Here is a 137,424-nt window from a genome sequence, read left to right as displayed (position 1 = left end):
GAGACCATGCTTGTTAATTTAGTTAGTACGCCTATGCATACAAGCTTATACGGCCGATAAAACTGCTATCCTTACTTCGTATAGTTGTCCACTAATTTGGAATCGCAATCGATGCTTCGCCTTTCGGGCGAAACTACGACTTCTTTTCACCCAGCCAGAACTATTGGGAACGTCAACTTTCCAGAAGCGCTGTAGTTGAAAGCTAATGGTAGCGTAACTAATCGGTGGTCAAGATAAGGAAAAGACATTATAGCATTGACGAAAAAAAGAATGTATGGAATGAGGCCAGGGACCCTATAGGCTCAGGTAATTTTACAAGGTAGGCAAAATGCTTGACTGCAGTGTAGTAAAACCTGATTAGCTCATGCTGGCTGGGCGATGATTTGCCGCCATTCTGTTTCAAAGGGAATGCTATCATAAATCATGACCTAGCCGCCGCTCTGGCCGAATAGACGCCAAGATATCTAGAAAGCCCCTGCTTGGACATTGGACACTGTGGCGTTATTCTCAACAGTCTAATTACGCCATATTGTCAAACTCCGTCATCCGAGCCAATCGGAGACGACGTATAGCCACCTTGTAGGCCAGTTAGAGCGGACGAGATGGCAGATCCGGCAATATGGATGAATCTGACCGTGTCATGATGCGCGCCTCCTGAGCCACGACCGTGTTTCCAGAGCTGGTCGAGCAAGAACTCGCAAAAACTCTCGCCAAGAACTCGCAAGACTTCTCACCACATGTTACAGCGAGCGACCGTGATGGGGTTGAGAGTGTGTGCGGGGGGGGGGGGGGGGGGGGGGGGGGGGGTTGAAGTGGCACAGGTACGCTGTACGACGGTGTCGTCGGTGACTGCAGAAAGCGACGACGACGACGTCGGCTCGTCGGGCTCACGTCTTGTACAAGGCGGCGCGGTGACGCGCGGCACAGGTGCAAGGTCAGAGAAACGTGCCGATCCTTACGCCGCCACGGCGTTGCAAAAATAGCACCTCGAACCAGGTAACGTCAGCAACGGTCATTAGCGCCAACGCCCTCTCTCCCACCTTCTCGCGCCTCCCCCAGCTTTCCTGTCTGAAAAGACAAGACTGTGTACACCAAACAGCCCGGCGTCCTTGCCGTAACGGCGGCATGAAACGATTTTCTTTTTTTTACATTTCCTTTCTTTCCGTTGTTCTTCCAGCTCCACGGACGAACGAGCTTCTGCTTTGCGTAACATCGCGTAACGGTCACGCGGGCGCTCGTCTACCGGCTTCTACCATCGACGTTTTCTTTCGTCTTCTTTTCTCTCCTCTCACTTCTTTTTTGTTCTTATTTTCGGTGCTCCCTCTTCCCCATTCTGCTGCGGTTAGGCACGCATTTCAAGGAGCAGCTCCCGGGCATGACAACGCTAAATTTTGCTCTGTACGCAAGAAGCAGCTCCCTCGTGAGTCGGCGAGATTTGTCACGGCTTTGGTGCGGCGTCGCTTCCTCGGGCCACCGCGCGAGGGCCGATGCCGACCATCTGGCACGCGCATACCGAGCCGCTCCTTTTCTACGTGCGTCTTCGCGGTGAAAACGCCACGGACGGGATAAAAAGGCTGGCGCTTCGACGAGAAACCTGTCTCGCATTTGTTTTGATTGGGGTTCATTCGTTCATTTCGTTTTGAAATCAGCTTTTGGTTTCAAGAAATCGCGAATAGGAGTTCTGTAGCAGTAGGCCTGTGACTGGTTCCTTATTTTTCTTCATCTGACCTGCAATGTACATGGCATGGTTGTGCGAGACTCTCCCGAGGCACAATTTTGTACAGGACGGCACTTTTTTTTTCTTTGGACTCCGACTTGTGTTCGGTGTTCCCACTGGTTCGAGAAGCCACTTGTGTGAGGCCTCATGTGCGTCATAGTTGTGTGTCCTAAGTTACTCTCGGTCTAATTCTCTCCCGTCTCAGAGTACGTTTCGCTGGTGTACATTCCGTTAAGGTTAAATATATCAGCTCATCGTTTGAAGGCAATAAGCATTTACATGAACTGAAAAACTGCACTTCTACTCTTCTTCAGAACCACAATATTATATACAGTAGCAGGCTACCACTCTCCACTGCGCAAGCCCCCCGGAAATGAGACCAGGTTGTTGTTCATGGGGTTTAACACACTGTTTATAACATTTATGCCGAGGCGGTGCATGCTCCTCATAGACGTCCTAGCAATCATTTCCATTTTCCTGAATAACATTGCTGGCGTTGCTGCCAGCCCCTCCCTGCTATAGTTATTTCGAGTATAAAGGTCCTCAACAAGAATATTTTGCTAACTGAGAGATTCCGAAATGTTATTCTGTTGTCATCTCTTCGATCGTTATGGTTCTCAACATACTCCTGCATATGTCTGCGATCGACGTCCAGGCTCATACTTAAACACGTGTAGGACATATAATTTGTTTCTGAATTGAAAAGCTCATGAAACGAGGCGGGGTATGAGAACCGAGGTAATATTTTGCGAGCGCAGCTGTCTGTCAACCAAATTTTACATGATCAGGAGTGTTCGTAAACCCAGGCAGCACTGTACAGAGAGACCCTCTGTCAAAAAGAACACTTGAGCGCAGAGCATGTCCGACTTTGCCACTTCTACAAGAGTGCAGATAACACAATTAACACGAATTCACATCTTTTGCAAGAGCACAGATAGCAGCAGGTAAGTTGTGGTTGGTAGCTCTGACTCCTTTTCACACAACAGTGCAGTGCACTGGCGTTGCTTCAGCAGGCACATGCAGCTAGGGCGGCAGCAAAGCTGAAAGCTGCGCATTTGAATGTTCCCATTAACAGTGGAGCACACTTCGCGTGAGTCTGACTCTAAAACCCAACAATTGCACATCTACCTTCGTTTTAAACAAAAATGTCATAAATTATCACCTGATCGTCAAATCAACCATCTGTCAAATCAACCATTCCATTTTCCATGTTCCTTTCAATTGTTCACTGCTCTGCTTCCTTGCAAAGTTTACTCGGTGTAACAGAAATACTGACACTGATAATTACTTGCATGTCATCTGTGTGACTGTTCAGTGGGAGAAATAAAGCGCGTTTATGAAAAAAAGAGTCGGGAAGCAAATTAAGCAAGTTGCTCAAGGTTTGCTACCCTGCGAGGGGAAAGAAGCGTGAAAAAAATAGAAGAGGTGATTCGCCACGCGCATACTACACCATCTAGTTCCTCGCTCAAAGCGGTTACGCATATTTTAATTAGCATTTCTGTTCCCTCATATTAGACAACCAAACATGAAAAACCGGCTACGGAAAGTGCTATAACATTTTCATTGTCAAATCAATCACTCAAAGAAGGTCGCACAGTTCACTCGTCTTCAAGAAGTGCCGCATGGGTGCATTAGCTTTCTGTAAGAGAGACGCTGAGCAATAGCATGTTATCTGTTTATTTTTTATTTATTTTTTTGTAAGCAATCGGCCTTCCTGCTGGTTTAGGGTAGCATGCAGAATACGCCTTCTTGTTCTTGGTATACTAGAAAAACACGTCGCGTCTGAGATGTTCAGTGGTTATGTCATCCACCTTCATAGACCCTTTCACGAGAATTTCGCTCTAGAGGATTCAGACGGCGCTTTCGGTGGTGTGCCGCATGTTGCCTCAGCGAAAGCGCACGAATACGAAATCATTACCACTTCAGCCCTGCGTCTGTGCGATCAGCTGCTGGAAGTGCAAATGGGTTTTCGCTAACGCACTGTGCTCCATGTATGCTGCAAAATGTGTAACGGTCGAGGAAAGAAGTGTGCAATAGTTAGCAGCAAAATAGTGACCGGCGTTTTTAAGGAATGGAATCAATCTGTGTAGCCAAGCTCACGAAAAGCTGCTACATAAGCACTGGGTGTCGTCTCCTGCCGAGACTTCACCATACACGAGCACTTCTGCCAGCGTTGTATCGATAACCTCCAAAGAAGATACATCAACCCCGGAACACCGGCACGAGTGAGTACCGCTTGTTAAACAATAGCAAAGGGACTAGCGCCGCTTCCTGGTATAGTAGGATTCTCACACGTTATCTTCACGCATCCACCCCAACTCACACTCAGACTTACGCGTATTATATCGACAACGTATCAACATTAAGTTAATGAATGCACACTTGAATCAATGCGGCGAAACACTACACCGACAGCACACGAATGTTCGAAGCTGAACGCTTCATGTCGGTCCATAACGCAAGCGAGTTTAATACGTATTAGAGCGGAACATTGTCAAAACTTGGACCGGGCCCGGCCCGGGCCCGGAGGTATGCCCGAATAAATTTGTAGCCCGAGAATAACTCGCAGAAAGCCCGAGCCCGGATTTAATTTCTAAGCGGAAAGTTTGGACAGGTCGGAATAAATTTGTAGCCCCGGTTCTATAGAAGCAACGTATACGCGGCTCGCGTCGTTTGGACTAGGCGCAATGAGCTCCAAAAACGCTTACATGTCATCTGAAGCTTTCGCCAAAGCGTCATGTCGTCAACCCAGCCACCGTCTGTGATATCCGCCGAAACAGAGGTTTGCTGAGCCGCACCGTGACATCAAGCGTATCTATTGTAAACACGGAGGCAATGCGGGCATCTGTGGACGCTCCATCATCATGCAATGGACGCGGCACCCCGTGATCGAACGTGACGTACATGAAGTACGTGGGATCGCCGTGAAAAGGGTCTATAAAACGCAATATGCGTTTGTAGACGTGACAGCCAGCCACAGGCGACATAGTGCTGTTGCGTCGTAACGAGATAGACCAGTTACAGTCGAACGGGTATGCCGAAGAGTAGAAGGCGTGCAGACGGGTACACACTGAATTCCACCTCTTTTAAGTAATACGACGAGGAACTACCTGAAGCTGCCACGCTGTACCATCATCATTGTCATCGTCATAATGTGTCCATAGAGGCACGGAACACGCCGGATTCACTGGTGCGTGCTGCCACGCCGGCAAAGAGCAGAGCTTGCATCATGACGAGAAAATTTGCAAAACGGTGTGTGTGTGTGTGAGGGGCAGGGGCGAGGAGGGGGGGGGGGCGCAGAGGTGGGTCTCGGCACACTTTTCCTGTTTTTGATTCGTCACAGTATGCCAGAGTCTGAAAAGCAGACACCTACCGAAACGAACAGAGGCCACATGCTAAACCTTCATGGACTTAATCCGACAGCTATACGGGGTGAGTATTTTACGATCTTTCGACGCGAGATAAGGTCCCAGATCCGCCAAAGGAGGTGGGGGATTGTAGGATGCTGTGGATCTAGTTCCGTTATACCGCACCGGTTAAGAGGAAACCTCGACAATAACGGCAGTAATAAACATGTAAACATTTACAAAAACAGGAGGAAAATGAAAAAAAAGAAGGCACCCATTTGCCCACTTCCAGCTCGAGCTCGCGACCGAACACGCCTACTTTCTGACCCCACATGAGCGGTTAGTTTTCTGTGCGCGTACCCGCTCAAAGATGTAGATCGGCAGAAAAGTTACGACTCTAAGCTGTCCTTACGTAACGCGTGAGTCGTGCTCAAGGAGCCGGTTCACTATAGGAACGTGAATCGGGTTCTTTGAAGTGGAGCGGACTCCTTCAGTCTTATAGTTCCGCTTTGAGATTCACAGCGGTAGTAAAGGTTATTGGGAAAGGCGAGAGAGAGAGAGAGCCCATTGTCAATGACAACTGGAAAAGTTAAGTCCATAGCCCACCAAACAGCAAGCTTAGAAGACGACACTCGCCGCCGAACAGCATACTTGTGGCTGACACAACCAATGTTTATTCGCTTTTAATGATTTCTTCACCTTCATTGCGCTGTGTATCCTTCTTTTTTCGAGATAGTGGTTCCTCGTAGGTAAGGATGAGTAAGAGAGCGGGATAATAGAAACAGAGGCCGGGGGGTGGGTCAACCAGAACATAACGAATGCCGGCAGAACCCATTTCGCGGCGACCGTCGACGTGAATGCGATGATCATTCAAGCAATCTAGAGCGACGGACCATATTGCTCGAAAAGGGACACCCTTGTTTACAATCTGCACAGGTGATTCTCAGTTTTCGCATTGCTTCGGCTATACGAGACATATACTGCATACGGGATCCGCCCACTCTGCTATGATCACTCGGTGGCTTGACAACGGCGGCATGATCGCAGCGGCATGATCGCAGCGGCATGATCGCAGCGGCATGATCGCGGCGGCATAATCGCGATTGAATCATGGCAGTATTATTAGGATGGAGTGATGAAGAAGTACGGCCATTCGAAGACGGCCTGATAACAACGAGACGACGATACTAATATGTTGACAATATATGACGACAGCCTGACCACGGCTGCATGTCGGTAATGGGTTGAGGACCAATGTATTATGACGTGACAATGGCGGCAAGATGAGAGTCGGATGACGCAGTTTGACCACGATGTCATAATGGCGATCATGTTACCACGAATGCATCAGGATGACCGTATGACGACGAAGCAATGGCGACAATGACATAACGACAGCATGATCATGATTGAATAACATGATTGGCACGTCTAGGTTGTTAAGATGTACGAACCAGCCCAAATGAACACGCTGCTGTGAACAGCAGTTACAAGTCCCCGGCTCCTGGATATGTACAGACAACCCGACGTGATCCTGCCTTCCGCCTAAGCGTGATGTGGCTGTCGGTTCCGGCTCGGCAGAAAGCGAGAAGAAATGTCGCTTGGGTGATGCTGGGCGTGCCAGCGGCAAAAAGCACTGGTGCCGCCGGCAAGGGTGACTTGCTTTTTCGCACCACATATCTTAATACCTCATTTTCTTCTATCTTCTTTAATACTAAACAGTTTGTAAAAATTCTTGAGGTAAAGAAGCGCTTCTCGGGGGCGGAGAAGTGACGAAGTGGGTTAGATGTGGAAGCGGGCCGGTATGTCAAACACATCAAGATTCCTGTCAAACCTGAGAGAGAGAGCGAGAATAAACTTTATGCAAAAGAGCACGCAAGCGTAGGTAGCTCCTCCGCTCTGCAGTCGACGTGGTCCCCTCAGTTCAGGAGTCCAGCCGCCGCATCTGCCCTTCTCGCTCGGTTGACCAGGTTGAGCTGGTCCGTCGAGTCGGAGCTGGACAGCGCTGCCTCCCATTGCCGTGTGGTGGGGTGGGTTATGGGTGTGAGCTGAACTGTGTTTGCGCAAGCCCACACCATGTGGCAAAGCATTGCGCATTATCGCAGTGTGAACATTTATAGGAATACAGCGCAGGCTGTATGGCATGGTAAAGACTCAAATGTGGATATGTTTATTTGGAGTTTTCGCCATATTACGGCTTCCTCTCTGGAAGCCGTAATATGGCGGCGGAACGAAATAATTGTGAGGCGGCGGAACTATTCTTCGTGAAAGGCGAAAGTGGTGTAGGATGTGCGTGTAGGTTACTGGTATGAGCTCGGGATGGAACTGCTCGGCGCGGCCATCACGCGGCTCCCGGTGTACATGCGCTCAGGTGTATTGTGTGTGACTTCTGATTGCCGCGTAATGATCGACTCATGCTCCGGCGTCCACACGATTTTTATGTATGGTTGGATCTGGTGCGCTCCATTCAGATCGCGATGTGTGGCCCTGGAAATTTTGGCCCTGGAAGAATTTGTGCATACTGTCTGAGAGTCCGTCAGAACTATGGCGCAATCCCAGTGTCAGACCTGTCGGTGTCTTTCTTGAAACATTATTTAGCATTGATTTCCACACGGAAACATTCCTTTTTCTTTAGCAGAGGGTGAGATATGCAGCTTTGTCTTTGCCTTTTCCTTCTCGATGCTACCCGGACGAAAGATAAGTGGCGTTTAATTACGCGAATGTCGGGACTGAAGGGGATATATTCAACCTTCCCTTCCTGAACTCGACGACCAAGTCAGCGTTCTCGATTATCCCAATGTAGAGGCTTTTGCTAAAGACCACTCTTCTTCTAGCGTAGAATATAGAAAAGAGGCGTGTACCTACGGTGTAGTCCTTGCGACAGCTGTGGGTTGTAGCAGTGTGTCAGACATTAGGGCTGGCCGTTGATGATCACTGCGCCCCCTTGAGAGAGACGCCCTATTGGAAAGCTATGGATTATTTTCGTCATCTACCTTTCTTCAAGGTGTAGCTAAGTATCGTCAAAGGAGCGTTCTTATAGCCTACCCTCGTGGTAATTGGGCCACCAAGGCCGAAAGCCGAACCGGTAACTTCCTCCTCAGCGCCCCCACACAATAACCCGCTGAACCGCCACCGCTTCGTGTTGCGAAGTTTTTCCAACCTTTCGGGTCGAAAAGTTGTATCATAGGACCAAGATAGCGGTTCTCTCCTCCGCACAATGCCGCCATTCTTTTGCATAATCAGCCGTGACGACGTCACGAGCACCATGCAACAAGTACGGGGACACGTGCAAGGGTTACAGAGATTCGTCTCGCCGTGACACCATAATTAGTGACCACGCCGATTATTCACGTATGGCAACCTTGCCGGCAGCTGTCTGCCCAGTCACGCAGCCGAGAACATGCGGCCCACATCTTCGACTACTGCGGCCGCTCACAGAACGCCATCGTCTCGATAAATAAAGCCAGGACATGGACAGAGGCTTCATTAGGATGTAGTCCTAATTATGTGTGCCCTACGAGATTACGTTTCTTCCCTTGCTGAGCTTCGTTCTTCGCTGAGCCTAGATACATGGAAATGCGTCCTGCACAAGCGGAATTCCACTATCGGCAGGCTTTCAGCGATAGCACAGAAGATCATTTTCACGGCAAAACAGGCCAGAATGAACGCAAAAAAAAAACAGTTTCACCTGAAAGGCGAAGCACTGTCAATGATAAGAAACTGCAAATTACTACACGATGACTCGTAGTTTTATGGGCCCTTTAAGCTGCAGTAAAGATACGCTTACAAGCTAAACATATGCGGATTCCACGCACTCTGGAAATCGATGCAAGTGAAGCTTTGTGTGCTGTTTGCTTTGATTGAAGATAATTAGGCAGTGATGCTGACGGCAAACGCTTAATTTCTTCAGCGTTTAGTGCAACACGAGAGTGGTGAGTTGGGTGTTACCCGTAATTACCTTGCGTGCACTACTGCTGTTGATCTGCGCTGTACACAGCACACATAAAGCGAGACGTGTTCGCTTGAGGCGTTGTTGTGCGCCATTGTTCCTAACCTCCAAGAATGATAATATTCTCATTGCCTCTAATGACACGTCGCACAGTGGCAGAAGCATTAAACTTTAATTGAATTGTGGAGCTGTAAGTACGCGGACCAACACTACAATCGGATTATGGGGCATGCCATAGTGGCAGACTGCAGAATAATTTTCAGCACCTGGGGTTCTTTAACGGGCGCCTAAATCTAGTACATGAGCATTTTTGTATTTTGCCGACCGTCAAAATGCGGTTGCCTTCAGTAACGATTGATCCCGCAACCTTGAGCAACGCCATAGCTGCGAAAGCGTGCATGTGGGCAAATTAGTGCTGATTTGACATGCGGCCACTGCCGTAGTGTCGCCTAGCCGCTACGGTGCTTTAATGCCGCTTTGCGTCTGCGCGCCCTGCGTTAGTTGTACGCGCGACAAATTTACGCGGTGTCTTTTTTTTTCAGATATGGCAGAAACGTACCGTACCATAGCTTAAACTTAATTTTATCGAATTTCTCCGCAACCACTGTCGTGTCTAGTAGTAGCGCTACCTCGCCTGCTTACCTCATCCTTTCTCTTGAAGGTGTAAGTTGAGGCTGTAAGTTATTTCATGGTGTGCAATTTGCATCGCAATAAAGCGACCTATTTTATCGCAATTGACGCCTACTGACGCTGTTTAGGTTAATCATTCACCTCCATTTCGCAAATGTACTCGGCCATTGCGAGCTCCTCAATTCAGCCTTTCTTTTTCTACGAGCCTTGCGACTGTTCGCGGCAGTTATGTTTCTCGGCAATAATATAAAAAAGGGAAGCAAAATACGTCATGAACTTGGTTTGTTGATAATCTTTGCATAATGACAGGACAAGCTGTTGCCTCTTGCATACTGATGCGAAAGTATTAGTTTCTTTGCGTCCATCTTTGCATACACGTTATCAAAACTTTCGGCATATACAAATGTCATCTGGCCCACCTGTCCTCCTGCGTGAGAATCTTGTGCCCAGGTAACCGTAAAAAAAAAATACGAGTCAGATGCTTAAATACGATAAGTAACTCCGTAATTACAGACATTACGCTATATATTTACGACACGTAGCGAGATGCGCCTGCTATTATTCAATAATAATTCATTCCTTACCTGCGCACCAGTTCGCGATAACCATCGTTAAGTGCTGGCCCATATTTCACTCAATTACGCGGAAGCGAACGACCACAGCGTACAGACGTAAGAAAATTTCATGCTAATGTCATCTGGCAGCCCTGCTACAAAGAGCTTCGAGCGATCATCCAGCCATAACATCCCTCCCCCCTTCCTCCCTCAATCCATCACATATATCTTCAACCCAACCTTTTAATGCCACGAACGGTGACGCTGGACGATAATTTTCTTTTACGGTAAAGACTTTCCTATCAATCATAGGGCTATGAGTACCGGACGTGACAGGCTCTCCCACCCTTCTCAACAGAGACTTATTAGCTGGCCCTCTGTGCTCCGTGCGTAATTAGGCGCATTTGTCGGGAACTTATACGCAAGGAGAAAATTCGTGTAACGAGCAGTCGATCGGAATAAGATGATTGCCGTTGAGCTTTGCGATATAACAATAAGCCATAAAACGGTGTTGTGAAACATATGCCTTCGAGCTACTCATTTATACGTCCGTAACTGGCTTCCCTTAAAAGGGTGTAATAGAGCAGAACAGCGGGTTATAAAATTTGCATAAAAGGGCAAATGTCTCTAAATTGCTTTAAAAAATGCAGGAGGATCCACTTATACACAGCGCATGGGGATCGACTTGGTCGTTCTTTTCATCCGGCCAAGCATAGGCAATACGCCTGAGGAATGCGTTCCGATATCGAATCTCTTTATAGTAAGCATGTTAAGTAAACAAAAGGCCCACATTTTCATACATTACTAGATGAAGTTCTTTTACCTTAAAAGAAGAGTTTTGAAGAGAAAAGTTTTGAGCTGATTTATTAAACTACCATTCTGCAATAGCAGAAACACCACTCTTACCATGAAAATAGGGCTTGCATGGTACGCTAGACAAGGCGCAAGAACGCAATATTGTACGGGACACAATCTTCAAGTTCCCACAACAGGTCCCTGTGACATCAAGGATATTAACTTCGTATGATCGGGGCTCAATAAGTTTTTCGAACTAATAGACGGACTACATTATATCGTATGCAAACCATAAGCTAAATTTAGCAAGTTTGGGTCATTTCTACCGTGCCAAAATTGGCCCAAGTACGGGCAGGTATTTTGAAATCGCTGACGTCGCACCAACGAACCCGTACGTTTCCGCACAAAATGCAATAAGTGGAATTAACCTTGATTTATCTTCTGAGAATCAACTTCTTACATCGAAGTCACCGAAAGAAGATTCGAACGAACGTACAACAAAAATGTTTGCACCTTTAAGCGTGCTGGTTTGTCCCGTGGTTACGCCTTCAGCCTTAAGACTAAAAAAAAAAATCTTACGCCCCGAAAACAGCTGAAATTTCAAACCAAACGCCGCGTGCCCACGTCACTCTCGAGGGAGCCCTGCTTTCAGTGAGAGAGTCAAGGCCACACGCACAAATGCTTCTGCGCAAACCGCGTTGCTTACAACCTCACGAACGTCACCGACTATATGTCACGTGACTTTGGTAAAGCATCCAATGCGGAACGCGCAACGCCGCAAATGGAAGTGCGTCGCGCAGCCAGGAAGGAAAGGCGGCAAAATAAGTAAAACGGAGGGAGGCTCGAGACGTGAGCGCGACGCTGTCCCTCAGCCCCTGTATGACAGAAGGCAGGAAAGGAAGGCAGAGAGATAGAGATCTTGCTGGCGCTAGTCGTAGCAAATGGAGAGAGGGTCTGTGGTGGCAGTGAAGCTCACCTCCGGGCGGCATGGCAACACGACATTTCAACTTATTCTATCACCTCTAATAACTAATAATCTTGAAAAATGCTGTCGGTAAAACACTCCCTGTACGGAGCCTTACGACTTCCAGTGTGTTAACAAATTTTTCAATATGCAGCAGCGATCCCACAGGTAACTGCGTCACCGCATGATGTTGCAGCATTAGCAACACATAGCAGGTGAAGCTGACGCTGAATTGAGTATCATTGTACATTACAGCTCCGGATCTTTTTTATGACATTGACGTCTGCCTGGAGGCCTAACGAAAAACAACTAATCAAAGCCCGCACACATAAGGGTGTTGTGAACATAAATGGTGCTATTTGCATATAAACCCGTTTAGTGTTCATACACGTTTCAAGACTTCCCATTTTCACCCTGTAGAATATCTGTCCGTTAAGCTTTGCGAATAACTGTAAGAATGCGGGCTACAGTACGCTGTATACATATAGGACCCTCCAGCTGGCGCTAATTTTGCTACGCCCGTTTAAGAGCTGACTGATTAATTTTACTCCGCAAACACACAAGAATGCTGCATACGCGAGCTCAATGTATGTGGCGAGCTTGCCAATTTGAGCACAGTAAGAACCTTACAAAAAGTTTTGCTCTTATGAGTGTTTATCTTTGCTCTCATCCGGCATATTATGTTTAAAGTGATAGTGCTGTTTTGTTGCACTGATGTATTGATAGCTTCTTTGTAATGATGTGCTGTTTATGCTGTTGTATAGAACAGTATGAGTTATGCACCTGTGCAGCATATCTGCTTGTTGTATGTGTATTTCCAATATATATATATATATATATATATATATATCATAATACGTTACGTAAGGTGACAAACAGTGAAACTGGCCACATTTATAGAAGTCACTGTATTAAATGTGCCGAACCCTGATCCCATGACCCCTTTCGTCATTATACTTACTAGGATTATCTGCAATTTTTTTTTCCACAATACATATCGGCGAAAAGATCTTGAAGTGCTTGTGGTGGGGTGTGTGTGTGCATGTGTGCGTGTGTGCTGCTTTTTAACGGTGACTGCTACCCTCGGCCGAATGTTGTTAAAAGCTATGACTTAGCACACCCGTGCACTTACTGGCGTAAAGAACCCGGACCGCTGTTCGAGGCACGTGAAATGCACTTTTCTAAACTTCTTCACACAAGAATTCTAACGAGGTGCTCGGTGAGTTGCGATCAGTGGAAAGACTTGTGGCACTTAATCTGCAGCCGGAGCTCCTGATGTGTCCAATGCTTCTCGATACAAGCTAGCTCCGCGAAATAAATCAGGTGGCTTCCTCAAAGCCGCAAACCACACGTTGGAAACCAATTTCTCTTGTGTAATCGAAGTAAAAAGAGAAGCCATGCGCGGGGTTACCGGAGGAGCATCCTCACGGAACCACAACCTTCTTCTAACATTATAGTCGTATTTTTTTTCGTTGTTTGTTTTTCATTTTCAAATCTTCCGCGCCAGCATAATATCAGTTTGTCTGGGTACGCTTATGAAGCGGGGAGCTACGTACGAATGAAGTTGGTAAACGGATTGCGACTGGGTGGTGATTAAAGCGCCTTTGATTACGCCGCCCCTGGCTGAACGAAAAGTGCTGCTGGCTATTGGGACTTGGTGATAAATGAGCCTCTAATGAGGACTAGAGTTTATCTACCGGCCGGCCGGCCCTGTGCCCTCTCTCTCGTACCCTCCCCTCCGATTTTGATGCATTTCGGGCAATCCGGTCATCGAATGCGGGTTCTTCCCGACGACCAATTACAGAGGTGGCCCGATTGGCGATCTGGCCCTGTGACTTAAGTGACACAACTTGATGCTGGTGACACCACAGAGCTAGTCCCCGTTGTTACTGTCTCATTGCGAACAAATGTGCAGGTACTGTACGCTACGTGTGGTATTGAAGAATGAGAATAACTTTCAGGGGAGGGGGAGGGGGTGCGCCTGGCCAGACTGAAGACTAAAGAGCATGTGATCTCTAGCATGAATTTGTTTTGAAGGACAAGTCAGGGAAACTACTATTCTTCCGAGCTGGAGTACGTGATGCATGCAAAATCTGAGCTCATTCTCGTAAAATGGCTAATCATTTTATCCCTACATGCTACCTGATGGGTCCTCGACAGATTTTTCGCGGCTTGCCGCGTCGGCAAGCAAGCCGCAAACGGAGATCAATGAGAGCGGCCCCTTCAGTGACGTGTGCGCGGAAAACTGGTGTCACGCGGCCTCGCCCGACCACTCAATTCGTGCTCTCGTCAGGTATCAGCGGGACGTCCCCACTTGTTTCGCGCTATCGTCTGCTCGGGTCAGCTCTCGCTCGCGCTTGTTTTTGTTGTCATGGTTTGCGATTGTTCTTTCTTCTTTTTTTTTACAAATACAAGGATGCGGAGGTGACACCCAGTACCTCATTCTCCTTGTCTTTTGAACGCGGCGACGCCGCTACAGCAGGGAGCACACCGACATGACTATGACCTGTGGCAACGACGTCGTCCTCTTCATAAGACATGACTCGCGTTAACAACGAATAACGTAAAAACAGCGCTGATCTCTCAGCAGACGAAGGAAGTAGCACGCGACATCTCGCACTTACACGCAGAGTAAAAATGTCACAGGCCTGCGCGGCACACGCAGCACAGTCACAGCGTAAGCTGGTGGAGCGGCTCAAGAGTACCTCCAATTTATGCACCACGCACAACACTGTCTTCGCGGCAGTCTGTTCGCCTCGTTTTGACGAGAACGATCTGAACTGTCCTCCCGGCATCGACGGCGAACTGAGGCTTGTAATGCTCTCTGCACTGCAGTCTGCTGAGCCCGATCAAGCCTTACAACTGCAACTTACATGGCGGGCGCGCCGCGTTTGCAGGTACCTTAACTAGATGGCGCCACCACACTGGCGGAGGCTCGGCAGCTCGGGAGCACGTTGATTGCGTGCCTCGTCTGAATCGCATATCGTCGTCTGCGCCTGCGGACGCTGCGTTTGCAGGCACCATACCTAGATGGCGCCAGTATACTGGCGGAGGCTAGGAGTCGTCTCTCCCTGCGATGCTTGCATTAAGTGTACTTTACGCGGCCCGATAACAAGCGCTTGCGTGGCTCAGTGGTAGAGTATCCGGCTCCCACGCAGTGGGCGTGGGTTCGATTCCGGCGGGAATCGGGTCCTTTTTTCGCGCTTTCGGCGATAGCGGTTACGCGGAGGGAGCCACAGGCGGCGGCATCATCGCGACCCGAAACGGCTATTGGAAAGAGCCCATAAAAACTTGCGCTGTAAAAGAGGAGGCGAGATTTTCATTCTGTCACGTAACCGCCGCAGCGGCTCGCCGGCAGTCGCTGTGATCGCACTGCCGCTGCTGCGTTTTAACACCGGTGCCGCGCCGCGTGCGTTTCTGCGGATAGTGTGGCTGGGGCTTTGCTGGGGCTTTGTTTCTAATGAAGTACAGTTATCAAAGTAATCATTGGTGGTGCGAGCAGTTAAACCTTTTTTAACTTTCTTGTCGAGGGGGGGGGGGGGGGCATGGGGGGCGAGTTCGTTCATACTTGGTGAGAACACAGCGTGACTAGACGAACAGGAATGAACAAAAAACACAGGATATGAGCGGCCTACAACTCAATTCATATCTGAACATGTTAGTCAGCGCTTGTCCTTTGTTTCTCCTGTTTTCTTGTCTTCATTCTAGTAGCGCTGTGTTCTGACCAAATACGGTTAGAGCAACACGGCACAGGAGACTGTTGGTGAATGCAGCACTCAGACGAAGCCGATGATATACTCCCTAGCTAATGAGGAAACAACTACGTTTTCATAGCAATGGCTCGGGACCACTGAAACTGCTATGCATACATCACCTATTCGATGGACTTGTATTGCGGATAACTACACTGTCACATGCGAAACTTCAACCGGACAGAGAGATCAGAACACAAAAGTCAGAAGTGCTCTCGTCACATTTTATTATAAAGCGCCTACTGTGAAGGCTTCGTCTTCATAAATACACATGCATCTTTGAAGTCAACACAATCTCGAGAAAAGCACGCGAGATATACACACTAGACATTACATTGCATAGATCTGACAAGACAGAATGGCATTCACAACATGCCTGTCACGTGGCAAAACAACCCTGTGAAACAAAAATGAAATGTAGTCTGTATATTCTCGAAATCTATTCACAGCGGAGAACACGTCATTTTGGCACTGATGCTTCATAATCCCGTCTCGGCTATTCTGCAGACATACACGTTAGCTCTCTATGTCCTCATGTAAAAACATATGTGCAAATAAAACTTACGGTGAATAGCATTCATCAGTGAGCACGATACCATCCCGGCAGTCAAACATCGATGCTTATTTGAGATCACATGTTTCAATGTCAATCAATCAACAATCAGGTAAAATGCGAACAGCACTGGAAGCTGCGCAATAGGCGTGGCGGCCTAAATGCAGTTTCAAAAGCGATGAATCTCTCTAATCGGTCAGTTGTAATGTATTTGTTAACGCTGAAACACGAGGCAGTACTTTGAGTTACAACTGAGTTTGTGGAAACGCCACGGTTCGTGCTCTAGTGCGGCTCCATTGTTATGAACGCATCATTAGATGTAAACACGCGTCCTCAGACTTTAGGCAAGGCCTGCTAATGTTGCATGGCTTGTTGGTATGGTCGGGCAGAAACAGAGTTCAAGACTTGCTCGTTCGGCTCGTTGGTGATGATGCGCAATTAAGACAGGTGCGTGAAGTGAAAGATATCTCTAGTTCATTCCTTCTGTTGAATCTTGGATTTGTTTTTAATTTATGATACTGAATTTGTGCCGAAGCGAAGCGCTGTTAACTAAGCTTCACTTCGAATATTAAAATTAATTAACCAAGGAATGAATGTAATGGTTATTGATTGCAAGCAATGACGAGGGTAATGAGTTTGTGGCTGCGCCTTCCCGATTTATTTTGGAAGTTCCACTCACCGGGGATTCGAAACTGAAAGCAGCGTAAGGACGCTCCGTGATCGGTTTCAGTAACTTGCAAAGCTTCAGATAGCGCACGCTAAGTTGCAACTGCTTTTCCCCTCTTGCGTACCTGCCTTAAACTGGTGGTAAACATCTTCATGGAAGAACATCAAATATTCCACTTCTCTTTCACTGTTTCAAACTGTCGAACCGACTTCTGTTGGCATCAGCTGTACCACCAGCATTCTCGTATAGCAATATCACAATATCACAATCTGCAATCACTCTGCTGTGTAGCCTTGCAAACACAATTCACTGTAGCAGTACAAGAAAGCAAAATGCGTCACCAGTTCGATAGACGTCCCCCAGGACAAGCCTTATGGAGGAAACCGGAAGCATTAGAATGCAGTTGCGAGACCATGAGAGATTTTGCCCCATTTTCCCGAACTTATCCCACTGGCTATGCCATGAATAACGGGACAGATATGTTAAACGTTTTCACGTTGGTAATGCGCCAATTTTTTGTCAGGTGCTTTGCAGTGGATCCCGTTTTATAAAAAACGGTTAATCATTTAAAAGAGTTCGTTACCAGTGCTTCACTTTCACTGCTGCACTTGCGAGTCACAGAATGGCTGTCTCGTCTACCATGTCTTCTCGATTCGCCACAGTTCACCGTAGCCAAAACGCAGGACACCTCACCTCACAAACTCTCATTATGACGCAAAACATACCAGAGGACGACGCAAACATAGCCACTACACGTGGAACATGAACAGGGTCATTCGTCATGCTATTTTGCATGGTGAACACTACACATCACAACACACAAATCACACACAGCTCACCAGAACACTCATCCGCTCACTTTCACAATGGGTGTGCGTGTCTCTCCACCAAAGAAGTTCCAATTTACCCGAGTCCTCAAGCCCACCCACGAGTCTTGAAGGCACTGCTCGAGCTGCTGGTACCCTGTCCCTACAATGTTGGTGGTAGGCGCAGAACACCGAGCGTTGATCATGGCGAAAGCGCGCACAAACACAGCCAGCCGAAGCATGGTACACCCAAGTCAGCAACGTTTTGGCAGCATTCCAGCAACGATCACTTCTCAGTCATGGTCTGATCACAAAGTGCCACGATTCTCAGACACCCCTCGGGCTCCCCTGATTTATATACACACCAGTCACGTCCACGCGGCTCTGTGCAGTTTCATAAATGTCGTGGCTAACAGAACGTCACCGGGGCTTTCTTTGCTGAACACTTTTTATAGCACGCACATCACAAAGGAATTGCTTGTCCAGCAATCTCGAAGTCCGCAGCACAGTTCACTGCTCTTCCACATCTGCGCGGTTTGTCAAATGAGTCTGCCTCCAGGTAGTTCCACCGTTCACAGCACATCACAAACGCACCTGCAGCGAGCCTTTCGGCACGCCAACGGAAGGAAGCACAACTGAATAATCCAGAGCCGAAGGGATCGCCACCGGTTCTGCAGAGTCTCAAATGGACAATGAAGGCCTCTTCTTTCCGTTTCGGTTGGACTTGTGGGACTTGCCGAATACGATGCCGATCATCTTGGACACTGTCATGGCGGCTCCCGCCTTGCGGCGTATTGGCAGCGTCCTGAGTGCCTGCAACGCTCTCGTCTCGCGGATCAAGCTCTGGAAGGCGAGCGATACGCCCACGTAGTTCTCGGCCGCCGACACCTCATAGAACTGTGGATGGAAAAAAAAACAAGGATAGAGGGTTTTAGAGTACCGTATAATATTAGAACGTAACAGTTTCTCGTGCGCGTTAGCGTTGCGTTTTCTACACATCATATGGCGCCGTATATTATGGATCTAAAGGATGGGCCCCGGGCTTCAATATCCCCTGAGACAAGGCGGCACTCTTTCTGACAAATGATTTGATTGTGACCCATGGTATACAAAGGTTACGAAGAAAATTTGAGCACTGACCATATTGGCAGTGTAGTCAGGCGTGCCTTTGAGCACAACGACAGCACAACTGACTACTTTCAATCCCAGTGTCCTCCTTCTAACCCCCTCGCTTTGATGCCACCCTGGATGCGCCCTAGCACCACCATGTGAATAGAAGCCAGAGGGCACGCGGTAAGTCATGCGTTGCCAGCTGTATTCCACTTATCTGCCATGAAAGAAAATATCCAGGGCTAGAATTTTGAAAGAAGCATATTGATGAGACACAGGCAATCGATCCCGGACACCGCGATACAAACTCCGAATAAAATATAACACAATAGGTACCACCTATGCCTGCACATTCATAAAAAATTAAGACAGAGCTATTTATTAGGGCCTATGAAGAAAATGTCTGTATATAAAAAAATATTCATGATGCAGTAATCTGAGAACTAATGAAATCGAACAATGCTGACTTGAAGAATAATGTATTACGCACAAAGAACAAATAAATCCCACCTACAGAGGAAGCATAATTACAGGCTGTTCCTGTAATTCACCCTCTAATGACGGAGGGCTTCCGCTGTAGAGTCCCTCATAATATCGGCAATAGCTTTCGATTTAAACCTTTATCCAGTGCATTTCAGTAGTTTGGCTTAGTTGGTCTGTCGTACTGCGAAATGTACGTAGTAGCGCTGTAAGGACGACGACAGTTAAATGCCGGGCCAACACAGCGTTTCACGTTTTCTCACTACGTGTTTGTGCCTGCCTGTGTAGAGCTACCTAATGTCTCGTCGTTGCCAAGTCCATCGTGTTACTAAGTCAAAATGACCACAGTGACGAAAGCCTATTCCTCGACCACCGCTGATGTAATTTGTCCACTAAACACAAGATCAAGAGCAACACCTTTTCGAGAAAACCACGTACCCGTGTTGCTTCTTTAAATACATATTCGCATTTTGCATTTTTGTATAGTAACCCCAAACAGATTATGTCGCTCATAAATAGTGTAGGGCCGTTACTTTCTCAATAGGTTGACACGTGAGCAGATGCGATGTGATTATTATTATCTTTTTTACTGCTTGCATAAATAGGTATGCCAAAACATCTCCTCCTTCTGTACATTATTCTATAAACTTGTTTCTAGCTAGACGTCTCGGGATCGAGAGAATCGCTAACTAGATTAACGAAAGTGTATGGATGTGCTCAAAGAAATGCACCTAATATTGTCATTAAGTTATCTTTCTGTATTGTTATGTTGGGTCGGCTATATAGGTCAATTACACTGACAAATGGCCTGCTGCAGAGGTTAGGTTGGTACAGGATAGAGACTAGATAGCAAGGCAGATTCCGGAAAATGGGGCAAAGAAATGACGCAGCATTAAAACAACAATGTGCGTTAGGATTACCTGGCAGTGGAAATGTAGCGACGCCTCGTGGCCGTCGTCGACTCCGACTTGGCGACAGTGCTCCAGGTCCCGCTTGTTGCCCAGGAGAATCATGGGCGCCGAGCGAGCCCCGCGCACAGCCACAAGGGTCTCGAGAAGTGCTCGCGCGTGGTCGAAGCTGGACCGCTCGCAGATGCTGTACACGAGCACGAACGCGTCGGCCCACGTGATGTGGTCGTACAGGCAGCCCGTCACCTGTGATCGGCAAGCGAGGACAATGTAAGCAATCTGTCCGCAACATGCAACGTAGCAGTCAAGAGCTCACGAAAACGGTGACGTGGTCCTCCACACGGCTCATGCGTTGAGCGAGAATAGTTCAGTCCTCGTTCGCTCACTATATGAAGGACTCTCTTACCAATCGATCATTCGGTTCTCTGATGAATGAATTCGTCAGTCGTCAATCAATTGATGAATTAACCAGAGCGCACTCTGACTCAGTCCAAACATAGCACGGTAGAAAAGACAGTTCATCACTTGTGTACAAATGACAGAATATCATTTAGACCTTTATAATAAGTCTAGGTACGCCGAAATTGACGTGATTCAATGTTTATTCTGCGGTGAAACCCTGTCGTTTTTTCATGAAATATAGGTCGACGTCATGATGAAACTGTCTACCACCTGTCACATGTTAGCAAATGTGATGCTGTAGCGTATGGATTGTTCGGTCGCCAACGACCCTCATACCAGCCCAATGAATTCTCAACGCTCTACTTGTCTACGTGACCTACAAGCTTGGCGTCCACAAGTGCAGGGTTAACTTCAATCTGGGCGCACCACAAGCAGCCGTATACATGCGAGTTTCTCTGTGCGTGTGTGTCTGTTGGGGAAGAGGATCTTTCTTACATCGACACTCACCATGCAACACGACGAGTCCAGTATTTCGACGTCTGTCGCCACGTTGTCAAATGTCACGTTGTGCCGGTACAGCATGTCTGCGAAACAGAAATTGCATAGGAAAATATAAACGTGTGAGATTGCAGCCATGCTGAGTTCGGTATTTTAAAGGAGCATATTGTACCGGAATTTGTCAAACCAGACCTTCAGGCCTTTATCTGAAGTGGCCTAGAATTTCATTACGACACCTAAATGTTTGACACATTCTAATTCTTTATTTGTGCAGTTTATTTTCACACCATGTCTATTTAAACAGAGCAGCCTATTATTTATTTTTTTCCTGTACCGGTTACGATTGTCGGTGGACAAATTAATTCGTTGCCCTCGCAGAACCACTTTAAATGGCGTTGTGAGGCTTGAATTAGCGTCAACACACGTGACATAGATATCGGTGCCTGCAATTTTTCAAATAAAAGTTTACGTTGCACACGCATTTATAAAAAAAAAATATGACAAAGAAGTCGCAAAAAACATTCACAGGGTCTCTTACATTATCGCTAAGACGACTTGAAAGCGAAAGCCCAAGTGCCGATGCATTAAAGACTGACCCTCTTAATTCGCTTAGTCATCCCCCTTAATTCACTTAGTCTACTTCGCTTATTCATTCCTCTTAATTCGCTGAGTCATCCTCTTAATTCGCTTAATCATCCTCTTACTTCCCTTAGTCATTAATCTTAATTCTATTGCCTTTAACTCGCCTGAGTCATCCACTTACTTCGCCTAGTCATCCTTTTAATTGGCTTAGTCAACCACTTAATTCACTTTATCACCCATCCTAATTCACTTTATCATTCATCTTCCATTGCCTCCAACTCGCCTGAGGGGTCACGTAAACGTTTTTGTACCTTTCGTGTCGTCGACGCATTCTCGCTCAAAGGACTTTGAAGGTCGTCTGAACGATGAGGCATATAAGGCTCTCGCCTTAGTGAACTTAAGTCTGCATTGTAGAAAACTCTTTCGTTTTGGTTTACTGTCTGCTACTTGGGTAAAATTGTTAGAAACCGTTTTATATTTAATTTAGATTTCTTAATACTTAAATCATATAAATCAAAAGAACACTAGCGATTTATTTTCTAAATTCTAGCTTTTAAGTTAGCTTTACCGAAGTGGATCAGGCCAAACAATAGTGTACACTACCAGTTCAAGATATATCTCATGCATATATTCCGATAAAGAAAAAAAACGCGCAGAGCACTAGACGTAATGCTCCTCACCTTTGCTTGAGCTGTATTCTCCTATGTACCGCTTTGTGAGGTATCGCACCGTGACAGCTGCACAAAAAGAAACAAAATAAGCTCAGATAAGGTCACAGCTATTAAATCATACGCAGTTGACTAAACTTAACTGTAATGTTTTATAACATGTACAAGCACCACAAGAATTTAACAATCTTCCACACATCTAAAACACAAATTTAACCAATATCATTGATAAATTATATATAAAAACTTCATAAAAAATCTGTACACGGGAGACGTCGCAGTTAATTAATGTCAAGAAAAAAGGGAGCAATCAAACACTAGATCGATGAGCAACTCCAATGATTAAGTCACTCATGAATGGCTCAGTTAGGAACACTTTATCTACAAATCATGGCACATGCGTACAGCAGAAAGAATATACGAAAACACATTGTTGCCTTGTATATGAGAACAAAGGACAGCAAGGCGAAATCACGCTCACCAGACGCGGAGCGCAATGGAGTTTCTAATTAATGCCTTATAGAACCGTAATCTATGCATGATTTATTTATTTACTAAACCCTTCATCTGCTCCTTCATGGCTGAATTTGAGCACGCTGACAATAGAGATAAAATAATGCATATCAATCACAACGTCAGTCTCACGCCAGACAAAAAAAAATAAGAACAACATATTTCATCCCGTTATTCTGAGGTTATCCGATATAAAACGATTTACATTTCCAGACAGGAAAGCGCCCAATTGGCAGACACCATTCAAATCGAATGCAGTGTTTTGCTTGTTCCGACAGTGGTGTAGAGTCAAGCTTCACAGTAAAAGACAGAGTCAGCACCAAGCTGTGTCGCCACGAACCCACTCTACTTGTTCCACCACCTAGCAACTCCGCTTCCCCACTCGGTCTCGGGTGGAAAGTTCAGTGTCCGGTAACAACGGGAAACATATAAAAATATATCGGGAAAGAGTGAAGGAAAAAAAGATAGAAAGAAACCATCTTGGATCCGCATTGGGCTGCGACCGATTCGCGACAAAAGCGTGTCCTCGTCTCTGCTTCCGCGATGTCACCATACTTCGCCGCATTTTGACCTCCCGCTCGCCCCAAACTCTCTGACCTCTTCGTATGATCTAAACGGAGCGAATAAAGCACAAACGGACAAATAGAACAAAAGATAGCCCCAGAACGTCCCCCGAGACGACGGTGACAGCGTGCGCCCTGCAGCTATTCCAGGCCCCAACTTGCTTAAACTGACAAGCGAGACCGTTTTGTCGCCCACTTAAAATCATGAATTCGGGACCACCCTCCAAGCAACCCGTTCGCCCGAAAAAAAAAGGACTTCAAAAGTGCCCCTCGCAGTCGCTCTACCGAGGTGCTCTGGTGACCGTATGCCGGAGCGACAGCCACAGTCGACTAAAGCGACCACCTATCTGCCTGTCCGGCTGTCCTGGACTAAAGGTGGTCCTTCAAATAGCACGACTTCTTTTTGCTCGCTACCGTACTCTTCTTCGGAGTCCAAGGGACACCCCCCCCTTTTTTTACAGCAAGCCCCCAGTTCGCTCTGCTTCGTAAAATTTCCCAAACACCGCGACGCATTGGATGCGTTATCTGGGCGTTCACGCGTGGCCCGTGAGGGTCCACCTGGTCTATCGTGGCTGCAAGATTGGAAGACAGGTGGAACCGACTACCTTACTTTCTGTTACTTTCGTTCACTTAAACGAGGTCGGCGCCTAGTTCGCCTAGAAATACTGCGGCACGGTAACGCTGTATCCGCATAGGATTTTATTTTCCTGACTACCTCACTAGTCCTAGACTGTATATTCTTGAATACGAGCCCTTGCGCCCAGGCTAGGCCAAGCTTTTGATTCGGAAGAACTGCGCAGTTCCCACTATAGTTAGGGTACACATGCTGTCGTACAGTGGGCGTTCGAGCACTAACAAAGAGAAAGGCAAAGCACGGCGTATTCATTGCGTACAGTCCGCTGTTCAAGTTCACAATATGTCATATGTGTCCTCGACAGGATTGTAATGTGACAGAGACCAATAATTTTAAAATAAGCCTAGTACTTGATGCAGATCTTGTGTCGTTGTGTTATCGTTGGATAAAGACAGTCAGTGGTGTTTCATATTAACTGTAGTAGAGACATGTGTCGATGATGCTCCTTAAGTAGGCGTTGTAAGGAGTAGGTGCGGAGTGTCAGTTGATCAAGGTCGTAATACGTTTGTAGGCAGCAGTAGTGGATAACAGCATCGGAAGTGTACACGCATGTCCTTGGGCGCGGGAAGTCTTTGTTGATGTCGATGGATAAATCATCGAGTGAGAATCACGCCATAATGTATTACAGTCGCTCAAGTGTAGCATGAGTTACCTGCGAGATTTTTATTTTTTTTTTTATTTTTCTGGCTCGACATATACGTAGTTCTCGCTTTCCGATTTTCCCATACTGAAAGTTTGACCACGATATACGAATGTCAAATTTTTAGCGAGAACCTGAAGTTTCTCATTCTTCCCACAGTTTAACCGTTGTGTTTCTGTTTTCCTGTTGTACTTCCGGTAGCTCTGACCACTTCCGATTATTCCAGAGCGACACTGAAAAACGCTACCCAACGCGGAAACCAACAGCGTTCTGCAGAACAACTTCCCGTGCCTCGTAGTACGCGTCGTAACTTACGACACTTCAGGCCCCGGTTCGACCGGACGGTTACGGACACTGCTTTCGGCAACCGTCCTGCATGGCATTTATCTTGCGCCGAGCCGCCAATGGAGCAACTGCGGACATTCTTCGAAACTGACAACACAATTTGATCGTACGTTTTCCAGCCGCTAAGCTCTCTGGGAACCGGTACCAGCGTAATCCTCACTGCCATTGTTCCATCGCGCTGGCGACGTCCTACTAGCGAGTTGACGTCTTGAGCAGATATCGCAGCCCGTTTCCGGCATCCGGCTAGCACTGCATTTGACGCTGAGTCCTGCGATGAATAGGAAGCCACAAATTTCATGTTGAGGTGCGCGATCGAGCGCCTTTTCCGTGGACCGAATCGTTTTGACGTTGACCAGATCATTTGTTGGGCACTTCTTGATCGAGTGTTTAAGTCAGGACACGTTCTTCGAAGTGAATTTGTCATTTATTTAGCCGGTGTTGTGATAATAACCTTGCAATTCCAAAATACACTTCCCAGTGAAAGAAACCTGTAACTCGTTCACCTTTATTTCTGGCTTACGAAAGTGGATTTGTACAAAAAAAAGAATACAATCAAGTGTTATGTCTTCAAACCGAATTAGTTAAAAAATACTCAATTATTAAATGGTTCGCTGAGCTATTCAGAAATAAAAACTCGCTCCAGCGGGTCCACAACGCTACTACAGGTTATGGTTTATAGGTTCCCGTGCGTAAATAAAAATGCTGACGCATAAAACTAAGCGTACCTCATATGATACTTTGGGTATTACATGGTTAACCCTGAGCACATAAACTTCGAAACTTTCAAGGTAATCAATTTAAATTCGATTCAATTACGAGTATTAATCTAAAGTTTCGCAGATGGCAGCGCTATAAGTAGTTTGGTATTCCCTTCTCGTCCCTCTCGTCATATTGTCTTAATTATCAAACAAACGTACGCAAAATAGGTACGCAAAGGCTGGCACGGCGAGAAGGCACTCGTCTAGTTTGCTGACCTGTGTTGCCTGACCGTTATAATGATGTGACAAACGAGTAGAATTAAAACAAAAAAAAACTAAAATTTGCGAGTACGGTCGCGTTAAAGCCATATGAGGGTGCCCGTAGATGCAATAACATTAAAGTAGTGTTTAATTCCAGCAAGAGATATCCAAGTGAGCCACGTCAGAACATCTAATGTCTCGTTTTTCTGTGGATTATAAGGGGCAGTTTGCAGAACTCAGTCTATTCCTTAGTGTATGGCTTGATTTCTGGCGCTATGGCCAAGAGTCCAGCCTCGATTTGCGCCGCTTTTATCCGTCAGCCACTTTCTGTGCCAGCCTGTCAAACAACGCATCCCGCCCAGCAAGTGTCGCACTAACAAAGAGAAGTCTGCTTGTCGAAACGTTGGCTCCGCAAGTAGACGCTTTCCATGTTTAGCCACTGTCCATCGCCTCGTAAGAAAAAAAGAGAGATTTTCACAAAATATGCCTTCGGGATGCGGACCTAACACGAAATGTTGGAGTTAAATTGGCACTTCGTATTATTTGCCTACGACCCCAACTAGCTCTACGTACAGCTAAGACATCACGGTTATTAGGACTACCACGATGTCTTTTCTCTTTATTGTTTCGCCAACGTCTAATGTACGCAACAGTTTCGCACTAAAAGAGGGTTGATGCTATCCCATAATATCGACGTGGTTGGTATTTCCCTGTAGTATCAGCCACGTTGATCGATCACACATGTAATTACAAAATGGTACCCTGTGCAAACCGTACCCGGGGGGCATTTTCAAAGGACGAGGCTAATCATGGTATAGATTTGTGTGTGTGTGTGTGTGGGGGGGGGGGGGGGGGGAGGGGAGGCGCTGTGTAGTTCTAACTATCCTTGGATCGGCACTCCGACTGCGGAAGTGTAAATGGCTTCCGGGATCACACCCGGAAATGGTCGCGAATGGAAGCTGTTAGCCGAAACAAACAATTATAGATATCATTAAACTGATAGCACTCCGCTTAGGTCAATCAACGCAAAGTTATAATGGCAGAAAGACGAACTCCAACACTTCCACAACGATTTCCCAACGTGACGTAATGTCATAACTTCCATAACTAAATATAATAGTGTCTCCACAAAATGTGTGTAATTTTAACCTTCCAGCGCCCTCTCTCACTAAAAAGTTACATTATACACTACTATATATCTATGTTTTTTTCTTTCCCGTAGTTCCAATGATTTGCGTATGCCTGTGTTTTTGTTGTGGTACTTAACAATACAGTTTTCCTTCTTGCTGTTTTTCATCGCGATCCATGGAATTCTTTTAAAAAGCTTTATTTGGCTACCTGTTTTCGTTTTGCTGTTGTGACTTTTCATAGCTAAGATTTTGCGCCACCCGCCATACCAAATACCAAAGGCCAAAATGTCTATAATAGAGCTAATGCACCTACTCTTAGAGGAAGAAAGAAGACGCGCATCCCTCGTTTCATGCTGTACTTTTATCGCTAAGTTGTAATTACGAATGGTAGCGACAGAAAACTTCTGGTTGACATTTTTTTTTTCGATAAAATCGCGCTCAAAGGACCGTTGGAGCCAATGCTTTGAAATTTGGATGTGATGTTGCGCCTTGCTAAGAGCGCAACATTTGGCCATTATCATGGTGGACATTTCTCGGTTTTGAGAGACTTCGTCGGCGCATCGTCTCTGGGAGGCTCTCCAGTACCAAAGACCAGAGACGTACTTTGTACAGTTGAACCTTGGGAGAAGTTGTGGAGGGTTCCCTGGACCGTCCATCCAAAACGGATTTCAACGGCAGTAACTTGAGGCGATAATTGAGATTCGACCGCGCATTACAGGACAGCATTCCCGTATACCTTCGAGCTCGACCCCACTGCCTCTAGAGGCCTAGAGTGTTTTTGAGGCGACTCAATCCAAGGCAGCAAAAAAGTGCAGTAGGTAGTATGTAAAGTAATTTGAACACGAACTTAGCATACAAACTCATGACCCCGCAACAATATGCACTTCGGTGCAGAATGCGCTAACGAGCGTTAAACGTGGACCTTTGTGAATTTCTACAAGTTGATGTGTCCCATAATACTCTGAAAGTGCTGGCTTCTGGGAATGCATTTCGGTTGCCACAAACAGACAATTCTGTGGAGTACGAAGCCGACGTCGTGGAGATCGTACCATTGTTCTTCACTAGATCGCATGCAGTGTCACCTGTGAAAGCCTTATCCTGTCGTGGTGATTGAGATCGCACTAGCCTGAATTCGGATTTTTTTCTGGATGTGGGAAGCTTCCGAGGTTAGTCGTGCATGTTCATCTCTGTTATTCGCCTTAATGCTGAAATATGCTGTGTGTGACTGTCTTTTTTTAACAATAAAATAAAAGATTTCGCGCTTTCAAATTTCTTTCTCTTGCCAACATTTTGCAACACGATGAAATTGATTAGTCCGCGTTGTTAAGTAAGTCACGCCGTGCCTTTCATCACGCGGCTGTTCAAGAAAGAAAACGAGAAATCACCGTTAACATTCGCACATTGTCAACACATGCAGAAGCTACTACACACATATCGTTCGATTTTGGGCTATCGTCGGCAGCTAAATCTGAGTACAAATCAGGCAAACAACGATGCCAAATGAACCATGAAAAATACGAAACCAAAAAAACAGAATATTATTCCGAAATTTTGGCGAATAGTCGCTGTGAACGCTGAATCTCCACTTAAACTGCTTAAAGAATAATTAAACTATTGGCCGGCCGGATAAGCAATCAGGTTATAATGCATTTTATCATTTGTGCATCCCTTAATCTACGCGCTTTCCAACTCCCTTTCCTGCTGAAGCCATGTACAAACGGGCCGAAATGCGCGCTTGTTCTCGACCCTACACGGCCAAGACGAAGTCAGAAAGCTAAGAGAGCACTACGTTCTTCGTGAGATTCAGCTCGCCCATCCCAAGAAGGGGTGGGTATGTTTGTATGCCAGTGATGCGCACTCCTTTCCATCGCCATTCCTGACATACCAGCGGTTATTGCCTGCCACGAGGTCTCCCACCTCACCCAGGTCGAGTGTGGACAAGCCGAGTACCCGGCAGGAACACGATATTCGTGGGCCGAAACGGGTGTCATGTTTTGAAACGCCGCAGGGTTCCTCTTTCACGTTTTCTGTGTTTAGTTTTCGTGTTTGTTGTTGTCTTCTTCCTTTTAGCAATTCGATTCGCTGGAGGCCCCCCCCCCCCCCCCCGTCGATTCAAGCCTTGTTCCTGTCAGAAGGATTGTACAGGTAGGGGCCGGTCGCCTGGACGACCCGAAGCTCGCCACAGGGGTAGCAGAATAGGCCTGGCCTTAGCTGCCTGTATTTGTGTTTCTAATCGAAAAGTGCAGTGGCCTGCATTTCTTACTCCCGATAGCAGTAAATGACATACGATTTTCTACCTGAATACAGCATTTCCGTGCATCTTAGCAGCCGAGTGGTCCGAACGACAGTGCACTTTGTGACAACGAGTACAAGTGGTCGAGGTGTAGTGTGATGTTGCAACAGGCGGGGTTAGCCTGGCAATACTTGCCAGCGCATCATAATGGCTAGAGAATCTGTAACACGAATGGTTACATAAGGAGCGCAGCACTTGTATCGTGATAAAAAAAAAATTGGGGATCGATATCATTCTGGTCCAGAGTCCTCACGTCGGCAAAATTGATCGAACGTTGCTTGCTTTTTAAACATTTCTTTTAACCAGTCACTAAGTGTTCAATAAAAACCCGCCGTGGTATAATAAAAATATTTTGTCAAGATGCTATCGCAACAGAAAGATGAGTTATAAGTTTTTCGCAGTTACGCCACCATATAGAATTCGATTTAAAATTTGCTTATAGCGTTTTGGCCCCATGAAATACGAACATGCGGTTACACCGCCTGTACAGCACTTAAAGGGCACTCTTTCTCCCCAGCTCAAATTTTGGAGTGTCAAATTTGTTTTGGAAGCCTTATCACACAGCCTTAAATCGACATGTCTGCGTTAGCTGTGGTCTGGCCAACTTTTGACCAATTCTGCATTATTCAACTGTAAAGAACGGAACTTGGCACTCGGCGTTCATATCTCGTGCTAGACCGTTATCATACACATACGCTGGTCCAAGATATTGAAAAAAAAATGTAGTGTAAGTGTAAAATCATTGGCGCCTGATGTATTTGTAAAATGTACCGTACATACAAAGTTCTTGCATGTTTTCAGTTATTAGAAGGACGTAGCAAATTGCGCACTACGTATGCGAGCACGAACTGGGATCGATAAGTATGCCGTAAAGGAGCAAAACACATCGCGATATGTGATTTCATTAATGATATGATTACTATTGGGAACCTGGCACAGGCGTCGTTCGGCAACCATTGTAACCGTGGTTAACACGGGGATATTTCCGTTATTTGGCATGAATTCTTCATGTAAATAGAGTGCATTTGTCCAATTGAGCTCGCTGCAAGCCTCACACCATTTATGCAGAGCTGCTAAGCGTTTCACATATATAACTAGCTCATTTCATTGGGAAACCTTCTGTGTGACTCAACCAGCACACTTTCAATTACGTGCACGGCTACTTTTAGTTGGTGTCTCGTAAATAACCCTCACCACCAATAACTATTTCTGTATTCTGCACTACTACGTTTATTTGCAGTGCTCTGAAAAGTGTAAAATGCAAAATTTAGGTGATCCATGAGATTGATTGTCTCTGTAAAATGTATTTGCAACAAACGTGAGATTAAAGAAGATTGATACAAAAGTATGCAAGGTCGCTGACAGCAGGACGAACCTTGTGAGGGCAAGTCCGAGCAGTACTGCCCGTGATTTCCATTTTGTGAAAAGCCATAGCGGTGGCGCACGTTGACTACAGCGCCAGCATTTCCTGTATTACAATAGTAGGACACCAGGTTTATGAATAAACAGTAGGAGAAAGAGAAGTTTCAGACCGCAATCAACCTTCCAACAACGGGAATTATCTTCCTCGAGGCTTCCCTTGACGAAGAGAAGTACATTTAGCGATACTTTGGCTCTGGATTGATGCTTCCGTAGTTATTGGCTCACTGCTCATCACCTTAATAGTCTCTATGTTTATGTGATCCCGTAGTCATTTGCTTTTTTTAAGGGCAGTTTCTTCAAGTCTTCATGATATCTGTCGCATCACCTCCGTCGTCATGTTCCCTTGGCGGAAAAAGTCGTCAGGAAATTCCGTTTCTCCCGAACCAGGATTGCACGAAAGGTCAGCGACATGTTACCACGACAGTGTACGTAATGTTAGGCAGAGTCATCGTCTGTATGGAGTACTAGTGTAGAAACCAAAAGGAAAATTAATTTTGCAGTTTATTCACGAGCACGGGGCACGGGCCGAGTTGATAACAAACTGCATTTTTCAAGTTGAAAATATTCAAGGCTCTTTCAAAGCCGCTAATTCGTGCACCGCTTGAAAGCCACTTGGCCGAACGTATTCTCCAAGTGCAAGAACCTTTAGGTGGAAAGAACCGGTCGCCAATGACGGGTGCTGTGGCCTCGATTCTGGAACAAAACGACTGCTTGACGTTATTCTACGCACTGCGCACCAATGCTAGCCAGTGATTGCGTTTTGAGCGGTAATGAGTTAACTGGAATGCATCTTAGCAAGTTTTTACCCTTGATGTGTCCTTATTAAAGCGAGAACCCATTTGTTGGCACGCTTTGTGAGCCGATTCGGCCGCGCTCTTGCCTTTGCGATGGTGCCAGGAGAGCAATTAGTTTCGCACGGGTGAGCAACCGGTAGGGTTGAAATGAAGCTTAAATGAGTTCCTAATGAAGGCTCTCCTAACGAGCAGTCAGTTTTTACCTGCCTCAGATTTATTTTGCTTCATAAATTCAGTTTTCCCCATCCGCCTAGCAGAGGTTCTGAAGAGGACCATTAAGAATCTCAATAAACAACCCTTTCCCATGGTGGCTCGGCGAATTCGTAGCATAACTCGCAGATGAACTGTGACAGCCTCAATAACACCTAGATTAGGGCTGTCCTGAGGAATATTACTTTTTTTCTCTGCCATTAATTTTCTTGGTGAACTTTGTTTTGAATCAAATGTCCATAGCAGCAGTGCAGGTTGCACAGGAAATCCAAAGAAAAGTAGTTCCACCTGACTGGCTAGTCTGATTAATGTATAAACATGTTTACCATTTCTAATGGTATAAATGAATGATCAGCTGTTTTTGCAGCTCCTTTCCAGAATGCTTTGTCACTTTGTCTTACCTAAACTCAATCAAGCTGTGGTTTTCACGACACAGTGAGTCCGAAAGAAGTAGGGTAGCCCAGATTAACTATATCAAAGTGTAGCTAAACATTGCAATGACGCTCATATAACATGCCGCCATTTGTATTCCTGTTCACTCACAGTAATGAAGGCGAGAAAAGAGCCGTTACAATGACAAACAGTGTCGATGATATTGTTACGTGGAAGCACGTAGCAACATGAACATATCTGCCATCTAGAGCGTTTTCAGTGTTGTCAGGCTTTTGCAAAAATGTGGCGTTCTTTCAGATGCTAATACCCGGAGCGATTTTTAAGGCGGCTTCCTTAGCGTGCACGTAATTCATCTCTTCGTCAGCGTCGTCAAAAACATTACGCATAATACTTAGCACGCCGACTTGTAGCCAGCTTAATTTTCTTCATTCCTGTTCCTTCTACTGCTTTATAATTTACTCCAGTTTAACTACCGGGCGCTTTGACACTAGCGCCAGTTTTTAAATGCCATTTTCAAAGGCCAGTTTAATATTCCGGCTATTATTTTCCCCAAAAAGCACGCTTTCTGTACTGCATGACAAAACTAAATGGGCCACCGATGCATTTCGTAGCCGATATATCGGTGACGAACAGTCTTAAACAGTTTTAATTATTAGTATTCCTTCTAGATGACCGTGTTCAGGACAATAAGTGGCTTCCTTTCCGCGACGGCATCATTCGCTCTGCACTAAATTATCATAAATAATTTGTGAGCTATGGCTAGCGTACTAACGAACATTGCTTGTTTGTTGGACAAGCCTACGTTGTAAGCTCGTCCAAGCCATCCACCTGAAGAGCCGAAGGTGCCTTGTCACACTAGATACTTTAGAAGCTCTCTTGCAGATATCATGCGTGATGTTGAAGTGCGTCTCAGCAAAAGGTCTCTACTACAAAATCAGAGCAGGAATTCAACATAATTTCGATTGCGAGTTTTCTACTGCTTTATTTAGAATAAACGGGTAAAGAGTAAAGGGGTCGCGAGGTATAACTAGCCAGTAAGGAATTCCTCAGGTCGCTCTGACGTTATGGGGCTGCCTGAGCATGTTCATAGGAGAGAGGACTAAATCTACGAATAAATACGCAGCACGCCTCAACCTCCTACTTTGAAATGAGGACGGGGTAAACTACAAGAGAAATGTCAGCCAGTAATAAATGTGCGTAATATATAACACCATAGGCTTACGGAAGCCGTTTACGTGGCCTTAATTTTTTTTCTTATAACAAAACTTATTTGCTACACGAACCCATCCATGTCTTCGTGGCTCGTGTTGGACTCTTTTTTTTTTCATGATAACGTCAAACGTAACTAGCGCATAGTTAACTAACTAGTACCTGCGGCGACGAAGAAAACGTGCTGCTGCCTACTGCACACGAGAAGCCTGAAAATTCCACAAAGACACTGTGAATGCTCCGTGTGCATAAAACACGTTTTATGGGTGAACGTAAAATGCACGGAGCGCAGTGTACATTCCACTAGAACCGTAGTTTATACAGGGCGTATGTGCTACTGGTGCTGACGAGGAATCGCAAAGCTCCCTGAATGAACATAAAACCTGCATATTGAGGTCGCATTTAAACGAGGCCTCCTTTTTGCCTATGTCTGGGCAAGATGCAAAAGGCGCTGACTGAACGTGCTTTAGTAAAAAAAAATATTTAGCTTTCTATGTGCTTTTAATCACCTTCGCGACAAATACCGCACAAGCTTGTACTCAAAATACTGGCTCTATCTATGGCGTGGAGCGCGTGGAGTTTCGTGTATTCTATTCAAAGTCACTCTTCTCTTCAACAAACCTACGCATGCCTCATAAAGTCATTCGCGAATCGGAAGTTCACTCAAATGAAGCATGCGCTACAGAAACAATAGACCACAGAGAAGCTTCTTCTTGTAAAAGTGGGTGCTTGTTTCATGCTTAAATTTCAGGATTTCTCGCATCCCCCCTTCCCCTCTGTGCAGAGTATGTCCATTCGCCAGGTACGGAGACCATTTACAGTGTTCTTGCTCAAGCATAGCGAAAGTGCTCCTTAACGTGACAAAAGGGTGAGCGAATTGGCAAGGATATGTGCAAATTTGAAAAGGCTGGCGCGGTTAAGCACACATCACAGTTGAATCTAAATCGACAACGCGCACGCGCACTGACGCCTGGAAGGTCCCACTGTGGCGGAGAAGTAGGGAAACGCGGAAAGCTCTCTGCACTTGCACTAGTATGAGGCAGTGCCAACAGGTCTACCTTCGTGCAGTCTTGACACCAACCGGTTCAAGCATGAGATCTTTACATGTGCTTTTTCAAAGCATAAACGTGTTCCATTGGGGAGTAACAACAGTTTTGAAACCTCGGTCAAGCACAGGACAACGGATTACTGTAGCGGAAGCTGCCAACACAGCCTTTGTTCTTGATGCGCGCACTTGAGTATATGTAAATAGTAGAGGGCATTAAAATGTTTGTTGACTTGAATAGCCTGTTCAAGTTATGTTCGGTCAAGTTGATTTAACTTTATTGTGAAAGAGACCTTACCTCTCACGTGTTCTAATGCTAATTTCTCCCCCACCTCTAAAGAATAGAAAAAATACAGAAATCCGCAAACAGAAACTAGGAGACTACCATCCAATTGCCTGCAGAAGGGCCTTGCGCGAGCCTTTTTTCAGCAACTAAGAGATTTCATTGTGGAAAAAAGCGCAAGAAAATATGAAAAATTGTCATGAGGTGGAACGAAGACGCCAACAAGCAAATTAAGGAAAGGGAAAATCACTAAGTGCGGTAAAAAAGAAACGAGCCTAACACCTGCACATACGATCCTGCATATTCTTGCGTTCTACAAGGCAGCGAACAACTGACGCATGAGGATCTTTGGAGTACACTACTATTTTTCACCCGATACGACTGCTCGCGGGCTGTAAATACAGTGTGGACGCGGTATCGCACAAGCCTGCGTTTCACTGCTTCTTTTCTTTTTTTTTTTCTTTTTTTGTAAGCTCCAGTCTCTTGGCAACTTCCACGGGTAAGTAAACATCGGCGCCCGCCAGGCGATCCACGATACAGAAAAAGCGTCTCGTACCCGAGGTCACGACACTCTCTGTGGAACTCATTTCCTCATTTATTAAAGAAACTATATTGGACACCCGTAATTAGCGATGCCATCAGCATAAGACGCGCGAGCACCTTCCTCTGAGTTCTGGGCACCAGGGAAGATAAAAAAAAAAAGAAACTAGCCTAATGGCGTCCCGAAACGGCGCCACATTGTCGCTGGAATTCAAGGTGTCGCGACAAGGTGGAGACACACGGCGACCGTTAAACGGCTTTTTCTTTATACACAATACGCAATGCACACGGGTTCTTTCTTACCGGAAAATTACCCCGTAGGGGGTGGTGGTAGGCCTAAGTGAAATGCGGACCTTGAGAGACCCCGAGAGACTCGAAAATTGACCTCCCCCCGCCCCTCCCTCCGCGCCGTCGTCGTGCAAAAGGGGCTCCTGTGATGAGGAGACGACCCAAAGGCGCCGTGGGCGCACGAGGTACTGCCCATATATATCTATTAGCATCTCTGGCCGGCCGCTTGCTGAGAACGGCGCGAAAATGAAGGAACTTGTCCAGTGTGTACCGGGTACTGTGCATAGCAGATCGGAAAGGCTGGGGCCAAACTTTGTTCCCGACAACGAAATGGCAATCGGTGTCCTTTCGTTTGGACACACAGCGATGGGATCGCTGTAGAGGAACATAAAGAGAGATGCAGAATTTAATGAAAACCTAGAGATCTTAGCCTGGGGGGCTCGTCGCTTGGCATGTTACTTCAGGTGCTCGTTGATAACTGTGGCACACACATTGATCACTATGAACATGCCAACAGCACATACATTAACAGACGCAAGCATACGCAATAAAACTGCTCGCAAAGTTTGATTGAGGCCTCCCTGGATATTAGAAGAACTAAGCAACACTTTCGTAGTGCACAACACTCGAGTTCGTCTCCTGCGAATCTGATGCTGAAAATTCTGCGAACCATTGCAGTAAATGAGCTCAAACCCTGTGCTAGGAATCGTTGAAATCCGCTTCTCTTACGGTCTCATTGACGCCGGCGCGCCTAGCATTGAAAGAGAACTGTTCTTTTGATACAATCCGATGTCCCGCAATAGGTGTTCCTTCTTCTTCGTTACTTGGGAATGCATTGGAAATCAATTGAACACTTTCGATCCTCTTCTGGGTGTCCTTTATGTAGCAGACATGATGAACAACACAACGGCTTAAATGACGACTTTCATGGCGCGCTTTACCAGGTCAAGGTGGAACATATTGTCGTGCAGTCTGCAGATTTACTTGCTAGGATAGCTAATGACAATAGCGGATTGGCAAGCATCAACGACTTAACCACTTTAAACTGAAAGGAAGCAGAAGGTTCGCTCAGAAAGAAATATACCGCAAAGATTAGTACAAACCGTGAGAAACACTTTTGTAGCCCCTATGTGCACGAGAGCATTTGAAAATTGAACGTTACCTGTAGGATTCATTAAAAGTAACGACAGTGCGCTGAGCACATCCTGCTCTCCCAGTTTTTGAGTCCCTACGCATTGCAACAAAGATGACAGGGCGTCCCTACACAAGTACACAAACCCCTATGTTCAGGCCCACGCCCTTACAGTTGCTAACTCTGCAGTCAATGTAGACCGTAGCATCCATTGTGTTTTCTTTTTTTCTGTTTTTTTTATTTCTTAAAAATCTGCCTTAGTTTCACTCCCGGTTCAATAAACTCATTTAGCTAATCTTTCCAACATGGCGCTTTTTGACGAATGAAACCATCTGCCTGAATCAATATAGTAAATTAATGCAACCGAACTAAATTCATGGATTTTCTTTATTTACCCCAATACACGACCACCAAAATTATCGGTAACCTTAAATGTTTTGTCTCTATTGGTATATTTTTCTTTCTTTTTGAATTTGTTCCCTAACGGTTCCCTTATACAAGTAAGGTTCTTGCTCTTCAATGTCAATATTCGGATATATTTTTGCAGCTATGTATTTTACTGTATGAAACAGTAAAAAGAGAATCATGATTATACGATCATAATCTTCATACATGTGATCATTTTCATCAGTAGAAATAACGTTAACGGTTCGCGTAATCAAAAAAATATAAAGACCACCCGACCGTGAACCCCTTCAGCGAAGCGACGACATGGACGATGATCACGCCGCCTAGATTCCACGTCGCCCCAAGGCGCCCCAATAACCGAAGGTCCGGCAGGGCCTCTGGCAAGGCCGGTTGCCGAGCCGGTTACCTTGAGAAGGTCGCCGCACCATAATCACACTCCCATCGTTGCGGAGCCGCGCGCGCGCGCGCTCTCGACCTACTCACTTTCTTCACTGACTGTAGGAGAGCCTCGCGCACTGCCGTTCCCCAACACACCTCCCCCCCCCCCTCCCCCCTGCACCGCCTGAACCTTCCTCAATATATATTTGGCCACACGTGCAGAGGCAAGAAGTAACAACACGAACTACACCGCCTGCAGCAGTAGCAGTATCAACAGCCCCGCCACACTGGAGCCGCAATCAGACATGGCGCGCCGGTTCGCCGTGCGGCCGCACCGTCTCTATTTCCGGGCCATTAGCGGCTCGATAGTGTTACGCGCACTGAATGCGCGCGCGGCGTCGAGCCAAACGCGAGAGGGTTCTCAGACTTCGAGCGTCTACGGGATCTCCATCTTGTGCTTCGCACGTCGATACCGAGAAAGAAAAGGAGAAACCGCGTAAAAACCGAGCGCCTCGCGACGCCCTCTGGTGTCGGTGCAATGTAGCAGCCCGACCCGAGTGATAAGCGATGCGGCCGCAGACGTCGCGTTTCTTCGCCTCTCGACGCGATCTCGTCACCGTCGCGCGAGATAAGGAAAGGGAAAAACAAGTAGGGGGCATCAACCAGTTAGGCTTAGGAGTAGAGCGAGCTCATGGAGATCGCGGAGCCGCTCGACCACGATTTGCGCGTTGGGGGAAGCGAAAAGAAAAAAAAAGCAAAATAGCCATCGCTCCACATCTCTTGTCATCCGCGAGTCATCTTAGCGGCGTTCTCGATCGCGTCCGCGTGTTGCGTCGAGGGCGATTCCTTTTCCTCCTTCCCCAAGAGTGCGCGCACGTCGATGGCTTATTCTTTCTTACACGACCACCCGTCCGTTCATCGCTAAATATTAAAGTGCAGCTCTTCGGAGCTCGTTCCTGCAGCTAACGTCGGCGTCGGCGTATCCGAGCGAACGAGCGCAGCGGATCAAAGAGCGAACGCGGAGCGCAAAGAAGGATGAAAAAAGTGGAGAGAGCGAATATAGCGCGAGGAAGAAGGCGGAGGAGGAAGTTGCAGCGGAAGCATGAGGCGGAAAGCGGAGGAGGAGGGTACGGCGAAAGCGTGAGAAAAAAAGCATAGTGCCGCGCAAGACGCGTACTGCGGCGGCAATAACTACGAAATGGCGCCAGAGTATAGCGCGCGTCGTCTGGGAAGTCTGTCTGCGGCTGCTGCTGTGAATCGCGCCTACGCGTCAACCACGCGCAGCCTCTCGCGGTCTCCAGATCAGCGAGGCAGTCGCGCCGCACTTGGCTTCGTTTGCAACGTGCCGCACGAAACCGTTTGTCCGCGCTTTCGCATTAGGGAGTATCGTAATCATCGATGAATTTTCTTCCTGTTACATACATAAGTACGAACGCACGAAACTGCTAAAAAAAAGGAAATGCAAGCCCGGAAACACGAAACACACACACAGAAAACACAAGTACGAACAAAGCAGGTTTACAGGCAGATGGAGACAGAATTATCCACAGTAGCCGGTTAAGAAATGTCTCTGGATGTAAACATTGTCTCCAGGGACACCTCCATTTCGACCACTATTTATTACTAAAAAACACACAAACAAAACACAAACGTATAATCTCGCACAGAACGCATTCTAACACTCAAGCAAACTTAGACAGGCTCGAAAACACTTGCAAGCGAATAAAGGGGACACAAAGCACAAACATGCACGCATCGTCGCACCCACAAAACGCATGCAAACACAAACGAAACGCACATGCACACAAAACAAAACACATACAGGCGCGCAGAACACACACGGACACGCACATATACAAGCGCACGCAAACGATAGCGACGGCGGCATCACGCATCTGCGTAGACAGCAATGACACGCCGCGTCGAAGTACGGTTTATCGCTGTATCCGATTGCGTTAATGGTTTTTCAGTGCGATCCCCGCACGCGAATTCGTCGTCCGATAAGCTTGTAGCGCAACGAAAGCTTCCCATATCGTCCCCTCGTCAATCCGCTCGCCCTCCTCTGCGCCTCTTTCCGACCCCCCCCCCCCCCTCTTCTTCTACGACATCTACGGCGCTTTTCTTCCTCCTAGCTTACCCAGAAGAAAACTTTAATCGAGATGAAGAAGCAGTTGAATTCCTCCTCGCAACGCCAGCAATGGGAAGGGGTCCTTTGGGATAGGGTGTAGAGCTGAGCAAGGATATAGTTCATCGGAGAACGTCTTTCCCCGCCGCCGCCTTGAAACTTGCATGCACGCATCAGAATCGCTGCCTTTCTGGAAAAAAGCGTACCGCGACGGCATATCGTTGGCGTGCCTTGAATCTTGTATTCGCGAAACGAGAGCGCATTTTTTATTCTGTTTACCAATGAGTGTGTTTGTGCGCGCGGGTCTTTTCCAAAGCCCCGTCTGTGTTGTAGCCTTTGGTGAGTCGGCAAACCGAATACGCCAGTCTTCCTGTCGTTAGAACTGGAGGGTGGTGGGGGGTCCTTCGACCTTTACCCCCTCACATGTTCTTCTGGTGTCCACCATAACAGTGACCGCTCCTCCCCCCTCCTTTGCTGACGCTGGCCGAATTAGCGATGCGTGGTCACGCGCGCATCGAGGGAATGCTGCTTGCTTTGCAGCGGAGTGTCTACCTAGGCGGCCCACTGCATTGCACTGCACGCTGTGGCTTGTCGCTGATAGGTGGAAGCTTGCAGAACGCTGTGGAGACAGGGGAGAACAGGGGGAGGCGGGGGGTCTTTTTAATGAGTAAGCTGACCGGTTGATGCATGCGACTGTTCTGCTTTCAATCCGTTTCAACATTCCCGATCGCGAGTTCTCCGAAATAGCCGAGTTCCTGACCCCTTGAATGTATGTTTCGGGGTTGGTTGCGTGAAATATGGCGCCTGATTTTCCGACCGGATATGCGCAAATCAGCAACACCAAAAAACAAACAAAAAAAGCAAACAAACAGACTTCAGCCATTCCTTCGGCTCTCAACTCGTTTACTGAAACCGTACCGGGCACCTCAGATTGAACACCGCCATATTGATTGATAGTTCAACAAAATGTTGTTGTTGTTGTTGTTGCCTCAAAACATGGCCACAAAATGTGGCGCTATCTTCCCACGAACAACTTCGTCGTCTTTGTCCGATATAATGTTGCCCGTTGTGTCACCGGAATTAAGTGCACGGATGTTACCACCCAGGGTATGCGTGGGGCAAAATAATAAACACTGCCACAAATGTCCGAGCATGAACGTTGGCGCAATAGCTCGGAGCGTAGGTCATCAGATTTGACCTATCGCGCATGTCTTTACCTTTTCTGCATATCGCGCGGAAAATTCGTATGCAATCCGAAATGCAGAAACAGCAGCTTCCTCAAAAGTGTGTACTTCAGTCAGATAATAATGCCCCTGAAAGACATTTCTTCTCATGTTAGCCAGATTGGTATTCGCTTTCGATAAGATAATTCGTTTTACTCCCCCCCCCCCTTTTTTTTAGCTTTTATCGCGATGAATGGCTGAATTGTATTACGTCAGTTATCAATGCATGTACTGGTCGCTTTCCTCTAACGGGATATTTGATCTATTATACCCTCGGTGTGAACAGACATTACAGAGGTGAGTCGTGAGTTATACATCACAAAAAAAGTATTAGAAAAGAAGGCAGAATATTGTTCCTAACTATAGAATGTTAGCTAAAAGTAAATGCAGTGGACAAAATAAATCGTGCGAAATCGAGTGAAAATAAGTAACAAAGCATCAGCTAGTGCGGTAACAAATTTGTTATGCTCCTGAATTTCTACAATAGGTTCGAGAAGACGACTGCAATCTTCGGGTGTCTCTTTATGGCCATCTGGTGCTCTCAATACTATATGTCATGCATATAGTAATTTGCACCAAAATGTAAACATATGTAAGGGTACGTAGCTGGACAGAACGAAGGTAACATTGTTTGCCATCACTTCCATCAAGACAGACAATTTTTTTGTATTTCGCCTAATTACGTAATTAGCAAAATGTATCAGTGAGAAAACTGTAGACCATCATGAAAAATTGCCGATCCATCATTCAATTGGTCAATTTGCGCTACATGACAGTTTTTACATACCTGAAAGAAAAGAACCGCGACACATAATACAGTCCAGCGCAACTTGTCGCGCGGCACTTTTCGCGGCAGTCTCGATCTCCAAACAAAGTAATTTCTAAAATAAACTCACATTTTCACTATGGTATACTTTGTCGCTTCAAATATTTGCCTGGTTGCTGTTTCAACCGACTATAAAATGGTTGCGTATGAGACAAAATCTGCAGTTGCCAGTAATGATGGATCCCAAAACTAGGCCAACCAGATACCAATGCTAGGCTTCGAGGGTAGACACATTGGTTCGCCGCGAAATTTTTGCAGAAAACAAGAGATCACCTGATAGAGGAAGAAACTTCTTGTGAATGACTTAGACCAAAACAAGCACTCGAGCATTTGCTTCCATAGAATGTCATCTCCCGATCATAAAGTGCAAACAGCTCCCACGTGGCATCAGGCTCATCAGTAAACAACATATAAATGTATTCTCTTCTTGCAACTTAGTTTGTTAGCAGTAATCCTCACTTTTCGTCATTGCTATGCGTGCCCCAACTACACATGAGTGCGCCTAGAAACGATTCAGACTCAAATTCCACGCCGCAGTGACAATAAAAAAAAAGTATTTTGAACGCCACAGAATGAAGATGTCGCGCTCTAGTGGTGCGGGTAGTAAGACTAACGGAGAGTTTTATACTACGCTCCACTTGAGAAATCACGCGTACCACCGCTGCAAAACAGGAAGATTCGCTTGACACACATGCACAGAGTTGGCGAGCTGCGATAACTGCTCGCAACCGAAAGATCTCTCGAACAGAAACTCCTGCTCCTGCTGTAGCTATGCGAATAATCGGCCTCTTCGATGTGTCACACTTTCAGGTTTCAAAGGCGCCGCCCGCTTTCCTCTCCGACCCTGCACTGTGTTCGTGCTGGTATGAGCGAGGAGAGCGAAAAACCACAAAATGTGTATCACATTCCAGGCTACAGCTGGCGATGAACAAAACAACTGCGGATTCACGTGGCCGACAACATCTCACCCACGCTTCCAAAATTCCTCCGTTAACTCACTCTATTCGGGACAAAAAAGCCTAAGACTGACCCATAGTCACAAACACTTTCCCCCTAAGCTTCGTATCTTGAACCAGCGATGTCTAGCCGGTTGTGCAAACACAACGTGCGATTCGATCGACAAAGCCATCCACGCCGACGGCTTCGCGCACACCTAGGCTTCGGGCACACATAGGCTTCGCGAAGCGATAACTGCTCGCAACCCCCTCGAAGGCAGGCACAGAGAGAAAAAAAAATATTAAAAAAAACATGCTCCTGTTGTTTCACATGCGCAAGATCGGCCATTCGGTCTGTTTGCGACACTTTCTCGCTTCAAATGCACAACCTCTCTCTCTCATTTTTTTTTCTCCAATGCTACAGTGCATTCGTGCACGCAACAGGTGCGATCATCGCAAGGTACGCTAGCCGCATTCCAGGTCAATACACGGCTTTACGAACCAAACTAAAAAAAAAAAAAAAAACGTGAGGCAGCGCGGTCTCGCACATTCGAACTGTGATGACGACAGCCACCTTACCACCAGGCACCACGCGTAATACTTCCAAAATTCCTGCGTTCTCTCTCTCTGTTTCTCCAACTCCATGCCCCGAGATTCCATTGCCTGCCCTTTCTAGCCAGCTGCAATCGGTCGCGTATATGTGAACGCCTCACATATCGAGCCGGCGGCGATGTCGCCAGCGTCACGACCGCAGTCGCTCGTCGCCGCCGCAGAGACAAGATGTCCTATAGCCCTCGTAGGAAGCTTATATGGCCGTGCGATGGCGTATACGCGGTTTCAGGAAAATAAAAAAAAATGTACGAGCGAGTAGTCGGGTATACGAGATAATCCGCCGCTCCGTGTGTACCCCGACCGACCGACAGACCTCCTCGGTCGCGGGGGCAGCTGACACAAACATGGCGGTCACTGCGCGCGTCTTCCCTCTCCGCTGATGTCGCTATCACTCGCGATGCGCTGGAATTCCACGCCGAGCTTCTTTCAGGCCGGGCGGACCATATAGCGCGCCGTCGCGTCGTACGTTCACTGAGAAGTCGGGCCGTGAGACGATGTAACTCCTCGAGTTTTTTTTTTCTTTGTTGTTGTTGTTACTGCTTGCCACCACTTTTCGCGATGTCGCCGATATTTATTTTCATCTGTGTGCGTGCTGGCTTGCGTGTGCAGGCCGCGAGCGCGCGAGAGTGTGTCAGGCACGCAGCGAGGAAGCGCGGCACTAGAGATGCGGGGTGATTTAGTAGAAGAAAGCGGCTACTGGCATTTTGTTGCGCAGCACACGCGACGGCATTGTGTGAGAATAGGGTCTTACGCAACAGATTGCTGGCTCTTTTCGCTGGGCGAAAAAGAAAGTTGGAAAGTGACGAAGAGAAAATAAGAAATCGACAAAGTCCACTTCTGATAGCACGGAAAATGGATCAAATGCGATAACATTTAGGGCAGTCTAACAGGAGGTGGCGTGCTTCTAAGTTCGCTCGGATCTGTTCGGTGAGAGCATTCCTTTCCTCTTGTGAATCTGTGGCGCTGCAAGTCAACGTGCGCTCGCCGAATAATGGAGCGAAGCATATATATTTTATGGCTGGTGAAGTTCTGCATGCCGCGAGGGTGAGAACTCAGAAACACTTCGCGACATGGGACGTGTCGAACTCATGGGTCGCAAAATAGATACGACGTCCTCAGAGTCACTTGCAAGGTAGGCATTGAGCTTCAAACCCACCTAGACTCCCTCACCAAAATCTGACGCAATCTGGCTGTCGGATTCAAACTCGCCTAAACTCAGAAGCTCGCCAAACTTTCTCGGATTCCCACTCTCCAAAATCCGACTAAGGCCGGCTCACCCCACTGAGGCGACTCAGATACGTCACCGAGATCACTCGGAATCCCGAAATCGCCGACTCATTGGGTCTCACGCAACTTTAGTAAACGCTGAAGCTTCATAAGCTAAAGACAACACGATAAAAATGAACGGGTGGCGATGCCACTTAGGCGTCCTCCCACCAGTTCCCAGTGATCTTTAAGATTTCGATACTGTTTGTTCAGGAAGACTACAAAATCGGTGATCGATACAGAAGGATCACAGAACATCTGAAAGTAGGCGAAGACCCTGCGACAACTTTTGAATCGTTACTCATGCAGGAACGGAAAAAGCACGTGGAAGCACCGCGACATGTCTGACGTAACAGTGGTGTCGTAAGAACAGCGTCATCTGGCGCGAAATTCGAGAAGAAATGTGGGTGGTTTTTTTTTTTTTTTTTTTCTCCGCCGATAAGTGACGTTGTACTTTCAAAATAAATGCACTTCTTTCTTTTAGTGAATACCTTGTCAATCTAAACGGGGGTGCTATTCCGGAAAATGTCAAATTCCAACTCAAAATTCCGCCATCTTGGCATTTGAAGCCCACCAAAGAGGGCGTAGCTGCTGCCATGAGAGCCAATCGGAAACTATGATGACCGTTTTGGCAATATGGCGGTATACGAAAATGCGTTGAATGTAGCCGCACCGGTATTCGTGTTTCCCATCCGCGACCCTTTAAGCTCATCACCGCTAACTCGACACGCTCTTCAGCGCGCACGGCCACCCTGTCACGCTGACGGAAGCCGCTGCACCGGGAAGTCGAGTCCGCGACCTCGCGGTCAGTCTCGTGGACGGGGGCGATCCGACGTTGCCTTACCGCTCCGCCGCCAGTTCAAACAGCTTCGAACGTCCAAAACAAAGCAACAACGGGTGAACCAAGGCCAGCGGCGATTTATACACCAAGCGTGAGATGCGTTGCTTTCCCCTCCCCTTTCCTTCTTACTCGCTAACGAACGCCAACCGTCGCGAGACGCCCGCCCTGCTGCGTTGCGTCTCCAGCGGTCGGTCTGTCGGTCGCTGCGTCGGGGTTCCGGGCGCGCCGGCCGGCCACCGTGGCGCCGGCGCCGTCTCGGGGAACCCTCTCGCATGCCGGCCAAGGTCAGCCGGCAAGGATTCCTTCGCGTTCCAGCGAACGTAGACTGACGCAAAGCCGCGCCGGGCTTCGCCAGTTGGTCGTCGTCGGCGCAGGCTGCTCGCCACCGGGGGTCGCCGTCTCGCCCTTTCTTCCGCGTATACATCGCCGACGCCTTCCTGGTCTCAGCGGGCTGTCAATAATTACGCGCCGCACGCCGGACTCGCCCGCCGCGTGGGCGCGCAGTAAGTACCGCGCAGTGCTGTTCGAAGGTTGCGACGTCTGGCGTCGGCGTGTCGCGGTAATCTCGGGATCCGCGAAGTTACCGACTCGTTTAGCTTCAAACGCACGTGGAGTGTCCAGCGGCGGTAAGAGTGTAGTAGCCGCTAGGACCGGCGCGACGTCCCCCGTAATGTGCTGCACTATAACCGCGATCACCATGCTGTTATCACAGTTATTGCGAGAGGTTCCATCAGCACAGAATGCGAAAAAAAAAAAAAAGTAGCGTAGCTTGCACTGGAGGCGCAATGCTAGAGACAGCGGAGCTGATAGGCACCTAGCTAGTCCTGGCTTTTGGGTTAGGTTTGCACTACCAAGTCAACCCCAGCATTTTCCGGAATTTATTGATTATTGATCGATTATCGATTAGCTATCGATTGGCTATCGCAAGGTACTGGCCACGTATTTGGGCTAGGCTAAGCACTACCAAGGCATCCCCAGAAGTTGCCGGAATTTTCAGGAGTAGCTATTGATTGGCTATCGATTGGTTATCGATGACTGACTAAGCTTCAAGTAGTCCTAACGATGCTTAGCTAGACTGAGCCAGGCTCAGCTTCGCTAGTTCACAGGGGTATGTTCCATTGCACTTGGACCCTTTCTTCACAACCGCCAGGATCGGCCCACATTTGTGGATTCAGCAGACACATTACGCCCGGCTTAAACAGCTCCGCTGTTAAAAAGAATGTAAACAGACAAAGCGCATTGTAAAGCATCACAAAACAGTTTCTCGCGCATAATCAGCCTCATAAGGCATTACAAAACACCATAGTTGCGCTACGAAAGTCACCACGGTCTAGCCCAGTGTTGCGCAGATTCCAGTATTGGCTTATGCATCTTGGTGCTATATCGTATTGCAACTGCGAGTGGCGGTTTACTGTTCCTGTGTTCAGGCGGCGTTACGTGTCTCCCTCTAACTCTAATTTCGCTCTTTTGTCGAGAACGTGGGAGAGCCAGTGGAGCAGAATAGCACGGCGCTTGCTGGGCTTAAATTGCTTCGTCACCTCAACACGTCGCATCGTGACCTGCCGTAAGCCATTCTATGCATAGCAGTAAACGTATCATCATCATCATCAGTCTATTTTTATGTCCACTGCAGGACGAAGGCCCTTCCCTGCGATCTCCAATTACCCCTGTCTTGCGCTAGCTGTTTCCAACTTGCGCCTGCAGATTTCCTAATTTCATCGCCCCACTTAATTTTCTGCTGTCCTCCAACAGCGCTTCCATTCCCTTGTCACCCATTGTGTAAATCTAATGATGCACCGGTTATCTACCCTACACGTCACATGGCATACCCAGCGCCATTTTTTTCTCTTGATGTCAAGCAGAATACCGGCTCTCCCCGTTTGCTCTCTGATTCACACCGCCCTCTTCCTGTCTCAATGTTAAGCCTAACATTTTTCGTCCCATCGCTCTTTGCACGGTCCTTAACTTGTTCTCGAGCTTCCTTGGTAACCTCCAAGTTTCCGCCCCATATGTTAGCAGCGGTAAAATGCAATGATTGTACGCGTTTCAACGACGGTGGTACGCTGGTAAATGATGTTAAAGCTGGTAAAGCGACAGTAAGTGTTCAGCGTTGTCTATACTTTGGTAGAGTCGTGTATAGTTGCATAGCGCCGTATCTTTAGGGAGATATTTCTCGACTCATGCACCAAACCAGTCTTTAACTGCAAATTGCACTAGAGGGAACCAGTAACCCAAGCAACCGCTAGATGAAAGAAATTTGCTGGCTTGCAAAGGCATCGTTAACCTGCTCAATTACTGAGCAAGTTAATTCTGGCCTGTTAATGACATATTTTACTGCAGTCACAGAAATAAATAAATGTGACTTGAATCCAAAGCCTTGACAAAGGAGCAGGTAAAAGATAGCGAGATGTCGAGGAACATTATGAACAACAGCGATTTCGAGTTGAAGGGACCATCACCTGACAAAGCATCGCGCGCGAACTGAACAAGACACGTGCGTTTAGGGCGTTCAGCTGTCATTAGAGAGTTTTAGCCTGCCCGGTATTCCGCTAAACCCCGGTGGACTGGCCATTTTACTTGATTAGCGGAGGCGCAAACGTGATCGGCCTATGTAGGCTCCCTAGATTGCTCTGCACAGTGCAGCAACCTGGTGGCGCAGAGCTGCCACCAGACAAACACCTAGCTAATGTTGAAGTAACCAAGTGTATTCTACTTAGCTCCTGGTGTAAATTTTAGTAATCAGCGTAATCCTGTTGCTGCCGAAAATTTGCACCAGCAGCGAAGTAAAATATACTTGGTTACTGCACTATTAGCTCTGTGTTTGTCTGGTTGAGCTCTGCGCTACCAGGTGTAGGCATCTTGCACGCTGTTTACGTTTGTGCCTCCACTCATCCCGTAAAACGCCCAGTCCAGTGGCGTTTACCGGAACACGGACTCGCTAAAACTCGCTATTACTGCAGGGCGTATTTCAATTTTCTGGTTATAGCAGGACGTTGCGCGTCGTCGCATCATGAGCCGACGTTGGGGCTGTCGGCATTCAGAGCCTCATTTATATGAAAAGCGCTGAAGTTGGAGTGAGGTAGATTTCATGATGCTTGCAAACTGCGAATTCCAACAGATACTCGGCTCTGGTTTCTGGCTGTCGCCTTGTGGTAGCTGCCGCTACAACTAGGGCTCCGTCGATGCGATGCCGTTGTGTCGCTTGTGGGTTGGAATGGTGTTAACAAATGCTTACTGGCTCCTAAGTAGAAATGTTGATACACCACGTGACAGCTACAGGTGCGAGTACTCAACTATAACATATTTGCACTTGTCATTGCAAACATAATCTACTCCGGAACATGATAGATCACCTGGGCTCTAGATCATTTTCTATGACCAATGTATTTAGACCGCGGGAACATGCATTGCTATAGCTCAGCAACCGAGTAGTCCGTATTTACAGTTTCTGAGGAGACGGGTACCACCTGTGGACTTGTGCAGTTCCAGACGCCTGCATAGTTTTGTTCTTTTATTTATTTCCCTCCCATCATCCATTAATCCCTCTCGCCCCTACGTAGGGTAGCAAATGGGACGTGCGCATGGCAGACCTCCCTGCTTTTCCGTCTCTCTCACTTTCTCTGCTTTTGAACGCTTTTGAACTCGAGGTCATCGAATTTGAACGCCAGCACAGTGAGATTGGAGCGATGTGAGCGAGCGAGAGTTACATCGGTAGAGACTCTGATTTTCAAACCCACCTTCTTGATCCGGCCACGACATCAGGTTCTCGCGGTTGACCCTAACTCCCAACTTCTTGATGTTCAACTCGAGCACAATGAACTTTGAGTGAGTGAGTGAGTGAGTGAGTGAGTGAGTGAGTGAGTGAGTGAGTGAGTGAGTTGGTATTGGTATAGGCAGCGAGTTCCATCGCCTGCTCGGCTCTGGCTTCTTGAACGATGCACTGTTTTATTAAGCCCAACCACAGCATCGAGTTCGTGCCACTTGCTCGTATCTCTTCACTGCCCTGCCTGCCTGCCTAACTGCCTTGCCTCGCACGGAGGATTTGCCGATTCGCCAGACGCACGTGCACGCTGATGGTCAACGTGGGCCCGGCGAATTCCTCCGCGCTGCCGTTGCTCCCACCTTGCTCGCCGGCGCCCAGAAGACGAAAAAAAAAAAGAATACCCGGGGAATGCAGACGCTGCCCGTCCCGAAGCGCATTTATCGTGCTCCAGGACAGCTCCAATCACGCACGCCACACGCACCGAACGGCAAAAATACGCGAGGGTAGGCGGGTGAAACAAGCCAGAAAAAAGGAGGCACGTGCGAACGATGACGAGGGGGAGGAAATAGCCCCGCCGAGGACGTACGGGGCGTGATATTAGTACGGTGGTCATTACGCTGCGCCAAGAGGTCGCCAGACGGCGCCACTTCGCCGGCGTTCCCGGTGGAGATGGCGATGTGGCGGTTCCCGGCGAACGCAGGAATGTAACCGGTGAATATTACGCTAACGTGACGGTTGGCAGCGGCAGAAAAAAAAGGGTGTCGAACGTAATGGCAGAGATGCGGAAACAGCTCACAGAATAGGCACAACGAAGAGGAAACTAGGTACGCGTAACGGCATCGAACAGCAAGGATTTAAATCGTGAAAGTTTTGTGATGAGTCAAAGCCCAGTGGCCACACTGTTAAAGCCAAATAAGGGGGTTTAAGAACGCGGAGACTATTCGTGCATATCGTGAAGGGGATTCGTGTGAATATTGCGTAAGAAAACGTATCTGCTGTTGGGACGTTACAGCGTACGTCCATTGATAAATGCACAAGCAGAGTCAAAACTTTATGGAATACGGGACCTGAGAAAAAAAAATGCTGGATATTTCCTGAGCCTGGGCACGCAGCCTGGATTTAAAATGTTGCAAATGTACCAGTGTACATGGCCAACATAGTGATGTACCATTTTAATGAATCCAGGCTAAAACTGGGCTGACATTCGACATTTCCTGCAGAACCCGCACCCCGTCAACATTTGACCCTGCCTGTATATACGTCGTTAGTTTGCCCGAGGTCTCCAGCTTGAGGAACGGTAGGGGAAATGTGAATGGGATTGAGAAGGCCGTGGAGACTAGTAAGAGACGGCTTGAGGGTGGGTGGCGCAAGGCAAATGGTAAAAAAAAAAATGAACTGGAGTGAACTTTGTATTTTGAACAATGCAGCTTAGCCTATAAAAGCCTTTAGGCATTTAGATGCGTCAAAAGGTTTAGATGTGCGCTCCTGGTGACACAATCAGCTACTTCGTTTCGAAGACTCCTTCAGCAGCCGTGGACAAAGGCAAACATGTCTATGGTCTAACGGCGTGTGCTATTCGTGATTAGAAGTATTCGATCTGTTAGAGTGGGGGAAAATTAGCTGCGAGCATCAACGGGGTGCGAGCATGAACGGCATCAATTAGGTGCGAGCATCAACGTCAGCAACCTGCAGTTTGCAGATGACAATGTCCTGTTCAGCAACGATGGAGATGACCTGCCACGAATGAGTGAGGACCTGTGTGTACATGATGGTTTCTGCCAGTTCTATGAATTAGTTGCAAGAAAGAGAAAAAAAGCACAGACAATGAGCGGTGAACAAGTTTAGCCCACCGCTTGTCCAATGTGCCACCATTTCACTACAGTGCACAAAGTGTTGATACTCAAGACCACTTTCCTAAAGGCACTACCATGATTGGTTGGCTGGACGACGCACCGCGTTTTGAGAGAAATAGGGAAGGAAAGGTATTTCCTTCGTGGTAATACCATCAGCCAATGATTCACTTGTGGACGTGGTTTAGCAGGTGATTGAAATGATTTAAATGAAAAACAGCGACACGACTGACGGTGCACAAAGTGGAAATTGAATTTTTCTTAGTAGCCATCAGACTCACTAGAAAAAGAAAAAAAAAACACACGAAGAATCATTCTACCATCTTGGGTTTCCATGGACTCTGCGGCAGGTGGATATAAAATCACGCAACTGAGATATATTTATTGACAGCGCATCATAATTCGTAACCGAAGAGGCTAATATGAGTTTTCGCAACACCATTGCGGACAACTTAACAGAGTCATTTCTTATCGTCGCTCGCAGCAAGCAGGAATCGCATCGAGCTACCAGGGTTGGTAGACAAACTTCACATATTGTGCCGTGTGTGCTCTCGCCACCACCGCGAAGCATCTCGGCCTTGACGCAGCCCCTCACCAGTCTAGCTGTCATAAATGTTTATGATGGTTTCAATTAATTGAATTCTTTGGCTTTACGGCCCAAAACCGTGATATGATTAAGAGGCACACCGTAATGGGGGACTCCGGATTAACTTCGACTACCTGGGTTTCTTTAACGTGCACGCAAAGCCAGGTAGACGGACATTTTTGCATTTCACGCCCATTGAAATGCGGGCGCCGCGGCCGGGATTCGATCCTGCGCCCTCGGGAACAGCAGCGCAAAGCCAGAGCCGATGCGCCACTACGGTGGGACTTTTGAGTGATGGCAGGCCCAGTGTAGCACTTCAGACACCTCGGCGCGTGCTACGAGGTGAACGGCACGCCGGGAATGTGCCTGGGGAACCCACGGGGCAACAGAACACGTTTAACTTCACTGTTCCCGAACTGTTCATTTGGTGACAGTCGGCTGTCTAGAGCATCAGGTTTCTGTCGGTGTTATTGGGTCTTAGCGGGAACTGTTCATTTGGTAGCAGTCGGCTGTCTAGAGCATCAGGTTTCTACCGGGGTTATTGGGTCTTAGCGGGTTTCATGACCAAAAGAAGAAATACACCACGCCACAAAATTATGAGAAAAATAACCAACGTCTGTACGACTAGGATGGAGGTGACGAAGGCAACAGGACAAAACGCTCTCGTTTTCGTCAGCGCTTCCATTTCGTCGCTGCTTTATTCATTTTGCAGCATAATATACCGACAGGCTCCACAATATATTTATCGCAAGCAACACAGTATCCAGTAGGATTGTATCTGCCTCATCGCATTACACGAACTTTGCACTGCGCACGAAATGTCTCACACGCAATCTGTTAAAGAGCAACTAAGGCGATATTTTTTGTAGTGCCATAGGGGGAAGTGGTTTTTTTAGGTATCTATGCACCTCCTGTACAGTAGAAAACAGTTTAATTCTTATAATAAAGGCAGATACAATTTCAAATCGACAGAAAAATAAACGCTTTGGAACCGACACGGTACCGGGCAGCCCATAAACCTGCTTCTTACGTCATTCGTTACGTAAGGACAGACACGCATCGGTGAATAAAGAACTAAGAGTGATTGTGCATTCTTCAGGCATTTATTCCAAAACTAATGTGTTCGCAGAAGACGACAACGGTTTTAGATGACTGCAATTCTCCAATAAGTTCTGGTGCTCCACATATAGCCATGGTGAGACATTGAGCGTGAAAATTATTGCGTGGAACTGTTGTGCAATAGTGCTTCAATTGCCGCCAAATTGAAAAAAGAAAGGAACACTTGATACGCCTACACATACCCTGCCTATACACGCCGTGACGCAAGGTCAGTCGTGATCTTGAGTAACAGCTGTGGACGAACTGGACGCCAGGTGGCGAGAGCAGACAGGCCAAAGAGAGCCACTTCCAAAACTTCGTCTTCCCTCCATCCCGTCGCGTGCGCCGCCTGCAGTCACGCGAATGCGTTTCCACAGTCCATCAGTACCAACCAAGGAGGTTCCAACGCCCACGGATGAGTTGAGTTGTTATCGGACACCCGCGTGCATTCGGTTAGGCAAGCACGTGGGCGTACAAAAAAAAAAATAAGCGGTTGCCATCAGAATGCCAGTTTATGTTTAGTTTAACGTACGTAGGCGTGTTCTTCAGCGAAGATGAGGTAGTGGACGTATCTAGAGTCTTACTCAGGGATTTCCAGTTTTCGACCCGCGTCTCGTTTTGTTCTTGAGGAACGTGCCCCCTGGCCACAGGCTACGCCCTTTCGTACACTCATCCCACATAAACAACATTGATTATCGTGAGTGCAGCCAGTTACTATATGCTACAATGCACCATTGCGATGGCGCAAAAAGGAAAATTTTAAAGAAATCGAGGTGGTCATAATTAATCTCGAGCTCTGCATTATGCGGCATCTCCCATAACCCGAGTGTTGCTTTTGGACGTTAAACGCTATGAATCACTGAATTTACATGGTGCCCGTTTTAGACTATACAGAATTTTGAAAAGTCTCCTGTGGCAGAAAGCAGGGACGCGATTTTGTAGCGATGCTTTCCACTTGATTCTGTGCCACTCTTATCATCCACCGTTCATGGCCGGCCGATCCCAATGATAACCCGGGCAGAGTGTCACTCTCGACCACTGATGAAGCGCGCAAAGTGCGAAAAGGAATAGCATCGGAAAAGGCATCGCTGCAAAATCGCGTCTCAGAATTCAGATCATTGAACTGGATTAAGTGACGAGGCGGACATTGCTTCCACAAGAAATCAAAATTCGTAATCGACTAAATAAAAAAATACTACTTCAGAGTTTTTACTAATTACTTTACGTTGTAGTCACGGAGTTTTCAAGGTATATCGACTTGAAACGAATTGTGAGGTCGTGAAATTGGTGAAATTTTGATGAGTTGAATATGCATTTTGATTTCTTGTGCAAGTAATGCCTGCTTCTTCCAGTAATTCAGCTCAATAGGACTAGAAATGTGGTATCTGCTGCGAGCTATTTCTAAACATTCTGTAAAGTTTTAAAGCAAGCAAAACCGGCCGGTATATGCTGTACTTGGTTACAACCTTAGAATTCAGTAATAGCTCCGCTCACAGAACCACACTGCACCTGAACTGTGTGCATACGCGCTCCAAAACGTAGTTCCCAAGGAGACGTCGATATTGAAGTAAGTTCGCTGTGAGGTCACGGAAGTAATCAAAGTACTTGGCTCGTGCATCTGTATCAATTGTCTTCTGGTTGGATAGCGGTGTATCATCTACTACATTCTTACGTTTTCTTCGACTGTGGTCCCCATACGCATGTTCAAAGAAATCCTGAAGGAAACTCGGGAGCCAAGAGAGAGCAAGGAGAGGAAAGGCAGGGAGGTCAACCAGAAGAGCGTCCGGTTTGCTACCCTGCACTAGGGGTAAGGGAAAGGGGGAATAGAAAGAGTAAAATAGGGAGAGAATGAGTACTGAGTACACGTGGGACGATGTACAGGGACACTATAGGTGGTCTCTTAAACCGGTGAACTTCAAATACTGTACTAATGCACGCATCGCTTTTTGTGCCAGTGACGGGTGTAGCCACGGTCCGAGTATCTTCCTCAGAGAACGGTCTCGAGTCCAGTCGGTTTAAAGTTGTCCTGAGAGAGAGGGGTTGTACGTCCTAGCGAAGACAGGTACACAATAGGTGCTCGATGGTTTCCTCGCACATACAGGAGTCGCACATCGGGCTCTCGGCCATTCCCATACGATGTGAGTAAGCGTTCGTGAACGCCACTCCCAGCCACAAGCGGCACAGCAAGGTTGTTTCGCCGCAGGAAAGGCTAGATGGCAGTTGTAGACGTAGCAAGGGGTCCAACTTGTACAATCGGCAATTGAAGGCACTTGAACTTCATAAAGCTTGTGACTTTTTGCGTGCAAGCAGACGAAGTTCCCTGGTAGTTTCCGCCCTCGCCAAAGGTATTGTACGCGTCTGGGTGTCTCCGTGGGCAGATCGGGCAGCCCTGTCAGCAATGTCGTTGCCGATGATGCCACAGTGAGCAGGAATCCACTGGAACAGTATGATGTGTCCTGCTTCCAGAGCATGGTGATGTGCTTCTCTGATGTCGGATATCATCTGCTTGTAAGTTCTGTGATGTAAGGCTGACTTGATACTGTGAAGGGCTGTCCTTAGAATCACAGAATATGACCTATTTCTGTACCGGCTCTTCTTTGACGTAGGTCACAGCTGCATGGAGGTCTGCAAGTTCTGCCAACGTAGATGTAGTCATATGTGATAATTTGAATTACTGCAACTTGCTTGGCTGGAACAACGAATGCGGCAGTTGAGCTGGTAGGTGAGGTCGAACTGTCGGTATATATATATATATATATATATATATATATATATATATATGTAGTCATGATATGTCTGGTGCATTAATTGGAGCGTCAGTTGCTTCAGAGCCAGTGATGGATGATTGGCCTTCTTGGTGATTCCGGGAATAGTAAAATTCACTTGAGGCTGTCGCAGGCACCACAGGGGAGATGAAGGCTTCGCCGCCGGTGTAAAAGATGACGGTATACACTCCTGATGGGCGCTAATCACTTTTGAAAAGGTCGCTTGAGGTCTCTCCGCTGGTAGGGAAGCTAAGTGATGGTCGGGGATCCTTGACAGATGGCGAATGTGCGCTCTGAGGGAGTCGGCAGCTACGTGTGTCTGGATCGTATGGTCTCTCGCGATGGCTATTGTTGCTGTTGTTGAGGTGCACCGAGGCAGCCCTAAACACGTGCGTAGGGCTTGACCTTGTATGCTCTCCAGAGCGCGAATGTTCGTCTTGCATGTATTTGATAAAACTGGCAGACTGTAACGAAGGAGTCCCAGGAACAGTACCCTGTACATCTGCAGCATAGAATGGACTGGTGCACCCCAGTTTTTCCCGCAGAGAAATTTAAATACCTGAGCAATAGCAAATAACTTCTTCAGGTAGACGCAGTGAAGAGTCCATCGGGAGCCAAGCAGTTTGGACATCTGAGCAGCAGAGAAGAACGAAGACTAAAATTTTGTACGCCAGAAGACCATTAATGCATAAGTGGGACTACGAATAGCGGCGAATTCCTACAGTAGATTCTTGGGACGTCACAAATTTGGGTGACGACCGGGAGGAGCCATTGATTTGTTGTTTATGCAGCAGTGCTTGCAATGATCTGGAACAGGAATGAGAAGGTTCTGGGTGGCTACATTTCGTGTTTTTTTTTTCAGAAGTCTAATATTGCCCGGCAAAATCTGTGGCGTGTCGCAGTGACGCATTACATCACAACAGCACTGCTATTCAAGTAAATGCAAACAGCGACTCTATTTCAAATTCCAACAGAAGATTCGTATGACATCACAAATTTGGGTGACGACCGAGGGAGACCATCGAATTCTTTGACTCCTCAAGAAACACTCACGAATTGAAGCATGAATTAAAATGTTCAGCGTGGCAACTTTCCCGCGGTTTCTTCGTTTGCCGAACTGTAATATCCCAGTATATAATATGTGGCGCCATGCAGGGCTTGACTGCGCGACGCATTACATCCCGTCAACGCTGACGGAGTTATTCTGCGAGAGAAACTGACATCACGGCTAAAATTTATTTTTCATCTGCTAAAAATCCGTATTCTTTCCGCCGACCGAACACTCCGAAAAGATTATATCCATAGTGCACCTGATATAATCCCGCTCAATGACGGTCTCAGTGTCATTTTACCTTGCTGGTGAGGAAGTTAGATGGTATTATGTAAGGGGGTATTGTTTTACTGCATTTCCACTTACAATAGTGCACATAAATCTTGTGTTTAATGTTCTGTGTGTAGAAAGGCGAGGGCAGATTACAGCCATGCGTAACCACGACATGCATGTCTATGCTTCTGCGTGTGTAATTCGGTGTATGTCATTCTGTACGTGTATGTTCTTGTTTCGGGTTTTGTCTGCCTGTGCGAGTGCCTGTATGTGTTTGTGAATTCCCGTTATTGAGACTCTACATTAATCGGAGTGACTGACAGTGCAGCATGCGAGGTCTGCGGCACCGACGAAACTATTGACCACCTGCTGTGCCACTGTCCACGATATGCCCAAGAAAGACAAGAACTTGCTAACGCGCTAAAAAAACTGGACAATCGGACGCTTTCCGTGCAGGTGCTGCTGGAACACCGCCCCCATCGCTCGTCGGCCCATAAAGCGGTGAAGGCACTTTTGTGCTTCTTGAGGACGACGGGCTTGTGTCAACGTCTGTGACTATTAGTGCACTAACATACGCGTCAGCGAACTAACCGCTCATTTCCCTTCTTTCCTTCCCTCCTCTCTCTCCCTGTCATCTTTGTGTTCCCTCTTCCCATTCCCCCGGTGTAGGGTAGCCAACCGGACGTTATTCTGGTTAACCTCCCTGCCTTCTGCCTTTCTCTTGCTTCCTTCCTTCCGTTATTGAGTGTGTTTATGTCCACTTGCGTTTGTATGTGCGTGTATGTCTGAATGAGGTTGTGTTTGCGTTTCGACCTTCCATGAAGTGTTTGTGTGCACATGTGTGTGTTTAAGCACATGACTTTGTTCGTTCATTCTTGTGAGTGCGTGTGCATGTATTTATGACCGTTAGGTCTCTGTTTGCTTGTCTAATTGTTTGTATCTGAGTGTGATTTTTTTCTATGTGTGCATTAGTATGTACGTGTTCATGCACGCGCATCTCCTTGGTTATGTTTGCCCACATGTGTATGCGTTTGCCCGAGCATTCGCTTTGCGTGCGCCTGTTTTTCCGTCTGCAGGGCAATGCGACTTTCGTCGCACACCAAACAATTATTTTACGTTTTAAATAACCTATCACGTTTCATAACCAGTCGCGATCTTGCTGGTTGTAGAATCTATTACGAAGTGTTCTATTGAATATGCTGGGTGCTGAATCATCAATTAAAATGTATCTTCAGTGAAGAAGAGACGAAATCACTGAGGCATGCACCCCAGTCACCTACCGAACTTTCGAGCCTGCCTAAACAAAGAAGCATGTCGTCTCCCGAATATTTCGCGGTAGCATGCAACATCCTTTCCTAAAAAGAACATCGTCGTCAAACGTGACTTTCGACAGTGCCGGCCTTCATGCCAAAACAAAAAAAAAACTTCTCCGGCGACCCCATTTCTTAGCATTCATTAGGAATGACGCTGCCGACTACAGTATCTCGTGTATGCACTTCTCAGTTTCGGCATTGCTGTTTCGTCACAGATCTTCAGTCCAGACTGCGTGCTGCCCAACCACGTGCAACGCATCGCTTTCTTTCTTTAATATCAGCGATGGTTACGTAGGTCACGGTTCGCAATCCGTTTTGAAAACCCGATTCTCCTTGCGATAAGACACCCAATGCCAGTTGAATCATGACGTCGTTTCGCGTTCGAGCTTACACAGCTATCCGATTTTTAACGCTTCTGCGAACAACCGTCTCTACGCCTAAGCGTCTCTGCATTACACCACCGCCTACTTGTTATTCAGTGCCGTTGTTCTGCGAAGTGTCTCACGACGTGTTGCGCAACAAGTGGTGCTGTGACTAAGAGATCTCATTTTCATTCTTCTTGTGTCTCGTCGTTGCCTTCGGTACGTATGCCCAACGCGTAGTGCGTGCAAAAAAAAAAAAAAAATGCGCCACCGTTTGTTAACTGCCAATGTCTGGACTGCGCAAAGCGATGTTGGGAAGTGTGCACTGCAGGGGGTGTAACCGAGCAACGTGAAGCCGTGTACACGCGCCGATGTATCCGAATGGCGGAGGTTGTGCGGCCTCGCTGGCTGCGAAATGAACGGCTGCAATAGTTTGTTTCCGGGAACTGCTCTAGTGATGCGGGCTTAGCCTATGGCAAGTCTGCGCTTCATGCTAACGCAATCCTTTTCATTCTGACTCAGAAGCTTACGCCGCGTGGCAGACTGAAGATGTGAAACAAAACGCCACACCAAGAAAGATTTGAAAGTATTAAAGCGACGATACGGTATGTATTTAGCAAGAGTTAGTTTGATAGTCTTCTCAGACGGGTTCGGGCGCTAGTTAATTGGTACGGATAATGCATGTTACACAGCGCAAAAAAAGAAGAAAAAAATCGCTCGCCCCTGTTCTCTCTTGTCCATTTTTTTTTTTTGCGCAGTGTAAAATGAATGATGGTCCTGCTCCTCCTCCTTCTCTCTCTCTCTCTCTCTCTCTCTATTTTTTTTTTTTTGACACGACGCACTGCTTAAAGTCGCACTAAATAGAACGCTGCATCGGTTTATATTGATAAAGTATTATTGAAGAACTCTGATTTCGTTGGTTTCGCGGTAATAGGCTGAATATTAGAAAAGAAAATGACGGTCAAAGTTTTGTTTCTTGAATTGCGCGCTGAAACATCCCAGGGCCGGCACGTCAGCGTGACGTCACAGATTGCATATTATGTTTCTTTCGCTTTCCGGATCACTTGGTGGTTCAATAAAAGTTCTTAATCCTCCCTATAGGTTAGTCTTTGGCTTTTTTTAGCAGTATGATGTAGTCATTTTTTTACCGATAAAAATGTATCTACGTTCGAGTAGACGGCGTCTAAAAACCAGGACGTCACGGTTGGCTGATGTGGCAACTTCAAAACGGCGTCAACACATGGCTTTTGTTTTTGCGTCTTCTCTATTTTATTAGACCTCCTACAACAATAGTGTCTCTAGCGGTATTATAGAAACGTCGTTTACTAAAACTCTTCAACAAATTCTCCTAATTTTTTTTTAAAGGTAAGTACGGCTTTTGTGTAGCCCCGCTCAAATGTTTTTTTTTTCCTGCGATAAATGTTTTTTCTTTGTGCCAGATGAATTGAAATAGTGCTCGGCAAAGAATACGACATCCTAAACAGGTACCTCTGTGCAATAACATGCAGGTAATAGGTGCTCGGGTTTGGATGTCATCTTCGCGGTTGCTTAGTAAAGTCAAATATTGGTTCAGTTGGATCTGCGCGATTCAAAATGCAGCAGCGCGTCTTTGGACGACAAGATGCAACCGATGAGCAAGAAGGACAAGCGCTGTCCTTGTCCTTGTCTCATCACATCCTTGCATAAGAACTTGCCGTTTTCTGCTCTTCCGTTTATCTCCTTGCCCAAAGTCGCGCTGTTATATTTTAAACTCAGGGCTGCGTCGGTTATGTGTAGAGCGACCTAAATAGCTAACCAAGCCCGCTGTGCCAAGCCTTGGCGTTGGAGAAAAAGAAAAGATGTATGGGTGCCTTCCTCTCCCGTTCCATCTCGTCGTCATAACCTTATAAGCAGTACCATGCGTCACCTCGAGCAAGCGCGTTAATCCTTGAGCGAGAGCAGCGAAATGAGCCAAATACTCCTTCTCATCGGCCGTGCATACCAATTTCTCCGCGATTGTAGCTGGGCCACGACGTTAGATTTTGCCAACTGTGATCCATCTGCGGTACTTCCTGTTTATACGAGGAGGTAGCTTAGACCACTTGGCGATCCACGATATGAGACGAACAGCGCCGGCAAAGGCACAATACCAACGAAAGCCGCGTAGCACGGTACTTGTGTGACTATGGACAGAAACTGTGCGTTTCCCGCTAAAAATCGCAGATAAAAGATTTTGCGCCTACCGCTGCTCTGTTCTTACTGAAATCTTGCAGAGAAATAATTTTACGACTCCGATCGTTGAATGTAACACTTGGTACAGTTGCTTGCCTACTTTTCAAGAAAAAAAAATGCAGACTCGCCTTAGTCTATAGACGGTTTCATGCTCGCGATAACAGCAGCGAGCGTGCCGCCCCCAAGAAACTTCCGGTCACGTGCCTTATCAGGTTTATGCTTGAAAAGGCATGGTTGCTTCTTTGCCAGTTACATTCAGCAGCTACGTCAGTGGGCAAAACCGGAAGCCGTGCAGGGCCTATGTTTGTAATCAGTGAAACGGTCTATAGGGAAGCTAGCTCTTGGGAAAGCCGCAAGCCTCCCGGTAAATCTTGCTCAACACGCGTGAACCCTCCCAGAACAGCGGCTCTCCGCAGCTGCCGTAAGGTGACGACACAAGTTTATACTAGCGCCGCCTTCGCAGCAGCTAGCTTCCCTATAGACGAAAACAACTGCGCTTTTCACTTCCCTAAAAAACAAGCAAGTAATTGTAGTGCTACATCGAACGATTTAGACCTTAAAATGCGATCTTTCTTCATAATTGCAGTTAGAATAAATCGTCGATAAGCGCAATAATTTTCTTCTACGATTCTAAGCGAGAAACGCACGTCCTTGTATGTGTGGTAAATCTTGCCCTGGTAGCAAACCGGAAACTGACTTCTGGTTAACCTCCCTGCCTTTCCTCTCTCGCTTGCTCTGTCTCTTGCCCTGGCAGAGTGCTAGCCGGCGCTACTCACACCGTGGCGGCAGATGTGGTACACCCTGTCAAGCGCAGGCATTCTGTGGTACGTAAACTTGGGACAGGAAACTGGTCATTAAACCCTCGCACGCTATGCCTCAAGGCACGAAGGCTGCCAGGGTAGAGACCCGTGTTGTCCTCGTGGGCGCCGCTGCTGTGGCTGTTGTTGCTCTTGTTGTTTGTTTTGGTGTCGCTTGTTGTTTGTTCTTGTTGTGTTGCTCTTGTTGTTGTGTTTTGTCGTTAGTGGTGGTGGCGATTGAAAAGGAGCAGGGGTTGGAAGATGGGTTCAGTGAAATTAACTAATTGAAGGGAGGGAAAGAACGGAAACGGTGCTACAGCGTGCTCACGCGGACAAGACCGTAGCTGTCAAAACCACTCGTCACAGGCCCGCCGCGTCTTTCGGCAAAAAAATGAAGCCTCTGAACAAAAAGTCCACGGAAACACAAACACACGCATAAAGCACAAACGACAAACGTTCTGAGACTGCAGCATACACAACGTCCTCTCCCCCTTTCTCAACCCCCTCTTCTTCCCAGTAGGGCCTGTATATATATCGCCTTCCGGTCAGCCCGCGCACGTGCATTATATCACACACACTTTGAACAGTGTTGCAGTTTTGATGCACTTACTTGTCTGGACCTATGCGGAGCGGCATTTCCACTTCGTGGAACTTATCTGGAACGAAATTAGGCATTCTACAGATCTAAAGAGGCAAGGAGCTCCACCGAAGAAAGAGCCGAAGCTCAACGACACTCTATGCGCATATAGGTCCCACTTAGTAAGCGGAACATCTTTTTTTGCAAATATGTTGCACTCAGTGGAACATATCCGGAACGAGATTAAATGCGCACGGACGCTCGCGCGTGGGTCGACGACTACCCAGGGTCGGGATTTCGGCCCCGTATCGGTCAAAACGACGAGACGACCCCGCCCCACCTCTTCTCGGATAACGTAGAGGAAGTGAGGTGAAAGAAAAGAAACAAGAGAAACTATTGGGACTGCCGAAGGCGTCGTCAGCCGTAGGTACTCTCGGGCCGGTGCAGTCCTTGCTCGCTTCGCTAACGTCGTTCGCACCGCGCCGGGAGGAAGAGATTGCGAGCTTTCGGACCTGATCAACATGCAGCTCTTGTTGGCCGCACGTCCTTGCACGCGCCGCGGGACTCGCTCGGACGAGCGACAGACCGGCCGCGCGCGAAGATAGCGACGATCGGCGCAGCACCCGTTGCCACTATGATTCATGCCTCCGCCGCCAGGCAGTATACGCGTACGGCTTGCCACGAAACAGCCGCTGCCCGTTACGGTCGATGCTCAGTCAGCCGATACGCGGGAACTGCCGGTTGAGCGACTAGGTAGGAAGAAGCAAGATCACTGGCGGATAGTCGAGCCCCTTCTGGCTGAGGCATCACCTAGAACCGCTGCCTAACCACTACCTTTACTCAATAAAATAGTGACCATAAATGAGTATCGCGCGCACAGGAATATCTTTGCTATGCCGATGCTTGAGACTCAACACAGCATTTGTTCATTTCTTTTCTTTTTTGTTCGTGTTCCTGCTGCAGCAACTGTTGCACTGTTCTTGCTGCGGCTGTCGTCGTCAATGATGATGATTCTGATGATACTGCTGCCGTCAACGAAAAAGCACGACACACGCATCCAGTGTCACAGGAGAATTGATTCGCACCACGGAGTCCTACTGGCGAGTTGCAGGTAGCCAGATAATGTTTATTGCCATAGCCGAAACAACGTTTCTGATTGACGCGGTGCTGCTTTTATTGTTACATTAGTTAACAGGTACCTGCGTGCGGTATCGTGAATGAATTTTCATGTGAAACCATGTACTACGTGGCGATGCCATTCCCGTATGGACATTGAAGAATGCCAAAAAAATAATAATAAAAAAGGGTAAACAAGAAACCATTGCAGGCGCACGCAAATCCCAGTAACTGGTATATACGTTTAGGACAGCGAAGCTGTGTATGGCATATGGCAGTTTTTGCACTTTTCGGAAGTCCTAGAGATCATGGTTGCCGCAGCCCCAAATCTACCCAGGACTTTTGCAAACGTTTCACTATGCCAAGCGCGATTGTTTCGCTAGACTGAAGCCTTTCGAACGCTTTACTACATCCGAGCTCAGTACTTCTACACTGTCGACAATATCCGAGTCATCTTCCTGCATGCTCCGCCAGCTCCGCTCTGTGCAATTCGACAGTGCATAACCGATAACCAACATGCGCCACCACCGTCACCGGACGAAAACAGTTGCGGAACTTCCTCACAGAGTTTCATTGTAAAAGGAAACTCAAGTAAGATTATCTGCAAATCAGAGCCCTAAACCACGCGAACTCCGGCATATGTTAACGAATCTGGAGTCGCCGATCAGGGACGACGAAATACCAGCAGGCCGAGTCCTCTTTCTGCGACTTCCCGCTGATGACGTTCAATTTCCGCGCACAGCATCCACAGTGGCTTTCGTTCGGCAGCGGCAGCCCGCTGCACATCGCCCTCTGCCATTGCCACGCGAAAAACCACCGTGGCACTATCCTAAAAAAACTTCGTCGTAAAAGGAAACTCGAAGTAAAATCATTTGCGAAATCAGCTGAAACCTGTGCGAACTGCGAACCTGGCGTCGCCCTATGAGAGAGGACACGGTAGGCAGCGGGCGAGTCCACTTTCTGCGACTTCCCGCATCACGATGCCCCAACTTCCGCGCCGGGCGTTGCCGAAACTGGCTCGCTTGGCCCGCTCTCCCGAGAGGATTCCGTCCGTATCACGCCGTTTTCTTTACGCGGATATGGCAGATCGACCGGCTCTAGCGGTGGTGCGACGACCAGGAGGAGAATGTGGAATGCTGCCCGCGCAGTGAACATCCACCCGTACGCACGTATACCGTGTAATGGCGGCGGCGCGTGGCACGGGATTTTCGTTTAACGGCCCGTACACCGCGTGTCGCACACAGGGCGGTGTATCGAGCGTGGCGCGACGCAGTTACACACAGCTGTGCCACCGCGGACGCGGAAGAGAGATAAGCGGCACCGCGGAGCCCAGTACAGCGCTGCCACCAGTTCCCCACTGGCACACTGCCGGACCCTTTACGGCCTTGCCGTGGCTCGCGATTCGTCGTCCACGAACAAGACGCCATGCCGTTCTTGCTGTTTTGAAAGGGGGGGGGGGGGGGGGGGGGGCTATCCAGAGGGATTGTCGATGCGTGTAGAAGGAGTAAAGCGTCGCCTGGTCGGGAGGTGGTCTCGGCGCGATGTCGCACCCCGTTCACGGTCGCTGGCTAGACGGCCCCACCTTGATAAGGGAACAGTATGGACCAGGAGCGCTTTTTTTAAATGTTGTTTGCCAACGCATATTGCGGAACTGTGCTGCCGGGAGGGTGTATGTGATGCTGCTAAAAGTGTCTTCCGGGGGTGGAATAGAAGCTCCAAACTGCCTGTGTGCATGTCATGCAAATAAGTTTGGGGTTCCAGCTGGGATCCGTAAACGGTACCATCCGCAGGCCTCAGGTGGGATGTCAACGTTTTACACTCAGGCTTTCCTGGTCACGGATCTTGAGGACGTAGTTACCGTCCTGTCAGTGCTAACGTCTTCAGTCGTCGCTCGCTGCTGGACAACACAACTCCAATAGATGGTATCCGAAACTCGACGTCTATAATCTGTTTCCGTCTTCGAAAATTGCTTCCGCCATATTCAACCAGCAAAAGCATAGCCTTTAAGATCCGTATTTAAAATCCAGAGGGCGCCAGCCTATGTGGCGTGGATTTGTACACCACCTATATGATACTTCACCGAGTGTCATTTCCAAATCCTACACAATCACACAAACAAGCAAGCTGCGTGGCCAAAAAAGAAAAGACAAGAACAGACGCATTACAGTCAAGAACACTTCTTAATTTGACACTTCACTGACACTTCTTAATAGCCGTCCACTGCTTCGAACAATCTTTCAAGAGTGACCGAAAACTTCGGCCAATCTAGTAATCGTGTACGCCCCAAAAAACCCACTCCAGTAAAGTTTGTCGATATTCCTTTTGCAGCACGGAACATATGATGGCCGCATCGTCCTGACGTCATGCTATGCTAGTTCGCCCATACGTCTGCGCTCAGTAGCAGTAGCAGACGCGGCGCGCAGGAGGTCGTCGACTGCAAGACGACGAGATGTGCGTCATCTGTTCCTCTTCTCCGGCAACGAAAATGCACCTGCCCTTTTATCGCCGCGAATGAAAGGGCGAGAATGACAACGGCAGAAAAGAAGACTCTCACTTCGTTCCGCTGCGCCTGTATGCGTGTGGCGTCTTGACACACGTTTGTTTAAACTTGCCACATAAAAGCGAGATCCGCACGCTCTGCCGTCGCCTGGCCGGCTGCAGCGTCATTTACGAGACAGCTTGACAGCGGTGGGAGGTTACGCATTCGAGGCTGGATTACGTCGACAGGCATCGGCCATTGTGGATCGCGTGATCCTCGTGCAATCCGCCGAAGAGGGCTTCCGGCCTATCTCTCGCTAGCCTCAGGGGCCACTGCCTTTTGTCCGGCGTGACAGTTGGAACGACCCACTCGCGGTAGCTTGCTATATAAGCAACGATGGCGCGTCGCATTGTGTGCGTTAGCCGTCGTTGCTAGACGACGCATAGTGACAGTCTCTTTAGCGACTCGGAGAACGGCGGGGTCGGCCGGTCGCTCGGTCGCCGGTCTCCGCGAACTCCTTGACGTTTCTGGGCGAAACGATTGTACTGTCGAGGCGGGTACGGTTGCCGTTTGTTCTTCGTTCGGACTTGTTTGCATTCAAGGCATCAATGCAAACACTTCTTTTGTCCCAAGAACTGATCGGAATGCATTGCGGATTGGGTCGTGAGGACCTTGGATCCTTCAAACAATAGGTGATCTCCGCTTACATTTTTACGCTTCCGGTTCTGCGCTCGTTAAAGGAAGAGGCGCGGAGCGAGGAATTTCCAGACACCCACGTCATTTGCTGTCGTGTAGAGCAGTCTTTGTCTTACCGTGCTGTGCTTGAAATGCGAGACCTGTGGCGTGCCCGACACATATTGTAATCCAGGGACGGTTAGCGGCGTTTTTTCAAGGTTTGAATATCAATTCCGCGGTCGGCTGGATGTGTCAGCTTGAAATGAACCTATGGGCCATTGGCCATTGGGCCTTCTTTCAATGGAACAGGTTGGTTGGTTGGTTGAAAGGCTTGATTCAGTCATGGGGTGGCGGTGTTGGCCTGACCATCCGAACTGACAGAGTTGCTATGCATGGGCGTTATCTCTTTCAAGTGATTCAAAACGCACTGCTACGTGCTCAGTCGCCGATTCAGTGTCCCGTAACAAGAGCAGAGAGAAAAATTAAAGGTAGGGAAGTCAACCAGACACGTGTCCCGTTTGCAACCTTATGAAAGTTATGAGAGATATTGGCAGATAGATAAACGAGGGAGAGGGATGAGGCCGCGGCAGTACGGGCACGTAGGCTGCCCATCGTACCTACAATGGGTTACTCTGGCAAGCCGATTTCAGGAATCTTAGCAATACCTGCACTGATTCGTCATCCTGAGACGTATGTGAGGCCACAATCTGAGAATCTTCGTATCTGACATTGGTGTAGAGTCCAGCCGATTTAACATAGCGCAAGGAAGGTCACGCTCGATGACCTAACGAGTACGAAAACACAGGGCATGCTCGATGTCCTCTTCACCGCTGCATGAATCGCACATGCGAGTGTCTGTAATTTCAATGAGAAAAGAATTGACTTTCGTAAAAGCCACTCCCAGGCAGAAGCACCGCAGTAAAGTTGCCTCACTGCGGGAAAGGTGCAATGGCATCTGCAGCTTCAACGAGAGCTAAAGTCTGCGGAGGCGACAAGTCTACGCGCTCTACTTGTTCCAGGAGGGTTGCGTCTTTGAGCAGACAAACGAAGACGCCTTGTAGCATGCGTTCTTGACAAGTGTATGGGAACTGTGCGGGTTCCTTGTGGACTGAACGGGAAACTTCATTGGCAAGGACGTTACGGACGATGCCACAGTGACCAGGCATCCATTAGAATAGGACCTAATGTCCATTACACAGAGCTTGATTGAGGCATTTCCTAATCTCAGACACCAATTGCTCACGTGTCCTGTGGCTGACTGCAAACTCTGGAGGACTGACTGCCTTCGCGTCAAAAAACACGACGCACTTACGAGGTTGTGTTTGCAGGATATAACTGACAGCAGCCCGTAGGGCGGAAATTGTCGCCGTTGACTTCATCATATGTGACATTTTGAACTTAGGACATGTACGGCCGCGGATGACAACGGCACATCTATAGTTGGTGAAGCAGAACGATCCATTAGTGCAAATGTGCGCCATCTCCCCATGTCCCTCGTTCGGTAACTGTGCCATCTGTTGTAGGGCCAGTAATGAAGTGTCGGCCTTCTTCGGAATTCCTGATATCTTCAGGCATACCTGTGGTTGTCAAAGGCACAACAGGGGTGACAAAGATCGTGCTGCTGGTGTAAAAGTCGGCGGAAGGCAGCCTTGATCAGGTACAACATCCCAACATGTGGTTCAGGTCTGTGCGCCGTCAAAGCAGCCATGTGGTGACTGGGCGCTCGAGAGCGAAGTCGAATGTGCACTGTGTGGCTGTCAGCTGTGACACAAGTTTGGATAGAATGGTATCTAGCGATTATAAATTGTTGAACAAGTTCAGGAGCACCGTGGTAGCGCTGAACAGTTGTCGTATGCCTGGCCTAGCAAACTCTGAAGAAAGAGAATGTTTGTTTTGCATGCGTTCGCCGAAACCAGCAGGCTGTAACCTAAACCCCCAGAAAAAAAGCTCTCTACAGCTGCAGCAGGGACCATGCCGATGAGCCCAAGGTTTTTTTCTCGCGTTCACCCTTGTACATGTGCAATGGAAATAAGCGCCCTCTTGATGTAGGAGTAGTGGGCCTCCACAAGAATCCCCGGTCTGTGATCACACCTAGAAAGCGATGTGTCTTGTACGAAAGACTCTGGCCGTGGACGGATACAGGACACGCTGTTATGGATTTTAGCGCAAACTCAATTAACGCGCTTTTTTTTATGCAGGCACTCGGATGCGCCGAGACAGTGACGCACGATCGTGTATAAATACGATCAGAAATACGACGTGCTTCCTTTCGCACTTTCATAGCGTACTTCTGGGCGCACTATGCATTGTACGCACTAATATGCACCGACACACGCAAGCATACACAAAGAAATATACGAGCATGGTCGCCTATAGTGTATGAAGGGTTAAGCATCCTGGCCACGCTGCTGCGCACCAAACTATGTGAGAGACCGGGTTTGACTCCTCTTGTGCTATTGACTGGCTCATCACACGTTGCAATGTCCATCTGCCCTTGAAATATATTCCTGGAAACGCTACGGTGGTGACAAGACAAATTTCTCCTGCTTCAGGACCTGGGCTCCGTTAATTGATTTATGTGCACGCAGACATGATTTATGCAATGTCCCCGAAAAGAAAGAAAGGCAGCTGAACATTTCTCGCGCCAAGGAGTCGACAAGGCTCTCGAAGTACGACCACACGCGACAAGACAGATTCTCCAACTCATCGCCAAAACAAAACATTCCGTGCCAAGAAAAAAAGAGCCTGCTCTACTCCAGCACGCTTCGCCTCCAGCTGTGAAAGAGGTGTTAAATCTTAGCACCCGGACAAGACCTACCTCTCGCTCGCGCCAACGAATCTCGTCAGACCCTGTTACGTCACGCCACCCAGCGCGCTGCCACTCGGTCATCCTCGCTGCGTGCCAAATTGAAGAACAAGCTTTTTGACTCCGATTCGACGAGAGGGACAACTGCCAGCCCGGCAGTGGAAGGGGGGGGGGGGGGGGGGGGTTGGCACTCTCCTTCGACGAACGTGAATCTTTTCTCTTTTTTTTAAGGTCACCGCTCTCGACCGACTGCGCATTGACCAGCGACAAGACGTCACGCAGAGCGCGAGCAGAAGACGGCCGTCTGTTCCAATCGAACAACAGAGCGCTTCCCCTCTTTCACGCCTCCGATAAAGGATTCTCGACGTCTGCTTTCAAACGTGCACGTCTGGCAGGGCCAATGCGAAGCAGACGACGTGCACAATTTCAACCGGCATGCACCGCGCGCGCAGTTCTTCACGTGCCGGAGATGTGAGGACTCTTTGGGTTCACTAACCCGGCGGGAGTTGGTTGTTATAGAGCGTAACCTAGATTTTCTTTCGCCGGCAGCCCGAGCCAGGTAAGGTACAGCCGGGCCCGTTCATACAGCTCAAGGCGCGCGCGCACCCGGACAAGGCGAAATCGGTTTCGAAAGGAGAGAATACAGAAAGAAAGAATACAGCCACTAACACTGACCGACAAGACGCCGAACAAAAATGAAAAAAGCCTGCAGTCGCCGTTTAATATCGGCGCCAACGGCGCTGCCGCCGCCGGGGCGCTAAAGAAGAGATGACCACTATCCCATTGACCGCATTTCCTTCTTAGCAGTCCCCCCCCCCCCCCCCCCTCCCCTCAGCGCGGCAGTCCGGTTCTGGGGGTTGTGATTGGCTACTCTCTGTTATCTTTAATAAATGTCACCGCAGCTAACACTCGAGCTTCGACGAGGACTTTCCAGAATGAAAAGCAAAAGAAAAAAGAAAGATACTCGAACCCTTCACTTCAAGTTCGCCGAACTTCGAGACCGACTTGAGTCGGTCACGATTGCGCTTTCGTGTTTGAGTGGAGCTCTACGCACAGTGTTCATTTCGCCTTGTCTTGGCTTGTCTTGGTATAAGCATTGCTTCTGCTGACTAGCTCTTGTTGTTGCTTCTGCTGCCACTTCTGCTGCTACTTCTGCTGCTGCTTCTTCGGCTCACGCAAAACGCCTGCAGTGTCCCTGGACACGCAGACGTATTACGAGCTATAGGAGACGGCGACCTGGTCCGTTGCGAATTGGCCGTAGCCGATTTCGCGAATAGAAAGATAAACGCTGATATTCATCGCGCAAGAAAAAAAAATGAAGAGTTTTCGAGTGGTTCCTCCGCAGCGCTTCTGCGGTAACACAAATGGGCACCTTGCACATCTTATTTTAACGACAACTGAAACCAACGACCGCGAAACGACGTGGCCACAGTTGGCTTCGAAAGGTTGGCCTATCTAATAATGTTTGCGGTTTTAAACAGGCATACATTCAGCGGTTGTTCAATATGCACGTTTGGAGAACATAAAACATTGGCCGTGAATTCCCATGTAAGAATCATCTACATTTGGCGTCACATAAATAGCTGATCTCGTTCCAGTATTGTTCGCTTAAATCCACGGCAGGAATTAAAGGCCACTAGACAAAATATTTATGGGCAGACTAGCCTAGTTGTCTCTGTTCTGATGCCATCGATATGGCGTGGTTGTAACTGCATGGTTTTGGCTATATCTTCTAGTAGTCAACGAAATTGAAGATCTTCATTGTTACAGTTTGAGCACGCTGTTATGAGCACGAAGATGAAGTTGAAACCCTCCTCCGACAGATGGACGTTCACTTGAACGCAGAAGCTATTCTTCCTAGATACATGCATACACAGTTTCTGAGGCAAACGTTGCCTCAACTGACTAATAACTGGAAGGAATATTACCAACATCAATTAAAATGTCACGCAATTAATCGTAAAGATAATCAGCAATCCAGCTCTGGTGCTGGCGAGGAAAATTGCGATCAAGTGATTTAATGGCAGATACTAAAGGCCACGCGCATATGGCGAACAAATCACTCAAATAGGCAACCAAAACAACTAAAGAATCGTTTGCGAGGATTGCGGTAATGCCGCGAAGCAGAGCACACGCCCAGGTGCTAATGGTTTCACTCACCTGTACTCGAGGCGTTTTGTGCCGCTATACGGCAAGACAGCTGTTGCTGTACAAGGGCATCGTAGATTGTAGTGGTTGCGTATTTCTCTGCGATATGCCGATTGTATTTTCTGGCATCCGTGTAAGGCGCACCCGCAATACCTTCATCTTTGTTCCCGACGAGTGGTGGACCCTCACGATTCGCATAAATATACCCATCAACTGTAGCACTTCGACGTAAACACTTCTGCTTTCACTGAAACCCTTGGAAGCCTTTGTGATAAAAACGTAACGAACCATTCGAATATCGCTACTTGATGCACGGCGTAAGAGTGTTTGCTGTAAACGACGTCAAAACAACCGGCGTGGTTGGCTTGAACTTTGCATGTGGACAGGCCAAGTACCACTAGGTTACTCAATGTATTTTACCAGATAAATGCCAGTTATCTCGTTATAAATTGGGAATCGAAGCTGAATAGCCTTTGTGGTCGATGTTGTAATAAGGAGGGCATATCTGAACTGCAAAACGCGTGACGTAGCAGATAGGCCAGGTTAAATTAGGCGTAGTATTTTGAAACACAACCATGTGCACAAGGCAAGTTTCTCTTGTTCCTCATTTTGTTTTTGTTTTTAAACACAGCATTGCCAAATGTCTCAGCCCATTCGTTTCAGAAAGCAAACTGCTCAAGCAGCTTTGCATAATACACAAGGGCAATATCAATGTCACTCTTCGAGAAACAATGTGCACATTTGCCACTACCTCAATAACACTAGTCATGTATAAACGTCTTGTTTGCTATCAAAGTCAAAGTCAACACAAATGGCACTATTGTATTTCCCAAATACACACTACTTGCGTTGAAATGTGCTACTAAGTTCGCCACTCTGCTCACAATAATCGCAAGAACTCGGCATCAAGGAATGATTACTCTTTTTCTGGCACTTCTTTCGGAAGTAAAAACTATCAGAGCAGTCGTGTCCCAGGAGACACCTCATCAACAACCGATGTCGTTGGAGAGTGGGAGGAACAACAAACCGGAGAGTGACAGCAGCTCAAATAAATCTCGTACTGGAATATGTCTCAAATGAACAATGTTGGCCTGTGCTGGAGATTTAAAACGATTCGTTTGGAGAAACAAGCATGGCTATACACCGAGGCAATTGCACCCACGAATAACATGATGTCACCCACACAGCCATCCGTCCAAAAAAATAGCAGAGGCGGGAAAAAGAAACCTCTAGTCTGTTGAAGCAAACAATCTTTGAAACAACCGCACTTTCTCCGCCAAGTTGTCGCAGGCATCGCCCTGTCGCGCGAGCTCTCTTGGCACACGCATGTAAAGGGCATAAAGGTCACAGCGTATCGTCTTTCATTCGAGCTGCCAACAAGACAGAACGGCACAGTAGGGGGACGTAGACGTCGCAGTGCAAAGGAAAGTGTGAAAGGTCAGATAGGAAGCAAGAAATGGCAGCCACGATCGACTCACCAGACTTTCCGGACCTGGGCCCGCCGAGGACGGCGACCTTGATGCGATTCGCTCTGTTGGTCATCCTCGTTGTGATTTTTTTCGTCTTCGACTGCTCTCACTCGCGGTGCCTGCCTTCTTCGATCCCCCGAGAATGTGGCCCCTTCAGCACTTCAGCAACTGCCGACGAAGTCCCGTGCTGCCATTCTCCTTCCAAAGTCGAAACGAAGCAGAGGACGGGACAGACGACCTCAGTGAAGAAAGCCTCCAGATGACACTCTTGTCGAGAGAGGTTTGCCAGCTGGTAAAAACTGGCTCAAGAACACCCACAGCCAACACACACAACACACTGGCAACGTGTCACGCTACGGCGAGCAAGTCAATCGGGAGATCCTGCTCACTCCAACAAACACCGCGCGCTGCCGCCACAAGAAGGCCGAGTCGAAGCACGCCGGGAGAAAATAACAAAAGAAACCGACAAGAGGTGCGGCCCCACGACGAACCGCTTTCGCGCTTACGTTTTCGCACCGCGCGGCACACTCTTCTTCGGCCAGGTGGTTCTCTTGACCTTCTCCCGGAGGCCGGAGCGTGCGAGTGCGGATGAGGAGGAAGAAGCAGCAGCCCGTCGGGGAAGCTAGAAAAAAAAAAGCGTCCGAAAGGAGATGGTCCCGATGCGGTGAGCGCTCGCCGGCACTCGCGCGGCGTTTCTCTCGCTACTCGACGGTCAGGGTAGGCAGGCAAGCAGGCACGTGGTGGCGGGGGCCGACTGTGGTACTACTACTCCTCCAGCAAGAGTAGTAGAAGTTTCTTGTCGAACGCAGTTCGACGGAGGAGCCCCCGGTCGTAAGGAACAGCAAGAAGACACAGGCACACACGTCGAACACGTCACGTTTGTCTTACGCTCCGCTCTTGCGTGTGATTGCTGCCGTAGAAGCCTTCTTTCGAGGCCGGAGCACCTGCCCGTCTCTTATGGTCGTCGCCGAGAGCGTGTGTGTGTGTGTGTGCGTTCGCGTCTCGCTAACCCTCTCTCCAATCCTTGCGCCCTCTTCGGAATTTCCCGGTGGTGAGTCGCTGGAGCGCGGTCGCGATCGGGGTTACGGGCGTACCGAGCTTCGAGCTTCCCTGTTCGATATGCGTTTGCCGCGGCTGCTTGAACTGCTAGCTCGCTGGCTTGGAGGGGGTATAGATATGCGTTGGCGATCAACTCTCGTGTCGCCTCCACCCGAAGCTGTTTCTGTGGCTCCCTCCTCTTTCTCGATCCTGCCTGGATGTCACGATGCCGGGCGAATGCCCCCTGAAGTAGTCGGTCTGTGTGCGCCCTCTGGCGGCAAGGCTCCTTTCTTGGGGTCCCGGAGCGACGATCTCTCTGAAAAGAATGCGCCGCTGGTAAGTTACACAATTGGCGAGCGAGACACACACCTGGCTTGAGATATGAATGCCGCGCCCCAGTCGGCGTGTTATTTATGCGGTGGCAGCCATCTTGAGGACGCCCTGCCGCTCCCGTATGCTATATAACCCATGCATATACAAGTATATGAAATAACTTTCGCGGCTTCCGAACGCGTATGCGATTTGATTGCACATAGTTGTACGTGGGAGTCACTCGCGCCACATAATTTAGCTTCTGTAGCCATGTAAGCTTGACAGCACAGATAAGCAAACACCAGTGTGAAGCGCGGTCGTTGAATAATTAGTTTAATTGACAGCTGCTTGTTTTGCTAAAATCGAGGTGTCTCACTTCCCACTGCTGCGCACATTAGGTAATTAATAAACCAGAAAAAAAAGAAAGTTTTTCGAGCCGTGAGGCGCGTCTTGCGTACCACAAAACCACCTGAATGGAGCCGTGAGCCCTGATGCACTTCGAGTATGCCATCGGGGCATTAGGTGACCGCTCCAATTTTTCAACAGGGCATTCGAGAACTACTCCAACAGCGTGGATTATTGCAGTATACGTGTGAAGAATTTACGTCATATGATAATTGAACACTAATATAGCAATCTTAACGCACGGCAACTTGCCTCTTCTCTTGGTAGTATGACACCATTCACAGCAGCACTACAAGCGACCTTCCCCCTTCGTTCTAATATAAATCTCCTTAAAATGTTCAATCTAATGTCTGATGTCTAAGAAAAAAAAGTTATGGCTGACTGACTTCCTAAATTGTTCAATTTCGCAGATTCTAGCAGGACTGTGCTTTCCACGATCCAGGCGAACCAATGACAAATTAAGTTTTATTTCAATTAGCACAAATGCCTCAGTGTGCCATTGGCAGATTACATCACAGGCAGCCGTATCGCATGCTGCATTTTTCGTAATGTAATAATATTTAAGAAAGTGAGTTTCAAAAGTAAAGCCATTCTATTGCGAAAAGTTAGTCATTTGCATCCCCAAATTTCATATGTTTCCTTTTGGATGAAGCACCAGTGAAAATATTCAATAATTACTGGTTATCAATATGCACAGATATCACAGTGCCACTACCGTATGCTGCCAAGCGTGCAAGTTCATCAGAGCAGACGCGAAAACTAAATACCGGCTGTTTTGTTTCCACAGCCGGTAATATAATGAGGAAATACTGCGGTGTTCTAATGTTGAAGTTTCAGTATATTGTAGAAATATTTACTTCGAATGTCAAGTAAAAAACTGAGCACTTTTTGCGTCTGAAAATTAAAAAAAAATCAGGCATGCCCACGAAAGGAAAAGAAATCTATTACATCAGATGTGGACGTTGTTATTTGTACGTACAAGTGAGCACATAACAATGACTGTCATTCATGCTGTAAATCCGTCCATCCAATTGACAGCTTGTAGGTTAGAAAACTCACCGGATTTCCAAGTAGGCATACAACAGCACTTAAAGCGCCCGGTGCACAAGATGCATCGGCCTCTTTGCATGGCAGCCAAACTCTAATAATCGCAATAACTCTGTATTTGAGCCACAGCAAAATATTTCAAGGAATCGAATTCTCGGATTGAATGCCTCGAGTCGGAACATAACTTTTCGAGTTGTACTCGTAATTTCCAATGTTCGTACAGCACGTCTCATAGCAGCAATAGAGCCTTACGGTGAAGGTGTTGCAGAGTTACGCGCAGTGGGCGTTTGCCAATCGCCAACTTACTTTTGGGGGCTTCACATCGCTCTCTGAAAATGTCGACGCAAATTTACAATTTAATCATCAAAAAAGTGTAAACTAACTTCCGCATAACCAGAACGAGCACAGTGCGAGCATCATTCTGCTTCACGTTTACACAGAGATATCACTTCGTAAGCACAACAGCACAGCAAATGTGGCAGTTTTGCTGGGTACGTTCCATATAAGTTGAAAAATTCGTTGAAAGCAAGCTTGGCTGGCCACATCAACATGCTTGAAGCGTGCCCTAAGTGCCCGCAATGAGCTTCAATAAACGAACTTTCGCACTTGACATTTAGGAACTTGACGTGCCCAGCGGAACATAGCTTTCCAAAAAGAAAGATATCTTTTCGAGAAGAATTTCTTAGTAAGTGCACTGCTAAGGTTCAGAAAGGTCTTCCGCGAACAAGAGGTGTCGGCAGTAAATAAGTACAGCTATCGCCGGGGATGAACGGAAAAAGAGTCGTTACTGGACGAAAGATGTCAGAATGAGTTTTCACCTTCTCCACTAGGTCAAGCAGTTTCATTTGGCCGCACACGTGACCTTATATTGGATTTGGAGTTCGAAAACACACCACGCCTTCGTGATCGCACAAACACACACGCATACACAGATAGAAGACAGTAAAACTACTGGTACAGAGCTGCACAAACTTCTAGTAGGCATGGACCAAAAACAGTTTTTAGCAGATATCGAACACTCCAAAACCCACACGGATTTCCACGTGCAACTTCTAAGTTTTCTTGAAACATAGCAAAATAATTTCCGGCTTCAAGGCTTCAATGAGCACTCCTAAAGGATCTCGCAAGTACCTACACAGGGTTCGCTCACTAACTCCAAAGATTCAATCCAACAACTCCCTTCGGCAGCCCATGTGCATCATGTGCATCCTAATGCATGTGCATTATCCGAAAATCATACGAGCACACACCGAAAGCTGTACATGCGCAGAACGGAGGCGGCAGTAGGCGGGCGAACACGCGCAAAACACACATGCGCCCGAACCACCGTATCTTAGTGGTGGTACATAATGGTACACTAGTGGTACATAATGATACATCCGCCAACTTTCTAACAAGTATTTATCATAGTTTCCAACAGGTTAAGCAACGTTTACAGCAGTTTGATAGCTACTTCGTCCGACGTATATATTAGACGCTTCTGACGCACATGTGATGAGCACAAGCGGAACAACACTTTTCCTTATTTACGATCAAAGCAGCCATTCTGACGCGTACGATTGGTGGTACCAACATGAGATCTGCCACCCTTCTGACAGTTTTCATCGCAGTTCCCTACAAATTTCATCACGTTTAAGCAGTCCGAGCAACCATTTCTCCAAACGGCGTCGTCCGACGTATTGGACACTTCTGACGCACGTGTCATGAGATAAGCAGGAAGACGCATCTGCGTAAATTACCCGATCCGTCGCGTGGGTCCGATAACAATATTCTTTAAAATAGCCAACAGGTTCCATCACATTTTTCTACAATCCGAACAGCCATCATCCTTCTCGACAGGATCGCCCAACGTATCGGACCGTCCCTTGACGCACACGTGCTTAATCGCTTGACGCTGCAGCAAGAGCGTGCCGGTTGACAAACACGAACACTCACCTCAGAGCTGCCTTTCCCTTAAAACGTGAGTGCGGCTGGTCACAGGCGTCAAAGACAGTCCACGAAAGGAAGCGTCAACGAAGAGAACGGTCACTCCCTTCGAGAAGGAGCCAGCGACCTGACAAACGTCGATGTCGCTGTCCTCTCGGCGCGCGTGCTGGGCACGACGGCGGGCGCGGGCCTTCAACCGATCCGGAGGCGCGACCCTGTCCGGGATCCACGAGCGTGCGGCCGAACCGTGCCGACGTGTCTCGCGTCCTGACGTGGAACGCGAAAGAAGGGATCGTTACGCGGACTCCCTCGTGGGAGGGATCTTCTGCGGCGGCCTGCTGGTTCGGCGGTCGTTCGCCGACTGACTGACCGCGTCGTGAGGACCTTGCTCGTGGCGTGCGCGTTCTTCCTTCCCCGCTCCTCTCCCCGGGACGCCGGCTGTGTACGGCCGAGCAGCGTGCGGCCAGACCCGAAACCGGCTTCTTCCTTCTGCGCTCTCCGCCGTGTGTGTGTGTGTGCGCCGCGGCGCGATCTGCTGCTTCTGCTGCTGCGGCTGCTGCGTGAGCGTTTGTTGCTGCTGGGCGTTCTGACGCCGGTTCCTGTCCCCTTCTCTCGGCCCTGCCGTTGTCCTCTCCCTGTCTCTTCCTTCTTTGCTTGGCGCGCATAACCTTCTCGTGGGTTGTTGTTGTTGTGTGGTTGCTGTTCCTCTCCTCCCGTCTCCTTGTGCTGGTCCGTCGTCCTCTCCGTGTCCTTTCATACTCCTTTGCTTTGCGGGCGCAATGCTGTTGTCGTCGTCGTCGTCGTCGTCGTCGTCGTTGTTGTTGTTGTTGGTGGTGGTGGTGGTGGTGGCGGTGGTGGCGGGGGTGTTTACCGTGCAAGGCGAGCCAGTTGCGTGGAATCTATCGCCTTTGCGGCCATTGCTGCGTTGTCCTCTTCGAAGTTGTCGACTTCTCTTTGGCATGGTTAGTGGTTTTCTGGCATCCGCGTTACATGGATCAGTAATTCTCACCCTTTTGTCTCATGGCTGAAAGTTGCATGGGCGGGGAAAGAAAGTTTTGAGAAAATCGTGAAAGAAAGGGATAGATCATTTACACGTTTGTTTGAGATTGGAGTCGGGAGGGTTAGTGGTCGGAGAGTGGTTGGTTAGTGGTCCAGCCGTATCAAATAGCCGGAACCATAACTAGGCTTTTCTGAACGCTTCAAGCGTAAGGCGTCACATTTCAGTGGAAGATTTAGTACCCGTGGAAGGAAAACCTTGAAAAGAGTCACAAAATCTCATGGCCAAAGGACTAGAACAGTACCGCCGATTTACTCCACTCCTGGATTTGGCTTAATTGCAGTCCCTGGTTTGAGATTCTCTGGAGTCACTTGTCCATGGCCTACTGGCGGCATATGCCATGATGAAATATATAGGGTGCATTTGACGAGCAAACATCTTGCACTATGTTTCGCGACCAGACACTGCACTGCTTCTCCAAGCATGTCAAGCATTAAAAACAAAGTATACATGCTTACATAGTCGTTCAATGCCTCTATGATCGACTAGTTCGAGCTCACATTATTTGGTTCACGAGAGCTCTCTTGAACGCATATGCGCATGCCTAATCATATGCTAGATATCCTTGCGGAACCGCTGGTTCCAAGTTCAACTTTTCTTCCTTCTTTGTCACAACTTGGATGCATAGTTAAATACTAAGCACACTGGTCATCTGTGAACTGTGATCATCTGTTAGCACCGTTATCAAGAATTGGAGCCACATATTGTATTGTTTAAATTTCACAAGTTTGTTTCGTGAGCGCTTTTCTTAAACTTCGCTCAGTGCACGAAAAAGGTGTAAATCTGTGTGCTTTTTACATCAACGTGTTAGCACGTCAACATATCCCAACAATGTATGAAGTCTGCCTTTAGGCCTCTGCACAACCATTTTGTGTACTAAGGAAGTGCGATATAGAGAGCTGTGAAATCATGTGCGATGCAAGCGGCGCCACCAATTACAAGCACTACGAAACACTGCCCATTGGCTGCCACTTCATACTCTATGGCTCAGTGTACCCAACAGTGTGTTAGAACTGATGGGTTGATGTGGAACTCACGGTACTTTTTCTTCTACTGTTACTGATCCACGGATTCGGATTGTAAAGTACAAAGTAAATAAATCAGTTCATCATTCTTGAGCACTAGCGTAGTCATATCACTTCTCTCCCCATCATCCTTCACCACACCTACCTTACTGCTTTACCCAGCGCTGATTGGGAGACCAGAGCAGACTAAGAGCTGCCTTCTACGGTTCTCAAGAAAGTTGTAAGCGTTGAGAGCCATGCCAGCGCCATGACCACCTACAATAGCTTCTCATTGAGTGAATAGGAATCACGCGGCAGTGCTGGTTGCTTGGACTACGTTTCTTGCAGATTATGTTACTCGAACAATGGCTTAATGCTAGCCTAATTGAATATACAGTCGCGTTGAATATGAGCTGCAACACGGTTCCCGCGGTCGAGGCGGCCCCACGGCTGCACAGTGGCGCCAGCATACGAAAAATTGGAGAAATAAATACCATTACAATTTCGGGTACTATTAAACTGATTTATCCCATGTCGGCACCACCACGCAGATTTAGGGCCGCTTCGACCACGGCACCATGTTATAGCTCAAACTGAACGCACTGTGCATGGCGTAGACGTTTCACTTGACGCAACAAGTGCTAATCGTTCACTTTCAGTGCACTTTATATGAACCTCTCTGAGGGGGCCAGTCTTCCGCTGCCAAATGGACCTATAGATATCACGAAACCCTGCATGAATTCTTACGCGAAACACACTTTGCAGCAAACACTTAAACCTTTATGCCAAATATGAAGCTTTTAGCATTACCACCACCACCACCACCACCACCACCACCACCACCACCACCACCAGCAGCAGCGGCAGCCGCCGCCGTCGCCGCAAGGTGAAGTCCACATCCTCCTTCTCTCGTCATTGTCGCCCATCATGCGCCTCTTTCTTCCCTCTTTCTTTCCCCTTCCCCCAACGCCGAGTAGCTGGCTAGAGGAATTTACCTCAGGCCGACCTCTATGCATATCGTATCATTAAACTTCTCTCTCTCTCTCTTCTCTCCCAGCGATTCGCATTACCCCTGTCTCGTCCGGACCGATTCCTATAGTTGTGTTGTAAAATTTCTTAATTTTATCAGACCACGTAATTATCTGCCGTCTTCGACTGTGATTTCATTACCTTGACACCCATTCCGTGACTCTCATTGACCGCCGGTTACCTGTCCTACGCATTAATCGGTCTGCCCAGCTCATGTAACGCATAGAGCAGATGTGTAGCGGTGGTGGCGTGGAGTATAGGTGGCACGTAGGGTTTCTATGCTCAAGCCTTTATATAAATATCGAAAAAATAATCAGTAGCGTGAATGTACAATAGGTATCAAAGCAGACGATAGGGCACTCGTTCTATCGGCTGCCACCGATGAGAACGCCACCGAATTCGTCAACCTCTGAATACGGCAGTGAATAAAGCGGTGAATACAGGACAAACTGAAAATACGGTGGTGAATACGCCGAACTTTGAACATACCAGTGAACACGCCAAGCTATTAATACACCATTGAATGCGCCAGTAAATAAGCCAGTGAAAATGGCGAGCTGTGAATACATCAGTGAATACGGCGGGGAATACACCGGGCTATTATTACATCAGATAATGCACCAGTAAATACTACGGTGAATACTTAGAGCGGTGAAAGCGCCGATGAATACGCCAGTCAATTAATTTATGTCTATATCGTGTTGATATTACATCGTCGAACACGTCGAGCTCTAAATATGCCAGCGAATACGCCAGGCAATCTGTACACCAGTGGATGTGCCAGTAAGTACGTCGGTGAATACGTCAAGCTATGAATACCTCGGTGAATAACCCGTCAAGTTATGAATGCACAGGAGAATACGTCGAGCTATTAATACACTATTTAATGTAATAGTTCAGTGGAAACCCGCTCGGTGGAGAGAAGTAATTAAATGGTAAATGAGACATCCACCCAATCGTAGCAATTGCTACAAAGGAAACCCATACGGGTTCCTCGAAAGAAAAGTCTCGCAGTTGAAGAAAAAATCGTTCTGGTCCGGGACTCGAACCCAGAGCCACCACATTTCCTGGGCAGTCGCTCTACCATCTGAGCTAACCAGGCGGCTAGCAGATAGCAGGGCGAGGTCGAATTTATGAAGAACTCGAAGCAAAGGCAAGTGTTTGATGTAATTTTTCAGCGGAAACTCGCTAGGTGGAGAGGATGCATTAAATGGAAAATGAGACATCCACCCAATCGTAGCAATTGCTACAGCTGAAAAACTACTTAATGCGCCAGTAAAACACTATTTAATGGGCCGGTCAATACAACGGTGAATACGACGATTTGTTAATACACCTGGAAGTTTGTGAATAAGCCAGTTTCTGAATACGCCGGCAAAATACGCCGAGAACAACACATTTTCTGGGTTTCATCGCAGAGATGCCATAAATTGCAATTGAATTGCCCTTAATCCAAGAATTAGTACATACAACATGCTTGGATGACCTCGTTGTTTATGTGAATGCCTTACGGCAGACCTGCAATATGACTGCATCGTGACTACACATGTAGCCTCGGATATGAGTGCCTTGTGTTTCGAAGCTCTAGTGCTAGTCCTTCGTAAACAAGGACTGGAGGTGACGCTGGGAAAAGTGCGCAGTGGGGGCATTTACGCGGAAGTCAATGTCTGCATACGGCTTATCAATCAACCGACAAGTGATATCGTTCAGCAAGAGTCACAGGTTCTTGGGAGTTGTGATTGACAGAGATCTGTCCTGGACTCCCCACGTCAACCACGTGAAAAAGCGCCTGATGGCTATTTGTCATCTGTTCAAGTTCCTTGCAGGAAAGAACTGGGGGGTATCCACACAACCCATGTTACAGCTATACAGGGTGTTGTTTGTTGGGTTCCTCCGGTACAGCCTACCTGTTATATCCAACACCTGCAAAACTAACTTGCGTACAATTCAAAGCATTCAGGCGCAAGTTCTTAGGATATGCCTTGGAGTACCACGCAGTGCGTCAACGGCTGAAACTATCGCCATTGCTCAAGATTATTCAATCACAACGCACATCGCCATCGAGGCAATGCGTGCACATGTCAGGCACATTGCCCGGACTGCTTGCCACCACCTCGCCGCACTCACCGTGGAAAGACTCCGCACGTCATATAGCACAACTGTCAGTGCATATCGTGCCTCGATTACATCGGAGTACGCACCTCCGGTCAGGCGGGTGTCTCCTCCATGGTGTTTGTGCCGCCCTGAAGTCCAACTTAAAATTCCAGGACTTCAGAAAAAGTCAGATTTATCACCGTCTGCACTAAAACAATTGAGCTTGCTCCTGTTGTACGAGAGATACAGCAGTCACGTGCACGTCTATACGGACGGATCGACTACATCGACCAGTTCTGGCGGTGCTGTGCTTATACCGACGAGAGGAGTAACAATGCGATTCAAGAGCTCACATGTCACGACGTCCACGGCTGCGGAGCTCACGGCTCTGCGCAGTGCACTTCAATTTATAGACGCAGAGAGTCCTGGTACATGGGCCGTGTTTTCCGACTCGAGACCGGCTTTACAAAGTATGCAGGCAGTTCTCCGACCTGGAGCTCACGAACAACTAACGTATGAAATTGTCAAACTTCACCACGACGTCAAACAGAAAGGCCACGAAATTATTTTCCAATGGCTACCTGGCCATTGCGGGATCAGTGGAAACGATCTCGCTGACAAAGCTGCCCGAGAGTCGCATCAAGAACAACACAGCATTCCCATTCCTCTTTCCAGGACAGACGCTGGAAGGCAGCTTCGTCACCTGGCACGCAAGCTCTCTTTAACAGAGTGGAACACCCCTAATATAAGGCGTACGAGGCTACACGAACTGAACCCTTCGCTCCAACTCCGACCTCCAGCCGGGATTCACCGACGTGAGGACATCGCTTCTATACCGGCTGTGGTTGGGAGTGGCTTTCATGAAGGCGTACTGTGCTTTGATTGGAATGACCGAAAGTGCCACGTGTGACGTCTGCGGCAGCGAAGAGAACATCGAACATTTATTGTATCACTGGGATCGATTTCAGTCGGAAAGACAAACTTTATCGAACGCATTGCGCCGACTTGACGATCGACCGTTGTCCGTGCAGGTGCTCCTTGAAGACCGTCCCCATCGCTCGTCAGCCCACAAAGCTGTGAAGGCACTGTTGTCTTTCTTGAGGACGACTGGTCTATGTGAACGCCTTTGAATTGCTCAGGCCCTCCGCGTGCGTGCGCGAGCTCACCGTGTCCTTCCTCCCCCCCCCCCCTCCTCTCTCTATCTCATCTTTCTATTCCCTCTTTCCCGTCCCCCAGAGTAGGGTAGCCAACCAGATGCATTTCTGGTTAACATACCTGCCTTCTCTTTCTCTCCTCCTCCCCCTAGTGCTAACGGTGCAAGGCCCCCGTGATTATCGACGCCAGCGTGGTGCGCTCATCCGCGTCGAAAGTCTCGGAGGCACAGCATCCACAATCCTGCGCTCTCAGCTCGGATCTCTCCTCCCGCGGCGGCTGCCTCTCCGATCAAGCCGCGCCATCTCGAGCACACGCGTGCGCAAAGCGTCCGTCCTTGTATAGACACAGCACAGATTTGCCTTTTAGCGGCCTTAATACGATGGTATACTGGGCTCACACGACAACAGATTTCCCGAAACCCCTTTCCTCGCTTATTTTTCCTGCGATGACACGATTGTTCGCGATTTGCGTTTTCTTGTACTTCTTCTCCCAGTCGCCAACAGCGGAGCGAACGTAGCAGAATGAAAATCAGAACAAGAAGAGCAACCGGAGAAGACCCACGTGACGCCCATATTTACTCGGTGATCTCCATCTTTCGCGTCGGCGTGCTGTACGAACTATACGTTGCACCTGAGCTTAATCTGTAATGCACGCGCCACGCTATCCGGCGCCCATAAAAAGCGGGACGAAAGGAAGGTGTTTTCTTTTTTGTTCACCCAGCGATGTCCGTGCGGCGCACGCTGGGGGGAAAAAAAAAAAAAAAAAAACAGAGAAGAAAAATATGGAAGGCGACCTTGTTCCGTTTGCTCTGCTGCTGCTTTGTTTCTTCTTTTTTCCTTTAACAAAACGCTTCTTTGAATCTCAGTTAGAAAAAGAAACTCCGTATTTCCAGAATGGCATAACCCGCATGTTCGTGGTTATAAGCCACGCCCTATATTCCTCGTGCTGAGAGAGAATTCAGTACTGAGAAATTTGGTGCAGCTTAGTTCAGTATGGTATATATCTCAGTCAGAGAAATAAAACTCGCTCGCCACCGCACGCCAATAGAAGACAGGCGCGATTAAGCGCCACGAGTCTTGGTTGCAGTGGTCTTTCGGAGCTGCATATAATGTCTTGAAGGAAATTATAAGAACGTTGCACTCTTTGAGGTGCAATTTTCCTTTCACATTTGTGGTAATTAAAATTCCTGCGACCACTTGCTCTGCTAAAACTGCACTGGCCGGCTACATTTTTTCGAAGCACGCTACGTGTGTTCACAGCGTTTCTACAACTTGGAAAACGAGCACATCAGAGACACAGTTCTGTGTATTTTGAGTCGAGAACTTGCCTTCCTAGGAAAAAAAAAATTAAATTAAAAAAAGCAGACTTCCTTGCTGTACAGTTCATTGTTCTCACCGAGGCCTTAGATAACCAAAATCAGATTTCGACGTTACCTGCCCGAACAACGTCCGTATAACTTCGGTATGACCTTCTCTCGACAATCTTTCGTTTCCGTTCCTGGTGCGCGAGCCGAGCATCTCATTTGAATAATCTGCGAGCTGCTGTTCCCACGCGACCTTTAAACTGGAGGATGTTAGATGTTGTCGGCGTTGCACGACACAGTTATCAAACGTTTCGCTATGTTCCTGCCTTAGTATACCGCGATTTCCGACTACGAAGCTGCTTCGGGCGCAGGCGCGTAGAAGTATTTTATTCCAGGACACGGAACTTGTCACATTCTGTTGCCGCTAGGCTTTTCGGTGCTTACCATATACTACATTCTTGAACACAGGTGTCCGCGATTCACAAAATATAGGCCGAATTTTGTCCGATGCATATCAGAGTACTAGCATGGTGTTACCCTTCTGCCGTTACCCTTACGATTACCAATGCCGCCCGCTGACGAGTGCGCATGCGCTAATTTTACTGCACAGGGGCAGTTTTAGTTAGCGGTATCGATAAGACAGTCATCAGCCAATATTTATGTCCAGTGCTCGGCGGAGGGCTCCCCCCATGATATCCAATTGAAACAAGAGCGGCAAACTTTCCAAACTATGGAATAATGAATACAATATTGCCCTATTCGATTTGGAGACCGAATCCAATAGTGACTACTTGTAAATGCGGAGATAATTTGCAAAGTTTTCGGATAATTAAAATCACTAACTGTGGGCGACCGAGCATTAGTTTGGAGCAAATGTGGGGCGAATTTAATCCCTGTGTCTTCATAAAACACGAGAAGATGCTTAGTGGAACGGGTTACGTCGCTCAGGCCTGGAGTCATGCTTTTCTGGCTAAAGAGTGATACCATGCTCTCACCTCTGAATCCTGTGTATGAGAATAAACTGCCTATATGCCAGTAATGCTTCATTTGTGATTTTTATAAGTAACCCGTCATGGACGGCAATTTAGTGATGGAAACTGTCTAACCTTGCAAATGTACTGTGTTATGAAGGTCTTGTTACATTCACAAACTTTAGCCAAACTGTTCAACGAAAGAAATAAAAAGATTAAGAAGAGATCGTGCAAGATACGACTATAAAACATACGATGTTTTGTCGTCAGTGGACTATCGACGAAACACCGTAGGTCATAACATCGTATCGTTGAACGTGTTTCCTTAAACCTTCTTTTTTTCGCTGAGCAGATTGGCTAACGTTAGGTGGGCCATCCTGTATATACAGCGCTGGCGGTAGCAGCGTTCACAAAGAAGATGTGCGAAAAAGCCGGTGCAAACTGTCGGGGGCACAGACCTGTGTGTTGCTAAGCTTAAACTCCAGAAAAGTTAACTGCACGTATACAGCTGTGAAAACGTCTGCATGCAAGCTCCAGGCGGCTGAGTACGTTCTCCCAAGCGCGCAAGGGCTTAATGTACTGGGCGCGTGGCGACCTCTAGAGGGACGTCTGGGAGCTACGCTCGTGAAGAGATGCCAATGCGGCACTTGCCTTAGCCGCTTGGTACGCATGCGATTTGGGCAATCGTGATTAAGTGTATTTTCTGTTGATTTTGTGTTTTCTCTTTTCTTACTCTCATTAAGGTTTCACGGCAGAGCAACTTGTATATAGCGCTCATTTACACGCCACCTTATCAGCAGTATCAGTTAGGGGACGTGCTTGAGCTCGTTTGAGTGGCAACCCCCATAGCAGAGTTTCCTACTAAAATTAATACAGACAAATCTGGCGCAGCGATCGTTCAGGGCATAATGGGTAGCACAGGGATTACTGTGATATCTGTGTCTTTGGCTGTTTAGTTCTTGTGACTTTTGTTTATTCAACTTTACCTTTCTAAATTTCCAAGCCGTCACATTTTGCTGAAGGAGCGAAAGCAATGTTCCTGGGCACGCGCGTAATCATTGCGGTTGTGCCATTTATACCTCAATAGTTTGTTTAGAATGATTCATTCGCAAAGTCTCGATGTCGTTCGAAGCCGAAAGGATACAGTTCGTGCTAATCTGTGCGCTGCCGCTAATTGCCATGCATCTTCTTCCGCATCCTAACCTCCTCCATGTTCGCTGTACCATGCAGTTCCCGTAGACGCGGTCGCGCCATATTTTCGTCTATTGCGATCTGTGTAGAAAACAATATGGAAAACCACGACTTTTGACATTAAACATAGATTATCGCGGATTGCTCCATGCATCTTACGGATTTTATGGGTGTGCAGCCCTTCATGTAGTACCAAATCAGAGGTACGCCATAGTGAAAGCTACAAGTGTGCACTCAAAAAATGCAGCGGTCACTGACTCCATTTTACTTCCGGGAAATACAACTGGGCGTTGATAAGTGCCTTATTGGAGGAAGGCGGACTATTTTTTGGCCGCTGGAAATGTTTTTACAAGGTACGAAACATGACCACACGGGAGCATTTTGCATTCTGCCCTGATAGGACCGTGGCCAGTAAAAACAAACTTGCAACCCTTTTCCCGAAATGAAATACAATATAGATGATGTTTTTCGTAGCCGCTTGCTTGAAATTTTTAATATATATTGTGGAAATTTTAAGTTTTCGCTGGCGTCACTGAGCAGCTGGTGAGCCGCATTTCGGTGATTGCGAAATAAAAAAATACTCGTGTGCCTAGATTTAGGTGGGTGTTAGAGAACCCTGGAGGGTCAAACTTATTCCGGAGTCCTTCACTACGGCTCGCCTCATAATCATATCGTCGTTTCAACACGTAAAACCGCGAAATTTGTTTTTGATTAAGTTATATTTTGATTCCCAATTATATCTGTAGTTTATCATTTGACATGTCTGAATCGTTTGAATTCTATAATGTGTGACATTATCCTTGAATGTTATGATCCTTGAAATGATCCTTGAAAGTTATGGTTTGAGGCGGCCGACGCCGATGACGTCTGAACAAGGCGAAAGTGCTGTGGCACTAATAGAAACATAATTATATTTTTGACGATGGCGACGATGTTGATGGTGATAACATTGCTACTTGGCCTATCCCCCTTGTGGGCACGTGCCACAAAAGAGGAAGATCATTATCATCATCGCAAAACGGCAGTGCACCTGCTCTTCACCTGTGAAAAAGAGCCGAGTCATCTGGAGTCCTCTCTCAGATTTGTCCCTTCGCTCTCCTGTTTCAAATGCAAGGTTACTTGAACCATAACAGCTCGTTGTTCGGACACCACAATGACCCAGTTAATTTACCAGGACGCCCAGGTTTCATCGTAAAACTAAGACAGATCTTTACGGAGAAAACGGCCGGTTTAGACACGCAGAACCGCTTGATGTGATGTAGTTAGCCAAACCTAAGTCGCGGGTGCATCTATGCAAATTATGTTTGACTGGGACGGCTCACATATAACATTTTATTCAGAGTTGTCACCGGCTATAGTAGGTCACAGGGGTCAACTTAACTGCCGGAGTATACGGTAGGGATTTGAAGTATGTCTGAAAAGCCGACGCGGCCGAGCGGAGACCTAACGAGAACAAGGGCACCTGACGATGTGTGCGTCGTGACGACATTGGTTCTAACGGCCCTTCTCGCGTGTCTGTGAAGTGGGGTAAAATATCTGTCGTGCGTGGGCTGCCTTGGCGATGTCATCATGGCACAACGGGCGTACTGTGTCGCTGGGACAAGACTAGTGAAAAGAGTGTCAAAAGGCAAGGTCAGCCTGTCCCGGATCTCGTTCACCCTCTTTAGCTCCCACTGCTCTGCATTTTCGAGCCTGTTAGCTTGTATAATATCTTTAAAAAACTTCCTATTATGTGAAAAGTAGTAGCCGTAACCATTACAAAGCGTCTGAACCTCCTATTTCAATTTCAATAATGACAAGGCAAGAATATAGAAAGGGTAGTAGCGAGCTGTGCCGTGGCGGGAGGAGCTATATGCAAAAGTGGCATATGGTCGGGCAGTGTCCAAGTCGGCATGATCGGAGAAAAACGTACATCGCAAGCATGTCAGTGGTTCTCCGGTTTGAGGGTAGTAAAGCGTAGCAAGTTTCCGTTTAGATGCATGGATGAATGGATGGATGGATGGTTGGATGGATGGATAGACGGATGGACGGACGGACGGATCCACGTGCGTACGTACGTACGTACGTACGTACGTTCGTGTGTGTGTGTGCGTGTGTGTGTGTGTGTGTGTGTGTGTGTGTGTGTGCGTGCGTGCGTGCGTGCGTGTGCGTGCGTGCGTGTGCGTGCGTGCGTGCGTGCGTGTGTGTGTGTGTCCGTGCGTGCGTGTGTGTGTGTGTGTGTGTGTGCGTGTGTGTGTGCGTGCGTGCGTGCGTGTGTGTGTGTGTGTGTGTGTGTGTGTGTGTGTGTGTGTGTGTGTGTGTGTGTGTGTGTGTGTGTGTGTTAGCCACGTCCTTATTTTTACGTCAGTATGGCTACCATGCCATGCTAACAGCGTATGCCCCGCGTTTAAATGCACTATGTCCACGCACTAGCATCAAGGCCTGCGCGCCCTGACGGCCACGATTCAACTGCTCCCCACGCCAGCCCGTATAGAAGGTTTGTTCCCCCCAGGAAACGAAAGGGGACGCCCTCTAATGACCGTTACCGTACAACATGCCTCGAGGCGCTATTTTTAACGGCACACCGAGAGAGGGAGTCGCGGCGCACCGACCGACCTCCTCTCTAGGTGCGCGCGCGCACGTCATGACCTTGAACCTCAAGACTACGTAACGGGACGACCCTCTCTCCCCGCCTTTCGTCTCAGATCCCCCGTTACGAATGTGCCGGCGGCGTCTGCCTCGTCGGCCTGTTTCGTTCATGGCCCGAGGCAGTGACACGCCGCCGGCCTTATGCGTGAGTGACAGCGTGAAAAAAGGGCGGCATTTTACGCTCGTTCCCTGCGGCGGCTCGCTGTAGCCGGCGCAGTGCTCGGTAAGTCACGCTTAGAGTATTGGTGGGAAAAAAGGCAGGGAAGAGATTAAGCCTTGGTCGTTACAGGCATGGATAACTAGTGGTGTAGTAATATAGCGATGGAGGTTTTAGCGAAGGGAGAAAATATAGTATAGAAATAGACAAATTGCTAGCAATACATGTAGTAAGATCTGATTATAATCCTCAAGCAGGTTAGATGACTATTTCTCCCCGCTCCGATTCCAAGGGGATGGTGGGAAAAACTATCATAATCGTCATCACGGAGAACCACGCAAGCTTGGTTTTGATCATTTCCACAGAAAGCCCCAGTAAGGGGTAGGACCCAGGGTTGTTTCACATAATAAAAGCAGAGGCTCAAAAGCCCTCAGTCATTGACTGCGCTAAGCAGCTCCATTGGAATGTATTCCTTTACATGGCCTGCCAACCCAGTCACACAACCGAATGAATGCTTACGTAAACAATGCTCAAGGCTGGTCTTCACTTGAACGGCACCGAGCACTGTGGTCAATTTGTACCCCTGAAAGCGGGCAAGTTCATCTTAAGTTTTGTTTTTGATTCCCGAGGCGTCGAGCGTTAGGTTACAAGGAGCTGTGATCTTACAAGGAGCCAGCGATCTTGCAAGGAGGCGTGAAGTTACAAGGAACTTGGATGGTACAGAGATATCCCGATGCCTTGCTCATAACTATTTAGCGTAGTAAAATAGCAGGGTTATCTTATGTTTAGAGAGAAAAGAATAAAAGATACCAAGGGGCTTGCTTTCTTGAATTTTTATTTACTACCACTTGATGTCAATGAAGCCAAGGAAGCATTGTAGAAACTGAAATTTTCAACTTTCAGTTGAAATGTTCCTATAATAGGGATGATGGAAATGAATATGCACGACAAGAAAACTTTCCGCCGGTGGGAGGCTAATTTCAAATCTTCCGCATTACGAGTTCCGTGCACTACTAATTGAGCTACTGGTGGCATCAGCCTTCTGTCAACTTTCCTGGGTATGTATGTGTATAAAAGATCTAACCTTGGGAGTGTTAGCCAGCGCCACTCCGATGATTGCGGTGGATGTGGAACAACTTTTGTTTGTGCTTAGTGACGCACAACTAGTGATAGTAAATGAGTTAGTTGCACATAACATCAAAACCACATTCAGCCTTATTTCTTTCACTTCAAGACTAAGGGCGATTTCAACTATCTTTAATTGCTCCCTCTCTTTTACGAGCTGACTCCATCCTACGTCTGCCAATACCCAATCTCTCCTAGGCTGCTCTCGATTACTATTATTTTCCTTCTCCAGCGCCCATTCTGTAACTCCAATGGATCGCCGGTTATCTGCTCTATACATTATATCGCGTACCCAGTTACGTTTCCTAGTAATATCAGCTGCAACATCCCTTACGCTCGTTTAGCTCCAATTCACACGCTTACCTTCTCTATTAACCTTACGCCCACCATTATTTCGTCCTTTCTCTCGTTTCTTAGACCTCAGCTTCTTCTCAAGCTTCTTTGTTGTCCTCCCAGTTATGGTCCCGGTGGGGTCATACCGAGCATCATGCAATTATCGGTCACTTCCCAAAGATAATGGCAAGCTGCCAGTCAAAGCTTGGTCGTGCCTCCCATAATATATTGCTGCGGCATGCATCAACAGGGGAGCGTAGGTTGGAATATCCCACCGCTGCCACCAATATGTTACGGCGTGCAGTGCAGAGGCAGCATATAGGGGACAAAAGCAGAAAAAAAGAAGCAAGAAAAAATACCTTCATGCACATTCAATCGCACATATTGCAATCTGTGCAAAGCGAAGCTTAAATAAACTGGGTAGTAAAATGCTTTACAGCTAATGGTGACGCATATAATATGGTTATGACAGGCGCATGCACAAAAAAAGTGCTTCAAGCAACATTAACACATTCCGTACCTCTTGTGTCACAATGGGGAATACCTAGTCGGGAGGATTTGACAAGAATACGCACACCCCCCAGGTGCACATCCCCAATTTATAAATCAAAGAATGTAAACTAAATCAAAGAATTGGTGAATTGTAATTAACCGTTATATTCACAGATCGGTGCTTATCAAAGATATCTGTGAGCCGACATTATATATTGACGTATTGTGTACGAATCACACATATTAAGTCATGCCCATTCTTGAGGATTAGCCAAGAATCCCAGTGACACATACTCAGTGGCTAAACCAAATAAAGTAATGGAAACCAAAGAGTGTTTAATATAATTCATCAATCCATTGAAAGATCGGCGTGTTTTAGAGAAGCCTTCGAGCCGACATTATTAGCGCAAATTGTATATAGGAAGTAAGTATTTGTAACGCAGAACAGAGCTGGAGCTACGTGGGGAGCATAGACGGGTTCTGTGAGCCACTTCGCGGCTACCTTCACATAACCTTTCTCTCTCTCTCTCGCTATATATATATATATTGTTACGAGTCATTGTGTATGAGCCTGCCATTAAAGGACCGCTGTGCTAGGCGAAGAGCAAGAAGACGGGACAAGCCTCGTGAGATGCTATCAGCCATTCTCTGGTAGCAGCAGCCTGTATATATTGTCTCTCCAGTGTACTTGTGATTCCACGCGACAATATATTCGGGAAGAGAGCAGCCAGGGGCAGGAGAATTTGTGAAGGTTCGCAAATATTCGTGTTAAAAGCAAGGTTTCATGCAGTGGAAGCCACGCCATCGTCTTTTTCTGTCTTTTGCTCTTCGAGGTACTTTCGCGTAGCGAATCATTGTCGTCTTCTCCTGAAGCAAGCCGTAACAGTGTACACCAGTAACTACCGTATATTCTCAGGATGGGAGATGAACATGCTGCAAAGAGAGAACGGGGGCGGGGAGGAAGGCAAGGAGGTGTCTTAGCGCCACATTCAAAAATGCGCCTTAACCATCTAATGATGGCACATGCAAATACGCCGCCCCCCCCCCCCCCCCCCCCATATTGTTTCTTTTCTACGTAAACGTGCAAAACACATTGAGAGTAAGCACATTCCAACGAAAGGAAACGAACGCTTTTTTTTTGCGAATGCTTTTTAGCAATAGATGGGAGAACCCCAGGGGGAAAACTGTAAATGGGCCTCACGCCAAGTCACTTGTGGCTTCGTTTGGACTTTGTACAGACAGCTTTCGAGATACGTGAACCATATGTGTATATTTGCTTTGCTGTACATCACGTATGTGACACCACTGCAGCCGGAGATGTTACATGGATCCGTCTCCTCTGACCGTGCTTTCGCGCGGAAATGAGTCGCGTGCCAAACTTCTTCTAGATCTTCCTGTGTTCCTGCTTTAAAACCAACAAATGGTGCTTGCTACCTGTCATTCCGTGTCGGCCGAATACATTTAGCCAGGCACTTCGCACTAAATACCAAAACTCAACAAGAAAATAACTTTTGATGTTCTTGTAGGTTGCCTGTGGGCAACATTCGTTAATAAAGAGGTAGCATGAAGCCCATGCTCGACATGACCAAGTTCACGCCGGACATGACCGCGCCGATGGAAACCCAATTAGCGTCCTGGGCAGTCTCATGCAACACCACCTAGACTATTGACAATAATCTAGGTGGTGTTGGTTCATGCCAGGCGTCGTCCAGATCCAGTCAAGAATGGACTTGAAGTTAAGGCGCATTTCTGAATATGGTGGTCAGTCTGATTTGCTACCCTACACGTTCGGAGTGAGACGGGGCGAACGCGAGTAAAGAAAACAGGCGTTAAGAATAATCACGTGCACAATATGAGCCGGGCTGGCTTTTCCCGGACAAGTATTGAACCTGGAATGTTCCAGGTGGTCTGCGGGCGTCATTCTCAGGGCCAACAACTCAGTCCGGAAACTCGTGCCTCTAGCAAATGAAGTAATCAGGACGCACAGGAGGAAGAAACAACTCACATTTCGCTATTCTTGATAGCTTTTGTCCAAATATACGAAACTTTCGTCGCCTGTAGTGTGCTCGGTTCTCCGTCAGCCCCCTTTTTTTTTCTGCAACCTTTCTTTTGCCGCTCGAACTGCATCGGGGAGATCACGTGTCGCGAGGGCCTCTATCCTATTTCCTCAGCACGCAAACAGCTTCAAGGTTGTTGTTTTTTCTATTATTTTTTTTTTGCTCTCGCTTTCGCTTCGTACGCATACCTGCGCTAACTCCGTGAAATGATCGGCAGCAATCTGACGTGAAGGACTATTGTCCACAGCACTGACGCCCGCTGTCACTGGCTCTTGCAGGAGACGGCGCAAGCCCGTACCGCAGAAAAAAAAGCAAATAAAGAAGCAAAGCCTATGTGTGGCACAATGCATGCGTCACTTTCGTTATGCCATGCGCCGAATGCCACGCGGGACCTTCCGTCTGTCGTGACAGAAACGAACGACGCCTGCAAGACGGATTGCGGTATGACGGCCGCACGCTGCCTCAAAAGAACCGGACGCGGGGAAGGCCCACTTTCTCGTCTCCAGCATTGAAAAGAGACTAAAGATAAAAGTAAGTCACGCATAGTAAACTACCCTGCTAGAATGCCAAAACCAACAGCCTCTCTTACGGTGAGAGGAGGCTTATTACTAAGCCAGAACAGACGCAATAACGGAGAACAGGTGCTGACACCGCCTTGAAGTTCCAGCACTAAGCCAACTGTGACGTCATGAATTTGGACAGTGTCTTCTCAAGCCTAGTTAATATTTTATCGGTAAACACTCTAAAGACTGAATTTCGCAATTTTCGATAACTTTTCCTGTGCAAAAAACAAAAAAACAAAAACAAACACAAAAACGGTTCAATTTTTAGAAAATTATTTGAAATCCGTGTCGTCTCATCGACTTAGCGGTGCCGATGTTTCGGCGCGAAATTCATGAAACGTAAGTTTGACCTTCATTTACTCATCTAGTAAACAACCTACTACCATAAAACTAACAAAAATAGGTTTGAAACAGTACACCTTATCAGTCTAAACTGTTTTTTTTTTGTTTCTCGTAAATGTCCCTTGAATAATCACTGATCTTAGCGTTATTTTCTATGCACGCGGATCACTTTCAGTGGAGGAAAGGCTACGCAGACAGGGCGCATGGGTGACCGCGCTCCTGTAAATAATCCCACGCTCAAATAACATGGGGAGCCAAATAACATAAATAACAAAACACAGACGACCTATTTACGACGGTGACTATATTAATGTAAGACATAAAATACACTACTCTATATTGAATCAGTACTTTTAAGTAATCTTTTCCCATTTCTCTATCGCGTATTGGTACGTGCGAAACCGTCGCAAGTAGTCCGCGATGCGGACTTGATATCTGATCCGCGATACAATATAACGACTTGCGATGATTTCGCACGTACCAATACGCGATAGAGAAATGGGAAAAAATTACTTTAAAATTCTGAGTCGACATTGAGCAGTGAATTTTATGTCTTACATTAATTACTTTTCAGGACACTCAAGCACCGTCAAGTTGTCAAATTGCGCCGTGTCGGCGTGTTGAGCCAATCACAGAGTCCATAACAGCCCTGTGAGCCAATCGCAGCTGAAAAAATGACGAATTTGACAACATGGCCGAACTTGAGTGTGTCCAGAATAAAGTGTTGTCAAACTCTGCCGGACTACTTGGCGCAGTGATACAAGTGCAGAAGCTACTACCAAGTTCGATCCAAATGGTCACGAAGCTTTAGGTGAAAAGCGGTTCAGAACGAATTGTCACCGACATCAGTAAGGGTGGTTATGGGAGCATCGATTGAACCGCGACTATGTTTGGAGGTAACAAAGATTGCGAAAGAAAAAAGCGTCTTTTAATTAAAGCGATACACAGTTAGATTCATTCAACGCAAATAAAATTCCTAATCAATTTTATATACGCATGGCGAGAAAAGAACAACTCTATTTTACTTCATGATTATCAATAAATACCTTTTTTGAGCGCCCACCGTAAGAGCACCCACCGATAGCGGCGGGCGTTGACGCCGCTATCACTTGCAATGCAATGCAGCTCTTGAAGTGGGCAGAAAGGGGCACTCGTAAAGTTCACTTGTTACAATACGCCCCCCTCACATGTTGTGTTGCTTTGCTTGTCGACGTTTGTCTGAATTTGGTGACGCGTGTAGTTTCATAGTTTCTTAACCTGTTGAGTCAAAAGTAGTGAGTTGCGACCGCCAGATAATTGTTCACTTCAGTTGTTTTCGTGGGGCAGCGCTGGCCGACGGGCTTGGCGTCCGACGAAAGGACGAGCACTCTACGCCCAAAGCGTTCGTCGGCCTCCAAACAAAGCATGTTCTGCGCAAGGGTGCGGTTTCGACACCCGTATGGCTGAACTTTTCCTGCATCGGTTTCCGCGCTGAAAGCTCGAAACGCCCATCACGTCAAATGGCGGGGCACTTGAATATACAGCTCTATAGTGAAAGGCCCCCCAAAACAAATTTCGCGCCTTTGAGAACAAAATGGCGTCACTTCTGTTTTTAGCGGATATGGCGTCACATTATTTTTTCTTCCGCCGGAAGTGTTCGCATCCTCGCATGCATAGATAGTCGCTAAGCCCCATGAACCGCCGATGAACCACCATGTTTTGCACGTATGCGCTTCTATGGAAGCTTCGCTACCAGGTGTATTTACCTTAGTATACGACCCTGTGCTCTCCCTTCACTGCGACAGAAAGTCGTCTACGAGTATGGGTAAGAGTGCGCATTTTACGGCAATCGAGGGGAAGATAGGCATGTAAGGTACGAGGACTTCAGAGCAGTGTCGACACATGTCTTTGGTTTTTGTGTTTATCCCTGATCACTATAAGCGGCGCACAGTGGAACATGAACCCCTGAACAACTGCAATAGTCGTATGTTGCGCGATATCTATTGGAAAACTGCCGTTCTGGCAAGAAATGCTTCGAACGACCGTCTCCTCAAAAGTACATTTCGGTAAAACGAATTATGAGCATGAAAGATGCGTATGACCAATATGATGGTCCACACATTACCATCGGCTTTTGATCACATCTTTAGCTTAGCCTCCTTTCGAGCTTTTAGTGCGATGAATAGTTTCTCCTTGCTTCATTGTGGTTTAGACAAGGGCGAATGGTCATTTCAGTGATGTCAGTTCTGTCTACGCTGCTCGCTTTCCCGTCACAGAATAAGGCCGTCTGATGCTGGCAATCCGGTAAACAGCTCCGGTACAGTGTTACGCAATTGAAACGCAATAATCAGGCCGCATGGCGGCCGGCTCTTCTTACGCCACCGGTCAGCGCTGGCTGATTGCTGGGGGGACCAAAAATGCGGCCACAACACGACACAAAGGCTCTCGCTTTCATCGTATACCCAACAATGCGCCAGCTCGGTTTCTCCAGGACCCACCGGTAGTGCAATTTTGCGCCGGCAGCCAGGTACTCCGAGTATCGCGTTTCTACGGTGAGCACTGTACACGCAACATATTCCTCATTGTGGCAAACACTACGAACGAGGCACCAAAGTGTATTGCCCTATTGCTTATTGTCGAGCTCCCCAAATACAGATTGCCTGAGCAGCATGAGTTCGATCATCAGTGGCGTCGGAGGACAAAGTTTCGCTTTAAAGAAAAGCTTTCTTTTGCGAACGCTCCTGCGCGTTCTTGGCCGTGGCTGCGGATGTCTTGCCGGATAGCTCACGCATTGGAAAGCACACATATAACTAATGGGCTTATATATAGCCATCTACCCTACAGATGTGCCGGTGGCCGACTTACCTGCTGAACTGCGCCATCAAGCAAGAAACGGCTCCTCTCACTGCAATGTGCAAATATGCAGTCGAACGCTTTTATACCGAAGTGCTTGAGTCCTCCTCAATCATACCTTACACAGTTCACTTTGTTTAAAAACAGCGCACCACGCAGCTGACAACAGAACCGGGACATAATTATTCCTTCGTTACGCAGGTGATTTCTATGTAGAGGCGTTCGCTGTAAAGGCACTCTGACCGCACGTCTTCAAGCGCGTGATCGCCTTTGCTAAAGCGAAGCGATTTGTGCCTTGCTCCCCGATGTGAATAATGACGTGTAAACAGCGACATCAACAATCGGTGTTCGACTTGTTTGCTGGGATAGTTTCTCACGGAATAAAGAGTGCCAATCTCTGAGGCAGTGTAATCCCTGGTTGTGTGGGTCACGTGGCTCAGGTGGTGGTCTCTGCTGCTTAACGTTTCGTCTGGCAGGCACGTGATCGCTATTCTGCAAAACGCGGTGCAGAATATGGGAAGCTTTATAGCATTTCACTGAGCGCTCCACGAAAGGTTCGCTTCAAGTAGGTTCCTACTAGCGCGTTTGGTCAGAATATATGTTTTATCCGTCATTTAGGGAGGGTCAAGTTAAAGTTAAGAAGAGTGGCTTAACTACGACGACGGCGTAATGGACGAACGGATGAACGCAATCAGCAAACCTATGTGTTTTCAAGCTATTAACCACTGTCGCATTAAAAAATCAACAGCAGGGATGTGGACCTTAATACATGGAAAGAGGTGGCTGCCGGTGTGTCTGCAGGAAGCGTCGTGGCACTTGTTAAATTACTCGTAGACGATATAGCTGAGATACACCAAGCTCTATTAGGGGCCGGCCATGCATATAGCAAAAAAAAAAAAATAAAACACGTATACTGGTGCGGCCAGGGACGAAGCTTATACGAAAGGGCGCTTAAATCAATGACCCACGTCTCATTACCGAAACGCGTAAAGGCAATCCAAAGCGTCAACTAAGTCCCGAAAGTGCGCGGTCCGAGGCGTCCAGTTAGCTCTTCTCGGTACCACTTTTCGGACACGGTCCACTTCCGTACCCGACCGCCACAGTGATCTAGTGAAACGAGCAACGGCAAGGAGAGCGCCTCATCCATCTTAACCGGCCGCCGCCATTATGAATCACAAGAAGCCCCTGGAACGAGCTTCGTTATATGCAGAATGCGTGCTAGCGCGGGTTTCAGGAAACGGACCGCGCTCAGCTATAGGGCTCGCTTACATATATATATACAGACACACTCACATACCGCAAGTCGTCGTTGAAACCTGTTCAATGTCTCGACCGGTTCGAGCCGGTTCGCGCGAGCACACCGACTGGCTAGCTGGCTCCCGGAGAATCTATACGGTCGGGCCGTGTCTGTGTGTGTATATATATATACGTTTGAAAGAAAGAATTGAAAACAAGAAGAACGCGAGGAGGCGACGCACGTTTTGCTAACTCTCAGACGGGCAAGCAAGGCAGGCAGGCAGGCAGGAAAAAGGCGAACGCAGGTCGCTTTCCGAACTCAGCGGGGACCTGGCGGACACAGACATCAATCTAAGCGCCGCAGCCGTTGGAATGCGCGCCAAGTCCGGCGCGGCGCGTAACGGGACATCGGTTTTTAAACGGTCTCGCATTCTCTCGACGCGGCTGCGTCCGCGCGGGGTGCCGGGTGCCACGGCGCGCAACGCACCGAGAGTCCAGGTGCTACATTACGTTCTCCCAGTACTACCGGCTTCCAGAGGGAACAGTTAATTTCGGTCTGCCTACAACCCCCCCCCCCCCGACACTACCCCTCTTCTTCACCCCTCACACTCATCGACTCTCCCTTGACAATAACAACAACAGGTAAGCTCTTAGAGAACGCTCTGCGGACGAGGACTGTCTGGGCAAGAGTGGTGGACGCAAGAGTGGTCATCCCCTCCCACCGTTTCTCATTCCAGAACATCGACTCTCCCTCCCCCTCAATAAACGCAACAGACAAGCTCTTAAACAACACTCTGAGCACGAGGAACGTTTGGGCAGGAGGAGTAGTGGTGGCAAGAGTGGCGCGGACCCCCTCCCCCAACCTGGCCTCTCCCTTTCCCCTCAATAAACACAACAGGGAAGCTCTTAAACCACACTCTGGCCATACGGAACGACGGCAGTTTTTGGCGGAGCTGAGAGCGAAGTCCCGGAGAAGGAAGAGAGTCGTAGTGGCGGGTGGCTTCTGAGAACTGCCGCTCAAAGTCATTCTCTCCCGCTCTCTCCTTCTCTCTTTCGCTCCTTCTGCAGGAATTTCTTTCCTTTCGCGAAGCGTAACGTTCTCTGCGTGTGGACTCACGTCAGTGCGTGAAATTGTTGTTTCCCGCCGGCCGCGTAAAAAAAAAAAAAAAAAGAAAAAGTCGAACTGCGCTTCCGGAAGCGACTGGCAAGACTCATGGACCCACGAAGATTGTGGATCGCTTCTCACCGACGGTGCCGTGGAACGCGGGGCTCGCCTCGTGCACTCGGGAAGGAGACCGCGCTAAGGCCGTTTTGCTGAGCTATTCTCGCTGCTGGTCGCAGAGCAATCGCATTTTTTTTTCAGCTGGCGTTTAATTAATGACACTGCTCGACTACGGATATACGTTCGTGGCCTCGGAAAGAAAAGAAAAAGAGGAATGCCGGTGGCGATACTAAAGTGCGCGGATAACGGGACACTTGCGGAGTTGTCTCGGGGAACCTACACAGCGGCAGCTGTTGCAGACGTTGCTGATTGGAGGATGTCAGTCGGGCATTTCGCGTTGAGGTCTTATCACCACCGCGAGCGAGAGCAATGAGGTATAAGAAAAAAAAAAAAAAGAAAATTTACAATTGATGCGGTCAGTCTTCGTAAGTGCGAACAACGCGAACTTGACCAAGAGACTCCTGCACGTTCAGAAAATGACTTTTTTGTAGCAACCTCTTGTCGCGTTGCTGGATATCTTTACGCTTCTTTGTCGCCACTGGTGTGTCGGAGGGTTCTTTTCTTTCTTATCTTTTTTCTTACTCGAAATGTCTTTTCACTCACGAGTGGGGAGGCCAGTTGGGGGCATTTGAGACGGGGCACCACCCGCTACGCTTAAGGGTCCGGCGGGGCGACCGCGTTGTCGACCGCCTTCTGTGCTGGCGACAGAAGCCCCGTCTTCCAATTTCCCAAACTGTTGGGTGAATGCTTCCCGTCTCTTTTATGCACTTTCGCTTTCTATACACCCATAGTTCTCCGCTCTAGTTCGCCAAAAGCACAACCGGTGTCTCGGTAGTTTTCTGTATGTTATTACCTTGGTTTAGATTGTAATTCTTTAGGAAGGTGGCTGTCATCGAGTTAAAACTCGGCGAAGCCCGCCCGTGATTGGGTGTGCGTGTTTGAATATGTGTGGCCTGATTGGTTCTGGTCAACGAGGAGTTGTGATTGGTCTTTGTAGGAGGATGTTTGCAGGGAGACGGTCCTCGTCAGACATTTTGCCTTTGGCCCTTCTCCGAAAGCGTACTGTAAAACTACTACACATTGAATAAACTTCACTTTACTTCAATTTTAGATGCGAAGCAGCTTATGGCGGGGGCTTTGTCCATCCTGCGTCCCGCGGCGTCCCACACCCCCACAGCGCATGCGCGTTCCCTCCCCCTCTCTCTCCTCTCCTACGCTCGCCCTTTATCTCCTCTAGGAATCCACTACTGTATGGAGCGGCGCCCGAGTGCCACACCCCCAGAGCGCATGCGCGTCCCCTCCCCCTCTCTCTCCTCTCCTACGCCCCCCCTTTCTCGCCTCTAGGTTCCGGAGCGGCGCGCACGAAAGGTGGTGCGACAGCTGCATACTCCGCTGGGGTTGCCACGGTAGTTCCGTGGTATGAAAATGACGGAGCGCGCGCGCCTCATTCTCTCTCCTGTGCAGCGCCGCGATGAGCGCTCGGGCCGCTGTCGGGAAACCATCTCCCGCTCAAGCTAACCATCTCCCCGCTGCTTCTCATCCACACATGGTTCCCTTTAGCGGGAGATGGAGTAATTTTTTTGTTTGCCCTCTGGTGGAGTTTAGGGACGTTTCCCGAGACACCCGGCGGAATTTCGCGCCGGAGACTCGAAGAGACCAGGTCACAGCGAGTGCTGCTCATATGTCATAGTTATGTAATGCGTAAGGGCCTAAATGTGTAATTCGGGTGACTAAAGGTCAAATAAAGCAAATCAGGAAAATGTCGAGGGATATCCTGTTTGCTAGCCTCATCTTTGCGGAGCAGAACAAGTAGCGACATCATATCAGTTTCGAGTGGAAAAGTATTCTTTCAGAACTCCGTTTCTGTTAATTTTGTGATAAGAAGGTTGATTTCTATAAGAGAAAATGAGGGCTTACACTCCAATTCTCTTTTTTATTATGTTCGAAGCCCCAGTGCCAGTACGTCACTATAACGTCACAGATTTTAAAATATTTAGTCCTATTTGAGCCGGTGTGACCCCGCGAAAATTCTCGAAACATCCTATATTCAGTTCTTGGCTCCTTTCGAATGCCAAGTAGTCCTATAATTTAGTTCGAAAATGATAACTGGGCCCAAAGAGCCGCAATCGGAATCTATGACGTCACGGTGAATGGTGTGGGAACTTCAACGCGGCGGTAGCACGGTCACCTGTCTTCCGTATTTTGCGTCTCTTCCGACTTATACTAAGCCCTTTCTCATGGTAGGACTGGTGCTTACGGTATTGCAGAAGGTTAATTTACGAACCGTTTTTCTTTTTTAATGCGCTGTTCTTCGCAATGCACCTTTATTCGAACTTTCTGTTGTGCTAGCCTAACATTGTCTCCTCATATGTATTGTAGATGTTATTACATTTTATATTTTGTATCGTTACTTTATGTACCCCACTCCCCTCTATAAATCTCAGTGCACTTGAGGGTGAAATAAATAAATAAAAATTTAAATAAATAAATAAATAAATAAATAAATAAATAAATAAATAAATAAATAAATAAATAAATAAATAAATAAATAAACACTTCGTTTTAGGTTCCCTTTAACTTCCCTCTGACAGGGGTAACATGGGGTCCACGTTTAGGCGTTGATACGGTTACTTGAACAGTGTTACAACGCAGTATGCTGCGAGATAATTACTTTAGGGCCTTTGTTTACATCGCGCTGAGTGACGTATATACTACTTGGAAATGTAAGTAAAAAGTGACTGGGGGCGAGAAAGAGGAATTATTGCTCCAGGAAGAAATGTAGCTTCTCGCACAAGCCTGCCCACCGATAACTCATTTGATATGTGGTAATCAACTGCCGAGCACAATGCCGAACACCCATTCCTGCTATGTCTTTTTTTTTGCGAGGATAGCAGTACCTGTAAGCAAATAAACAACATAACAGCACAGCCGGTATGAATCTGAGTCGCGAAATCGCGCGGTTGGTGCGTTCATTCACGCCCCACTGTAACGACGCATCAATCGCGGTGTCAATGCGAAACTATTGGCTATCCGTTTTAACTGAGAACCGCATGGACTCTGTCTGATGAAAGGTAGGGTGCAATCTGAGACCGCTGAGACAGACGTTCGTCCTGCAGTGGACGTAAGATAAACTGCTGATGCTGGCGAGAAGCAAAAACATTTGATTTGATTTGAATTGAATTCTGGGACTTTACCTGCCAAAAAAGAAAAAAAAAACACGATTTGATTATGAGGCACGCCGCAGTGGGGGACTCCGGATTAATTTTGACACACCAGCGGATCTTTAACGAGCACACATTGCACGGTGCACGGGCGTTTTTGAATTTCGCCCCCCATCGAAATGCGGCCGCCGCGGCCGGGATTTGATCCCGCGACCTCGTGCACAACATTTAGAGTGCATTTAATGCCCGCTCATCGCGCTGTCCCAAATGAAAGCATTGACGTCAGGCTATACGGGACGCCGAGAATACGAAGGAACGGAGTTTCGCGCGGTTTCCATTCTAATTCCGGCGTATCTCGTGCGTCGCCCAGTTTGGTGCCTGCCAATTAGCGCCGTGTGTTAATGACTGGGGCAACCATAAGCCTTAATGCGCACCCTGCGGCGTTTGTTCAAAGCCGTAACGACATATATAGAAGCACGGTTTGGGTACGGGCTAGTTGATATTCCATTGCAAACATGGCTTACAGCGCATACTTTGAGAAGTCGACAGTAAGAATGACGAAATGCGAGCGCTGACCAAAACTAAAAATAGCTTCTTCAATAACAATCACGAGCGTCTGATTCTTCTCTTTTGTCATTCTTGCTGTGCACTTGTCTATGTACGCGCTGTAAGTCATGTTTGGAATATATAGAACGCATAGCGTCCGGGAGTTTACAGCACCGTCCCACTCTCCTAATGGGCTCCCAGATGGTCTAAATTGCGACGAAAAGTGTTCAGCGCAGTTACCGCTTATATTCCGGGGCGTAATTTTCGCAACCACGTCGCTCGGCGCCGACGCATACATGGATGGACGTAACGCGATAACGATGGCGTAATTTTTGTCGAAATGGCGGCCGTCGGGTTTTCGCTTCAATCCGTGCACAACGATCATCACGCTGCCTAAAAGCAAATGAATAAATCGCTGCTGCGTGCGCGCCGCAAGGCGATTTTCGTTGAATGTTTTTTCTGAGGCATCCACGCGCATCCATGGTATAATTTCCGTCAGGGCGACGCGCAATGTTGACTCCTTCGTGGTCACAAAGTGTTCCCCTTTGTATCTTTACAACAACGACAACACGGAAAGCAACTATTTTTCTTTAAACAAGTAAATAGCCTAGTTCGCTGTCTTTGAGAACATGGAACATTTAGATTTTCTTAGTGAAATCAAGAATTGGACGGAAACCCGTCCAACATACACGACAACAATTAAAACGGACGCCGGGCACGAAAGTTTATAAAAATAAGACGTTTCGGCTCCCGCACGGCAGCCTTGTTAAAGGCGAAAATGGTCTAGCGAGCATATATAGCGACTATTTCTGCCTTCAACATTAATGTGAACAAGACTCCCGTGCGGGAGCCGAAACATCGTATGTTTATAAACTTTCGTGGTCGGTGTCCGTTTTTATAATCAGGCTTTCATAGTCCGCATTTGGACGGTTATTTAAACGCTTGACAGCGCGGCAAAATATACGCTATATTGGACCATGAAAAAAAAATAATAATCGGGCAGAATTTGGCTACCGCTATTGTCAGAGTACGCGATAGCATCGATATAAGTTTGATAGGTATATATTTCCGTACAGGTACAATGTCGTCAAATCCAGCCTACAAGCAAAGCGAAGCTTTCACGATGCGGTTATTGAATGTTTTTAAAACTGTTCTTCTTGTGCAGCACATTTTGCAACATAGCGATTACTGAGCTCAGCATAATATGACAGCGCCCCCAATTTACAATCTCCGTGATCGGCCCACTTCTTTCGACGTGCATGTATACACGTGCCGACAGATGCGCGCGCGTGCGTGTGATGGCCCAACTCGCACACTCTCATTTATCAACGTGACGTTTGTATATACCTCGTATCTCTTACAAGCTTGCGATTTCGCGCGTACGGCGACGGGCCAGCGCTTGCGCTCAATATCCCTCGAGTTTTCTGTTAGATACCTACAAAGGTGGTTGAAGTCCACCTATATCGCCATAAAGAAATGCGTGGCCGTGATGGTGGAGTCGAACCTCGGTCTTTCAGCACAGAAGCCCAATGCACTATCAGTAAGCCACAATCATAGGCATGCTTCTCTCGTTCGAAAGCCGCCTTTTTCAACGTCTGGCGCGTGGTCAGCCTCCAGTTTCTCGCGTCGTTTCATGGTTACGGCGAGCGCTTTAAGACTCCCTGTTAGACTGCACCGACTTCCGGATCGGCCCATATCTTCTTAGTCGGCGGGATATCTACAAAGTGGGTGAGGTCCGCCTATAATACTATCGCGTTAAAATATACAAATCGAATATTGCGCCACTGCTTATATAACGCGGTGTAAAGTACAAGCAGGCAGGAAAAGCCCTACTTCAACGGCTCTTGCTGAGTTGCTGTCATCCCGCGAACAATCGCGCCGATCGCTGAGACTCCGGGGCGGCGCGACCAACTTAACAAAACCCAGTCGCGGCGGTCGCGGAGCGAGAGAAATCGCTTTGTATCGTTGAGCGAAAAATCGCGCCATGTGAACCAGCCTTGAAACAGACTCAACGACGCCGGGGTGACGCGACGGGACGCCTAGAATGCTTCCTAAAGACGCGTCCCGAGTGGTTGCCGCGCTTTTACGCGCCACGCGCTATCAAACAATGCAAAGGAGCAACACCTCAAAGCACCGTTCGGAGGCGCGAACGCAAAACGCCCATCGCTGTGCCGCGAGGCGGAAATTATTGCCTCGCGGTGCCCTCTTTTTCCTCGCGACCGGCGCCGGAGGCCGGTCCGCGCACGAGACAAGAGCGGTCATTACTCACGACGATGCGCCCAGAAGGCGTCATGAGGAATGCGTCGTGCTGACGGCCTGGGCGGGGGCCGATCACGCTGAGCAGCAGGATCTTTCTTTCTTTTTTTTCTTTCTTTATTCCTTTACCTATGAGACTCGCCATCGTCACGTTCTCTCTCCCAGCTCTCTCCTCCTCTTCCAACTGCTGCTGCCAATCGCATAACGGTGGTGGCCGCACGTGTATACGACGACGGGACCCCTTAAATGCCTTCCTCCGGTGCCGATAACGGTACTTGGATGGGGTCCCGGCTGGGAACGCGTGTAGGAAGGGCTAGAGGAAGGTGGGTGATTCGGTGAAACCGGTAGTGCCTTCGCCTGATGGACGGTGAACGTCTCATTCCCCCTCTCTCTCTCTCTCCCAACTCTCCTTCTCCCTTTCATCGCCCTCCGCTTTCTCGTCGCCGGTCAGCGAGAACTTCGCACTCTCGTCCGGGCTGGAAGCAACATCCACTTAAAGGGGATGGAAAAGCTTGAGCAAAGCAGCGTCTCTCTAGAAGACAAGGCCGCGAACTCCGCCCCCCCCCCCCCCCCCCTCCACCTTCTGTTCGCTGTACCATATACCGGTACTAAAAGAGCGTGCATCGCAGTAGAAGCTGTAGCTGAAGGTTGCTTATCCGGTGTGTCGAATGGAACCGCAAAACCTTTTTCGCACGTAATAATGGTAATCCGCCAGTGTCTATGGGGTGGTCAACGTAGCAGTCAACGCCTCAAAATATAGGTCTAGGCAGCGAATAGACATGATGCGCACGACGACGTTTCTCGCCTCCTTACATCTCTTTCGCTTGCTTACTTGTAATATATATTCAGCCCACATATAGCACTTTATTAAAGGTGCGCAGCTATAGGTTCACCGGTTATGACATACGCTCGGCAGCCTATATCTTGGGTTCGATAAAGGCCTGAATTTATGGACCTTTAGAATGCATTGCCTAGGACCCGACAGACTCCGTACATATACAGCAAAACTACAACAAGCAGAATTTTTATATTGGGTTTGTACTTAAGGACTGCGGTACCTTCAAGTAAATTTGAGCACATTTAGCTCGGGCCTTCCCGCATCGCTGCGTTGTGAAGGTGGTTGCATTCAAATTAGGGAATTATGTGTATTGCTGTATATATTAATTGCATTACAGTGCTCGTGCAAGGGGTATGGATTTCTTCGTGCTTTGGCCAATTAGAACTTTTCAGCCGCATGATTCAGTGTTCACGGTGATGGCCGACTGCGAACACTCAATGGTGTCAGGTGCGAACGTCAGTTGTAAGGTGGTTGTCAGGTGCGAACTACTTCGCGAACACGCACCTTCATTAGCTGGTAATCTCTTCGGCCTTCACGGTGCTGCATAGTACTAGCGTGCCGCTGCGGCCCATGGCACGTCTTCCACGGATGACGGTGTCCGATGCGAACTCTCTTCCGAGGTCAGAGGGAGGGCAAGCGTCGACAGGGCCGAACGGTGGGCCGTGAAAAGCGGATCGCGACCGCTTACAGGCGATTACATATCATCCTCCTTAGACTCTGCTTCGCTTCACTTCCGCGAAGAGTGCGGTACCCTTTTCTTTCCTTCCTCTCCATTATTTTGTTCTAAAGCTCCGCGCATTGTGCATTACTTCTGCGGCAAAAGGGAAAGAGACCATCTTGCGCGTAACGCTTCGTCTAAGCCTGCACAAGGGTTGTTGACCTTGACCGGTGCATTCCGGACATCGGCGAGCAGTTGAGCTCGAAGCGCACGTGTGTGTGAAAACGGTCCTACCCCTGCGTTCGAGAAGTCGTACCAATGACTGAATTCAACAAGCTTCTGAAATGTTCTAACAAATTTACAGCACATTCCCAACACATTCCCAGCATGTTCCAACAGGCGTCCAGCAGCGTGCTAGAATACAGAGAAATTAAGTAGGCGAGAATACACTCTCTAGCTCAATCTCCCCACAGCAACTGATTTATGACAAAACAGAGCAGGTACCGACCGGTACCCAGCAAGTATGAACACGTTTCCAACAAGCTGACAGCAGGTTATCAGTAAGTTTGAGTCATTCATCGGTGGGTTCCAACAACTTTACAACATGTTTTAGCAAGCCTCAAGTACGTTCCTGCAAGTTTTTAAGAAGCTGCGAATAGGCAATGACTTATCAGAGGGTCATAAACAGCTTTCATGCCTTCAGTGGGCATACGAGGATTTACTGGCAAGGCGCCCGCTCCGAAAGTTTGGGTAATACGTGGAGCCAGCGGGATAAATGACGTACCACATCCACCGCCATGGCAATGAGTGACGCTGGCTGACACTCCCGCGGGCAGATCTTGTACGCACACTTAAATATATCAAGTATGTGGACGTGAGAAGAGCCGTCGCCGTAGCTCAATTAGTAGAGCACCGCAAGCGTAATGCATAGGATGTGGTTTTCGCTTCCACCGACTGCGAGTACATTTTTCGTTTATTTTCATTTCCCTTTATCATTTCTACGTGACATTTAAAACAAGTAATGTTCCCTATGATTTTCATGGTTTTCTTGACTGTTGGCTTCATATGGTTGTGGTTACCCAAAATCGGGCACCCCGGTTACAATTTTTGACCGTTCAGTCAGGAGGTTCAAAAAAAAAAAAAAAGCTGAGGGGGGGGGGGGGGGCGACCCCATCTCACAATGACTGTGGACGGGAATGGGTTTTGCAGTGAGTCAATACAGCGACACATCGGATTGCCAGCGTCGCAGAGTTGTGTACGAGGCGTGTACTGCAACAGGACTGCTCTTTCGCGCTTCGCTAGAGTTACTGTATATATATACAGTAACTCTAGCGCTTCGCTAACACTCAGCGCCATCTAGTGGCTCTGCCGCGAAGCCTGCGCGTGGCCTGAGAAACGAACGGCGCGCCCGTGCGTGCGAACGCCGAGAAACGCGTCACGCGGCAGCCTGGCTCCTTTCTCGCACTTCTTTTTTTTTATTGCGATAGCAATTATATGGACACTCAAAAGCAGATTTCTGCCGTCGGCGTCGCCGTCGCCGTCGCCGTGAGGTTCCGTATGACGTCAATGGAGATGAAATCGTCGCCGCGCGCCGAACGCTGTATGTGCGAGTGAAAGGGTGTGATTGGCGCGCGCTTTCACGGGGAGTGAACGCACGGCGAACAAACGCGCGTTCTGCGCCGTGCTCGCTTAAGCGCTGCAGAAGTAGGCGTCTCTTTCCTCCTTTACAATCACCATATATGTAGAGCAAACGCGCCTTCTTCCGACGCGCGAGAGTCCGTGGGGGAGGGGGAGGGAAGGGAGGCGACGTTTAACTGCGGCACCAAGTGCCTATTTATATCAGAGGCTCCGGCAACAGTCACCAACGCCGCACGCATTTTGAGCGAACGCGGGCAAAACGCCGACGGCGTCGACAACAGTTCTGCGTGTTGCCGGTGCGGCTGTATGTCCAAGTTTATACAGCTGATAAAGCGAATATCATTACTCCGTATAGCTCTCTACAAATTTGCTATCGCAATTGATGCTTCGCCTTTCAGGTGAAACTGCGACAATTTTTTGACACGCTGCGCACTCTAGTGTCGCTGCCGAGAAGTCGGTGCGTTGCCTCCGGGACGTTAAGCGTGGCGCGCCGGTGCGTGCGGACGCTCAGGATGGTTCCCTCGGTTTCCGCATAACCAGTGGCAATTAATTTACTCAGTGGCCCAATTAGGCGAGAGGTTCATTGAAGAGCGGCACATACCAAGTGTAATTGTGGCGCAGCCAGCTAAAGCGTCGGGCTGCTGTCCTTCAGCCCACGTGACGTGGGCTTGATTCCACCCAGCATCGGAGAAATTTAAAGGGTCTTCTTTCCTCCTTGTAGAGCTGCACATTCGCAGTGGCACGTACCTAGTCATTACCCAACTTGCCGTTCATTGAAGAGCGGCACACACCTACTGGCACATGCCCAGTGCTATATTGTCGGCGTCAAACAGGTTGTTCTCTCAGCGCAGCAGCCCGATGAGCCACCCATTCGACCATGGACTATGCAGGTACCCAGGTAGGTGGGAAATATGTTTAGATAGATAGATAGATAGATAGATAGATAGATAGATAGATAGATAGATAGATAGATAGATAGATAGATAGATAAAAAGATAGATAGCCTCCGGAAAGTGGGTGAAGTACCCGAAGGATGTTAACGCAATAAAGTGAAGGCATAATCAATATCATGATGACTCTCGACGTTATAGCGATTAGCATTAAATTAATGCAGGGACACATCGTACTGCTGAAGATACTTTCATTTACAATCTGTAGTCGGGGAAGTTATCTGAGAATTTTCATCGAATGAATACAGCGACACGCCACAGCGTCTGCCCACTTGGACACTACATAGAAAGCTTCACTAAACGTAGCCTCCTAACCACAGCCACTTTTGCACCGCTGGCACTGTAGATTTAGCGTTCCGTGTATCTCACTTTGAATGCACTACAGCGCTATTGCAAAGGCGTCTTTTGTGGAATTACACAGAAACTCTTTGTCATATCTTGGAGGCCGTATGCAAACCACGGCTAAAAATATGGTGGGACTCGAAAAATTGCAAGAAGGATGTTATAAACTGAAAATCAGTGACTCTAAGCCCGCAAAATTTCCGAAATATCCGCATGCTAGGTTTGCGACGGCCTATATGACATGATCTGGTGAAGGCTGGTGCCACGCGCCTATAATACGATGAAGCGGAGCTGGTGCTATTTCCGACACCACCGAACTTCGACATGTTGTCGAATTAGCGACCTTCTAAGCTGTGCTTATCAAACAAGGTGGATGTTGGCTCACTGGCTGGCCCACTGGATGACCCACTGGATGGATTTGGCCCTCTGGCTGGCCCAAATTTCAAAACATTGCCGACTCTGGCGAAAATAAATTATGCAAAGACCTTTGACAATAACTGTAGATGCAAGTGAACTGGCCGAACGACCAAACGAATGAGAGAAAAAGTGAGAGAGAACGATCGTTATCCTTGTCGAGCCCGAGCACCGACCACCGACGAAAACGGCCGAAACAGACAAAGGAAGCTATTCGCTTTAAAAAGCCTGCTCACTCCACGGACAGCGGGAATCGCTGTAAACGAAACTTTGGTAAACCGGCAATACCAAACGTCGCATCGCAAAGACAGACGCGTGGAGGACTTCGGTGATAAGCGCGCCCGGCAACGGTCAGCCGAGGCGGCACAGTGCCGCCACTGATGATCTTAAGAGGAAGCTTTAGCTCGGGGGTTCCTATCTAAATATCTTAAAGGGGTAACAGCGCACACAGGCGGGGATAGAGTGAAGAACAGCAGGACACAGCGCTAGACTACAACTGACACAGTGCTAGACTTCACCAACGAGTCCAGCAAGCCATCCTATCTAAATACATGGGCAAGGAGAAATCGTTTTTCTGATCAACCACAGTACCAAATTTGATGTGGTTTGTTGCACTTGAAGGAAACCGTTAGAATCTGGTGAATGTTGGTAGGGAATTTCCGATTTAGGCTGTGAAAATTTTAATCAAGATTGTTGAACATTGCAAATTTTCAGAGAACAAAACTCTCAACTTTGTATAACCGCAGTAACTGAGCAATGAAAAGAGATGCCACAATTCTGTAAATTGCATGCAATAGTGAATCTAAACCCGGAGAAAACTGATATATTATACGTGGATTTCAAGTAGACCACCTAAATGTGAGTAGGACTTTTGCAAAACATTTGTAAGCAATGTAATGAATTCACGTAAGACATGAATTGATAAATCAAATCTGTCCTCTTTGGATGCTCTAACGGAGGCACTTGACAGAACTGCTATATGTGTTCTTTATGCAGAGCTGCGACCTTGTAAACTTCGTGCTTCTACATCTTTTTTTCAGACTTACCCAATTTTTGAAAACTGTTTATAAAACATTGAGACCCTAAATCGGAAGTTCGCTTCCATAGTCACTAGACTTTAACTTTATCACTTAAATGCAACAAATTGCATTAAAATCAGCCTTATGGTTATCTCGGGAAAGCATTTCCGCGTTTTACATGTATTTGAATAGGCGGCGTCGGAGTTGGGCACGAGCTAAAGCTTCCTCTTAACCTTCGAATGCCACGAAGCTATTGTTACGTGACCACGTACGTCTATTGGAAGACAGTGCGGGCATGCGCTATTGCGTGTTTTCACGCGCACGTGTTACGAGACGTGGATTGCGCGCCAATCGTCTCAAAGAGCTATACTCGGGGACAACTTTTCTTGGCAGTGCAGAGAAAGCTTTGGGACCGAAGCGCAGAGTCTCCTGACGGGCCAAGAAAGAGTTCCCTAAATTCATGAATGATTTTCACATTTCGCTAGCTCAAGCAAATGCTACTTGATTATTAGGTTAATGACATGAGAAGCCGTACATGATATACTATCACTATTGTACCCTTTGAAAACGAATTCCTTACATTTCTTTTTTATTTCTCGGATCCCACAACATTTGCTGAGCACCTGGAACCAGATTCACAAAGCTTTTCTTTGGTAAGTTCGCTTTTGCATTCGCTGGCTGGCTTTGCTAATGATATGTATGGCTTCTGGATTGGCTAAAATTTTTCTCACGAAAATTTCTAGCGTAAGAATCTTTTGTGAATTCGGGTCCTGTTCTGTACAGTAAACAGTGTGCAGGTTAACGGACAACTGAGCTGAGGGGCATAGACATATTTGATTAAAAAAAAAAGAAACTGTGGTGAGAACGTACTTCTCACAAACATATGAGATCTAGATATGGCACTTTCAACGTTAAAAGAAATATTTCGTCAAATTTTTATTAAAAATTGAGGGCTACATCAGAGGTTGTGAAGACGCGCAACGGGCGTATAGAGCATGTAAAGAAAACCGAAACTGGCACCGAACGCAGCTGCTAGCTGCCCTACTACTTGACGGAATAACATGATTGTGCAGAAGCTCCGCCCCCTCTAGCCTTCGCTTCACTGCCAAGATAAGTTGTCCCCGAGTGTACTTGACGTTGGCGCGAGAGATGTATGCGTGCGGTTGTGCCCTAATGATTGGAGCACCGGGCTCTTGTGTTGGGAGACGATGGCGACCCATCGGCACCGATCGCACAATCGACACGTAATGTCTTTACGTTCTGTGAGAGCTGTTCGGCAAGACAGCACCGACGAACAGCCGCCACTGTCAGCATACAAAATCGGGGAGCTTACACCGGCTGACAACGGCCGAGAAAGTACGCCGTGGTTTTCCATGGCTTCCACGCCTTGGTGACACATTTTAAGGCGCCTTACACATGGCAAAACAGTGCGCACAAACGCTGAAGCAGACAGGCACTCGTGACCAGCCCATAAAGATAAAGAATCGTTACTCCTCCTTAGCTAATTCATTAACTAAAAAGTCGTGACTATGCGGCCAGTTGGTTATTAGGGCAGCTGCATCCAAGGCGGAGCCTTTGACCAACCAAGCTATAATTATCCTCCGAAATTGAACGAAGCGTCGCCACAAGAGACGACAACGGGAAAGATACGATAAGAATGAGTTGGGATCCAGATTTTCTTTCTTTCCTTTTTTCTTCTGTACTCAGTAGAATTTAAGGTCGCCCTGCCAAAACCAATAGGCATTGACGGCCAGACGAAGCCACTACAAGAACCGTTTTACGAGACGCCGACTCGTGGTTTAGGATCCTCTAATGAATAACTCAAAACTGGGTCGCATTTATTTCTTTTTGTCGCTCTCTCTATATTAAGCTTCGCTTTGAGACTATGTCTGCCTCCTTTGGATCCTGTTATGAATGCTCTTTAAAACCAGGTCAAGTTGCATTGGCGCTGGCATGAGCTTCCGTCCCGCACATGGAGCTTGCAGCATCTGATAGGAATGGTTGGCTCATCAATTTGGTATAACCGCTCATTCCTTTTTTTTTTCGGTGCTGTCTCGATAATTACACACGGTGCCTTAGATTCACCGATGGCGTTATAATTACGGTGAACCGTGAACAGCAGAGAAACCATAACGTGGCGTTGCTCATTCTTGTTTTGGTTCGTCCTGTCTGGGAGTGTTTTTTCTCTCGGTGACTGGGTTGTCAGTTTTTGGCGGTTACTATTTGATGGAAGCTCATTAACGTATCGGTAATAGAGAAGTCTGTGGAGTATAACCAACCTCTGTATATGGTATTCATAGATAACGAATAGGCATTTGATTCAGTATAGATACCGGCAGTCATGCAAGCGTTGCGTGGTCAAAGAGTACTGGAAGCATGCAATAATATCTTGGCAAATATCTATAAAGACTCCGCATCTACCCTAATTCTTCCCAAGAAAAGTGTAAAAATACACATCTAGCAACGGTTCAGACGGGAATACACAATCTATGCATTGGTAATCACGACATGCATAGAAAAAGTATTCAAGCAATTAGAGTGGAAATGATTAGGCCTTAAGATCAACGGGGAATATCTCACCAACCTGTGGTTTTCAGATGACATTGTCTTGTTCAGCAAAGCAGGAGATTACCTGCAACAAATGTGTGAGGATAATAGGCGGCAAACTGTAAGAGTGTGGTTGAATATTTATATGCAGAAGACAAAGGTAATGTTTAATAGCCTGGCAAGGAAACAAGGATTCATGCTTGATATAGTCATGCTGTAGAAAGTGTGCAAGAGTACGTTCATCTAGGGCAAATATTCGTAGGGGACCATCATCATGAGAAGAAATTTTACAAGTGAATAAAAATGGGTTGGAGCGCACATTGGCATGCATTGCTAAGTGATGATCGGCAGCAGCCGTACCACTATCCCTAAAAATGAAGGTGTGCAATCACGGCATTCTACTGGTACTAACATATATATGTGGCAGAAACGTGGAGGTTAACAAATAATCTTAAGAAGAACTTAGATTAACGAGCGATGGTGTGGATTAGAAACCGGACGGGGTAGCCGATATTCTAGTTGGAATTACCTGTAAGAGGAAGAAGCGGAGTTGGACAGACCATGTAATGGGTGGCGTACGGGACATAACCTGTGGTCTATTGAAGTTACAGAATGGATACCAGGAGAAGGGAAGCACAGGCGAGGACAGAGAATTATGTCGTGTGACAAAGAAATACACGATATCACTAAATGGACAGAAATCGCTCGTCTGAAACCAACACGTTCCTCATTCTGATACGCGGAGTACTCAAGAAAACCTTTGCATCGAAATTGGCCTAATCTCGTCTAATTGTTTCATTGTGGTGACGGAACCTGTGACAACATTAATGGGGCACAAAGCGCTAGCTTAAAGCCCTCCGTTTTCTCCTTCTATCAACACAAACCGATTTACCCCCTGTCGGCATAGCCGAGATGCTGGCGATTGCTAATCGGAGTGTTGAATCAGCAGTCGCCTCCGCGTGATGACAGTGCGCTGATGATGGTTACAGATAAGTGACATGACCGTCTGCGCATCGCGGAGTGAGCGTGGGCAAGCCTTCATAAGCGATCGCCAAGGACCAACAGGGAGACTTCTTCGGGCGACTGCAGCCAGCGCCTGTGACATGTGGCATGCGCCCCGCTGGGGCCAAACACGGTCGGCCACGGGGACGATTGCAGGGAGGTTGCATAAGTTTGTTCATTTTGGTAGAGTTCGTTTGTTGCCGTTTAAGTTTGTTTATTAAGTTTGTTTTTGATCACATATAAACGCTTCTTCTTCTTCTTCATATAGTGACAACTTCTTCGGGCCGTGCACCCGTTAAGGGTATCTTACTGTGTCCATCAAACACCCTTACATCGTTTGAAAAGGCATTTCCACAAACCAACACACCATTAGAGCGAGTGATTTATGTTGCACTAACACCCTTTTCTCTAACTGGTGCAAAGTATGCCATTGCTTAGATATAATGCATGCACTCGCTGTTCATTGTTGCACGCTGCTGGTCCAGTGAATAATCACCAGGCAGCACTACCTAGAAAGACAACCACTAGAACACAATAGTTACTGCATGAATCGATAGATATCACGAAAGCCCGCAAACAAAAGAAAGTTTAGGAGAGTTCTTCTTGTCTGTTGCTCAAATTTGCATTACGATACGGTGACAGCCACAGAAGCCCATCCTGTATATTTGTCAGAGCAAGCCCAGCTCGGAGAACACACTGCTCGCGCTGCCTATACACCCATGAACCTGCTAACCTCCTTTATAGTTATGGTGTTTTTACCCGCAGGTTAGGCCCAGTCACAGATCCTTTGTTCGAGACAATGAAACAATAAATCTATGCAGAATGCTTGTTTCGATATACTCGGCTAATTAGCTCCTCAAAATACGCCTTTTTGATGCCTTTTAACTATCCACTGCCAATTGTCATTAGCACGGTGGCAAGATGTAAAAAGAACAGCTGTTTCGACAACCTATAACACCGTCAGCACCAAAACGGTGTTTTAGGTGAACTATACATGCTTACGGAAACGAACAGGTTGTTTTGCTAATCAAACACTCTTACACACAAATTTTTGATCATTTCTTTTTGCGAAAATGTTGTTTGTGATGTGCGAGGGTGCAAAGTGGTTAACGTGTGGATGTTTCTAGAAAACGTTCACGCGAAAAGTAGTTTAATGTGGGCTAATTGTTTGAGTGTTGTTCTATAGGGTCCGAGATTACTACTCGGATCGAAAGCGTCAATCTGCAACACATCCTTCTCCAATTCTGGCACACGGACAAATCGAAAGAATGCTGACTCCAGAACTGTCTCAACCTGGGAAGTCGGTTCATATTTCGGCCATACAAATATTTTCATCGCAGAAGGCAACGAAACAATCGAACACACATTCTGCGCGCTTCACTTTCATTCCGTCTGCGTCTTTCTATTCGCCACAAACTACGTTTTAATGCGTTAGCGTTAAGGGCCCCGTGTCGCAGGAAATCCGGTGTCGGCGTCCGCGCCGTAGCCGGCGTGACGTCGCGCGAGCGAAAATTGCCGGATATGTTTTACACGACACTAAAGTTCTTCCATAGCTAAAGTTGCTCGCACCTTGTCTTGGATTCTTTACAAAGTTATTCTTCGGAATTTTCAGAATGACAGCCCACAAACAAATGTCATGAAAGAAAACACTGACAACACTTACCTTTTGTGTTAAATCTTTTCAGACTAAAATATGAGAAATGCGAATCAATAACAGAAGATCGGCCCACGAAACAGGGCGCATTTCTACCAGAAAGCTCCCCTCCGTGCATAACGTTTGCCTCGAGCGTTTACCGGTAAACATTACGTTTACGTAAGCTATAGTTTCCGGGAAGCGTGAAAAGCAGTCAGCGATCTTTGAATGCTATGGAAGCTTAAGCGTCCTCCAAATGTTTGTTGCCGTTTTGTAGACATGTGTACGCCTGTAAACAACGAAGAGAAAGAGCAGACTACAATGTTGACACTTCATTTGTTATTTGCTGTTCGCCCCTTTTAACAACAAGATTGGCCGAAGTTTTGAAAACGTGATACGTTTTCTTATCTTGCTTTCCGCGGGTAGAATTAACGCCAGAAGCGTGTTCAACGTTTCTTCTGCATGTACGGAGTGCGACGTCACCGTCGTAGCTTCGTGACGTCACTCTCGACAGCCTGTCAGCAGACGTCACGAAAAGTTCCACTGAAGGGATTTATGATTGTGCTTAGGCAGTAGAGTCAGCTTTGAAGTTAATGCACTCCATATTCATTCTTTCGTCGGTGTATGCTGGTTCAGTACTTACTCGCGCCGTCGCTGTAAAAACACCAGTAATGATACCTTGCGTGCATAAAGCTATGGAGTGGACTGGGCCGACCCTTCGTTCCCCGTCGCTAGGCCAATCTTGAGAAGGGTCAGTAATCCTTCGCCGACAACGCTGACCTTGGCCTTCTCCCGCAACCTTCCGGAGAGGCAGATGACAGCCGTCGCGAGCCGAACTCGTTTCAGAGGCTGCGAGTTGCAATCTCTTCTCGAATCGTCAGGCGAGCGTGACACGATGGAAATAGAAAAAAAAAAACAATGTAAGAAAAAAAAAAAAAAAAACAGAGACAACACGCATCTTCCAATGGGTGTAGGAGAGAAGGAGGGCAGGCGAATCTCTCTGCGGGACTCCCGACAGCCGCAGACGGTCGGCGCCACCGCCGCCAAATCTATGCCCTCGCTAAGCCTAAAACGATCGCCGTCCGCGGGTTCAGAGCAGGCGAAGTGTGGCGCCAGGAACCAGACGCGCGTCGTCTGCTACAAGCGCGCGGGGGCATCGCGATGTCTTCGCTTCTTTTTCTATTTTCTCGCAAACGCGGAAGCCTCGAGTCTCTTTCAAGGTGGCGCCGAGCGAAAGTATGCTGTTCTTTGGGCCTTCTCCCTTCGCGCCCGTTCTTGTCTCTTGCCTCGTCGACGTAGTCGTCAGACGGTGTATAGCGGCGACGCAACCGCTCGGCGACGGCTGCGTCGCTGGGATGTCCCGCGCTTTTATGCGCTTTTAATCTCGTCCCAGCGGTCCTCCTCTCCCTCGAAGCCGCCATCTTCCATCTCCTTTCGCCGAATACGCGAAACGCTCACGGCTCAGAAAGGGAAACCAGTTTCTTTCGATGTTTGTGTTTCGCGCGCACGGAGTATAGGGGCACATCCTCCGCATCCCAGTTTGTGCGCAAGCGCGCCTCTTGTCTGGAGCTCCCTTGAGTTCGCTATAAACAAGCGGTTGTTTCGCGGCCGGGTTTCGTCCGAGAGCTTAATCTATCTCGCGCCCAGGAATGTGTGCGGCGCTCAGACGTGATACGGAGACCAGGAAATGAACGTTTGGACGGCGACAAACACCTTAGCGTTGGGAAAGAACCAGAAAAAAAAGTGCTCCCTGCGATCGTCGAAGACCGGAGATTCTTCGGAAGGTCGCCAGCATTCCTTGTCGACGAGCGACAAGGCTGTTCGTCTGTGCGGCCATCGGCATTCTGTCGAGAGACAAAATAACTTGCTCTTCCCTGAAGTTGCGGAGATGGTGAGAATTAGGAAGCAACCTTTAACATCGGTTGAGAGATTCCCGTGGGAGGAACCACCGCCGGAGTCTTACAAATATGGCCGTGTTGTGGCCAGGTATTACTTGCAGTGTTGCTTTCGGTGAGAATTCAACGGAAGTTGCGGCAACAATTTTTTGCATAAGGCAGCTTCCCTAGTCCTTTACAGGTCTTCGTAGCATCAGGTGCAACTTCTCGTCCAAACTTATTACTTGCGATTGCAACTTCTCATATTCCCTAATACGATATGATCAGTTGCATGCTAAGGAAAATCAGTTCGGCGGAATTCCAAAAGGTGGAGAGAGTCTCTTGAAAGGGAAATTTGAAGCATCTTGCTACGTTCGGGCGGATGGCAATTTACCTCTTTCATTTACATTCAATATTCATCACAAAAATACTAATAGAATGCCATGTGAACAGTGATTCACAAAAGTGAAAAATAAGTTTTTTTTTTCTTGTTGTGGAAATTTACGCTTGGTGTTTGCGCTGCTTCGTGGAACCTTTGCTGAAGGCTCTCGCGTACTAAATGTGCCTACGAGAAGGCGTCATAACAAAAAATTTTGCTTTCTGAAAATCGTGACCAAGATGCAGTCTAGTTTAACTAACCAAGCGGGACACCTGTAGACAGCTGGCTTCCCTTTGTCGGCCGTGAAGGCTCTAGCTGGGACACTACTGCAAAAACGTAAACCGTTAAACACTAAGGGAAAGGGTAGGGGCCCAACTTGCGAAGCTGAAGCCGCAGGTAGTACCATATCTGCACAAGCTGCAGAAATCATCATCAGCAGCAGCACTAGCCTACTTATGTGCACTGCAGGATAAAGTCCTCTCCTAGTGATTTCCAATTGACCAGCTGACCCCATCTTATGCCTGGAAATTTCCTGGAACCATCACACCAAAATGACCTTATCAGTTCTCGACTACGCCTCCTTTCTCTTGGCGCCCATTTTATAACTTCAATAGACGACGTGCTATCTGCCCCTACGCGTGGTCTGTCCAGCTCCGTTTCATCCTCCTAAGGTTAACTGAAATGTCCGATACTCAGGTTACTCTCTAAATCACACAATTATCTTCCTCTCGCTTAGCGTTACGCCTAACAATTTTCGTTCTGCGGGAATTGCTGAGTGCTAAAACTTGGCTGAAATTCAGCTTTCTGGCTGAACATGCATCCCGCAAGCTTCTCACGGTGACTGTCCATTGTAGAAAAATACAAATAAAGAAAATACCATGACGTGATGTGGACGTCCCACAACGACACGGCCCCTATTCTCAAAAAACCTTCTTCGCCAGAATGATGATCAGGATGAAGTCATACTGTGCAATCCTGTGATGGTCGTGTACATTGGTAAATACAATTCAAGTCTAAAATTCAGGCTTTGTGCCCAGGTTTAGAAAATGCGGAGATTCATTCTCAGATCTCACATCTTGCGAAATTTTGACGCCGACTGCAAGTTTCTCGTGACCTGTAATGGAACGTTTTCAAACGCACAGTGGCCTTAAGGGCACCTATGGAGCTTGCATGAGAGATAGATAGAGAGAGAGGGAGACAAAACTTTATTTTGATAGGGCACGGAGAGGCGTCCATTCCTGTGGTGGGTGGAGCCTTTAGTCCAGGGCCCCAGTGGCGGTGGCAGCACTTTCGGCTCTGGCGATTAGCTTTCGCTAATCCTCCAGTGCCGAGCTGGTCAGCACCATCTCTCACTGCCCATGCGTTGCGTTTCGATTGGAGGAGTTATTAGTGACATTTTGGCATGCCCATGTGGTATGGAAGAGGGTAGCTCGCTCTGTACAGAAAGGACAAAGGGGCTGATAAAGGGTCATGAGAAGAATGTTAGTTTATGGACGCAGTTTGGAAGTCAAGGTTGTGTGCTGCTCCTAATATGATGTTCTGACAGCACCAGATAACCAGATCACGCTTCCGATGCTAATGCCCGTGATGATTCTACTTGTGCGTTTGCGACTTGTGCTAACTTGTGGGCAGAGTTTGTCATTTGTCAACTTTTTTTTCCTTTTTTTTTTCTTGAGTAGCGCTTGGGAATTTGGGACATACCGCTGAAAAGGGGGTACTTACCCATTTTCTTTACTTGATAATCAAGAGGTTTCTGTTAACGTTTGTTGTTGCTCTCATCGTTATGATAGTTTGTTGTGGTTGCTTGTTACTCTGACTTCCTAACGACGATTTTCTGACACCTCGGAGTCGACCGGTTGTACAAACACAGGCCTATATGCCAATAAAGCTCCCTGCAGCTGAGTGAATGCGCTTTTAATGCGCCCTCTCTGTTAATTAAGGAGATCGAAGGAAACTATAGGCCCAGTTTCCGCGTACTTAGTTGAGCTGGCCAACCGGCACTTTATTTTTTATGACATAGTTTTCTAAAAAGACACACAACACACTAGGGAAAATATGGCGCTAGTGTCTGCGGAAGCTGCACGCATGGCAGTCCAGGGGAATAATTTGTACTTCATCAATTTGCTTAAATATTGTCCTTCCGGCACCGAGTGACATTGTAACTTTGCAAATTGATCATTTTCCTACAGAACAATTACAAATAGAATAATTCGAAATGCTCATGCATGTGCATAAAAGCCCTTTGTCATCTTTCGTTTAGAAAAACATGATGGCTTGGCAATTAAAGGAGATAATGCGTAAAGGTATGCTGAAACTCCACTGGTGTTGAAGTATGCATAAGCATACCCCCAAATTTCAGTTGTGCCAACCCCAAATTTCAGTTGGCCCATCCCCGATTTTCAAGTTGGCCCGCTCCCAAACTTTAGTTGGGCCACCGCAAATTTAAGTTCGCCCATGATTTAAGTTGCACCAACCCCAAATTTTAAGTTGGCCTGCTCCCAAATTTGATTTGACCCACCCTCAAATGCAAGTTGACCATCCCTTACACCTCAAAGTTAAGTTGTTCCACCTGCAAATTTTAAGTTGACCCACCCAAGAATTTAAGTTGGCACACCCCCAAATTTCCAGTTGGCCCAGCCACAAATTTCAATTGGCCCATCCTGAAATTTTAAGTTACCCACCCCTGAATTTCAAGTTGGCCCACCCCCAAATTTCAGTTGGCCCACCCCTATTATAAGCTTCCCCATGTATTTTCTACGGAGTCCTATGTATCCAAATGGGCATTCTCCCTGATCCATTGTTTGTCTCAATTGTTCCTTATTGCTTATAAAGCTACCAATCATCTAAATTTACACTAGTTTAACGATAAAATGTCCTAACTTCATAAATTACGCATGTTTGTGCAAGTACAAGACACTACACATTTCGCGTGGCGGACAGATTTTCCTGGGGTATTCGCCAATGAACGCTTAAGTATTCATAAATTACACAGGTACGTCTGATGATCACAAGCACACAGTATAGAAAAATTCGTGTGTTGCTCATCATGCCCGTGGTATTTGAACGATATCAGTGCGAAACTTTCATTATATCGATAGGAAATCACCACTTCAACACCATGTCTTCGTGGGACGGTGCGCAGTGGCGCACAACCGATCGTAGGACCGTGATAACGAGTTTTGTATAGTTAAGGTTTCTACGCTACGGGATATAAATTTTTATTTACATGCTATTTCCAACACGGTTTATCACCAGCCTTCTCCTTTTCTGGTTTGTGGCGAATGTTGCAAAATAAACGAGGGAAACCGCGTGATTTATCCGACAATCTTTGAAGGATGAGTAGGAAAGCATGCAAGTTGTATGACAGTGTCGTGAATAATGCTGAGAAGTCCATAATCATAGGAATAGACATATAGTGCGTAACATTCTTTAGGATAATTTTCTACAGAAGCTTATGCTGTACCCTTGTAATCAAGACTGACGTATTTTAAGACATAATATGACCATATCCCCCGGAAACTCGTTTTAACAATGGAGCTGTGTAAGCTTTTGGTTGCGCCGCGTAGTGCGAACAAAAACTGCTCCTGGCAACGATGTCACCACGCGTTGCCTAGCAACGACCTCGCGGAGCGGTGTGTGCTTCGCGTCCTCTCTGTGTCCTGCACTTGTTGCCTTGACATGGGACGTTAAGGAGAGGGAAGTTGAGCATGCGTGCTGCGCGCACTATGCTCGGGAGAGAGAAATAGAAAGTGAGAGCCAGAGAGAGAGAGAGAAAGAGAGAGAGAAATAAATTGTAGCAGCACCAACCAGAGAACGGGCAGACCTGCTGCCGACGTCATCCGCGTTTCCCCGTTTCCCCACATTCGCGCTGAACGCGCGCGATGTCCGTGACTGCAGCAGGTGCCTCTGGCGGCGGCTCGGCAGGTTTCGACTAGTCACGCTCCGGCAAGTGTGGAGGTGCAGCTTGGGCGTGACGTCACCGGACAGATAAGACCCGGAGCCGCCGCGATGGCGGCAGAACTCTCGTTGGCTCTGTGGCGAGTACATGTAGCCTTGACATGGGACGACCAAAGAAGATCCGGACACCCGAAGGAGAAGCCGCTCGTCTTGAAGCGCGTCGCGCGGCCAAGCGAGAATCTGCGCGTAGGCGGCGAGCCGATTCGGAATACCGTGTCTAGCGACACTTGGTATTTCCTAGCAAAACTTAGCCAAGCCTTGTAAAAACTGGAAGAAGTTAGGTAGATCACCAGTTCCGTTGTTTACTCCAGCCTTGCACCGCTGCTGCAAGCTGACCACATTTTTTACCATGAATCGTGTGTGGTAAATGAAAGACACTCCATTTGCGATTTCCTTCGTCAGTGGTTTTTGTTGCAGCGCTTTCTTCATCGCACAATTTATCCGATCACGCGCTCGCTTGCGTTCCAACTCCTACTTCGTAAGGGGTCTTTGTTGGTGTGGTGCTTCTAGAGTGCAGCTCTAGGTGCCCGTTCCAGCGTTGACACTGGCCGTGCAGGGGAAAGAAAAAAATTACCGCCCCCTTCCCCTCCGTGAAGATGGTCGAACAGCGAAGCTGGCTCCCGGCGCTGCAGATGTGTTCCCGGGTCTCGGGCGCACACTTGGGGGATCGGCCCTACGAAAACGAGCCCGTTCACGCGCCAACTTTTGCCGACGCTCGCAGTAGGCAGCTTCTTCCTCAGGAGTAAGCCCTACTCGTGTTCTTCCCATAGTTGTAGATGGGATGGAACGTGTGGAACCACTAATCCAAAGCACCCAATATACAACCAACGCTAATGCGAACTCCTCTGACACCCCACTCTTCCGCTGACCTAGATTTTCCTACACCGCCCTCGCGTGGCGCGCCTCACGCTCTCCCCCTCCAACGCGAGTATTGGACGGCACTTCTTACGTCAACCCCCTCTCCCCATTCTCCTTTTCATCTGCACCTTCTCACAGAATTGTAACAGGGGGAAAGGGGTCACTCCAACTCCTTTCCCACGCGCAAGCACTCGTGCATTAGTAAGGCGAAAGCCTTAGGTGTCCATGTTGACGGTGCCCTTCGCGTGCTCTTGGCGGTGACCTTGGCGAAACTGCGCCGTGATGAAAAGTGGCCAACGCCGCAAAACAATGCTCGGATTGACGTCACACATATCAGGGAGGTGACTGTAAACAAAGTATATTAGTGGCTTTGAGAAGGAAATTTGGTGCATTTCGGTCTGGGTGGGAATCGAACACGGGCCTCCGGTGTGCGGGACGAGCAAGCTTCCCTGAAGCCACGGCTGCACAATTCTATCTGTACTAAAGGTGTACCTAGTGCGTGCGTGATTGCACACGTCAAGTCGCAGCCATCTTGTTGACTGAAGGTGTAGCCTAGTGCGTGCACGAACGTGCTGCACTTTCGGTACTACATTAGGTGTTCATACGTGGCGTTCAGGACGTCGCCTTAGTGCCACACATGTACTTCCCATTGCGGCTCGTTATGTCTTGCAAGACGTCTAGCCCCGATCGTTTCACTTAATGCATTACCAATATGTCTTACAAAGAAGTATAACCCCAATTGTTATAACTTCATGTATTACCAAATGTGCGGCAGGCTTTCGCGTTCTTTTGTTACAAGAGTGTAACACCGGCCGAACCTTTCTGGTACAGGTGCTCGAGAAGTTTCCGTAATTAAGGTTGAATTAACGCAATTTAATTTAATTGCATTTATTCGGCAACAAAGTGGCGCGGAAGACCAGGCAATTAGCTGTAATAAGAGCTTGAGATGAACCTGGCCAACTCGTACAGAGCACATAATCAAAGCGGCTAAACGTAAGGACGCAGTCACGCTTACCTGCCGGATGCCGATTAGAACAAAGACGAACACATATAGACGAACACACACTACACACACAAAGTAGCTCGTACTTTCCGGTGATATAATGCGTCGTTTTGAAGAAAATCGCATAACACATGAGCTAGCTAGTTACATTAACAAAATATGCAAACAATACGTAGTGTTTTTTTTTTTTTGAGGAAGAGGAAATATTACGAAATATAAGCTGGAAAACAAACAGATAAGATGAATTCAGCTGTAACAAATTTTGGTATCGCTGCCTGACGTGTCCAACGTTGCGCTTAAACGTCCGAATGTAGTCCGTGGAAACTTCTGTATGAGAACGGTTGCTAATAGATAACAAGAACAGGAAACGCGCCATTTCAAATTTATTGACAGTATGCTTTCCAGCCCCAGCAACCTTCGACTCATTCACGTTGAAAGAGATACTGCATAGATAACAATTATTTGAGGAGTATAAATAAATTACGCTTCTTTATTACTGAAACGAATGTCACTGTTACTATTAGAGAAAGTTTGATAGGTACCAAAAATAAATAAATAAAAGACGCAGGCACAAAAGCCACTTGGCGATGCCACCTCAATGTTCCCACACTATGTCTCCGTGACGTCATGAATTTTGACGGTGTGGGCTCAGTCCTAGCATAAATGGGTAAAAATTTATTGCATTATTCTCTAAAGGAGCCAAACACTGAACAAAAAATATTTTAGAGAACACTTCAGCCCCGCAACGGCGTGAATATGAAAAATACTTTCTAGTACGTGACGTCGGACTGACGTCAAATAAAGGAAGTTGACTTTGAACTTCGTTTTGTCTTCTAATAATATTCTTATTACTGCACAATTAAAGAAAATACCATTCTCAAGGAATATCTTATCAGTATAGATCGATGTATTGTTTCAACATATAGTATGTCTTTATTAAGGAGTAACGTTATAGCGGTGGCACCAAGATATCGCGTTCGTTATACGGCAACAACAATTTAGGCGCGAGCCTTGTTCAGCTTATAAGCAAGGAGGCGGGGAGGTGAACTTGTACGTTGTACTGCAGCTTCAGCTTCTACCGCGCGCACATTTTCTTTATATGATTCGCTTCGATGCAGCGACGCAGGCCGGCAGTTCCCCATCTCGCCTCCTAGGCGCCGCCCGCTGACCGTAATGGGCCGTTCGAAATGCGACGCGGCGGTGTTGTGGTGGTGTTGCGCAACACGTCTCTGGCGCCGCTGCCGTCTCTATTTTCTGGACGGCACCATAGATTTTGCAGCTGGCGGAACCACATTTGCTCCGAGATGGAGCAAGGACCTCCCTGATAGAAATGATGAATGAATCGTTTTTTGCGTCCTCCCATAAGATAAAGTGCGTGTGTGCGCGCGCGCGCCTGTTTGTGTGCGTGTGTGTGTGCGTGGGTGCGTTCGTGCGGACTGCCGGTGATTGTAATCGACGATCGGACTGCTATTTTTGAAGACCATCGTCTTATTTGCACATAGATCCAATTCTGCGATTTTTTTTCTTCAAGAAGGCAGGACTATATTTGTGTGTTCGCTGCTACTGTAGCAGCGATTACATCGCTGGTATACATATGCATATTCTTGTGAAACCATTAACTGCGGCTTTATTTCAAGCACGATGGCACGGGATCAATTTCCGGCAGCGGTGACCGCCTTCGAAAAGCGACCATTTATGTACACAGTGCTTCGAGTGCGTAAAGAAAAGCTAGGTGTTCGAAATTCTGGATGCTCAAGTGTTCTCTGGAACGAAGGGGAGAGAATACACAGTAGTGCAAAAGGGCATCTTATTGCACCTTCAAACAAGAACGCCAGCTAACCGAATTGCACTCAAGAGATTGAACAGGCGGAGGAGCCGAGGGGGTTCGACTCACCACGGATGAATACCGAGCGTACATGTTTGCCGCATACCAGACACCAGTGGTCGTTCGCGGGTGAACTGAGACGCGTTCGAGCGATCAGGAAGGTCTCCGCAAGTCGGTTCCGAAGAGCGTAGACTATAAAATAAGTTACGCCCTGAAAATGAGTAGAGGTGTAAATAGGCTTACCCCTCACACTTTTACACCCTTTTTGGATATAATGGTGCGAATTATAGATCGATATACACGCTCGTTAATTTTGAAGCGTTGGAATTATTTTAGAGTGCACCAGCGAGCGTGCGGTCAGCCCGCATGTGCTATGTGGGGAAACTGGATTACGAAAAACGCGAGAGCCATGAAAAAAAAAAAAAATTATGGGTCTCGAGAGGGTCGAGTATCCCAGCAAAATTAACTCGGGTTTCCAGGAATAGTGGCGTCTCCAATTTTCCCGCAACTGCTCCGGAATGAATCACTCATTCAATTCACGCATCAGCTGGCCTGAGTATATGTCAAACGGCTCTCCACGTTAATCCTTTAGATGCCAGTGGACTTGCGTTTGATATGCTTCTATACATTGCAGCAATTTTTGAACGCAGGAAAAAATGTTAGCCACAATGCTGACAATGCTGCCATGAACATCCGAGAGAAATAGTGTTCCTCTGCGCGCAGCAGGGAGCCCACAATGTATGAACGATCATTTGCTTTTTTTTTCCTGTTTCTTTCGAGGTCCCCTCTATTACGCCCCATCTAGGACGTCCTAGACACGCACGACAGTGCGTAGACACCAGTTGTTGAATGATTGATCTTGTCTGTGAGCACCCTGTTTCACCTGGTGAGCACAATAGTGACGCACATAGCTTTGTCACTCTTACGGGTGCACTACTTTTCCTCTCTCACTCTCATAAGCAAGACCTTGTGTGCGAGCTGAACCAAACTTGTGCGGGAAATTTCATGTGGAACAACGAACCAGAATTTTAGCCGGAACAGCCGTTGACACCAGACGTTGCTAAAGGAGTGCATATGTAACGTTTGATGCCCTTCGTGCGCCTTCATAATGGTGCAGCCATGCTATGGTCATTCGGTAGTCGTGGTTCCATGGTCATCGTTCCACCGTCGTCAATCTATCGTCGTAACTCACTCTGTCGTCGTCAGTGGCTCTGTTGTCATTCCTCAGCTGTCATAATCCTATCGTCGTTATCCAAATGTCGTCCTTGCATTTTCTCCTCACTTCTTCACATGCGGTCATGACGCCTTCATAATCATGCAATCGTCGGCATGTCGTCACCAACACGCAGCTGGGATCGATCCGCAGTCGTCGTGCTGCTGTTGTCAGGCCGTCGTACTTCAATCGCGATCATTCCGTCGTCATTTATAGTGTTCCCATCCCATTCCGTTGATGCCAGCAATGCATTACCAGAGGCTAAAAGTAAAAAAGAAGGCGACAACAAAGAGGCACACGAGAAGTCGGAAACATAAGGTGTGGGCATTTATAGTTCATTTCAGTCATCCTTAATTTGAGGCTGCGTCATTACGCTAAACTTACATGACCGCGTTACGCTTGGTAAAACATAAAATTGCCCTTGTTTCATTACCATTTTTGTGTAAAATACCACTTCATTTGAGTCATTTTTTGCAAACACTCAGCTCATTAGTATTGCGTTTGCATAAAATTAATTTACCATCTGCGAAAACGCCCGCGAGAGTTCGCTTAACACCGATTCTCACTTAAAGGTGATAACCGCGAATTTTCTTTTTTAGTTTTCTGGGGAGTATTATCACACTTAGCCTTATTGCTACACGATGCCGCCAAATTTTACTCTCTGTGATGACGTTACGGTAGTGACGATGATGGAGCGTCCGGCATGACGAGACCTACTTGTAGATCAAGACGTACGTTCAGTTAAGCTCGTTGATACGGATTCGTTCTCTAGCAGAGCGCGAACAAAGAACGACACCGAGAAGGCACGAGATAAACTGCAAAATGAGCGCAAACAACTGATTGCTAATTCAGGAAATTGACGCTCATCATACAGGCACAAGCGCGTGCTATAAGCATGCGCCTCGCCAGTTCCTAGCACCACATCCTGCACGCCCATCACCCGTGTTCCAGAAGTTGGATTTCAATATCTAATAGTGTTAACATACCTTCGCTACCCGAATTTATGGTAAATTCTTTATATTTGTTTTATTCCTGTCTTGTATCTTACTATTATCATCTACCCTAACGCCCAACATTGAGTAACAGGTTAGCATGCCGTAGTTGAGAGTGACTTCTCAGGTTTTCTTTCATAATGAGTTTCTCTCTCTCTGGCTCCCCCGTGGCGGCATCCATCGCCATTCTGCGTTATGAAACACGCTTTCGTAATCTCTTGGTACATAGCATAAATTTATTATCAAATTTAGAATCAAATTTAATTGAATTCTGGGATTTTACGTGCCAAAAACACGATTTCATTATGGGGCACGTAGTAGCGCAGGACTCCAGCTGATTTTTGGCCTCCTGGGCTTCTTTAACGTACCTCTAATGTACTTGACATCAAATTAAAATATTGCACAAGTGTTTATGAAGCTGCACGTATGCTTGCTAAGTCGCCTCTCTTGAAGTGCCCAGAGCATGCGGCACATACTTTCTACAACTTGTAACAAATGTGTCATTGTTCCAATAATTTAAGCGCACAATGTACACATGCAGTGGCGCACCCGGTCGAATTCACTGCCTCACTCGAGAAGCCACCTTCGCGAGGTCCTCCGAATGCGGATTCGCCGTATCTCTCAAAAGAAAGGAGCGCGACCCTTATCCCGACGCCCCGATTGCTTCTCGCCGCGCGCAGCACGCATTTAACAGGATTGCACTGGCTGCTTGGCGGCGCTGAAGGGTCGTAAACTGCGGATCCAGATAAAGCTCGCAATCCCACTGCGCCGCCGCTGAGCCGAGCTCCTTTGACGACTGCTGAACGTGCTTGAGTATGCGTCGTGTGCGTGTGTGTGTGTGTGTGTGTGAGTGCGTGCGTGCACGGGCTAAGCTGTTCGTGCGTGCTTGTGCGTCTGTGTTGTTTGTGTATGAGTTTGCGTTGCGTTTGTTGTATTATTTCAATAGACGCGCTGTGGTGCGCGTACGTGCATGTGTGCGTGCGTGTGTGCGTGCGTGTGTGCGTGCGTGCGTGTGTGTGTGTGCGTGTGTGCGTGCGTGCGTGTGCGTGTGTGTGTGTTTGTGCGTGTGCGTTTGTATAGAAGTGCGAGTGCACGGCGTATGTGGATGCCTTTGTGCCTAGTGGTGCCCAGGTGTGCGTCTGTGAGCGCGTGCGAGTGTGTTTGTGGGCCATCAAGCCGTGCAAGCGGGAATCGTGCAGCTGCTGCGGCGGCTTTGCGAGCTTATATATCTGAGCCAAATCTGAGATCTCTGAGGAACTCCCGGGCTTCCCCTCTCTTTTGTTGTACGATCAGAGGTTGGCCGCCGTGAGTAACCTCTCGTGCGCATGCGCGAGAAGGCGATTTCATCTTTTTCGCTGGAGACGCGACACTTCCGCTGGCTGGTTTGTGGAACACGGCTAGGAAAGACAGCAAGATAAGATATACCGAAACCAGTAATTGAATATACCGGGGCCGGTGGGTGGAGACAAACGGGAAGCCAAGCCAGACAGGGCACTGCAGAAGAAACGGGTTCGCTCCAATAATAGGGGAAATAGTGCGCTCTTAGTGTAGTTTAGTGGTGTATTGCCATTTATTATAGACCTCCCGCGTTTTCACCAGTTAATGAATATATAGCTGAATTGTATAGAGGGGGCAAACAGATAAGAATAATAGTTGAGGGGATATGCGATAGACATGACAGCACAGTCTTAGCCATCCTGTCCGACTAAACGGCTCTGAATTGTCCTGCTACTTTTCGTGCCTTAATAGCGCTAGAAACGCATCCCGCGTTGCGCCAACCTGCCCCAAAGTCTACACCGCCGAACTTCCAAGACGCAATCAAGCGACAGAAGTCGGTCGGTGAGCCAACGAGAAGACGTACTGCTCCGAAACGGCCCCAAACGGGCCATCTGAGACAGTCAGCGAGTGAAGTAGATGAGGTACGCTCTTATGCCGCGGACGGCGATTAAGAACGTCGGCTGGACAAACGAAGTCGAATAGCGCGAACGAAAGCTGTGTGCAAACAATTCGCTCTCTGCCCCGGACCACTTTCGGAACGAAGCGGACGAGCCGAACAACGCTGTCCGTGAAGAAGAACCGCGCGTTTTTGCGGAGGCGCGACCAATCTCGGTTCCCAAGCTGGGCACGTTTCTCCCGCATCACCGGTAGGCCTAACGGGGCGCACCGTGTAATCCGTTTGTTCTGCCAGAGGTACCAGGGTGCGCGACGTTTGCAATGAGCACACGCGTGTGCGAACCAACTGGTGTCCTTGTTCCGTTCAGCGCCGAAGACGCTTGCTATGCTGCAAGCGCGGTAGCCGCGACTGCGCTTCTGTACCCTATATCGCGCCGGCAGGACGATTTCCCACCTAGAGTGCTATTTTGGACATTGAAAAATTCCGCCATATTGGTCGAATTCACCATCTCGTCAGCTCTGATTGACTGAGAGGGTTGCAATGGACACTCTGATAGGCTCTAAATGCCGCCGTTACAGAATCTGACAATATGGGGAAGACCCACCGCATTTAATGGAATCGCATTTTTGCAAGCAAATATAGCGCACCGAACTACGCATGTATGCTATATAAACAGAAAGGGGATCAGGCGCCCGTACGCTCTTCTTTCATCGTGTCGTCTAAGAGCGTGTTTGTTCACCAGAATGACTATACACTCTGGTGATAAACCCTCGTGAGCAGTTCAGCGACAGATTCATAGTTTGTGTTCCCGATCAATCAATTACGACACTAAATATTGGGAACAATCTATACCCTTCGCCGTGTGCGTGTTTTTTTTTTGTTTGCATGTGCGTGTTTGTGTTTGCTTGTGTGTGTGCGTGTGTGTGCATGCTTGTGTTTGTGTGTGTGTGTGCTTGTGTGTTTGTGTGCTTGTGCTTGCTTGTGGATTTGTTTGCGTGCTTGTGTGTTTGTGTGTGTGTGTTTGCTCGTGTGTGCTTGTGTGTGTGTGTTTGTGTGTGCTTGTGTGTGTGCGCTTGTGTTTGTGTATGTGTATGCTTGTGTGCGTGTGCGTGCGTGTGTGTTGCATAGACGGCGGAGGGAAGTGCAAAGGCGCACGAACTTTCTGGACTAACCACAGCATCGACGTGCTGCCTTCCGAAGCGTGGGCATGGACGACGTTACGAGGTCTCAGAGCGTATGCGTTTCGTACGTCGTGATTCCGTTCACGGCACAGAAACACGGCGCACCCCCGCCGGCCTCCGTTGCTTCCTCGAGCGCCAAGAAATGAACGTGCCCAGAGGAAGCCGCCCACTCCCGGTCTGGTTTCCTTCCTCCGAAGGGGGAAAGAACACCGAGAATAAGAAGACAAAGAGCGATATCAAAAAGAGAAACGAGATGAAGAAGTAGGGCCATATTCTTGCTTCAATAGTTCCTTGCAGTGCTGCCAATACTACAAGGATTTAAGATAAGGTTCGTGTTTGTAAACAAGCGGGCGTAGTACATACAGCCAAACCAAACCGACGACTGGGCTGACACTGATCCTCGTTTTTTCTATTGTTGGCCCCTTCGAACAATATTCTTTGGAAAGTTGCTTTTGGAATGATGGCCACGTATATTAAATGAACACTAAGGACAAATTAACACTAAGAACTAAACTATTTTTGACTGACGAAGTATTTTTTCCACCAATCTACTTAATTAGCTTTGCGTAATACATTGATTATTAGAATGTAAAACGAACGTCAAAGTTTCAATTTCAGAACTACTATTTGAGAAACCCCAGCGCTTGTACGTCAATGGGACATCACCCATTGCGAAGTATTAGTTTCGTATTTATGCCATTAAGGCGGGTACAAGTTCTAAAACCCTCCCATATCTACTTATTTTTCTCTTGAAAACACTAATGAACTCAATCATGACCTATAAAAAAAGTTGACTAAGTCTGAGGGTATGCCGTCTCAAACCGTGACGTCATGGCGTGTTCGTGCGTGAGCTTCAAGGTGGTGTCGTCGCCAGTCTGATGTTCTTGCATCTTTTCTGACTCACTAGGCCTATTCTTCCAGTAGGAATGTTTTTCTGCTACTGTAGATTAGCCTATCATCATCATCATCATCTTCACCATCATCAGCCTATGTTTACGTCCACTGCAAGACGAAGGCCTCTCCTAATAATCTCCAATTATTCCTGTCCTGCGCTAGCTGATTCCAACTTGCGCCTGCAAATTTGATAATTTCATCACGCCTCCTAATTTTCTATCGACCTCGACTTCGCTACGCTTCACTTGGCCCCCATCCTGTAACTATAATGCTCCACCGGTACATGTATTAGAAGGCCTGCTGAGTTTATTTTTTTTTATCTCTTAATGCCAACTAGAATATCGGCTATCACCGTTTGCTCTCTGGTGCACACCGCTCTCTTCCTGTCTTGACGCCTAACATTTTCCTTTCCATAGCTCTTTGCGCGGTCCTTAATTTGTACTGGTGAAGACGACTACATTATCGGATACTGCCAAGTTTCAATGGTTATTTGGCAAAGAGTGCTGTTAAAACCAGCGTACAGCAAAAATGAGAAGTCTACAATGCAGGCCATTTATTTACAAGCAGAAAGGATGCGCCACTGCGTTTTATTGTATGAAAAACTAGTATCGCTTCCAAAGCGATAGCGCATAACTCTAAAATCACAACCTATAGAATGAGTGATGCAGTACCGCTAGAAAAAAAAATCTGTCAAGCTGTAATCTAGGGCCACATTCACAAATCTTTTTCTTCGTAACTGATCGTTGCCATTGGCCGCGGTCACCTTCGTGAATAGTACGTCCAGCATCAGCATATCGACATAAGTTCGGATTTACGAACAGTTCGACCTTAAGAGCTTTTTTTTGTGAATACGGGCTAAGTTTGTGAATCTTTCCCGCTGTCCACAAGTCGCGGGGATTCTGCGTGACGCAAGAAAACGCTGATCAACGGATCGAAGCAGACGCTGAAGAAAACTACCTTGTAACTCAACCTCACAAGTCATATGAAGCGCTGCCGAAGGCACGACGCGTATACGGATTGCCCAGTCGATAATACCTCTTGGCGTAAGCGTCTGATTAACGCCAGGATTAGGGGGTTAGGTTTTTTTTTTTTTTTTGATTGGTACATGGTACGTTACATCGATAGCTAACGTGTTCGGGTGTCTGTGCATGCACGTAGTTTGTAGCGAATTCGGCAACCGCTGAGCAAACGACGCGGCTCGCTTGAACGCATCTCGGTGGGCCTTCGGCCTTCCTAAAGGCTAAGAAGCCCTGCAGCTTCCATAGTGATGCAAACGACTTGCGATGTACAGTATAGATGGGGTGCGTAGACGTATAAAAAACGGTACGCTCCCTCTCCGAGTCATTCGCGTTTCGCCGGCCGGGAAGAGTTCATTTTCTCCGAGCGTGCGCCGGGAATGAATTCTCGTCTACGCGTGAGGCCACCAGCAAGCGTCGTCTCGGCCGTGGCTTGTAGGTCATTTTGCGAGCCCCTTGTTTCTGCCGCTTTATTTTCCCGAAATAATTTCTCACGCGTGTGTCAGGGAATGGCGCGTGCATGAGGACCCGGTACTCGTTTTCGTGAACGCTGCCGGTCACGAAGGTTTCTGGCTCGCAATGCCACCTGTACGACCCCCTTACGCTGTCCGCCATTGGATTTCTGTTGCAGGCACAGCGTTAGTTAAAGAAGTTGCCAACAGCCTTTGAGTTTAGCCCAAAGTAATCTAAATGCAATTAGCATTTTTTTATGCGAGCGTACAGGGCTAAACAATTGAAACGCTAACAGTTTCGAAACTACTCCAACGCGTGTGTTTTCTTCCCGTTTTCGTCAGCATTTGGCAGAACGCTGTACAGGGCTAAAACAATTGAAACGCTAACAGTTTCGAAACTACTCCAACGCGTTGTTTCTTTCCCGGGTTCGTCAGCATTTGGCAGAACGACTCAGTTCAGATTCGGAAACGTATAGTTGGCGACAACTTCGTGCTTAGATATCGACTGCAGAACGATTACACGCTTAGCATTCATGTGTTTATGCGTAAAAGACCTTCACTGCTCTTTGCGTTTCAAGTTCTGAGCGTAATACCTGCAGTACGCCGGCTAACAAAGTTATTTCTGGTAATTTATTTCAGTGTCAATTTCTCTAGCCTTTTCAATCGAAGCTTTCTTTGTGAACGTTACCGATGTTTCCTTACCAGTGACTGCGGGGTTACGCTGCTGTCATGCAGAATAACTCATACTTAAAAAAAAGAAATTGGATTATACATGCCTGATGTTATAACCATTAAGCCAAACTCGCACATGTCCTTCTACTGCGCCAACGCCATCTAGCTCTTTGAGCTGATGGCCGTTTGTGTCGCATTGCGTAGTGCGCATGCGCGGGAATACATGCGCGCGCAGCCAAGCAGACTCGAATGGGCTGCGTTTGAACGGCTTGTAACGTCGATGAGGTGATGGTTTTGACGAGGACCTTCGGTATGACCTTGTACTGGCATTGAAATACCACAGGGACTTACCTAGGTTTCAGCTCTCTTTATGCATTTAAACAAATGTTTCGCGGTACCTAAATTCGAACTAAAGTACGTTGGACCTGCCGCAATTTTTAATGAAGCGAAATCTAAGAATCTCACTGTTATTACACTGATGCACAGTTCATGCAGGACACAGATTAAACAAAATGAGTCAGGAATGGCCAGGAATTAAAGCCTGCTGGTCAGATAAGGAGATTGACGGCATTCCGGTCCCAAATCGCCCAGCAGAGTTTCAGCAAATATTGAAGAAAGGTACGTGTGCAGTCGGCGACAGAAGTCTACGGGACCTGTGTTTCAGGACACATGGGAATTTCTGCGCTGTTAAGGCATATGGTGCGTCTTCAATTGATCGCTGTGCAGGTGGTAGAGGCTACAAATTGAAGCCTTTAATTCGAAGCAAGGTTCCCAGGCTCCACTGCAACTTAGCCTCTTCGCAAGTTTTGCGTTCTGCAAATTTGAGGAATCTGTATATAATGCCACAGCAGAGCAGGTAGACAAGTGCAAACATCTGCGTGATCGATTACCGGCGAGATATGTACCTGTACATATTTTCTATAAAACAGAAAAATATATGAATTAAAAAGAACGATGAAGTGAACCAGGATACTATTCCCACGTATTGGTGCAGTTATACCATAAACGCCGTGCGAGAAATGTAATGCCAAACAGCAGCATGCCTACCTAATTACGAAGATGGTTTCCTACGTCAAAATTTTATTACCACCCGCCGTGGTTGCTCAGTGGCTATGGTGTTGGGCTGCTTGAGCACGAGGTTGCGGGATCGAATCCCGGCCACGGCGGCCGCATTTTGATGGGGGCGAAATGCGAAAACACCCGTGTACTTAGATTTAGGTGCACGTTAAAGAACCCCAGGTGGTCCAAATTTCCGGAGTCCCCCACTACGGCGCGCCTCATAATCAGAACTGGTTTTGGCACGTATAAAACCCCACAGTCTATCAAAACTTTATTACCAACACTACAACAGTATTTCAACAACGCACCAACGGTGCTAAATTTTTTCGAGGCCCTCCAATATGCAGTTTTTAATAAGCTCAGGTGCGTCTTTGAGACGTTAAACGTACGCGCTCTATCGATATTTTCGAATGCAGCAGTCGATCGCTCCCTTATAGCGGATGAAATGAGGTCTTAGTCCCAACGTAGAAACCGACGTATTGAACTTCCCCTCTCTGTTAAATGAGGTCCCCGATACTTTCTCCGTTAGGGCTTCTCCATTGACGGCGACTTTCTTAGGCGCCAGTGGTTTTGATGGTACCGTTTGATAGCGTTCTCACCGACCCAAATATACGAGAGCCGCTATGGCGATACAACCCCCAATGCTTTGTGCTGCATGTATACGTCTAATCGCTTACCCTTTCAAGTACATCTGTGAGGCTGTTCTTCCATCCCGAGAAAGGAGTCGCTGCAGTGATCACTATTGTCATGTAGATTCTGCCCAATCTCTTCCGCTAAGCCTATATGCGAACACGCCTGGCTTCATAAATCACGCTTTTGAAGCTAAAACTATACATCTGAAGCGTTGGAGAGTCAAGACATCTATGGAACGAAGACTTCGAGCAGCGAAAGCGCTGGCATTTCT

At 47.6% G+C, this 137,424-nt stretch overlaps 1 protein-coding gene across 1 annotated transcript; it reads right to left on the bottom strand.

Moving 5' to 3' along the window:
- Positions 1 to 15,918: 15,918 nt before the first annotated feature.
- On the bottom strand, positions 15,919 to 77,935 carry LOC119464130 (ras-related and estrogen-regulated growth inhibitor-like protein). The gene is made up of 6 exons (XM_037724966.2): positions 77,466 to 77,935; positions 72,738 to 74,082; positions 22,395 to 22,451; positions 21,142 to 21,218; positions 20,245 to 20,478; positions 15,919 to 18,631 (listed from the first exon to the last, which is right to left on the bottom strand). The coding sequence occupies exons 2-6, from the start codon at positions 72,799 to 72,801 to the stop codon at positions 18,416 to 18,418; spliced, it is 648 nt and encodes a 215-aa protein (XP_037580894.1). The 5' UTR covers positions 72,802 to 74,082; positions 77,466 to 77,935; the 3' UTR covers positions 15,919 to 18,415.
- Between the last annotated feature and the right edge of the window lie 59,489 nt (positions 77,936 to 137,424).

The sequence above is a fragment of the Dermacentor silvarum genome, chromosome 9 (genome assembly GCF_013339745.2).
Source record: "Dermacentor silvarum isolate Dsil-2018 chromosome 9, BIME_Dsil_1.4, whole genome shotgun sequence".
Taxonomy (NCBI): domain Eukaryota; kingdom Metazoa; phylum Arthropoda; class Arachnida; order Ixodida; family Ixodidae; genus Dermacentor; species Dermacentor silvarum.
The sequence above is the reverse complement of the archived record's forward strand: the minus strand, read 5'-3'. Positions and strand labels throughout refer to the sequence as shown.

Excerpts from the sequence above, each read along its gene's own strand:
- LOC119464130 (XM_037724966.2), bottom strand. The coding sequence starts at position 72,801 with ATGACCAACAGAGCGAATCGCATCAAGGTCGCCGTCCTCGGCGGGCCC. Across the intron at positions 22,452-72,737 it reads GCCCAGGTCCGGAAAGTCTG|CTGTCACGGTGCGATACCTC; the intron begins GTGAGTCGATCG and ends CTTTTTGTGCAG. Across the intron at positions 18,632-20,244 it reads CGCTACATTTCCACTGCCAG|TTCTATGAGGTGTCGGCGGC; the intron begins GTAATCCTAACG and ends TTCCATCCACAG.